The sequence below is a fragment of the Xenopus laevis genome, chromosome 2S (assembly GCF_017654675.1).
Source record: "Xenopus laevis strain J_2021 chromosome 2S, Xenopus_laevis_v10.1, whole genome shotgun sequence".
In the NCBI taxonomy this organism is placed as follows: Eukaryota; Metazoa; Chordata; class Amphibia; order Anura; family Pipidae; genus Xenopus; species Xenopus laevis.
In genome coordinates this window covers 33,426,276-33,534,136 of record NC_054374.1, presented here as the reverse complement: position 1 = coordinate 33,534,136, position 107,861 = coordinate 33,426,276, and the positions used below count along the sequence as shown (strand labels likewise).

The 107,861-nt window shown below is 40.0% G+C and overlaps 2 protein-coding genes and 1 pseudogene across 2 annotated transcripts; 2 read left to right on the top strand and 1 right to left on the bottom strand.

Moving 5' to 3' along the window:
* Positions 1-2,147: 2,147 nt before the first annotated feature.
* Positions 2,148-31,387, bottom strand: LOC121400461 (annotated as a pseudogene).
* A 5,005-nt stretch (positions 31,388-36,392) lies between these two features.
* LOC121400749 (pyruvate dehydrogenase E1 component subunit alpha, somatic form, mitochondrial-like) lies at positions 36,393-66,816 on the top strand. Its single transcript, XM_041584705.1, has 10 exons — positions 36,393-36,593; positions 39,200-39,214; positions 45,667-45,735; positions 47,571-47,744; positions 48,851-48,992; positions 51,529-51,740; positions 60,577-60,648; positions 60,737-60,804; positions 61,151-61,259; positions 66,187-66,816. The coding sequence occupies exons 1-10, from the start codon at positions 36,531-36,533 to the stop codon at positions 66,349-66,351; spliced, it is 1,089 nt and encodes a 362-aa protein (XP_041440639.1). The 5' UTR covers positions 36,393-36,530; the 3' UTR covers positions 66,352-66,816.
* A 38,155-nt stretch (positions 66,817-104,971) lies between these two features.
* LOC121400459 (kelch-like protein 15) lies at positions 104,972-106,704 on the top strand. The gene has a single exon (XM_041583596.1). The coding sequence runs from the start codon at positions 104,997-104,999 to the stop codon at positions 106,134-106,136; it is 1,140 nt and encodes a 379-aa protein (XP_041439530.1). The 5' UTR covers positions 104,972-104,996; the 3' UTR covers positions 106,137-106,704.
* Positions 106,705-107,861: the final 1,157 nt, after the last annotated feature.

Here is a 107,861-nt window from a genome sequence, read left to right as displayed (position 1 = left end):
AATATTTAGACAAATTTAACTGCTGTTTTTAATAAAACCATGTACATTTGTGTATAAAGACAATTTGTAAATAAAATATTTTTAATCTTTAATGACGTGTTCTGTTTTCTCTGAATAGTGTTATATCAGTGGTTAATACCATGGTGCTTTGAACCTAAACCCCCTATGCTACTAAAAGCTGTGACTGTGAGATTACATTAAAAGGGCAGTATAACCCCTTGTATAACAAGAGGGCTTGTGATGAACATACTTTTGTCTATTGTTTAATTAAGAAAAATCTATATCTTTTGGTATTTGTTGAGCTGAACAGGAAAAGTGAAGCTACTTTATCTTCGGAGGTAACCCCGGAATAATTATCCAGAAAACTCAAGGACCCAAGAATTTAGGATAATAGGTCCCATATCTGTACTTTGTTAATACTAAAGACTATTCTACTTAGTCTTATACTAGAATATATATATATTTACTATACATATACTATATATTACAGGTATGAGACCTATTAACCAGAATGCTCGGGACCTTTCTGTAATTTGGATCTTCATACCTTAAGCCTACTAGAAAATCCTGTAAACACGAAATAAACCCAATAGGCTTGATTTGCTTCCAATAAGGATTAATTATTTTAATAATATCTTAGTTTGGCTCAAGAACAAGGTACTGTTTTATTACTACAGAGACAAACAAAATAATTTTATCTAAAAATTTTTATTTTACACTGAACTGTTCCTTTAAAGGATAACTAAAGCCTAGCCCCCCTCCACTGCCTGCTCCATTGTCCCCATTTCAAGCTCCCTGTCCACAGCATCTATTCCTTTTAAAAGTCTGCCTGTCTTCTGACTTGCTGTAAATCTGTGAAGTTGCGCAGCAGAGTTCAAAGGCGCCATCTTCTGTCTGTCTCTGATCCTCTTTTGTTAGAGCGGTGGCATGGATCTCAGATTCAACTGTGTTTGTTCCATGTCCGGATCTGCTTCTTCTGCACATGCTCCTGCAAGATCTGCATCAGCAACTGACAGGAGGATCAGAAGATAAACAGAGCATGGCATTTTTGATCTCCGCTGATCAACTCTGGTTGCAGTAGAGGGGGAATAGGGTTTATAAAATAATATTATATGAAACTTCAGTGTGTGTGTGGCGAGAGACAAGCCTTCCAATATTGACAGAAGACATGGGGCCTTTAAAGGAGAAGGAAAGTCTTCTTTCACTTGGGGGTGCCAAATGTTAGGCACCCCCAAGTGATTGTATTGACTTACCTGAAACACCAGGCCGGTGCTCCAATCAGCAGAAAACTGCACTGGCCCGGGGTTATACTAGTGAGCACCATGGAGCGATCCTCTTCAGGCTTCTTCTCATGCTGCGCATGTGCAGTAGAACGAAAAGCCGAATTTTAACTAAAAAGTCGGCTATTTCGTTCAACTGTGCATCAGTTTGCCCCGGGAAATTTGAAGAAAGAAGAAGCCATAAGCTGATCGCTCTGTGGTGCTCACTGGTATAACCCGGGTCGGTGCAGTTTTCTGCTGATAGGAGCACCGGCCTGGGGTTTCAGGTAAGGAAATACAATCACTTGGTGGTGCCTAACATTTGGCACCCCCAAGTGCCTGATGACTTTCCTTCTCCTTTAAAGGCACAAAAACATTGGTCACTGTTACTGGGGTATCGTCAGATAAAGGTAGAATTCTATAGTTTCTTCCTGTATATCAGATGGTTCAGCTCTAACAATGAACGATCTTTCCTGCGATCAATGGTTGGAGGAAAGATTGTAATTGTTCCGTCTATGACCACCTTTAGGCAGCAGTTTCACTGGATGTGCCAGTATCAAACTACTTATTTGCTATTGGCCACACAGACTCCTGATTTATGTCCTCTTATTGAACAGCAAGACCCCCGCCCACAATAGTTACATGTTCATAGTTTTTGAATGCAGAGAAGTGTAGTTATCCCTAAAATTATGCATAACCTACGACAAGAAAGCTACCCTCCAATTATGGCAGAACTACAAGCATAAATAAGGCTCATCCTAAAGGAGTGCAAACAGGTAAGAACAGGAGGCGGTATAGTGCCCGTGATAGTATTTATAGATGAGTGACAGCACTGATGCATGTATAATACAGCATTTATTCTTCTAGTCTATCTTTAAAACAACTCTTCTATCGCTTTAAACAACTCTGACCCCTAAACAACCATTGATGTCAACGGGCAAATAATATTTCTGCATCTCATACTGTTGCCAGTGGGAAGCAATCTGTTCTCCAGGAAATCAAACTAAGTAGCTTGTTGTGCAGTTAAAATAAAGTTAATGGAGTAAAGGTGATGGCATTACACTCTCGTCCAGAGACAGTCCTTGGCTCCATCTATAAAGTTTCTCTGCCTCTTCATCCCAGTCTTCGTCTGAAATATGCACTTCATCCCCCAGCAGCAACTCTTTCTGAGAACTGGTGCCTGTTCTCTTCTGTCGTGTCGTCCATGGTTTCCTATAATGAAGGAAGAACTGCAATTAGCGTTCATGATATAAATATTGTGCACCAACAGTGGCAGAAGAGTTAGTTTGGTTTCACAAACACTACACCATAAAGAAGAAGTTATACAGTAGCTTTCTAGTTTATAAATGAATAAGATTTTATTTATACATTAAGTTTTTTGCTAACTAACTATATTAGAAACATTTTTTATTTTGCACAGCCTATTTACCCAATTTTTATTTTTACACTGATGTGCTTATGGATTTAAAAAAATAAATATATATATATATATATATATATATATATATATATATATATATATACAGTATATATACAGGGATTTGATGGACTGTTTTTCTCCTGATGAAGATCCCTGTGGGATATCAGTACGTTGAGTCCAATAAAGATTTTTTGTTTTTGCAACAAGTACCTGTGAGTGCCGCATCCTGCTTCATGTTGGCACCCGGGCAAAAACCTATTCAACGGTGTGCACCTTGAATTCAACGGTTGCACTGTTTGATTCCTGACGAAATCACTGCGGGGGGACCAAAACGTTGAGCAAAATAAACCTTTGGAAGATTGATTCAGCAAGTCCTGTGAGCAGGTCCGGACTGAGAATTAAATAGGCCCTGGCATTTCAGGTAAACAGAGGCCCAAACAGACCCCACCGGCCCACTAAATAGCGACTTTCGATGGGACCTTATAGCAGCCCCACTGGCATTTGCCATAACCCACCGTTCTTCTGCATTGCTTGTGTTATTTCTTAGCTCAGGCACCCAGGTGAAACAACTGTCTATGACTCTATGGTGTGCACCTTATGTATGTGTCTCTCTCTCTCTCTCTCTCTACATATATATGTATTATACCATCGGCGTCCGCACATGCTCTGCAATTAGTCTCCGCTTCCCGGGTGCTGTGTCAAAGTTCACTCCGGTTCGTTTCTTTAAATATTTATTCAGTATAATTGGTGCATAGTTCAAGCATTATATATGTGTATATATATATATATATTATATATATGTGTGTATATATATATATATATATATATATATATATATATATATACATATACATTTTCAACACATTTTTAACAAAGGTTGTATTTTGGTACATGATGCTCCTTTAGTTAGCCAAATCTCTCACTTCTGTTTAAGTGTACGTATTTGCTTATACTTACATTGGTTTCATTTCTAATGCTGTATAGTCTCTTCATTTTTACTGCCTTCAGCCGAGCCTTGTGAGAACGTCGTGCTGAGTGCCACAGAAATGATGGACGCTGGGGTGTTTTGTTGGAAGAAGACACTGGTGATGGTGGTGGGACAGGAGATTTGGAACAAAGTGCCACAGAGCATACTTACTACATTAGGACACTGTAATGGATTTCAATGGACTTTAGATATTTTAAGTGACAATATTCATTTATTAAAAATGTTCAGTGTTTTTAAAGTTATTTGTAAATACACTTGTTATTGAAAGCAGCACTTGTTTAACTCTTAGTTGTTACTTTTTAAACAATGTTGCAAAATTCTTAGGGGTAAATTTACTAAAAATTTGTCAGCGTTACGTCATTTTGTCACTTCGCCAATTTACTAACAGGCGTTGGCGTAAATTCCCTAGCAAAGGAGATAAACTTCGCACTCAGGTGAATTTTTCGCTCTGGCGAATGGACGTAACTACGCTCATTCACTAAGATGCGGTTTCCTGAACGTTACCTCTTGCGCCAGACTTGCCTTCACCACCTCAGACCAGGTGAAGTGCAAAAGAGTAGGTAGGAGTTTGTAAAAAAAAAAAAACCCTCCCCCCCCCTACATTTGATAACATATGGCACCCAAACTATACTGTGGGCTCATGTGTAGGGCATTATAACAACGCTATATAATTTTATTATGGTTCCCTGGCCTTGTGTAGTGTAATGTATTTGCTGCAGCATATAAATCCATTGTACTTTAACTGCACGCCATATGCAAATTAGCCAATGGTAGCGCAACTTCGAACTGCTTATCGTATTTACGCTAGCGCAACTTCACTAGCGTTCGGTACCCTGGGCACCACTTCGGATCTTTGTGAATTAGTGTTGTCCAGGCGAATTTACGCCTGGTGAAGTGTTGCGATGTGCGCAAAGCCAGCGCTGGTGAATTTCCACAGGTAAGTACATTTGCCCCTTAGTTCCCCAGCAAAGACAGGTCTGTTAATCAGCTGCCTTGTCTTACATTGTATCAACATTCTGAGCCAGCAGGGCAGAGAACAGAAAGGGACAAACACTGCTTTCAACAGCAACAGATATACAAATAAATTAAAAAACCATAGACAATGTGTAATTAATGGAAATTGCAAAGTTACTAAGATTTATGTTTTTATGTTATTAGGCAAAATTTTATTTTGGGGTTGATTTGCCCCTTTAAGAGACAAGTGCTATGGTGTTAACAAAAGAGTACCAGGGATTAAAACTAGCAAATTGTTGAGGAAACACTGAGCAGTTATATCAACTGATGGCCATCCGATACCCAAGCATTGATTACATCACAGCAATTGGTATCAACAACATAGTCACTTTCAAGACTCACATATATATACGGATTGTATTGAGCAATATGTCCAATCTGTACAATTCTAAGCAGACCCAGGTTATTCAAAACTTTACAGATGGGTAGATGTCAACCATTTTAATTAAAAATTGCTCCAATTGGCCGTCATTACCTGCTCATTGTTCCCAACTTGAAGGAAAAACAAACGGGTAACCTAAAAAAAACCATACCCCCTTCCCTTCGTAGACCCCCCTCCCTCCTCCCCCCCAGCCTAGGTGGTAACCGGGCAAATGCCCCTAACTTTTTACCTACCCTCAGTGCAGATTCTGTCCCCCGCAGTTCGCGGCAGCCATCTTCTTTTCTTCGTTAAACTTCGGAAGCAGACCTTCGCTTTTGGCGCATGTGCAGTTGTTCTGTTCCAGAACAACTGCGAATGCGCCGAAAGTCACGAAAATTTCTGCATGCACAGTTGTTCAGGACCGGAAAATTACTCCAACTGCACATGCGCCGAAAACGAAGGTCTACTTCCCAAGTTTAACGGAGAAAAGAAGACGGCTGCCGTAAACTGCATCTGCCACCGAGGAGTAAATAAAAAGTTAGGGGCATTTGCCTCGGGTACCACCTAGGCTGGGGGGGAGGAGGGAGGGGGGTCTACAAAGGGAAGGGGGGTAGGGTTTTTTTATGTTACGGTTTTGTTTCTCCTTTAATGTTTGCTTGATGTTCACTCTTTAAAAAGTATTTTTCACAATCGAAGAAAAGAAAACGCAATAACCTGGACTGTGTGATAGCGCTAAGCTGCCGCATTTGCAGATCTTCAGTACCAGGCACCTGCAAAAGTAATTTCAGTTCTCCTTTCAGTCTCTCTGACAGGGCCCCAGACTCTGCGTATTCCACTATATCATACATAATTGTCGTCCTGGGCATATTTTTCAGCGACAGTCTTCTCCAGCAGTTATCACGGCCTCCGAGATATGCTGGAGTCTCGTCAAGGTGACTTTTGTACTAAAGTGTCAGAAAGACAAAGACATGTAAAGTAGCACAGACTCCAAATTGTGTCCTCCAACTCTTGTTTCTAATGATAGAAATCAGGGTACGCCTTAAATATTTTTATTTCCAATATGTTATTGGTTAACATTCCCATTTTCTGTAATATTTCATTTTAAAGAAATGCTGACACAAATAATCATATTTTCTAAATGATTGTTTTTTCAGATCACTACATTTTCTGGGATATAGCAGCCTGAAGAATATACTTTGCAGAATAATCTATTTTCAAGTGGCTGTAAAAATGAATCAATAAAATGCTACTAAGCAGCATTAAAAATAGGGTACAGTTTGCATTTAAGGAGCACCGTGCCATACACAGAACCAGACATGTTTGGAGGGCTGAATAATGGAATGTGCTGCACAGAGGATGGGGACCATTTGTCTCCCCAGAAATATCATCTGTATTGGTGCATTGTTTGCAGCCATTCTTGCAATTTGGTGGTAGGCTATGCAGTAAAATTGCAGAGCTTTATACATTGAATGATATGACCCTCAGTCCCAATGCCCACCTTCTGCACTTCTATGATTCTCATCTATGACTCTCTCTTCCGTTTAAAGACATATAGTAATTATGTTTTACACTGGAATTTATACAATAGCTCTGCTCATCATCCTCATACCCAGCCAGACATGCTTCATATTTTGTATAGTGGATAGAAGCACCCTTTAATTAGAGTCCTTACAGAGCAATATCCCAACACTGTGTTTTGAGAGGATGGAGCGTGCATAGCTCCTGTGCAAATTCCCATGTTTACCAACTGATCATACCCTTCTCCGCTAAGTGTCGAATAATTGGCCCATTAAAAGGAAAAAATGGTGAGGATGTAAAAATCTGCAGACTAATTTCAAATTTGGCAGATCATTATTGTTGAAATAAACAGATTTAAACCTTTGTACCCCATTGAAAAGCTGTATCTTAAAACCCAAACTAAATGTATGTAAAGTAAAGATAGCCCTACATCAGTGATCCTTAACCAGTAACATGTTGCTCTCCAACCCCTTGGATGTTGCTCTCAGTGGCCTCAAAGCAGGTGCTTATTTTTGAATTCCAGGCTTGGAGACAAGTTTTGGTTTCATAAAAACCAGGTGCACTGCCAAACAGAGCCTCAATGTAGGTTTACAATCCACATAGGGGCTACTAAATGACCAATCACAGCACTTATTTGGCACCCCAAGAACATTTTTCATGTTAGTGTTGCTCCCCAACTTCTGAATATTGCTCACAGGGTTCAAAAGGTTGGGGATTCCTGCCCTACATAAAGGAAAATGGTCAGATGTTTTGGCCTTAATACCTAATAACTGCAATAGGTATAGGCCATTGCTATGAATATAGGCCATTCTGACAAAGGGGTCCAATAGCCATTGAGCCAGTGTGAGTTTTGAGTTGTAGGGGGCATTCTCTGCAACTGGGGCCACATCTTTGACAAATTTTGAGTGACACATGTTCAGTTCATCAATCAAAGAATGGATCAATTCAATGTGGCTATCCACCGTGTGGTTCAATCATTCCATGATGAGCCCTATCTGGTCACCTTCCAGTAGCAAATATTCCTTTTCATTTTACAAGAAATGCCTTACTTTAACATAGACTTTAACAGTAGCCACGTCCACCATATCTGTGATTTTATGTTTCTGGTACTCCAGTTCATCGTAAATCATTTGATCATAATATGCTCTGGGGCCCATCAACTTGCAGGCGTCGGCTGCAGCCTGACAGATACAGAAAGAGAAATACATTATCAGAGGAAAACCCAAGAAAATTCTTGCATTTCATACATTTTCCCAAAACAATAACATTTATTTTATGCTAACAACTTAATAGGGTAAGTTTGCCTTTGAATAAAATTTTTGTATGCTACACTGGTGTCTAATAAAAGGGCAGCCAAGTTTGGGAGTTTTACTTTAAAATGTATAATGAAGCAATAGAATTCTTAATGAATCAGATGAAAATTGAGCATAGGACTGGCCAGATATGGGATGACTTTGACGTAGTTGGCCAGCTTAAATATATTGCAATATATTGACAAACAATCCCAGTTTTGGTTAAAGGGTAAGGCATTTTTAAGTAGCAGTATGCACAAAATGTCTCTGTCTTAAATATATTGATAATGGGTTGAATGCAGAGGACTCTTGTATTTGTCTATGTCTATATATATATATATATATATATATATATATATATATATATATATATATATATATATATATATATATATATACACACACACACATATACTGTACATATATAGGGCTATTCCAAACAACTCTTTAATTTGTCCTCATTTGTAATTGCTAATTATTTGCTTTCTATTATGCCTCTTCCTCTCAGGGATACTGATCCCAGCAACCAAAATAATGTTGACTGTGAGGTTTTAATTTAATGATCACTTATTTGTATTGTTTTTTTTTTCTATTTAAGCTATCCAGCATTTATCTTCTATTCTGTTTCTAGGGTAATGCATTCATGGCAACCATATAGCAGTTACGTCCAAGAAGCCTGATAGATCATATACAGCAATATAGATAATTAAAAAAACAAACAAAAAACCCAGAGGCATATAGTCCACTGCCTACAACATACTAGAAGTTAATTTTAAGGCAAACTACCTCTTTACACTGAGACTAATGTAACTGGCAGCATAAAGCCCCTGATGAAACCTACAGCTACTCTGTAACACTATGAAGACTTAACATTAGACTATGGGCTGTTTGCTGTGTCATTATCTATAGTTATTGAAACTGATGAGATTAAGGAATGCAACAAATTTAAATGACAGAAAGTATAAGGCACCTCACTGGATGGATGAAGAATTCTCTTGCCACATATGTATCGGTTCCCAAAGGCACCTGAGCGGTGGAAGATCTTAAAGACAATAAAAGGTGGAAACTCCTGCCCAGCAAATCTGCAATTGAAAATAAGACCATTTGTTTAAAAGATGGGAGATATGTTTAGAGAGCCTGGTGCAAAACTTCAGTTTCTACCTACCCAAAAGCTAAGCTAGTTGTTAGGCCAGCTTTCAGATGATTCAGAGTTTTTGTTTTTTAGTTTTTTTTAGAAATGGGTTAATGCCCCTTCTAGAGTTAGGCCACTGGGAGGAGGGTAAAAGTTTTAATTTGATAAACAACTGTACATGGAATAGAGGAATCTCCAGTCCAGTGTCTTTTGCTGAGAATTTGAAATCAGCTGAAAGGTTATTTAGCATCTATCTGTATGGCTACATTATATAATACACTATTATATTCTCCTGGGCTGGTCTGAACTTCACTTTTCAGCTATTTATGTAGGAGACAGAATCTTGCATTTTTTTAAAGAAAACTTTTCAACACAAAGTAAGCAAAATATTAACTGTCCCAGTAGTTTCTTTAAAAGTTCAGTTATGTATAAGTAGAAAGCCTTAAGGAAATTCAAAGGAAAAATCCACGTCACTTAATGTTATACTGTGAAACCACAATTTTATATACCCTGATATTAAGTTCTCCCTCAACACCAATTTTTTTGTGCTCCACCCAATATAAAATCCATAATGTATTTTCTTGATTCTACATTTTGCCAGTTTTTACCCCATTCTCTCTGGTCCCCAGAAAATTGTAAAATGGGGGTTCAACTGTAGATTCTGAATAATAGTAGCTGAGATGTCATGAGAAGGGATTTTATTCACATATTACCTGAATCTAACTTTACACTGCATGCCAGGATCTCTTAGCAGCTCTGCTTCCAAGGGACTGATTTTCCTCAAAATACTGTAAGATGCACTTGTTTCCTTCAGAAAGAAATACATATTTATCATATTAACTGCATAATGAACAGCACAGAATATTGTTAACAATCACAGAATACCGCCACCTCTACTCTGTGCTGTGAGAGATGGTGCCTATAGTAGCAGTGGGATAATAGTGTCTGGGAAGGGACTGTGGCTGTGGGATAGCAGGTATAGTAGGGAGAGATGGTGTCTATAGTAACAGTGGGATAATAGTCTCTGGGAAGGGACTGTGGCTGTGGGATAGCGGGTATAGTAGGGAGAGATGGTGCCTATAGTAACAGTGGGATAATAGTCTCTAGGAAGGGAGTGTGACTGTGGGATAGCAGGTATAGTAGGGAGAGATGGTGCCTATATTAACAATGTGATAATAGTCTCTGGGAAGGGAGTGTGACTGTGGGATAGCAGGTATAGTAGGGAGAGATGGTGCCTATATTAACAATGTGATAATAGTCTCTGGGAAGGGAGTGTGACTGTGAGATAGCAGGTATAGTAGGGAGAGATGGTGCCTATAGTAGCAGTGGGGATAATAGTCTCTAGGAAGGGATTGAGGCTGTGGGATAGCATGTATATAGAGTAGGTATGATTCAGTCTCCAATTTCTTCGCTTTATTGCTGTAAGATTCAGTAGGTGTCTGTGTTACACCCCATGTGCATAATTCAAGGAAAATATTGAATCAATACAGCTCCAGACAGTAATTTTCAACTGCAATGTGTTTTATTCAGCAGTGTAGGCACACTACATGTTTCGGGCAGAGCCCTTTATACTTATATATGTTTTCACTTGATAAAGGGCTCTGAAAAAAACATGTAGTGTGCCTACACTGCTGAATAAAACACATTGCAGTTGAAAATTACTGTCTGGAGCTGTATTGATTCAATATTTTCCTTGAAGGATAGCATGTATAGTAGGGGAGGATGGTGCCTATAGTAGCAGTGGGGATAATAGTCTCTAGGAAGGGATTGAGGCTGTAGGATAGCGGGTATAGTAGGGGAGGATAATAGTCTCTGGGAAGGGACTGTGGGATAGCAGGTATAGTAGTGAGAGATGGTGCCTATAGTAGCAGTGGGATAATAGTCTCTAGAAAGGGATTGAGGCTGTGAGATAGCAGGTATAGTAGGGGAGGATGGTGCCTATAGTGGCAGTGGGGATAATAGTCTCTAGGAAGGGATTGAGGCTGTGGGATAGCAGGTATAGTAGGGGAGGATGGTGCCTATAGAAGCAGTGGGATAATAGTCTCTGGGAAGGGACTGTGGGATAGCAGGTATAGTAGGGAGAGATGGTGCCTATAGTAGCAGTGGGATAATAGTCTCTGGGAAGGGACTGTGACTGTGGGATAGCAGGTATAGTAGTGAGAGATGGTGAATTATGGTAGCAGAAGGGATAATAGTCTCTGGAAAGGACTGTGAGATAGCAGGTATTGTAGGGGAGGATGGTGCCTATAGTAACAGTGGGATAATAGTCTCTGGGAAGGGACTGTGGGATAGCAGGTATAGTAGGGAGAGAATATTAGGTAAGATGTTGGATAATGGCTATTTGCGCTCTTTGTGGTCCATGTTTACAAACCAAACAAATAGCAGTACAAACTTTATGTTTAATGCCCTAAGAATAAATAGATGTATAATATGTTTCCAACGTCATATTTAATGCTTACCAATAATAGCAATACAAATACATTCTTTATAATGTCCAAGAGCACAGAATGGTATAAATGCAGTGCCAATTTATCAAAATATGAGTTTAGAGCTTAATAAATAAAAACTCACCCATTTTCTATGTATTCCTATAGGATTTGTAGAATTGTATTGATCAATGGGTGAGTTTATTTATTAAGCTCTAAACTCACATTTAGGTAAATCTGCCTCTTAATGTATCCAGTACATAAAGCAGTGTGAGGGTAGTGTCAGCTTCATGCTTCATTCCAGCAGAACACTTGTGGCACACCTTTGTGCAATTGTGGAAAAGTAATCCCAAACGAAGATAAAAAACCCAAAATTCACTTGTGTTTCCTGATATTGTTTTACACGGACCTGAGAACACAAAAATGCCAAAAACCACCTGTGGAACCAACTTCCTATAATTATATATGTGGGTTGCACTCTAATATAATGGCACATACAAGTATGGGATCAATTTTTTAGAAACCCAATATCCAAAAAGCTCCAAAATATAAGAAAGCCATATGCATTTTAAGCTATTAATTCTTTTTTTTTTTTATTATGATTTCCTTTTTCTCTGTTATAATGAATCACCTTGTTTTTGTAAGTAAATAAGCTGCATAAATCCATAATCATTCCCAAAGAATGAGAAAGATCATAGGGCAATTCATTTCCTTTAATAGTAGGAAATATACTCACTGCAGCACGGACTGTGTGTTTCAGAAGTTTAAAAAGCTTTCTGTTATTGTAGCACCTCCATGCTCGTTGGATACGAATTGCCACAACTCCCTTCTCAATCCCACTGGAAAATATGAGAAACACGCAGATTATTTTGAGCCAAACATGGGAGGGCAGTATCCCTGCAGCACAGCACCATCAATATATATTACAATTATACAATAATATAAATATATAGAAATAAATATATATATAACAGTGGTTCACCGTTGAGTTAACTTTTAGTATATTATAGAATGACTAATTCTTAGCAACTTTTCAATTGGTTATTTTTTTATAGTTTTCTAATTATTTGCATTTTTCTTTTGACCCATTTAAGCTTTAAAGAGGGAGTCACTGACCCCATATAAATACACACTTGCTACTTTTTATTACTCAGCTTTCTATTCAGGCCTCTCCTATTCATATTCCAGTCTAAGTGCTCACACTCATAACAACCTATCTACAGATTTTAGTATCACCATAACCTTGGATATTATGCTATGAAATCATCCAAGCCATTCTTAAAGGCATTAACAGAATCAGCCATCACAACATTAACCGGCAGTGCATTCCACAACCTCACTGTCCTGACTATGAAGACACCACCTACGTTGCTTCAAATGAAAGTTCTATGCTCTAAAGGAGTGGCCACTACAGAAAAAGGGACTCTCTGTATGTGCAATTTTAAATATTATCCTTATTATCCTTTTAATAAAGTTGTAATACAGCAGAACATTTTAAATTTTTGAGGGGACCAAGAAAAAATTATGTAAAATCCGGGAAAATGTAAGGTCAGAAAAATGTGTTAAAGTAACTTTTTCTTCAAGTACTGAAAGGATATAAGCACGGGAGTCTGTTTTGTAGATACAATATTTACACCGCAGCATTAATGTTACACTATGGGGGGCATGTGCAAGGCCTCTCTGTTAGTCACATACACAACCTAAAGCAATAAGTGATTGGTGCAGGACTGTATAAGGGGCAGACTCATTGGAATTGACCATTTACAGGCAGAAACATGGCAAAATATACATCTGCTTAGTATTTTTAACCACTTTATTTAAAAAATAAAAACATTTATTGAGCGAAAAAATAAGTTTTTGGGTAGATCAGGACAAAATGTTTATGTTAAATTCGGGAAAACATTACTTAAAATCAGCGAAATGCACCCATTGAAATGCATTGTAAATTGGTGTGATCACAAATAAAAAATGTAAAATCCGGGGAAACTTAAAATCAGGGGTCACTGTATTTCTCGGGAGAGTGTTGTTTTTTTTTTTTTTTTGGTGTTTTACAATCTATAGATCAATTGTTCCCCCAAATTTGGAAGAATAGCAGCACCTAGCCCTTTTCCTGCACAAAGATGAATTGATGTCTCTGCGAGATACACTGACGTTTCTCAATGAGCACAAATTATAGTTATGTTTTAATACATATTAAACATCTGCATATGCTGTGGAATGCACTGCCGGGTGATGTTGTGATGGCTGATTCAGTTAATGCCTTTAAGAATGGCTTGGATGATTTTTTGGACAGACATAATTTTAAAGGCTATTGTGATACTAAGCTCTATAGTTAATATAGGTATGGGTATATAGAATTTATGTGAAAGTAGGGAGGGGTGTGTGTATGGATGCTGGGTTTTCATTTGGAGGGGTTGGACTTGATGGACTTTGTCTGTTTTCAACCCAATTTAAATATGTAACTATATCAAGTTCAAAACCATGAACATTTTATCTATAACAAGACCAAAGTAAACATTTCTATAACTGCCAATAACAGCCTTCAAGCAGCTATGCATGTCCCTTTGTGACATAACATGATGACATCACAATGAGTGTAATATTGTGTATGAAACCTGTTGCAGCCAACTGCTCTTCATTCTTAGACCGACTGAAGGTGAGTACAGACGCTTCACATTTATGCATTTAAATGCGTTATAAAATGGCATTTTTTTCTGTAAACTGTTATAAGTAGCACAGTCTCTTCAGACCAGTTATCTTGTTATGTGTTCAATTGGTTTAATTCTCTCCGACGTACTTTTACAATTATTTTTATAACAGAAATAATGTAATATTTTAACTTATGGTTTATAGTTTTCACTTTTGATATTTTAATTTACGGATTATATTTTTCACTTCTTTCCATCTAGTCCTGAGTGATTCAGAGTCTACAGAATTTTTTGATCTATTGACTATTTTGGAAGTTTTATATCAATCTATATAGAAGAAACATGGACTTTATCACTGTTAATAATATTGTTAAATTGTCCAACAACCAACAATCCCCCAAGAGGAAGAGGAAAATCTCATTTGAAAGTGAAATTGCTAACAAAACCCGAAAACTTGTCCCTGATGAAGTGAAGCAAAATACAGAAAGCAGTCGACAAGAAAATAACCCAGGTGCTCCTTTGAAGTCCCATGCAGAGGACAAAAACAAGGAGAAAGAGTTTTGGATCCCTGAAATGGGTCTTTCATTAAGGCAGAGAGAAAAGTTGCTAAACGGAAGAGGGATGGCCAGAGTATTTGTTGATGCTGTACAAAAACTTCTAAAAAAGCAGTTTAATGCTGAAGGCTTGCAGCCCCTACTGAAGAAACCTTTCATTCCTGTGTCTGGACCATCAGTACAATTTCATGTGGATCTAAAGAAAAGTCACTGCTTTCTAACCTGTTACAGAAAAGATCACGTAGAGATTGTAAACAGCTGTTCGGGGATCCCTTCAGAACGAACCCGGAAGGAGATAAGGAGACTCTACAGAAAAGTGGTTCCTGACCCTTTTAAAACATTCAAATTTGCTCATGCCGATAGACAAGTTGCCGGTTCTAAGAGCTGTGTGATATATTCAACTGCAAATGCTTATGAGATACTGAGCAATGGCAATGTCTGCTGTAAATATGATCATGGAAAAATGAGGGAACATCTCTTCAAGTGTTTAGAAAAAGGAGAAATTACAGAGTTCCCCAAAATACTAAAATGAAAGTAAGATAACAGCGGAGGAATGGTACGGAATACACACATGTACAAGCCCTGCATGTTGTGTCAGATTAAAGCACTTAAGGAGAAAATCACTGACAAGCTTTGGAAATCACTGTCCAAATCACTGGACATCCCTTTTGGAAATCGCTGTGCAAAGCTTGTGATTGAAATACTGGGAACACAATAAAAAACCCCAGAAAAGACTAGAAAGGAGAAACTTTCCCTTTAACCAGTCTGGCAGCAGCGAGTGAGCTGACAATTCTGTCAATATGGCACTTATGAACCGAACTTATGAACTGTGCTGTTGCTTTTTGCTCCTTGCCTGCCTCCGTACCCATCTACATCGAAGAAATGGCGTGACTATTTTCTTACAAGATTTACTCATTGTTTACTGTTTTTTTTTTATAAACCATTTATGTAAATAAACAATGTATACCAATAAAAACCAGAGTTTCTTGTCATTATTTACATGTTAGCAAGATTATTGTTCTATGAATTTTATAAAGAATTTTAAAAGGTCAGATTTTTTTTGGTTGGAGTTTTTGGAGAAAAAAAACTCAAATGTTTGGTGGTTTATTAAACCCAGATGCTGCTAAAAGTCAGAATAAAAAAGTACTCCATCTCAAACCTGCCGAGGTCATGTAGAATTCAATGGCAAGTGGCTCATTTACAATTGGAAGATATCATGATCTGCGCAGGGTTTCGTTCTAAAGTCTGAATAATTTGTGGTTTTCGAGCGGCGTTTACAGGCGTCAAATGTAAAAAAAAAAAATTATATCGAGATTTTTTTCTCGACTTTATTGAGTCTTTGCATACACCAGATTTTTTTTTTTTAACCAAGAAAATGCTTTATTTTCCAAATTCACAAAAATGTTACACATTACATGTTCCGTGTAGTAATAAAGTATTGCATGTAATATCCTGCATTGCTGCTGTATTATTTCTCGTGAACAATGAACAATAAACAATATAGCTCTCATACCTCAGCCTCCTGTTCAATGCGTCATTTCACAGCCGCTTGCTCAGCACAGTAGGGGCAACCGCATCCACCTGGGGAAGGGAAGGGAGGGGGTGGGCCGGGGAGGGTGTACAAATGTGAGAGACTTGATAGGCAAATTAAATCTAAAATGACCTATCTTTCTATGGCTTAGCAAGATATTGACACCATGGGAGCCATATTTTATCATGCTGGTCTCTTTTATTTTCTAGCGTAGCCGCCATCTCTTCCATTTGTGCATAGGAAGTGATTAAAGTAATTAAATCTTTATGTTCATAGTTGGTATTGAGTTTCCATTTCCTTGCTATGATTGTAGCAGCAGCCGTAAAAATTTGAAACAATAGTTTCCTCATTGTAGGTGTAGATTCTGGTGGGTTGGTGTTGAGGAGTGCTATTTCAGGCTTAAAGGGTAGCGACCACCCCAATTCAGTTTTTATCCATTCAAAGACCGTGATCCAAAACTTTTGCACTTGTGGGCATTCCCACCACATATGCAATAGGGTTCCCGCAGTGTGGCATCCTCTCCAGCAATTAGGGTTATAATTAGGATTGATGCGGTGGATCTTGGTTGGGGTCAGTTGCCACCTAAATAGGATTTTTTTATTCATTTCTATGTGATTAGTGCACCTAGTTGCACCCTTAGACGCCGCAAATATCATGTCCCATTCCTTTGGTGTAAAACTAACATCTAGATCCTGTTCCCATCGTATCTGATATAGTAGTTTCTGATTAGGGTCTTTTTGTAGGAGCAACTTATAGCAATCCGATAGCACACCTTTCCCATATCTACTTGTTCTGCATAGATGCTCCATGAAAGTGGAGGGTTTTATTATTTTGTAGCTTGGTAAATGTGTCCTCATCAGATGGCAAATTTGCAGCCATGTATACCTGGAACTCTCTGTTAGGCCATATTTCCTTTGCAGGTCCTCAAAAGGTCTCCAAGAGTTAGCTAAATATAGGTCTCCCACTGATCTGATGCCTTTGTCGTGCCAGTCTCTTAATTGTACTTGTGGGATCAGGCGTCTGAGTGCTGTAATAGGGGTAAGTATAGAAGGGAACGACCCCAAATTATACTTCTTGCGGTGGACATCCCATGTGTGCAAAAGTAACTTGGTTGTCGGTAAGGCTGCAGGTGTTGCTGGTCGTACTTGCCGGGGAAGCCAAAGAATATCGGCCATGGTGTGTCCTTCTAAATAGTGGGATTCTATATCGACCCAGGATTTGTGACCAGGGTCACTATGCATCCTTATCACATTTTCAAGCAGGGACGCCTTGTGGTATAGGGAAACATTAGGTATACCTAAACCTCCTGAGTGTGTTGGGTACTGCAGTGTAGTTAGGGCTAATCTAGGCCTTTTGCCTTTCCAAATAAATGTCTGGAGTACATTTTGGAGATCTTTAATATATTTCGGAGGGATATGTAGTTGTAGTGTGCGAAATAAATAAAGAACACGGGGGAGAATGGTCATCTTGATCGTAGCTATACGCCCTAGCCAGGAAAGTTCAAATTTTTGCCATTTGTTGCAGTCTGTTTTAATTGCGTGTAGCAATGGTGGGAAGTTCAGTTGGTAGGCATTGTGAAGGGTCTTGGGGATTTTAACCCCTAAATAAGAAATATAAGTATCTCGCCATTCAAATTGGTATTCCTTTTGCAGTCTTTTCACTGTTTCTTGAGGAATACCAATTGGGAGGGCCTGCGTCTTTTTACTGTTAATCTTGTAGTGAGATATCTTTTGAAATTCTGCTAATTCTTCCGATACAGTTGCTAAAGAGGAGGTCGGGTCTGTCAGGGTAAGGACTATGTCGTCAGCAAATAGTCCTATTTTATGTTCTTCATCCGCTATTCGGATGCCCTTGATATTTCTATGTTGGCGAATTCTCTCTGCCAAAGGTTCGACCATCAATGCAAAAATAAGTGGCGACAGGGGGCACCCCTGCCGAGTTCCATTCCTGATGCGAAAGGCGTCCGACAGGGCCCCGGGTATGCTAATTTTTGCTGACGGAGCAGTGTACATAAGCATAATTGCATTCAATATATTTCCCTTAAACCCCACTTTTTTCAGTACTTCCTGCATATACCTCCAGTTAACCCTGTCGAACGCCTTTTCAGCATCTAAAGAAAGCACCAACAGGGGGTGTTCCTCTCTGTCATACACCAGATTTTTTGTGTTAACTTATTGATAAATAGGATAAAAATGTGGATGGGAGTCTTTGGTCAAAGTTGTTTTAAGAAAATAGAGAGAAATCTTCAGATTTTAGTAAATAGCCCCCAAGTGTTGATAAGAATTGTTAAGCTATATCAGATTCAACAGATTTGTTATAGGGACATATAAGGGCTCATTTACAACTACTAATTCAGGAAACAAAGTGCAATTCTGAATGCAATCGCCAGATTTCCAGGGCCATTGTGGGCAGGAACAGTTCCTTAGCACAAATGCTCTACGCCTACCATAATTGTGGGTCATAACTCAAAATGTACCCAAAAATACATGTGATCCATCAGAAACTGAATTAAAGTGCTCCAAATATTTTCTGTCAAGTGGATGTCTGATTTATGATATGCCAATGTAAACTTCATGGCAAGAAATTAAATAGCATAAAAATTGTCCAGCTAACAGTTGTTAGCAGAACATCCCTTTTATACTGTTTTGCATGATAAAAAGAAAGATATAACAAATAAAAAAACGAAATAACTTACAATGGATATAGGTTTTATATAGCCTTTAATATCTCAGTTAATTTAATAACTAAGCAGCTTTAATACATTAGCATGGTTTTGGCCCTGCTATATAGAGTGAAAGAATAATTATTTGATCAAGTAACCCAGGGATATGGTTCATTAAAAAAAAAATTAAGGAAGGAACCCTGCAGTATGGATTGATGTAACTATGCAGGTATAATAGGGATGTAACCCAATACAGATACAATGGCTCGAAATATGTATGGAGTGAGTGGGTGGCATGTATAATATAAATAAATGTATAATATCATTTTTTTTTGGTGTTGTTTGCTGTGATTATTTGCTATAATTAACGCTTGAAGTAGGGTGTCGTGCAATCTATTTATTTTTTAAATACAGTTGTTCAAATTAACGTTCAAAAGAGCAACCAAAGAACATTGCACTGCTTTACAGTAAAGTCGTTTCTGACCCTCTGAAAGCCCTCTTATTTCTTGATGCATATAAACAATAGCAACCACTAACATGTTTGGCATACTGAGACATGTCAGCTGTAAAGTATGATAATGGAAAAATATAGGAACACTTGTTTATGGGGGTTATTTATCAAAGTTCGATTTTATCTCAACATTTTCTGCTACAAACTCCAAACAAATGTGCTCGGGTTTTTTTACGCTTATTTATTATTAAACTTTCCCGATAATTTGTTTTGCAGGGAAAATTCTTTCACAATTCTTTCAGATTTTTCACCCGAAAACTCAGATTTCTTATCCTTTGTTGCCCCGAAAACTCCCACGAAACCCAGCGCACATGAAAAAATCATTGCGACTTTTCCCACTGACTTATGTGCAACCTCGACAAGTCTAAGATGCTGGACTTTCTGATTCAGACTTTTCCATCCTCTGGGTTTAATAAATTCCAAAAAATTGGTGATTTTTTTAAAAGTCTGATTTTATATATAACCTGAGTATTGTAAATAACCCCCTAAGTGTTTAAAAGAAAACAGAATTACAGGGAATTACAGAGATCCCCAAACATAACAAACACAAGACAAGGGATATAGAAAAAGCGTTCCACTGTGCTAAACATGGGAATAAGTGGAAATGCTTGCAAGTCGGGATGTCTTCAGAGATGAGCAAAGAAAATTCATGCAAAATAATGAAAAGCTAATGAATTTCTGAAAAGCCTAAAAAAATCTCTAATTTTCTGTACATTATTAAACTGAAATTACAAAAATCTAGAACACAGCACAAGCCAACGGAGAAGCAACATATTGGGCACTGTGCCTTTATAAAAGGTAAAACTGATTTAAAACTGATTAACAGCAAGCCCCACCTTTTTTTTTTTAAAGGGACAGTAAAAAAAATTCTAAACCATTTTTGTAAATCGTTTATATCAGTAACAATACAGAGTAGGTTTTCTTGACATTATTCCCTCAGTCTTACATATATGGGAAGCCTAGAATCTATGTATAAAACATAAAACAGTGTCCATCCCACAATTTAGGGATTTCATTGATGTATGTATGGAAGTGGGTAGAACAGAGTTCAAACTGGCAGTAAATTGTTAAACATTGCACTGGCTAATGTTCTCTTTGCCACCCCCTTTATAAAATACCTAGTAAGTTGCAAAACCACATTTAAACTAAGTGAATGCAGACAAAACATTTATGAACTCTATTTCTATTGATTCTTATAGGATTTTTAGAATTGCATTTATCAATGGGTGAAAGTTAGAACTCACCATTTAATAAATATGGTTCTAAAAATCCCCTAGGAATAAATATGGGTGAGTTTTTATTTATTAAGCTCTAAACTCACATTTAGGTAAATCTGCCTCTTAATGTATCCAGTACATAAAGCAGTGTGAGGGTAGTGTCAGGTTCATGCTTCATTCCAGCAGAACACTTGTGGCATACCTTTGTGAAATTGTGGAAAAGTAATCCCAAATGGAGATAAAAAACCCAATAAAACGATTGGTTCCAGAAAACTCACTTGTGTTTCCTGATATTGTTGATTCTAGGGAACAGATCAAATTTGATTTGAATTTGAAAAAAATTAGACTATCGAAAATGATCATGTACTTTCTCTTTAAAAATTCGACCAGCCATTCACCATCTAAAACCTGCCGAACAGGCCCGGACTGGCAATCTGTGGGTTCTGGCAAATGCCAGAAGGGCTGCTGTATGGTTCCATAGAATGTTACCATAGAGTGGGCTGGTAGGGGGCTGTTTGGGCCTCTGCGTACTTGGAATGGCGGGGCCTATTTTGACTCCCAGTCCAGGGGGGGACTCCTAGAACCTATTTGGAGTCAATTGGTGGACTTTGAAGCAGATTTGACTGAACATGATTCATACGATTCGAATTCTAACGAAAACGGACTATTCATCTGAAAAAAAAAAACCTTTGATTTTCTTAATAAGTTTTGGTTGGTCTTTTTTTATTTGAATTTCGAAGTATGGGAGTTCAACAAAAACTCCCATTACTTCGAAATTCCACCCTTGATAAATCTACCCCAAATTAAACCCGATGGGATTAAATAAAACCAACATGGCTTTATGTTGCTTGGTTACCATCAAGTCATTTAGACATGATTAATTGTTTAAGATTCATAATTCCGAGATTTATAGTTAATGGGAACTCTCTGGATAAGAAATCTCATATCTATACAAAGTGTCTAATAAAATGAAAAAAATCATGTTTCACAAAAAACAATCACATATATCAGAAACATCATTTATTTTATGTACAAGAACACAACCGATTTAGAATGGTCTATGTCTCCTGAACGCGGCAATACCAAATATATATAGTTTTATGGAGATTTCTCACTTGTACAGCTCAAAATCTACAAGCAGTACACTACCAAATTTCCAAAGCACCGCTCCCCAAACGGCATACTTTTGATTTCAAGGCCAAACATTCCGCTAACAGTAGGTTTACCCTAGCAAACTACCCATTATTAGAAAGAACAGATTCTGGTGAATCAAAAATGGGTAAATATACTGTATCTTTGTACTCCAAACTACCAAGTTGCAATTGTTTCCTACAGTTATAATGTTTTATAGAAATTGGTGAATTTTTTGAAACATTACCTCAAAGCTTCCACTCGACAGCATCATATCTCCCACACATCATTAGATATCAATGCAAAACACCCCAAATATGAAAGCCTGGGGTCCACTGAACAGTTTGATGCCCAATATGAATAGGTGTACCCAAGCACGTGGCATATAGGGGCCCTTAAATTTAGACACCTCATTTGAGCTATCAGTTCTGTAATTCCAGATACTGCAAAATCAACACATTTACATAGTTTGGGGGGGGGGGAGTTAGAAAAAAGTACATTCACCCCTGAAAACCATATATTTTCGGAAAGTACACATTCCCCCGAATCCAAATTGGGTATGCATGTCTTTATACTCCAAAGCACCAAGCTGCAAAACGTTCCTAAATTTGGCAATTTTGGTGACATTTCCAAAAATCACCTCAAAGCTTCCACCCTGCCGCATAGTATGTCCCACATACTATTGAGTATCAAGAGAAATCACCCCAAATATGAAAGCCTAGGGTCCTCTGAACAGTTTGATGCTCAAAATGTATAGGTGTACCCAAGCACGTGGCATATAAGGGGCCCAAAAAGAAGACCCCCATATGGTCTGTCATTTCAGGTACTGCAAAATCAACACAATTACATCGTTTGGGGGGGGCAAACATATATTTTTGGAAAGTACACATTCCCACAAATCTAAATTGGGTATGCATGTCTTTGTACTACAAAGTACCAAGCCGCAAAAAATTCCTAAATTTGGTGATTTTTGTGACATTTACAAAAATTACTTCAAAATTTCTACCCTGCAGCATCGTATTACCCACATACTTTTAGGCATCAAGAAAAATCATCCCAAAAATGAAAGCCTAGGGTCCTCTGAACAGTTTGATGCCCAATATGTATAAATGTACCCAAGCACGTGGCATATAGGGGCCCCAAAAGTAAGACCCCCATATGGTCTGTCATTTCAGGTACTGCAAAATCAACACATTTACATCGTTGGGGGGGGGGCAAAAGTAGAAAAAAGTACGTTCACCCCAGAAAACCATATATTTCCGTAAAGTACACATTCCCACGAATCCAAATTTGGTATGCATGTCTTTGTACTCTAAAGTACCAAGCCGCAAACCATTCCTAAATTTGGTGATTTTGGTGACATTTCCAAAAAGTACTTCAAAATTTCTACCCTGCAGCATCGTATTACCCACATACTTTTAGGTATCAAGATAAATCACCCCAAATATGAAACCCTTGGGTCCTCTGAACAGTTTGATGCCACATATGTATAGGTGTACCCAAGCACGTGGCATATAGGGGCCCTACAATGAAGACCCCCCCCGTATGGTCTGTCAATTCAGGTACTGCACATTTACATCGTTGGGGGGGGCAAAGGTAGAAAAATGTAAGTTCACCCCAAAAAAACATATTTTTGGAAAGTACACATTCCCACGAATCTAAATTGGGTATGCATGTCTTTGTACTACAAAGTACCAAGCCGCAAACCATTCCTAAATTTAGTGATTTTGGTGACATTTCCAAAAATCACTTCAAAACTTCAAACCTGCAGCGTCGTATTACCCACATACTTTTAGGTATCAAGAGAAATCTCCCCAAATATGAAAGCCTGGGGTCCTCTGAACAGTTTGATGCCCAATATGTATATGTGTACCCAAGTACGTCGCATATAGGGGCCCAAGAAAGAAGACCCCCATATGGTCTGTCATTTCAGATACTGCAAAATCAACACATTTACATAGTCTTTGGGGGGCAAAGGTAGAAAAAAGTACGTTCACCCCAGAAAACCATATATTTTCGGAAAGAACACATTCTCACGAATCCAAATTGGGTATGCATGTCTTTCTACTCTAAAGCACTGAGCCACAAACCATTCCTAAATATGGTGATTTTGGTGACATTTCCAAAAATCACCTCAAAAGTTCTATGCTCTAAAGGAGTGGCCGCTACAGAAAAAGGGACTCTCTGTATGTGCAATTTTAAATATTATCCTTTTAATAAAGTGGTAATACAGCAGAACATTTTACATTTTTGAGGGGACCAAGAAAAAATTATGTAAAATCCGGGAAAATGTAAGGTCAGAAAAATGTGTTAAAGTAACTTTTTCTTCAAGTACTGAAAGGATATAAGCACAGGAGTCTGTTTTGTAGATACAATATTTACACTGCAGCATTAATGTTACACTATGGGGGGCATGTGCAAGGCCTCTCTGTCAGTCACATACACAACCTAAAGCAATAAGTGATTGGTGCAGGACTGTATAAGGGGCAGACTCATTGGAATTGACCATTTACAGGCAGAAACATGGCAAAATATACATCTGCTTAGTATTTTTAACCACTTTATTTAAAAAATAAAAACATTTATTGAGCGAAAAAATAAGTTTTTGGGTAGATCAGGACAAAATGTTTATGTTAAATTCGGGAAAACATTACTTAAAATCAGCGAAATGCACCCATTGAAATGCATTGTAAATTGGTGTGATCACAAATAAAAAATGTAAAATCCGGGGAAACTTAAAATCAGGGTTCACTGTATTTCTCGGGAGAGTGTTGTTTTTTTTTTTTTTTTTTGGTGTTTTACAATCTATAGATCAATTGTTCCCCCAAATTTGGAAGAATAGCAGCACCTAGCCCTTTTCCTGCACAAAGATGAATTGATGTTTCTGCGAGATACACTGACGTTTCTCAATGAGCACAAATTATAGTTATGTTTTAATACATATTAAACATCTGCATATGCTGTGGAATGCACTGCCGGGTGATGTTGTGATGGCTGATTCAGTTAATGCCTTTAAGAATGGCTTGGATGATTTTTTGGACAGACATAATATCAAAGGCTATTGTGATACTAAGCTCTATAGTTAGTATAGATATGGGTATATAGCATTTATGTGAAAGTAGGGAGGGGTGTGTGTATGGATGCTGGGTTTTCATTTGGAGGGGTTGGACTTGATGGACTTTGTCTGTTTTCAACCCAATTTAAATATGTAACTATATCAAGTTCAAAACCATGAACATTTTATCTATAACAAGACCAAAGTAAACATTTCTATAACTGCCAATAACAGCCTTCAAGCAGCTATGCATGTCCCTTTGTGACATAACATGATGACATCACAATGAGTGTAATATTGTGTATGAAACCTGTTGCAGCCAACTGCTCTTCATTCTTAGACCGACTGAAGGTGAGTACAGACATGCTTCACATTTATGCATTTAAATGCGTTATAAAATGGCATTTTTTTCTGTAAACTGTTATAAGTAGCGCAGTCTCTTCAGACCAGTTATCTTGTTATGTGTTCAATTGGTTTAATTCTCTCCGACGTACTTTTACAATTATTTTTATAACAGAAATAATGTAATATTTTAACTTATGGTTTATAGTTTTCACTTTTGATATTTTAATTTACGGATTATATTTTTCACTTCTTTCCATCTAGTCCTGAGTGATTCAGAGTCTACAGAATTTTTTGATCTATTGACTATTTTGGAAGTTTTATATCAATCTATATAGAAGAAACATGGACTTTATCACTGTTAATAATATTGTTAAATTGTCCAACAACCAACAATCCCCCAAGAGGAAGAGGAAAATCTCATTTGAAAGTGAAATTGCTAACAAAACCCGAAAACTTGTCCCTGATGAAGTGAAGCAAAATACAGAAAGCAGTCGACAAGAAAATAACCCAGGTGCTCCTTTGAAGTCCCATGCAGAGGACAAAAACAAGGAGAAAGAGTTTTGGATCCCTGAAATGGGTCTTTCATTAAGGCAGAGAGAAAAGTTGCTAAACGGAAGAGGGATGGCCAGAGTATTTGTTGATGCTGTACAAAAACTTCTAAAAAAGCAGTTTAATGCTGAAGGCTTGCAGCCCCTACTGAAGAAACCTTTCATTCCTGTGTCTGGACCATCTGTACAATTTCATGTGGATCTAAAGAAAAGTCACTGCTTTCTAACCTGTTACAGAAAAGATCACGTAGAGATTGTAAACAGCTGTTCGGGGATCCCTTCAGAACGAACCCGGAAGGAGATAAGGAGACTCTACAGAAAAGTGGTTCCTGACCCTTTTAAAACAATCAAATTTGCTCATGCCGATAGACAAGTTGCCGGTTCTAAGAGCTGTGTGATATATTCAACTGCAAATGCTTATGAGATACTGAGCAATGGCAATGTCTGCTGTAAATATGATCATGGAAAAATGAGGGAACATCTCTTCAAGTGTTTAGAAAAAGGAGAAATTACAGAGTTCCCCAAAATACTAAAATGAAAGTAAGATAACAGCGGAGGAATGGTACGGCATACACACATGTACAAGCCCTGCATGTTGTGTCAGATTAAAGCACTTAAGGAGAAAATCACTGACAAGCTTTGGAAATCACTGTCCAAATCACTGGACATCCGTTTTGGAAATCGCTGTGCAAAGCTTGTGATTGAAATACTGGGAACACAATAAAAAAAACCAGAAAAGACTAGAAAGGAGAAACTTTCCCTTTAACCAGTCTGGCAGCAGCGAGTGAGTTGACAATTCTGTCAATATGACACTTATGAACTGAACTTATGAACTGTGCTGTTGCTTTTTGCTCCTTGCCTGCCTCCGTACCCATCTACATCGAAGAAATGGCGTGACTATTTTCTTACAAAATTTACTCATTGTTTACTGTTTTTTTTTTTATAAACCATTTATGTAAATAAACAATGTATACCAATAAAAACCAGAGTTTCTTGTCATTATTGATGTTGTCTTAGAAATTTAGCAATCTTATTGTTCTGTGAATTGTGCAAAATGTAGAACATATGGGGTTATTTATAAAAGTCAGATTTTCTTCTGGTTGGAGTTTTTGGAGAAAAAAAACTCAAATGTTTGGTGATTTATTAAACCCAGATGCTGCTAAAAGTCAGAATAAAAAAGTACTCCATCTCAAACCTGCCGAGGTCATGTAGAATTCAATGGCAGGTGGCTCATTTACAATTGGAAGATATCATGATCTGCGCTGGGTTTCGTTCAAAAGTCTGAATAATCATACGATTCAGATTTTTTTCTCGACTTTATTGAGTCTTTGCATGCACCAGATTTAGAGTTAACTTATTGATAAATATGATAAAAATATGGATGGGAGTCTTTGGTAAAAGTTGTTTTAAGAAAATAGTGAGAAATTTTCAGATTTTAGTAAATAGCCCCCAAGTGTTGATAAGAATTGTTAAGATATATCAAATTCAACAGATTTGTTATAGGGACATATAAGGGCTCATTTACAACTACTAATTCAGGGAACAAAATGCAATTCTGAATGCAATCGCCAGATCTTCATTGTGGGAAAATGCTCTACGCCTACCATAATTGTGGGTGATAACACAAAATGTACCCAAAAATACACGTGATCCATCAGAAACTGAATTCAATTGCTCTAAATACAGGCATGGGACCTATTATGCAGAATGCGAAGGAGCTGGGGCTTTCCAGATAACGGGTCTTTCCATAATTTGGATCTTCACACCTTAAGACTACTAGAATATCATGTAAACATTATATAAACCCAGTAGGCTGGTTTTGCTTCCAATGAGGATTAATTATAACTTAGTTGGGATCAAGTACAAGCTACTGTTTTATTACTATAGAGAAAAATAAATTAGTTTTTAAAAATCTGAATTCTTTTATTATAATGGAGTCTACGGGAGATGGCCTTTCCGTAATTCTGAACTTTCTGGATAATGGAGTTCCAGATAACGGACCCCATACCTATATTTTCTGTCAAGTCTTTCTGGCATCACTTCCTGCGATCCTACAGCCACATCTGGAAAGCGGATGTCTGATTTATGATATGCCCATGTAAACTTCATGGCAAAAAAGTTAAATAGCATAAAAATTGTCCTGCTAACAAGAACATCCCTTTTATACTGTTTTGCATGATAAAATGAAAGATATAAACAACTATATAACTTATAATGGATATATTGCCTTTAATATCTTAGTTGATTTAATAACTAAGTAGCTTTAATACATTCGCATGATTTTGACCCTGCTATATAGAGTGAAAGAATAATTATTTGATCAAGTAATCCGGGATATAGTTAATTAAAAAACAAATATGGAAGGAACCCTGCAGTATGGATTGATGTAACTATGCAGGTATAAAAGGGATGTAACCCAATACAGATACAATGGCTCGAAATATGTATGGAGTGAGTGGGTGGCATGTATAATATAAATATATGTATAATATCATTTTTTTGGTGTTGTTTGCTGTGATTATTTCGCAATAATTAACGCTTGAAGTTAGGTATTGTGCAAACTATTTATTTTTTAAATACAGTTGTTAAAAATAACGTTCAAAAGAGCGAACAAGGAAAGTTGCACTGCTTTACAGTAAAGTCATTTCTGACCCTTGGAACGCCCTCTTATTTTTTGATGCATATAAACAATAGCAACCAATAACATGTTTGGCATACTGAGTAGGGATGCACCGAATCCACTATTTTGGATTCGGCCGAACCCCCGAATCCTTCTTGAAAGATTCGGCCGAATACCGAACAGAATTCGGCCGAAAGGGGAAAATATGTTTTACTTCGTGGTTTTGTGACAAAAAGTCACGCGTTTTCCCTCCCCGAACCCTAATTTGCATATGCAAATTAGGATTCCTTTTCGGTTAGGCAGGGCAGAAGAATTCGTCCGAATCCGAATCCTGCTGAAAAAGGCCGGATCCTGGCCGAATCCCGAACCGAATCCTGGATACGGTGCATCCCTAATACTGAGACATGTCAGCTGTAAAGTATGATAATGGCAAAATATAAGAACATTTGTTTATGGGGGTTATTTATCAAAGTTCGATTTTATCTCAACATTTTCTTCTACAAACTCCGTTTTTTTTTTTTTACGCTTATTTATTATTAAACTTTCCTAAAAATTTGCTTTGTGGGGAAAAAAGAAAATCAAATTTTCACAATTCTTTTGGATTTTTCACCCGAAAACTCTGATTTCTTATGCTTTTTTGCCCGAAAAACCCCAAAACTTTGGGGTATTACATGAAACCCAGTGCACATCAAAGAATCATTGGGACTTCTCCCATTGACTTATGTGCAACCTAGACAAGTCGGAGATGCCGGATTTTCTGATTCAGACTTTTCCATCCTCTGGGTTTAATAAATTCCGAAAAATTTGTGATTTTTTAAAAGTATGATTTTAAAAAACAAATAAATCACACATTTTTAGGGATTTTTGCATTCTGAGTTTAGTAAATAACCCCCTAAGTGTTTAAAAGAAAACAGAGTTACAGGGAATTACAGAGATCCCCAAAAATAACAAACACAAGACAAGGGATATAGAAAAAGCATTCCACTGTGCTAAACATGGGAATAAGTGGAAATGCTTGCAAGTCGGGATGTCTTCAGAGATGAGCAAAGAAAATTCATGCAAAATAACAAAAAGATAATGAATTTCTGAAATGCTCAAAAAAAAATCTCCAATTTTCTCTACATTATTAAACTGAAATTACAAAAATCTACAACACAGCACAAGCCAACGGAGAAGCAACATATTGGGCACTGTGCCTTTATAAAAGGTAAAACTGATTTAAAACTGATTAACAGCAAGCCCCACCTTTTTTTTAATGGGACAGTAAAAAAAATGCTAAACCATTTTTGTAAATCGTTTTATATCAGAGTAGGTTTTCTTGACATTATTCCCTCAGTCTTACATATATGGGAAGCCTAGAATCTATGTATAAAACGTAAAACAGTCTCCATCCCACAATCTAGGGATCACATTGATGTATGTATGAAAGTGGGTAGAACAGAGTTCAAACTGGCAGTAAATTGTTAAACATTGCACTGGCTAATGTTCTCTTTGCCTTCCCCTTTATAAAAATACCTAGTCACTTGCAAAACCATTGATTTTAGCTTCAAGATTAAACTAAGTGAATGCAACCAGACAAAACATTTATTGCTGTAATTTTATTTTCCCTTCTCTTTAGTAATGGGCATAAAGATATCCACCTCCTTTAAAGAAAACAGGATTACCTAAATAAAAATGGAACATGAAAACCTACATATGCGATGCATTCTGCAAAAGATAATCCTTTTCTGTCACTGATTCTCTAGAGATGGTTGTAGGGAGGCTGATAGACATGGAAGTGCTCAACATCTCAGGCAATGCCATAACCCTGCAAAATAAAGAAGAAATATGTAAGGAGTAGTTCACCTTTATGTAAGGAGTAGTTCACCTTTATGTGAGTAGTAGTTCACCTTTATGTAAGTAGTAGTTCACCTTTAAATTAACTTTTAGTTGATGTCTGATTCTTAGCAGTATTTTAATTACTTGACTTGGCAGTGTGGTTGAAACCAGAGAAACTGCCCAAACAAAGCCAGGCAGGCTTATACAGTTTAGCAGCAATAGTTAGCAACAGATCACTTATGGTAGCAGACAAGCAATGTGCAAAATTTCATGGGGACCCTTCTGTTTCCTAAGCGCAACTGAGATTGGGGAAAGTGCATTGTTTGGGTGCTACCTGTGCCCTTTTCCTACACAAATACAAAATCCCCATTAATACTTTCAATCTTTTCTTTATCACACAGCTCCCCCAGTAGTTTCCTTCAATAACTGCATGTATATAAATATCTTTCACACTTGCAAATGTATATTGTATTCATTTATATAGCAGTGCAAGTGTACATAGTATTTTACAAGGCTTAAATACAAACTAGAGCAATCGATGAGGAAGAATTTTGTGGGACAAAAAAAAAAAAAGACATTTTTAAAACAACAGTCAAATAATACAGCCCATGATATATGGCCACATACTTAAATTAGGGTAATCATTACTTTAAACAGTACACCTTTATTCTCTTACGTCCTTGCCTTTTACAAATCAGTGGTGTGCATTTCCCAAATTATCTAGGTATTTACAGGTACAATAACCTTATAGGAAAAGTAACACTAAAACATTTTTTATTAAAAAATCCATTCTACCCACAGTAATAATAGATCTACCCTGCATAAAGTTTATTAATATTAATGCTTTATTAAAAAAATACTGTTAGAAAACACTGCCTCCAGTCTACTGGAAAACGGTGACTTACTCTGCAGCTCTGCATCTTCCGCCTAACCCGACTTCTGCCAAAACCGCAAGTCCTAGAAGAATTGGTCTCTTTTAAAAACTGGTAACGTCCAGTTTCTGACAGTTTCGACCCACAATGGGAGGCACAAATCGGTTGAGGCCGAGCTGCACAGGGAAATCCTGGAGAGTCGCGGAGATCTGCTCCTCTTGCTCACTTCTCTTCTGGGGGGGGGGGTCGGGGGATGATGGGATCCCCCCAGGGAGGGCAGATGAGCTGCTGCCAAGGGATATAATGGGTCGGACAGGGGCTTTAGGCTGCAAGGATCTCACCTATGTAACTGGCCTCCAGTATGTGGGCTCCAGATTCACGAAATTTGTCCACAAGGGAACTTTGCGTAACGGGACGGAGATTGCACTCAAATCTGTGCACAATGAGGGCTACGATGCGACTCGCTGTCTGTGGCACTACAGCGACCCCACTGGCTGCCACAAACTTCACAAGGAGGTCACTCTGCTCCAGACCTTGCGCCACCTGTGCATCATTACAATAAGAGCATATCAGTTATGTAAAGAGACATTAGCAAAGCTGTCACAACAAGAAACTGGACATTACCAAATTTTAAAAGAGACCAATTCTTCTAGGAACTGGGAAACCGGCATGCCACAGCTGCATCGTTTCTAACTTCCAGTTTTGGCAGAAGTCGGGTTAGGGGGAAGATGCAGAGCTGCAGAGTGAGTCGCCCTATCATCGCTTTCCAGTAGACAGGAAGCAGTGTTTTCTAACTGTATTTTTTTAATAAAGCATTGATATTAATAAACGTTATGCAGGGTAGATCTATTATTAGTGTGGGTAGATTGGATTTTCTAATAAAAAATTTGTCAGTGTTACAGTTTCTTTAATGGTAAGTAGAGATACCATGATGGTGACAGTATGTGACATTGGCAAAGCCCATACTACACAGAGATCTGGCATGGGACCTGTTAACCAGAATGCTGAGGACCTGCAGCTCTCTGGATAATGGATCTTTCTGTAATGCTAACGTTAATCTTCATAATTTAAGTCCATTAGAAAATCATGTAAACATGAAAGAAACCAGAGTGGTTTTGCCTCCAAAAATGATTAATAAAATCTTAGTTTGGTTCATAGACAAGGTATGTACTGTTTTATTAATACAAAGAAAATTTTGGATTATTTGGATGCAATTGTATCTATTGGAGATATCCTTTCTGTAATTCAGAGCTTGTACATTTATAATTCTTTTCTGTGGCTAAAGTCAACTCTATGGTTACAATTCGAAAACCAATATCTGCTCTGCTTTACCTTTCACAGTTGCTGCTGCTGGTATGTTGTTAGCAACGACATATACAGTTTGTACGGCAGACTAAAGGTGGCCATAGACTTAACAATTACGATCTTTCTTGGAAAAGATCTTTCCAAGAAAGATTGTTTCAATACACATGTGTAGAGCTGAATCGTCAGATATACAGGTAGATATACAGGTAGAAACAACAGAATTCTACCTGTATCTGACAATTCAGCACTAACAATCGCTGATGTATTCTGTACGAAAATTCGTTTCGTACAATATTATCTGTGCGTCTATGGCCACCTTAAGGGTAATGGTCCACAAGGAGATTAATCGCCAGTGATAAATCTCCTGTTCTGCGGGCGACTTATCTCCTGTTAAAGCTTTTCCTCTTGAGGCAACTTCAAGTGATTTTGGGAGACTGGACACATGGCTTTTACCCAGTGGGAAAGATTTTACAGGAGATTTGTTCCCTCTCAGCAGTTTTATAGCTGGCAATTATCTCCTGGTGTGGCATTGCCTTATAGGATATATGAACTAGAACATAGGTTCCCAAACTATGGGACCCCCCATTCAGAGGTCGAAAGCATATAATGAGGGAACCAATCTAAAGGCCAATCAGGTTAAAGTTCTGACTTAAAGGGCACGTGTTGGCTAAATATATTATCCCAACCAAACCAGTTGAGGCTGGTACAACTGGGAGCACCTTTGGTTGGGGATGATATTTTTTTGTCACCGGGTGCCTTTTAAGTGGCTTTGATTTTCCTACAACAGCAGCAAGAGAACTGTCATTTATCTGTAATCTCGTTATAGGCTTAGTGTTGGACTAAGGCACCTGGGCCGCACAGGAGATCCTGACCTTACGTAATGATGCACCGAATCCACTATTTTAGGATCCTTTGTGAAAGACTGACAGCTCAGCCAACAGTCCCAGGTTTCTTAATTAAATATCCAGAGTTTCTCTTTGATCTCCTGTGGAAAAAGATACAAATGTTTCTGAAATATAATTACAATAAGAGGCTTTTGGCAGAGAGCCCAGAACACTGAGCAGCTGCACTTCAATACATTTGTAACAATCAGGGCCAGATTTACATAGTGGGTTCCCCCAGACCCGCTGCCGTTCATCGCCCCTGTCCCCTCCCCTTTATTCATGCAAATTTTCATCATTGGGACAAGGGCAATTGAGATTGGCACACAGGAAACTATCGTATCGCCTGCGCAGCCCCAGTGTTTCTAAACCAAAGTGGGTATAGTTGGGTAACATGCCGCCCCCTAAAATCCCTTGGTGGCCTTTAAAGGCCTGGTAACAATTTAAGATAAGTAACTAATAAGATGGTTATGGACATTAGGGGTGTGTCCACAAAACAGGCGTGGTTAAAAAACTTTGAAACGCTGAGTGCGCCTGATGTTTTTGTCCCACTTTACAATACAGTAGAACCCCCATTTCACATAGCCTGATTTTAAGTTCCCCCATCATTTTACATTGTTGTTTTGTGGTCCCACCTATATATTATGCATAATTCATTTCCCTGATTATACATTTTCCAGGATTTTACACCATTTTTTTCTGGTCCCCTGAAAAACGTAAAATGGGGGGGGTTCTACTGTATTCAAATTTTAGGAGGTATGGTAAAAACAACATGAAGGCAAAAACAGAGAAACATGGCAAGTAAAAACAAAAAGAAAACGTTAGAAAATTGGCCCCTTTCACAACAACAGAACTCTACAGCCTGCACTGTGCACTCCTAAATGATCCCCCAAACACAATACTACAGAGATCAGCTGACAGTCCCCTGTTCCCAAAAGTTGCAGATCCATAGGCGTTATCTGGAGCAAGACTGCTACGTCCTAGATGCCATGCATAGGCGGATTTTAAATAAGCCTCCCCAAACCTGCCTGACAAAAAATAAAAAGGAAAATTGCTTCACCTTTACAAAGTTGTTGATGCAAAGATTCCAGCTGGGCATGCTACATGCAGCCTGTTGTTTCAGACATGCGTAGTGGGACTGTTATATCAGTGCCTGGCTCCTATTCTATGACAACAGGTGAAACATTTTCTAAAGTTTAAGTGCTGGTACCTTTAAAGATTAAGTCCCGGTACAGGTTCAGGGCATCTGATTGGCTGGAGGTGAATAGAGACACTCCCTGTAGCCAATCCAGTTTTTGTTTCCTTAATTGGGGCTTTGGATCAGTGATGAAGTACAGCAGTACTGTCCTGCCCCCCACATGGTCCCTACACATATGACTTCGGCAGCAGGTCAGTGAGTGAGCAGTGTTAATTTTGTTTTGTGGGAACAGAGAGTAATTGGGAGAAGTAACACCAGAGTAGAGAAGAACAATGAAAATGGGCAGAAAAAAGTTAAACACAAGTGGAAGAAAATTGGATCAATGACAGTTATAGAGAGTGGGAAAAGAAATTAAAATATGCAGAAAGGCAGAAATGGGTAGCAAGTATATGTTGAGAATGTATAATTGAGGGAAGTGGCTGGATGAAAGGTGGTTGATAGACAAGCAAATGTGAAAAGAATGGGGAAAATAAAAAAAAATATGGAAAAAGTTACTTGGATGTGAAGAAAAAGAGCAGAAGGGAGAGTAAAGGAAAGCAGCAGAGAAGACATGAAAATAACAGAAAAGCAGAAAGTACTAAAAAATAGAATGCGGTTGGGGTGTCTCATATACTTTGTATATCTATAAATTATATGATTGTGGGCCTGTGATTCGTGTTGATTGATGCCTTGCAGTGCCCATGTTGTTGGCATAGCAGTGTAAACTGTAACTTCATTTTACTCTGACAGGACTGCACTGTGATCGCTGCATGTGTTTGGGGTGCCAGTATCCATTATCGTTCTCTGTATAACATGGTAATGGTGCCAGTATCCATTGCTTCTCCAATATAATCTGCTTGGGATGTCAGTATAAACTGTTTCCACAATTAACATTGCCAAGCCTGAAGTAGCAATCTGGATATTCCACAAGTGACAGAGGGGCTGTTGTAAACCACATATTTTATTTTGGGGTTTGGGGCACTGCCTGGTTCTCAGAGAAAACTGGTCTTTTGTAAATCTCAGATCACAAATCGCCAGTGCAAACTGCTTTTTTCATAATATAAAATATAGCATTTACAATTCCAGTGTCCACTGATTCTCAATAAATATGCTAGGCTTGCAGTACCCATTACCGTCAATGCATAATATGATGCTGATGCCATATTATCCAATCTCTAATGTATATTGTGCTGGATATAACATTGGCACTAAACTACTAAAATTAATGAGTGGTTCACCTTTAATTAACTTTTAGTATGTTATAGAATGGCCAATACTAAGCCACTTTTCAATTGGTCTTCATTATTTATATTTTTTTTATCGTTTTTTTTAGTTATTAGCCTTTTTCTTTGGATTCTTCTCAGCTTTCACATGGGGGTCACTGACCCCATCTAAAAACCAATGCTCTGTAAAGCTACACATTTATTGTTATTGCTACTCTTTATTACTCATCTTTCTATTCAGGTCCTCCTCTATTCATATTCCAGTCAGTTATCCAAATCAGTGCATGGTTGCTGGGGTAATTTGGACCCTAGCAACCCGACTGCTGAAATTGTAAACTGAAGAGCTGCCGAATAAAAAGCTAAAAAACTCAGAAACAACAACTAATAAAACATGAAAACCAATTGCAACTTGTCTCAGAATATCACTCTCTACATCACAATAAAAGTTAATGTGAAGTTGAACAACCCCATTAAACAACTAAACTCATTTAGGGTATTTACCTAGGACTCCATGCTTCAAAGTGCCATCACTTTTTCACTCTCTCAGCATTAGAAATTAGCATTAAATCAGTGTGTGTGTGAATTCATTTAGCCAACCCCAAATGCAATTTGTTCCCTTACCAATTTGCTTGGGCGGTACCAATGGGAGCTGCTACAGAACCACAGAAGTTTGCGCCCGATTTGGACCGTTTGGTTATTTACATAGACTCGCCCATGAGCCCGCTTCTCTCGGTTTCGGTCGCTAGGCAACCAGTGAGGCGCATCCAGAGACTCCGCCTACCCGCATTGAGACTGCTCCGCTGTACGCTTGTCTACGAAGTGACGTGAAAGCGTTCTTCCTCACGCCCAGTGCAGGCGCAACCCACTGGCGCTAATTCATGACGCTTATTGGGTGCGCCGGCTGCTGCGGTGGCTTCTGGGAAGGTTATTGGCGGCCGATTGGGTTTGAGGGCGTAGGTGTCAGTGGACTGTCAAAACTGTGTTAGAACAGTGAGGCCATAGTATTTGCTGAGCGGCTGTCCATGCAGAAGATGCTGTCTCTGCTGTCCCGTGTGCTGAAGGGCCCAGCCCAGAAGCCTGTCACTGTGAGTACATTGCAAGGACATATGAACAAAGCCATATCTGACTGGAAACATGGAATAACCTAGTGACAAACTGTATGTAAGGGAAGCCAAATCATACGTACTACATACGTGGGACTGGAGTAGGATTAGGACTGGTGCTGTTGGCTCTATTGTGGTGTATACTGGGGTGCATTTGAACTCAAGTCTAACAACTAGTTGTTTTCTGATCGATCCCTTTGGGGCAGATTTATCAAAGGTCGAAGTGAATTTTTGAAGTAAAAAACTTTGAATTTCAAAGTCATTTTCTGGGTACTGCGACGATTGAATAGTCCAACCTCGATTCGAATTTGAAAAAACGGCGAAGTTCGAAGATCGAATTTTTTTGAAGTACTGTCTCTTTAAAACTTTGACTTCAACCATTCGCCACCTAAAAGCTGCCAAAGTGCTGTTTTAGCCGATGGGGGACCTCCTAAAACCTATATGGAGGCAATTGGGGGAGTTTGGAAGATCGAAGGTCGAAGTTAAAAAAAAATTTGAATCGAAATATGATCGTGCGATTCGAATTCGTCCCATTTTGACCCCAAAAAACTTCGACCTCCATTCAATTGGTCTTTTTTTAGTTCGAAGTTTTTTTAACTTCGATCTTCGACATTTGATAAATCTGCCCCTATGTGTCACAGTTTTTCTATTATTGAAGTGAAACGTGTCATTTTTCACCTTCTTAACCAGCTCTGGGAAGGGGGGTCGCTGGAATAAGTACAGTTAAGCTCAAAACATAGGCAGTTGTTCGAGTAACTCCCCAAAATAGATCAGTGGCCCAGTTGCTCCTGCCCCAGGCCCTCAGCTCAAGGGGGCGGATAAACCATAAGCAAACAAACAAAGGTTGCTGCAAGGCACTCCAGTACACCACAAATAGATCAGACCGAAAGATAAATAAAAGTTGAAACCTTTATTGTACAAATAGCTTTTGCCTGACGCGTTGCATGTCACTGGGACACTTAGTTATAGGCTAAAAGCTATGGCCTGTGACCAAGTGTCCCAGTGACACGAAATGTGTCAGGCAAGAGATGTTTGTACAATAAAGGTTTCAATTTTTATTTATCTTTCGGTCTGATCTATTCGTGGTGTACCGGAGTGCCTTGCACCAACATTTGTTTTTTTGCTTAAGGGGGTCGCTGACTCTGTAAACTGTTCTAAATTGATACATTTATCTTTGTCCCTGCTGAGCAGAAACCCTGGATTTCATTACAGACAGCTGTTCGAATTGATACAATAGTTGCTAATACTCCAGAGATGCTGCTGAGAAATGGATCAACTCAACTTCACAACTTAATTTTGGGAAAAAAGTAAATAATAAACAATGGAAAGTAATTGAAGAAATTGAAAAAAGTGTTTGGAAGGTGAACGGTCCCTTTAATATAGTCTATTAGTAGAAAAACAGAGTGTATATATTGGTTTTCTCTGAGCCATGATTTTGCATTTTTAGACATCAACCTTCCACAGCAAGATCCTCAAACAGGAATCCTTCTTTAGTTTTGACATAATCTTGGGCAGCAAACAGGTATTGAACTCAAGTCTAATCCCAACTGGACTTGGAATAATCTATTTTACCAAAAGCAAACACATGCAAACTGCATTTTAACCTGGCCATCGCATTTACTGCTGTGAGCCCTCTTCACTGGGGGGAGCCCCAGCAGAATATTTAGGGCAGCACTAGCCCATAATCTTACTTTTCTACAGTACAGGTATTGGATCCATTATCCAGAAACCCATTATCCAGAAAGCTCCGAATTACGGAAAGGTTGGCTCTCATAGACTCCATTATAATTAAATAATCCACATTTTTTTAAAAAAATTCCTTTTTCTCTGTAATAATAAAACAGTAGCTTTTACTTACTTGAAATCATAAGGTGTTAATTCTGTTTTTCTCCTCGGAACTTGGGTGTCTTGTGCTTATTGAACAGGGCTTTAGCCAGTATGTCAAAGTAATAAGTATTTCCTAGCCCAAAAAAAAGATGGTTGTAGAAAATGGGCAATGTAGAGATGAGAGACAGCAAGATATGATGTTGATGAAACTCCAAGGAAGACGCAGCATCAGAGAGAGACGAGAGAGACTGTCTTGAGGGCAGTGAGCAAGATGAAGAACAGGACATTACTTTGTGCTTATTTATTAGAGAAAAGCTTAATGAGGTTACACAGTGCAGCCCCACAGAATGGCAAAAGGCTTGCGGTTAGACCCGGGTGCATACTTTATAACGGGAAGTGATCTGTGACTATTTGTAAAGTTAAGCAGGTCACTATCATTGTTGCAGCAATGTAGCAGTGTACAATGCAATTTTCAGGATTGTCTGAATATCATTGCACTCTTCATTGCAACTTAATTTTTCAGTTGCACAATGTATGAAGGAAAACTAAAACCACATCTAAAAGCCAGAATGGGTGGAATTGTATGTGAGTTTGCATGGGGCACCCCGTATCCTTGCTTGCCTTCTGGGTTCTTCTATTGCAAATTACTGAATTTTCCTAACATATGTGCTTGTAATATAGAATTGTATACTTTGTGTGCATTTTGTATATTCTTATGATCTCTTTCTGTTTTTATTGTCCTGGCTATGCGATGGCTTTAGGGGGCTGCTAATGAGGTAAGGAAAGACCTGTGTTGTTATGAAATCTATTGCACACTGTTTTCAGGAAATCCAAGCTGCCCTCGGTAATTAGGCCAATGCCCAACATGGTGTGTCCTGTGCAAGCAGAGACCATGCCAAATCAGGTTGCTTCTGCACATTCCTGCAGTCACCGTGCTCATGTGGAAGATGACAGCCATTAAAGGGAAGGAAACCTAGTCGGCACAAACCCAAATTTTGTCTGCTTATGCATCATGTAGCCATTGCTGCAGGCTTGTGCAGTTAACAAGGCCATTCTGTGTTTGGCTCATCATTTGAGCATGCCCATTAGACCTGTGGGTGATTGTACAGAACTGTGTCTGGTTAGACTGCAGAACTCAGGAGCAGAAACAAACAAGAAATAGTTGGATTCTCCTATGTTGGGGTGGCTTGTAGTTGAGCTTATGATTAACTTGAACCCAGCCATAAAAAGCTGTATAATAAATGTCATTTTCAAAATTAAATCCAAATTCTTTTTTTTAGTTAATGTGTTCATAGCTGTTGTAAACTCATTTAAAAATCTCTGCTCTCAATCAAATATTGCCTGCCCCTCTGATAATGCCGTAGGCATAGAGAGGCGGGCAGACAATTACTTTGATTTTCCATTCAGCACTTTCTAGATGTCTCTGCTTTCCCCACATTCCCCCAGTTCTCATAACCACCGTTTAATTTTGTAGCCAGTGCATTGGACATCAGGTCCCCCATTCTGGTGCACAAACAAGATTCTGAGATGATGCAAGGCTTGTCTTAATAACAGTGTTCACAAAATGGCTCCTGCCTGCTTGTTATAATTATGAATTCCCAGACTGAAGGAAACAAGATTCAAATAATTTATACAGTGTAATTAAAGTTAATTTTGCTTGACTTACATGATAATATGATTTGGAATCATTTTTTTGGGGCGTCTGTTCCCCTTTTAAGTGTTTTTATCAGATTTTTTTACCCTCTGTGACATTATACTGATGCCTAGAAATTTGCAACATAATCTGCTTTTCACAGATGCTCACAAGGGCTTCTGTCAGATCATCAGATCATAGATTGGATGTCCAGATAATTAATTCCATCTGCTGACGCACTTATTGTGTGTGGGATTTCAAAGAATATCAGAGCTATGTCCAGAGCCATCATTCCTTAACAGGGAGACCAAAGTAATAGTTTTGTACAATATAACTGCCCACAATTGTTGGTAATGAACCCCGTGTTTGGTCTTTTTGTCTCTGGCTTTAGCCAAATATTTGAGCTTTTCAGGTAAAGGGAAGTGGGTCTGATTGTGAGGTTTGCAAATCTGCAGTTTTTTAATCTGTGTAAATCAGGGGTGTCCAACCTTTTGGCTTCCCTGGGCCACATTGGAAAAAGAAAAATTGTCTGGGGCCGCACATAAAATACACACTTTTGATTTGTAAAATTAAAGAAAATACACAGAAAAGAACTATAATACCAGTTGGATAACAAGATGGAGCTATACACTGGAATATGGGACACCTGGATATTAAATAGACTTATTATTATGTTATTATTACTAACTGGGCAATGGGCAGAGTCCCCCACCTCCCTACTACATAGGTCAACACATTGTTACAACCTGGCATAGTAAGCCTGTTCCTAACAAGACGACAGACTGAGGTGGTTAATGTGTCTGGACTTAGAGAGCACAAAGTGTTATTTCACTCTCATTTTCTCAGTATTTCCATACATTTATTTCTTCTTTATTTCTTCTCTTTTTTACCCTTCTCTTCCTTTTCTCTCTCCTTCTACATACAATGTGAAGCAAATGTATGTAATGCATGTTTTTGCAATGCACAAAAAAGGAGTGTTAAGAGCACAAGTCAGACATTTGCACAACCAGAGTGCAACAGGAACAAGATGAATTGCCAATGTCGGGTACCAAGTAGTGGCAGGAGGCAGGTCTATTAGGTCTGGGAGGCCATATCCTTTGCTAAATGACCCGACCATTTCATGCTGGGCTGCATTCATATCCATACTGGGCCTCATGCGGCCCTCGGGGCCGCAGGTTGGACACCCCTGGTGTAAATGCAGATCAGAAAGCAAAGTGACAAAAACAAAAAGCTAAAAAGATTTCAAACCTGTTGTAATTTGTCTTGTCTTGTTCTATTATAGCCAATCAGATCACATTGTAGTTAGTCACAAAGTTTATAACAGCAAGAAGCAGATTTGTATTTTGAATCTTTTTCCCTACTGCCATTGGACCCATATCTCCAAAAGCATAATGTGCAGCTACGGTAATTATAATGTTTTATGGGCATATGAATGAAGGACATCTCTCCTCAGCCAGCATTTTTATCTCCAACAGTACATTTTAATTACAAACTTTCTTCAAATTACAAAAAGTAGGAACATTTCATATAGTAGCATTACTAAGGAAATAAAAATAAATCTGATCATACAAAAGCAAATTTATTGCTGGTTTGACAATCATAACTCAGCCCCCTTTCTTTTAGTGGTTCTAACTTTAGATATTTTGAAAAACCCTGCATTGCACTGATGAGCCCCAATAAGGACGAAACTGGTCTGCATTTAGATATCTGATCAGCATGCTGCCCTGGCTGTGCTTTAAAGGGGTTGTTCACCTTTGAGTTAACATTTAGTATGATGTAGAGAGTGATGTTCTGAGACAATTTGCAGTTTGTTTTCATTTTTTATTATTTGTGGTTTTTGAGTTATTTAGCTTTTCATACAGCAGCTCTCCAGTTTACAATTTCAGCAATCCAGTTGCTAGGGTCCAAATCACCCTAGCAACAATGCATTGATTTGAATAAGAGACTGGAAAATAAATAAGCGACAGCCTAAATAGAAAGGTCAGTAATAAAAAGTAGCCATAACAATAAATGTGTAGCCTTACAGGGCATATGTTTTTAGATAGGGTCAGTGACTCACTTTTGAAAGCTGGAATGGGTCAAAACAAATATAATTAAAAAACTACATATATAAAAAAAAACAATAAAGGCCAATTGAAAAGTTGCTAAGAATTAGACATTCTATAACATACTTAAAGTTAAAACAACGGTGAACCAACCCTTTAACTATAGTCTAACACAAGGAATAAAACACTAAGACACAATAATAATACAGGACTGTTAACTGGAAGTTATATGTACCATGTTCATGTTTTTCTACAGATATATGGAAATCATTGTTGGAATGAATATTGTAAACCCTGAAAAAATTTATTGAAACAGACAAAATCAGACTTTAATAAATAACCCCCTATGTTCTGCATTTTGCACAATTCACAGAACGTCGAAATTTAAAAAGTCTAATTTTTACAACTCTGATGAATTGAATCGACCCGAAAACTTGTGATGTGAGGGTTTTTTTTCTCTGAAATAAACGTGAATGTCAGAAAGGCTGCAAACCACTCCAAATGGATCCCTGGACGTCTCCCGTTGATCTAAACAGAACATTGGTGGGTTTTAGGTGCCGAATAATCAAATTTGAGTTTGTAAAGGGCCAGAGTATGATAAATTTTGAAAATCGAATTTGAATTTTTTTTAAAAAACTCGAATCAAATTTGAATAACTCCCTAGTCGAACTTGAACAGTTTTGACCATAAAAAAAACTTGAAAATTTGAATATCGAATTCTCAATTTGACCCTTGAAAAATCTGCCCCTAAGATTGCTAAGTTTGTAAGACTACAGGTGAATAATGACAAGAAACCCTGCTTTTTATTAGCATTCATTGTTTATTTAGGTAAATGGTTTACAAAAAACAGTAAATAAGGAATAAATCTTGAAAGAAAATAGTCACGCCATTCCTTCGATGTCGATGGGTACAGAGGCAGTCAATGAGCAAAAAGCTACAGCATAGTTCATAAGTTCAGTTCATAAGTGTCATATTGAGAGAATGTTTCTTGTCTTTTCTGGGGTTTTTGTGTTCCCAGTATTTCCATCACAAGCTTTGCACAGTGATTTCCAAAAGTGATGTCCAGTGATTTGGACAGTGATTTCCAAAGCTTGTCAGTGATTTTCTCCTTAAGTGCTTTAATCTGACACAACATGCAGGGCTTGTACATGTGTGTATGCCGTACCATTCCTCCGCTGTTATCTTACTTTTTTTTTAGTATTTTGGGGAACTCTGTAATTTTTCCTTTTTCTAAACACTTGAAGAGATGTTCCCTCATTTTTCCTTCATCATATTTACAGCAGACATTGCCATTGCTCAGTATCTCATAAGCATTTGCAGTTGAATATATCACACAGTTCTTAGAAGCGGCATCTTGTCTATCGGCATGAGCAAATTTGATTGTTTTAAAAGCGTCAGGAACCACTTTTCTGTAGAGTTTCCTTATCTCATTCCGGGTTTGTTCTGAAGGGATTCCCAGAGAGCTGTCTACAATCTCTACACGACCCTTTCTGTAACAGGATATAAAGCAGTGAGCGTGCTTTAGATCCACATGAAATTGTACTGATGGTCCAGACACAGGAATGAAATGATCCTTCACTACAGACTGCAAGCCTTCAGCATGAAACTGCTTCTTTAGAAGTGTTTGTACAGCATCAACAAATACTCTGGACATCCCTCTTCCGGTTAGCAACCTTTCTCTCTGCCTTAATGAAAGACCCAATTCAGGGATCCAAAACTCTTCATGCACCTTGTTTTTGTCCTCTGCATGGGACTTCAAAGGAGCACCTTGGTTATTCTCTTGTCGACTGCTTTCTGTTTTTTGCTTCACTTCATCATGGACAAGTTTTCGGGTTTTGTTAGCAATTTCACTTTCAAATGAGATTTTCCTCTTCCTCTTGGGGGATTGTTGGTTGTTGGACAATTTAACAATATTATTAACAGTGATAAAGTTCATGTAATTCTTCTATAGATTGATATAAAACTTCAAAAATAGTCAATAGATCAAAAAATTCTTTAGACTCTGAATCTCGCAGGACTAGAAGGAAAGAAGTGAAAAATATAATCTGTAAGTTAAAATATAAAAAGTGAAAACTATAAACTATAAGTTAAAATAATACATTATTTCTGTTGTAAAAAGAATTGTAAAAGTACATCGGAGAGAATTAAACCAATTGAACACATAACAAGATAACTGGTCTGAAGAGATTGCGCTACTTATAACAGTTTACAGAAAAAAATGCCATTTTATAACACATTTAAATGCATAAATGTGAAGCATGTCTGTACTCACCTTCAGTCGGTCTAAGAATGAAGAGCAGTTGGCTGCAAAAGGTTTCATACACATTACAGTCATTGTGATGTCATCATGTTATGTCACAAAGGGACATGCACAACCGCTTGAAGCCTGTTATTGGCAGTTATAGAAATGTTTACTTTGGTCTTGTTATAGATAAAATGTTCATGGTTTTGAACTTGATGTGTATATATGTTTGATATGTATTAAAGCATAACTATAATTTGTGCACATTGAGAAGTTAAAAATGTCTGTGTATCACGCAGAAGCATTAATTCTTCTTTGTTCACGAAAAGTGCTGCTATTCTTCCAAATTTGTGGGAGCAATTGATCTATAAATTGTAAAACAAAAAAAAAAACCCACTCGATCCGAGAAATATTACCACTTTAATAATGGATATTTAAAATTGCACATACAGAGCATTTGTTTTTAAATGGGGTCAGTGACCCACGTTTGAAAGCTGGAAAGATTCAGAAGAAGACGGCAAATAATTAATAAACTAATAAACTATACATTTTATTGGGTACCTATTTTCTTCGGAGAACCATAAATGACTCTGAAATGAATCCACTGACCCAGATGATTTTAAAGAATCTAAATACCAGACTTTTGTTGTGCTGTAAATCATCATCCAGTGGATTAGACTAAAGGGCAGATTTATTTTGTGTTGTTGAAAAATGGCCGAATAATTCACTTCACATTTCACAAACGGTATAAAAATTGTGTATTTTTTACGTGCTTTTTCTCAGATCAACTTCCGCTGGAACTTGCTTACAGAGGTCTAAATAACAGTGGCAAATCTGGTGTTCGCATGGCATAAATAAAACACATCTTGTTAAATTCACTGTTTTTGTTACATAGCTTATAACACTGTTTTTTCATTGAATTCCGTTTACACAGCATAATAAATAGGCCCTTAAAGTTATAGAGCACTAGGTTAAAGGTAATATTTTATGACAGCCTCCTACAGTATTATGTAGTTATGTATTTGCCGGTCCTCAACAAAACTTATATAGAGCACAGAGCTGGCAAAAACTGTCTTCATTTTAGTTTTTTGTGTGTCGTAAATTGGGAAAAATGGTTAAATTGCCTGTTATAGGCCCTTATTTTAGAAAGAGGGAATGCATTGGTATCCCTGGCTGATTGTAAGATGTAACCTGAACAAAAGAACTACTCTGTTAAAGGGCCACCGCAATCTCGCGCAAATATGAAGAGCTCACTTTCACGCACACAGTTGCAGGTACAGAAAATAATCACTGTCTCTTTCTTTGAAGGCTGTTCGTGTAATGGTGGCGTCCCGTAACTATGCAGATTTTGCATCAGAAGCTACGTTTGACATTAAGGTAGGAACTGAACTGTTGATTTGCTTTTTTTGCATATCGTTTACAGAAAAAATCATGGACGTTTTTCTCGTAGCAGATAATGGTCTTTAGGGAAACAATTGAGTAACAGAAGGTCACTTGTGATCCCTAGAACTGCAGTACTAAGTGCCTAGTGCAACTGGTATTACTGAACTTAAAGGACAAGGAAAGCCCAACAAACATGTTGTCTCATAGGAAAAGCCTTAATAAAATAAGTTATGCAGCACTGCTGAATTGCCTAAGATTGCATCCGTTTTCATGTTGCAGAAGCTTGTTTCCAAAATTAGAGCGAACTAGTTGAAGTGCAATTTCCCATAAAGCAGTGCTCTGTAGCAAGACCGCGATTCCGTGTATACAACGTTCGCAGCGGATCTGGAGCATGCGCAGAACTCAGCTTTCAAATGTACGCGTCAAACTCCCGAATGCCCGCCTTCAAGAGTAATTCAAATCGCATATAGTGTCTGGTGCTATAGCAACGCGAACTGCCTTAATAAGGAAGTATAGAGAATGAGAAAGAAACATGGCCGCTGCAATCACTACTGCAACAAACAACTTTATAAAGTGAAAATCAAGTGAAGGGAGCACAATTTAGACCAAAGAAATTAGTGACTCACTTCATCAAAAGGCACCACATGGGTAAATAGTCAAACCAAGACTTGCTTTGTCCTTTAACACCAAAATTTATGTTCATTTAGTGTTTTAAATGAATGATATTATGAGGTTTCGTTGCCCTGCCCTGGTAAACTGGTGTGATTGCTTCAGAAACACAACTGTAGTTTATATAACAGCTGCTCAGTAACCATGGGGGCAGCCATTCAAGCACAGGATACACAGTAGATAACAGATAAGATCTGAAGAATTCCATTGTATACTACAGAGCTTTATCTGTAATCTGCTGGGTATCCTGTGACTTTTCTACCTTTTCCAGCTTCCATGGCTAAACAGCAGCTTGTTTATATAAACCAGGGATCCCCAACCTTTTTTTACCTTTTGCCACATTCAAATGTAAAAAATGCAATAAGCATGTAAAAAGTTCCCAGGGGTGCCGATTTTGAGCTGTGATTGACTATTGCTAGCCCCTATGTGTACTAACAGCCTGCAGGAGATTCTGTTTAACAGTACACTTGGTTTTTATGCTGGAATTTAAAAATAAGCACCTGCTTTGAGGCCACTGGGAGCAACATCCAAGGGGTTGGTGAGAAACGTTGCTCTTACTGAAGCAAACACACCAGTTCTACCAGTGCAGCACAACATATAATACACTACACTACATTTTCATTGCTTTAAAACACTTTCATTTTTTTGTGTTGCTGTTCCTTTAAATAAATTAACCAAAACACACATTTCTGGTTTTCTGAATTTTTAAATTGCACAAGTATTCACAGCTAGTAATGTAAATCCATCCATTAACTGACTAAACGTTACCATTGCTTTATTTGCACTACTCCTGCCTGCTTTTCACATGATATTTTACACAGCCCATCGCTCAGCACAACTATCATCAATGCAGTGCATATCTTTTTAACCATTGTATTTAGAAAACATAATTTAATTACATTTTATGCACTAGGTCCCCTTTAAACTGCTACTAAGTTGCTGTCGGATAATGCCCTTGGCAAGCAGGTAACAAATTTACAGCCTCAAAGCAAACTTGCTAAGATAATTTTACACACAATCCTCTACAAAAAGGGAGATTTTGTAAGCCCAGACAAGGTATTGGATAATTACAAAAATGTATTGTATTTTCATCTCTTGATATGTGTGTGTATCAGTCTGTCTGTCTATTTATTAAAGAATACTTTTTGAAACCTGGTTAGAAATGTGACATTCATCGTTTGGAAGAGGAACCTCCCACTCAGGCTGTTCTAACTCGAGAAGAGGGGCTCCAGTATTACAGAACTATGCAGACAATCCGACGCATGGAGCTGAAATCAGATCAACCGTACAAGCAAAAGATCATCAGAGGATTCTGCCACCTCTATGATGGGCAGGTAAGATCATGCAGTTACTGTAAATACATTGTGTTAGCAGAGAGCACGTAGTCTGTGCTTTACACTAATGAAACGCAGGTATGGTATCTATAATCTAGAAATGCATTACCAAGAAAGCTATGAAACTATGTGTCATATTTAAAGGAACAAAAACACCAAAGAATTAGTCTAATGAAAAAATCATGTACTGTTGCCCTGCACTGGTACAACTAGTGTGTTTGCTTCAGAAACACTACTATAGTTTATATCAACAAGCTCCTGTGTAGCCATGGGGGCAGCCATTAAAGCTGAAAAAGGAGAAAAGGCACAGGTTACACAGCAGATAACAGGTTCTGAAGAATCCCTACAGAACGTATCTGTTATCTACTGTGTATCCTGTGCTTGAATGGCTGTCCCCATGGCTACATAGCAGCTTGTTTATATAAACTGTAGTTGTTTTTCTGAAGTAAATACACCAGTTTTACCAGTGCAGGGCAAAAGTACATTTGATCACTGTTCCATTAAAGTACTTTAAATTTTTTCATGTTACTGTTCCTTTACCAAATACAACTTCTAATTACTTCTAATAATTTTTTTGATATGTTTTTTTCTCTTTTGTAATTATAATTCAGTACCTTGTGCTTGATGTTACAGGGGATTGTCACAACAAAAGGCATAATTAATAGAGATGCACCCTATCCACTATATTGGGATTTGGCCTTACCCTATGTGAAAGATTTGGGTGAATAATGAACCAAACCCTAATTTACATATGCAAATTAGGAATAGGAAGGGTTAAAGAGAAGGGCGCAGTCAGACTTTTTTTTACTTCCTTGTTTGTAGAATGAAATGTCAAATGATTTTCAGGGTTCAGCCAGACCCCTTGGATTTGGTTGAATCCTGAACCCAATCATTGCATTAGTGAATTCCTAATAGTTTATGGATAAACTATAAAGATATGATAATATCTGTGTTTTTAAAGAAAGCCCTTCATTGCAGAAATTTGAATAAATCCCTGGATTATATTATCTCTTCTATTGTTAAAATCACAATCAAATGTGCTACGTGGCAATGCCTGACAAAAATAGATTTTTTACTGCAGGTTAACATTTTTTTTTTTTTTTAAGGAAGCATGCTGTGTGGGTCTGGAGTCTGGTATCAATCCCACGGATCACTTAATTACTGCCTATAGAGCACATGGCTATACCTACACACGAGGAGTGTCTGTGAAGGAAATTTTAGCTGAGCTGACTGGTATGCTCCAGTTTTGTATTATTATTATTTTTTAGATAATTCTGTTTTCTTAGCAAAATAATAAGGGTTTGGCATCCTCCATAGAGACTTTCACTACAGAAACTCTTTAGGTTTAGCTCTTGTTTGATTAAAGCTGTGACTTTAAAGGAGAACTAAAGCTTAACTAAAGAAGTAGCTAGAAATGTTGTACATTTTGTTTTGGTCTTCTGTACCAACCCAAGACAACCACAGCCCTTTAGCTTTAAAGATCTGTGTCTCTAAAGATGCCCCATTAGCTCCTCATCTTCTTTTCTGCTGATTCACTGCACATGCTCTGTGCTGCTGTCACTTACTGAGCTTAGGGACCCACTCACAATATACAGTACACATAGAATAGAAATGTCACAATATAAGGCTGATTAGTAATTAATACAGATAATTATTACATGGCAACACAGAAACCAGTGCAACTAGCATCAGAATTTAATAATCAGCCCTATAGCATCAGCTTAGATTACAGACCAACCTCATTTTCTGCTGGATAATTTGTGACGAACCCTAAGCTTAGCTTCTCAACAGCTGCTCAGAGCCCACTGAGCATGTGAGTGTCGCAGACACTTTCCAAGATGGTGACCCTCTGTGACGAGTTTGAAGTCCTGGATCATTGCTGCTATTGACAAGCTGAAACTTTAGGCTGGTGCAATAAATTCAGTATATAAAATATGGCATTTCTAGTCCTATTAATTTTTAAGGGTTTAGTTCTCCTTTAATGTTTGCCGCTAACAATATATTATAAAGTTTATCAAGTTAAGCATCACCTTTTAAGTTTATTTTTTTTTCAGCTATATGTAGCCACTTCTTCTGAAGCTAATTTTGGTAGAGCAGATTTTTCTATTATTGGGGAATTCTGGGATAACCCTCTGGTGCACCCTGACATGATTCTGAGCGGGAGAGTTATTTGGTTTCTCATAACATATTGTGCCCGTGATCACGTTTCAGTTCTGTTAAAAACAGATGCTCATGGACATACAATAAAACAAGACTAAGTTCCTAAATAAAATCTTTGTTCTAAGGAATTGTGTAAAAATTAAAAACTGGGTAAATAGATAGGCGGTGCAAAATAAAAAATGTTTCTAATATAGTTAGGCAAAAATGTAATGTATAAAGGCTGGAGTGACTGGGTGTGTAACATAATAGCCAGAACACTACTTCCTGCTTTTCAACTCTCTTGGTTTCCACTGACTGGTTACCAGGCAGTAACCAATCAGTGACTTGAGGGGGGGGGCACATGGGTCATATCTGTTGCTTTTAAATCTGAGCTGAACTATACGTACATTAAGGTTAGATTTCTAGTGGAGGGTACTCCGGAATAGTTATATCTGAATTGTTTTTAAATAGTGTTGTTTTTATGTTTTCTGTCACATTATAGTACATTTTATCTCTGTTAGTGATGGGTCCTGGATGGTTCAGCCACAATTTACACATTTTGATAATATCACTTAATATGGCCCTACTGTCTAAATGGGTGAATAGTGTGAAGATGGGCTAATTGGTGGTGTATGGGTTTAATGTGGGACTACACTCGCTATGGGGATGTTTGTTTTATATCATCTATTTGATGCTGAGATGTCAATGGTTGAATTTAACTTGGTCCCTTGCTATTGGGCACAAGGAATCAGCAATTTGAATAGATACTAGTTAGTAGGATAATCAATAATGTTATACTGTTAAATTGATAGAGGGTGCGTGCTACATGGTTTATTGATTGATTTTTTTCTACTGATGATAGATAAGAAATTGGCTGCTTCCTGAGCTAGACGTGGGTCAGACGGGTTTTATAGGTTTAATTGAGGAATTGAATATTAAAGATGTATATCTAACAGTGATATGATTATCTGTATTTCTTAGTATTTCTTAGTATTTCTTTATGTTTAGTATTGATGTATTTTGAGTTATGCTATTGGATGCATTGTGATGATAAGGATGGCATGTCAGCCAATTAACTTTTCCCGCCATCATGGGTATTTAATGCATTTTTCATTGTCTGTTGTTACTTTGAGAAAGGCCTCAGAGAGGCCGAAACGTTAGTCTTTTGTTAATAAAACATTATTTAATTTTTAAGTCCTGAGAGTGCGGACCTTTTTTACTGAATATATATATATATATATATATATATATATATATATATATATATATATATATATATATATATATATATATTTATGTATATGAGCAGGAGCTGATGTTACCAGCTGTTTCCATTTTTACAAACCCATACGGGATATTCCGTAAATATTTTTCCATTCTTGATTCTTTTTTTTTTAATCTGTTTGCAGAAGGCATTTCCCTACGATTGTGCCTAATTGCTGCATTTAAATTGCTTTACATGGTTCAGTCACTATTCAGGATAAGGATACCTTGATAGGAAGAAAGGCTTTCCATGGACTCCCATCTGTCATTGTTGTTAAACTCTTTGGATTATGATCGGTGACCATATATAGAATAGCAGTTTATATTATTTCTTTTACCAACTATTTTTTCATATATATTGCTATTCTGTAACTGTAGTAAATTAGTTTGTATATTGCATTTTTTACTGAGATTTTTCCCTATTTCCTTGTATTTCAGGGACAGATATTTGAAACCTACAATATGGCTGCCTTATGGAAGCTGCCCTGTATCTTTATTTGTGAAAATAACAGATACGGCATGGGGACCTCTGTGGAGAGAGCAGCAGCAAGCACAGACTATTACAAACGAGGAGACTACATCCCAGGTCTTCGAGTAAGTACTGATTCTACTTATAATCCCTTTCTTCTTAACTGTAACCCACTGCAAAACTGGGATGCTAGTAGCTATAATACCAGAATCACTCGCTAAACTGATACTAAAGGAAGTGGAGCTGCAGGGGTCTAGTGACTTCTTGTTATGATACTGATCTGATCAGGAGAGCTGTCATGTGGTAAGCTAAGAAACTCAGGCAGCAGCAGCCTACAAGTTACTAGAGACAGCAAAAAGCTGCTTCTGGTAACTTCAAGGGCTGAAATTAAATCAGAATTTCGCCTCTTTTAGTGAAGAAGGCACAACTGAGCAAGTAGGTTGGAATCGGCTGGCCTGTCTCAGGGTGGCACTCTGCAAAGAGTCTTCCCTGGATCTGATGATGCCTGCAAATTGAGTTGGCAGCTTATTGTCCTTGTCCTGTGCTTGGGATCTAAACAACAGTGTCCCTAATACCTGGTTGGTACTTGCTGTCAGACGAGAAATAATTGGGCTGTTCCATGACGGGTGCAGCGTCGAGTCTGCGCCCCTCCCCTTTGACCCAACCGCATACCTCCTAACCCAAGGATAACACACACACCACTGGTTTGGAAAGAGATGGCCGCAGTTGTTTATTAAACAAAGTGATCATAACACTTAACATGTATAACATTTTTTTTTTAAAACTTTTAACAAAAACGTTTGTATAACAAACCTTTACAACCTTCATATTATTATTATCGTCCCCCCCCCCCGGGGAAAAGAGGGTGTAGGGGGAAGAAGAGGAGTGACTGTGCCGCCACAGCCCAGGTGGGTTACTGCTCCATTTTTCCCGGGCCCTAAACCGGTCTGCCTACCTTCCCATGAGGACCCGGGCTACCAGGCTACTTGCTGTGAAATACCCCATTTTCACTTCCCCTGGGGGTCCTTGTGAAGGTACCCTCCGCCAACTGCGACATAAAACACATCTAATGGGGAGGGTGGGCGGGATGCTGCGTCCTGCTGCTTCCTCGACCCGGAACCGAATGGTAAGTAATACGCGTAGCTCTGCCTCTTCTGCGATACCCGGGAACGCTCAGCCAATCACAGCGCACCATCTAACACAGGGGGCGGGGAGTGGCCCTCTCCTATCCCCGTCAAGTCCCTACTTCCCTAGGCTGGTCATTGGGTCCCATGACGGGTGCAGCGTCGAGTCTGCGCCCCTCCCCTTTGACCCAACCGCATACCTCCTAACCCAAGGATAACACACACACCACTGGTTTGGAAAGAGATGGCCGCAGTTGTTTATTAAACAAAGTGATCATAACACTTAACATGTATAACATTTTTTTTTTAAAACTTTTAACAAAAACGTTTGTATAACAAACCTTTACAACCTTCATATTATTATTATCGTCCCCCCCCCCGGGGAAAAGAGGGTGTAGGGGGAAGAAGAGGAGTGACTGTGCCGCCACAGCCCAGGTGGGTTACTGCTCCATTTTTCCCGGGCCCTAAACCGGTCTGCCTACCTTCCCATGAGGACCCGGGCTACCAGGCTACTTGCTGTGAAATACCCCATTTTCACTTCCCCTGGGGGTCCTTGTGAAGGAACCCTCCGCCACTGGCGTGACCGCTTGAGACCTTAAGCGTGGCACGGCCCTCCACTCAAACGACCTAAGGCACGTTCAATTCCTTCCATAATGGCCAAGGAGAAAAAATCCAAGCCCAAGCCGGACAGATGAACTCCGTCCTTAATGTAGTAATCTGGCCTCTTATCCTCTAGATTTTGATGACGTACTACAATTCCCCCGCACTTTCTGACAAAGGAGGACATTAATTTGTTGACCTTGCCCCTACTTTTTTCCATTTTCTCCCCGTCCCTGGCATACCTCCAAACCAAACGCGGCACCATCTCAGACCAAACCAGTACTAAATCCGGGAACAAACTCCGAATTTTCTCTATGTCCCGTTTCATTTGAAACACCAAATCCCTTTGAGATCGCAACCCCATGTCATTCCCGCCGGCGTGTATAACCAACACATCCGGGCGGCGACCTGACCTGACGTTGTTTAACAAGGTGGCCCATACCCCAGGCCATCTCAAACCTGGAACACCAAACCAATGTATCTTCACTTGGCCTTCCGGAAAGCCCAGCTGCGCACCAGATGACTTAACTGCGGCTCGCCGTCTGGCCCTGTAGATGAAGGAATGACCAAGCAGCCACACTGAAATCGTGCCACCTGTTAAAACAAACCACCATAAGAAGAAATGTAACAATAACCAGCACAATGAAGGACAGAAGCACATTTCGTTAAAATAAACATGGGCATTTACTATTAACTGTGTGACAACATTAGACATACAAACATGAGCATGACGATATGAATGTATAATGTTAGTAGTTTTTTTTTTTTTTTATATGTGCTGTATAACTGAGACATCATGATGGAACTGAGACCAACAACCCTGGCCGTATATATCCCCGAAACCGCTTTGACTCCCATCTCCCGATCTTTTTGACCATGGTGTCACCTAAACCTAACCGTGCCGCTTCGGTCGCTGCCCCAATTCTGAAGGAATGCGTACCAAAATCGGCCGGCTGCAATCCAATTTCTCTTAAACCTTTACGTAACACACTTAAAAATTGAAACCGTGACAGTGGGGACCCATCTTCGTGAATAAGCAAGGAAGTTCCCATTCTAGGCCTCACGTCGAGGTACCTAGTCATGCACCCCACCGGACAAGCCAATCCGCCATCCAGTTTGTACAAGAACACCTCCACTCCTTTACCCCATACGTCAGTCTTGGACTTCCGAAGCCATACCTGGACTGAAGAGTCGGTGACTCTCAGGTCCGTTACACCTAGTCCTCCAGGCACTTTTTGCTGTTGCTCACCAGTTCCCCCACCCGAAAAGCTCCAAAAAATGCCAGGCCGAATGCCGCTTGGAATAGCAACGTTTCAAAAACCGAATCACAGCAACGCGGCATAACTGCCTGGAGGTTAGTTAACAAAGCAAAGGATATTGGCCGCCGAGCATCCCGAGAAACCTTTCCCTTTTTAAGGCCTCGGATAGCCTGCTTGATGAAAAAATCCTTAGTCGAATCCTCTAGCCCCGCTAATTTAAATAGGAATGCCAAAGCTGCCATGCGCTTTCCGATCACTGCGACGGACTTGCCTGTTTCTGCCAGCCAAGCCACGTAACAAACGAGTGCAGCCTTCCTATCCTCCGCGGTGTGAAAGCCGCCTGACCACGCCTCCATCTGATGCCATTCGGCCCATACTTTACTATAGGCTGCCCATGTAGATTTCGCCCCCGACTTCTCCACCAACTCCATCAACTGCCGTTCCCGAGCTGCCAAAGATGACATGGGAAAAAGGAACCCTCCTTGTTCGCATCTGGCGCCACCTGCCAAAAACGATCCCACTGAAAGCGAGAAAGCGCGTCGGCAATGACATTCTTCTCCCCTTCCACATGGCGCGCCCTGCATCGAATGTTCAAATTAAGGCAGCGCAAAACAAGAACTCTAAGTAACCGAAGGACCGGTGGGGAGGATGCCGACCAACTATTGATCCCGTGCACCACGCTCATGTTATCTGAAAAGAAAACTATACTCCTGTTACGGAGTTCGGACTCCCAAATAAACAATGCTACCACTATCGGGAACAACTCAAGGAACGGCAAGTTCCGAACTAAAACTGAATCAACCCACTCCGTAGGCCATTTCTGCGCGCACCAACGTCCGGCAAAGTACGCCCCGAAACCAACGCTTCCCGCCGCGTCAGTAAAAAGCTGTAATTCCTGCGCCGTGGTTTCTGGCGCCTGGAATAAAACGGTACCGTTCAAGTCGCTCAAAAAAGTGTCCCACACCTCCAGATCCGCCCGAACCTCTTTGCTGAGACGCACATGGTGGTAAGGTGCGGTAGCACCCGACGTCGCCTGTGCCAACCTTCTACTGAAAACCCTGCCCACTGGTATGACTCGACAGGCAAAATGTAATTTCCCGAGCAAAGACTGGACTTGCCGCAAAGTGGGTTTTTTATCAGCCGAATGTTACTGACCTCCTCCTTCAAGTTCTGAACCTTGCTTAATGGAAGCCGGCACTGGCCGGCCACGGAATCCACCTCCAAGCCCAAGAACTGCATAGTGGTCGCTGGGCCTTCTGTTTTCTCGGGGGCCAAAGGAACCCCAAAGTGTTCCGCAACCTCTTGTAACGTTGTTAGTATGTGAAAGCAAACATCCGACTTTGCTGGTCCCACACAAAGAAAATCATCAAGATAATGGACCACTGTGTGAAAACCTGCCTGTTTCCGAACTACCCATTCTAAAAACGTACTGAATGCTTCAAAATAGGCACAGGAAATAGAGCACCCCATCGGTAAACACAAGTCTACAAAAAAGGATCCGTCAAACCAGCAACCTAACAAATGGTGGCAGTCAGGGTGTATAGGAAGTAGGCGGAAAGCAGATTCTATGTCGGCCCGGGCCATAAGGGCCCCAGGGCCTGCCCCCCGAACCATTGCCACGGCTTGGTCAAAGGACGTGTACGAAACTGAACATAAATCTCTGTCAATATCATCGTTAACTGACCCTCCTTTGGGGTATGACAAGTGGTGGATAAGACGAAATTTCCCTGGGTCTTTTTTGGGGACAACACCGAGTGGGGAAACCCTCAAATTAATCAGCGGCGGGCTGGGAAATGGACCCGCCACCCGACCCAACTGGACTTCTCTAAGTAACTTGTTCCGCACTACCTCTGGGAATTCTCGGGCTGACTTTAAATTACGTAGGATCTGCTCTCCCCCTTTGTCCCGGAATGGAATCCTGAACCCATCACGAAACCCCGTTTCCAACAATGTGGCCTCTTTGCGTTTACCGTAGCGGGCGAGCCACGGCCGCATCGCGTTTAGCCTGACTGGAGTCCTCCCCTTTGGAAGGCTCGCTGACTTTGGTGTTACCCTTTCCTTTCTTGAAGCAACGAATGTATGAGTGTGCCCCCCCGCAGCCTGAACACTCGTGTTTGTATTTGCAGGAGTTTCCAAACTTACAATGGCTGTCGTTAAACAGCCAGCAGTAGCCGGGCTTAATTGGGGCCGAAGAGGCGGTGTGTGCCGCCCCCCCCGGCCCCCTTCTGAAAGGGGGATGCTTTTTGTGCCATCATGAGCTTGAGCCAGAGTGTAATGTCCATCTGGTCCCACCTCATGGTAGGGTTGGCTGCCAACCGTTGTCGAAACTGCTCATCGTATTTCCACCAGGCAAGGCCGCCGTATACTTTAAATACTTCCCAAATCCCATCAACATAACAGAACAGTGGGGAACATTTTTCAGGGTGCTTTTCCCCGATAATGCTGGCCAAGATACAAAACGCCCTTAACCAGTTGCCAAAGGTTTTGGGCAGTTTGGAGTACCTTTTCTTTTTTTCTTCCTCCTCTTTTTTGCTATCTTTCTTGTCCTCATCTTTCAATTCTATTGTCTCATCCAAGGGGAGGAGGGAAAACAATTCCACAAACTCACCTTTCCAAATCTTTTCCTTGATTTCCTGTTTCACATGAACACCCAAAGGGCCAGCGAATGCCACATAGGCATTCTGCCTCGCCGTTTCTGTTATACCACTTAAAGCCTCCCTCTCTGTCTCCCTTTTTTCCCCAGCCGTACTATCCACACATACCGCGACCGCAGGACTCGCTATCGCTTCCGACGATGCCGAAGCCGTACCCTTGTCCCCGACCCAAACTTGTGAAGGACCGCTCGCTGCGCTGGGCCTCTTGCCTTCCCAACCTGCCAAGAATTGCTTTAAGCCATGCAAAAGTGTAGTGGTGTCCTCCCCCTGTCCCACCCCTTGTATCAATTCCCTGAGCTCACCTCCTGGTCCCGTGGCAGTAGAAACCTCAGGGACCGTTACCAGACTTGCCAGCCGTGATGAACCTCCGTGAACTGATCCAGGCCGTTGCGAGGCCGCCATTCTGGCCCCCGAATGGGACTCGTTAGGTGACCGGTTACCGGTGGTGTGATTAATCGTATCCGATAGGCGGCTCCTGATGACCCTTCCGGACCTGTTTGGTGAATGGCTCCGTGATATCCCAGTGTCCCTCTGTGGTGAGCGGCTCCTGCTGATCCCTCTGTGTCTGGTGGACGAACGACCCCTGTGGAACCTGGCACTCCTCCCCGGGGAGCTGCTTCTAGGTGCCGTACTGCGACGTGTCATGCTTGCTCTGGGCTGATCCACTTCCGATTCACTTGAACTGTTTCTGGAAGACATGAAAGAACGAGAATGCTCCCTCCTCCCGCTCCTAACACCCTGTGCCCTAGAAGGGGTGGTGGACCTGTGGACTCTATTCCTGTCTACCCTGACCCCATGTTGGGCCGTAGTACTGTCCCTCGATCTCCTTCGGGTGTAAGACCTACTCCTGGACCTGGCTGGGTGCCCCCGGCCGTTCCCAGATCTCCCGCTATTGGATCTGCTGCGCCCGTGACTTGTGTTACCTACCCCTCGAGTGGGATGCCAGGTCAAAGTATCGGCTGAGCCTGAAGTCCCTGGCCCGACATCGTGGGCCGTATCTCTCTGCTGCGTTTCCCGTCCACCGACAGTGGACGTCCTAACGGTCACTGATTCCCCCCTGGACTGGTCCTGGGCATCCGTTTGGGATTCCCGTACTGATGCTCTTTTTCCCCGGCCAGTACCAAGATGGGCTTTCCTATGTCGTCCTTTACTGATATCACTATGCATGCCCACTCTGCCTGTGCTGTGCCTGGGGGAAGTGGCGGGTGTCGTCGACCCCCTGCCCCGCCGGGGGCTGGTGCCCCTGTGTGGGCGATGGCACTCACTGTCCCCCGATGAATGTGACCCAGAGGAAGGGGATGGTCGTGTGACCCTTCTGGACCCCCGTGACCTGTTGCTCCTGTGCCCTCTCCTGGACCTGTCAGACTGAGGTGAACTGGGCCCGTGGCTGTCGTTCCTTGTTGTGGTGGCGCGTGAGCCAGGGAAAGGGGACGGACTTGTGGTTCCCCTGCCCCGTGTGTCGATGCCCCTGGGACTCCTAACGGCGTGTGACCGGGGTGATGGGGATTGATGTGTGACTTCCCTACCATGTGTGCTGATGCTCCTAGGCCTCCTGGAAGCCGTGGACCCATGGGGAGGGGACGGGCTTATTTCACCCCCACCCCGTGTGCTGCTGCTCATGGGCCTCCTGGTGGTATGGGAGCCAAGGGGAGGAGACGGTATTGCTGCCCCTTTACCTGGTTTTGCGGGCCTACGTGTTCCCGTGGTGCTGGACCTGGGGGGAGGGGCCGGGCCTGTGGGTCCCCTACCCCGTGTTACTTTGGGCGTGACCGAGGTCCTGGTCCGCTCCTGGGACCGGGCGGCCCCAGGAGAATGGGGCTCATTACTTTCTCCCCTTTCCGTGGCAGTATGGCCTAAGGAAGGAGCCCGTGCTCCGCTGGTACTGGGCCCCTCTCCCGACCCGTCTCCCTCAAGTGTGGCGGGCCCGGCATCTGAACCGGCGGCTGTGGAAGGGCCAGGGGGAGGGGCGGGATCCGATTGCCCCCCACCCGGCCGTGTGGTGCTGCTCCTGTGTCCCTCTACATCAGCAGAGCCCCCTGGGGTACCTGACCTACCATGAGGTACTTGCCTGCCTTGATGTGGCCGCTCCTCTTCTTCCTCCACGATCGACTGGCGTCTCCGACCTCTGCCGACTGGACCCGACACGGTGCGTCTCTCCTGCGTCTGCTCCCTGCGGCGTCCGCCTCCGGCTGAAGATCCTTGCGGCGAACCTGGGCTGAGTCGTTGCGGTGGACGGGTCCTCCTCGTTGGTCGTCTCGCCGTCGTCTGGTCCTCGACGCCGTGGAGAAGATCCTGGAGCTGCTCCTGGAGCCACGAGGATCCGCGTTGTCTCGCCGCCTCTCTGAACTCCTTCACCACGAGGTCCAAGGACGGCTCCATGCTGCGTCCTGCTGCTTCCTCGACCCGGAACCGAATGGTAAGTAATACGCGTAGCTCTGCCTCTTCTGCGATACCCGGGAACGCTCAGCCAATCACAGCGCACCATCTAACACAGGGGGCGGGGAGTGGCCCTCTCCTATCCCCGTCAAGTCCCTGCTTCCCTAGGCTGGTCATTGGGTCCCAGTCTAAACACCACTGCCACTTGATTGGATCAGCCTGATTTATCCTACCAGATTAGTGTTCATAGTTTACTTAGGGCTGTTCATTCATCCACCGGCAGTGTAGTAAATACACTTGAGCCATTTAGGGTCTGGCCACCCGTGCAGATTCGGGGAGATTAGTCGCCAGGCGACAAATCTCCTCTTCTTCTCTGCGACTAATCTCCCTGATCTGCCTTCCGCCGACTAAAATGGAAATCACCTAGGAGCAGGCACTCTGAGCGCTTCGTTTTCCGAAGTTGCCCGAAGTTTCCTCGTGAGGCAATTATGGGCGACTTCGGAAAACAAAGCGATTCGAGTGCCTGCCCCCAGGTGATTTTCATTTTAGCCGGCGGAAGGCAGATCGGGGAGATTAGTCATCGCGAAGAAGAGGAGACTTGTCGCCTGGCGACTAATCTCTCTAAATCTGCCTGTGTGGCCAGACCCTTAAAGGGTGGTATACCCCATGTTTAACATGAATTCAGAGAGTAGTGTTTGTTCTGAACATTTTTTCCTATTGTTTTATTCATAAAATTTTTTTTTGTGATTTCTTGAGCAGAGAAGTAGGGAAATTGAAGCTGCTCCAATTCAGGCCTGTAAAGTGAGCAGTTACAAACATTTAAAGCACCTAGAATCAGAAAAGCATATTGTCAATGGCAAGAAGAGCTGAGCTCCAATTCCCCAGTAGCTAGTGATCCACATTTTATTCTGGGCTACAAAGCGTATCAATAACTAATTCTCTTCATAGGTTGATGGTATGGATGTTCTGTGTGTTCGAGAAGCCACTAAGTTTGCAGCTGATCACTGCAGATCTGGAAAGGTGAGAGATTATATCCTGGAATATTTTAACCCAGACCTTCTCTTTTTTCTGTGTAGTGGTGTTTGAAACCTAATACTTTATTTTTCAGGGTCCAATTTTAATGGAGCTTCAGACTTACCGTTATCATGGACACAGCATGAGCGATCCTGGTGTAAGGTAAGAAAAATATTATTGTAGCATCTTGAGAATGTCTAGTTTCCCTCGAGTTGTTAATGGAATTTTTCAGTCCGAGAGCATTGAGGCTAATGTAATAGTGAAAATCGGCACCAGCTAAAACATTGTTCCCATAGCAAGGGAAGTATGGATGCTGGAATTAACATTTCAAGGCAGAGAAAAAACTAGCCCATCTGTTCTGCCCCTTTAAAACTTATGTTTTGGGTTTTTTCATTTGTATTTTGGGTAAAGTAATGTAAGTAAAAACACTGTGACATTTCTGTTCTTTTAGTCCTAATGCAATCTCTCTAATCTATTTTCCTTTATCATTTTCTCTTCCTAATTCCAGTTATCGTACCAGAGAGGAAATTCAGGAAGTAAGAAGTAAAAGTGATCCGATCACCCTTCTCAAGGACAGAATGTTACACAACAACCTGTCTAATGTGGAGGAATTAAAGGTACTCCTTAATTGCTCTGTGTGATTGCTTCAGTCCCTTTTGAATACAGGCATGGTAACTATCATTTGTCATATAATAAACTTCACAAATGCTACAATACTCGGTACTCCATAATAAAGAGGTTGTTCACCTTTAAATTACGTTTTATTTAGATGTACAAAGTGATATTCTTAGATAATATACAATTAGTTTTTATTTTTTTTAGCATGTGGTTTTTGAGTTATTTAGCTTTTTATTCAGCAGCTCTCCCGTTTGTAGTTTCCAGAATCTGGTTGTTAGGGTCCAAATTACCCTAGCAACCGTGCATTGATTGGAATAGGAGACTGGAATATGAATAGGCTACTTTGTAGCCTTCGAGACCATTTGTTTTTAGATAAGGTCAGCTTTCAGTTAGAAAGAAATCTGGAAACAGTAAGACGAAGAAGGCAAATAATTTAACCCTTTGCCTGCCAAGCACGTACACCGTACGTTCTGGCAGGCAAGGGCTTTAACTGCCAAGCACGTACATTGTACGTTCTTGCAGTTTAACATGCTGTACTCTGCATCAGCGGCTTTAGCCGCCTCTGCAGAGGTTTAGCAGCATTGACAGCCCCCTGGGCAACAAGGCTGGGGGCTGTCATGTCGGTCCTGCGACAGGATTGTCGCAGGGCCGACCTAAAAGAGGCAGACACAGCAAATCGCGTGTCTGCCTTGCTGCACTGCTTCCTCCTGCTTACCTCGTGTTCCAGCGACGCCCACACACTTCCTGCTTGCTGTGAATCTGCAGACAGCTTCTCTCTCTTCTCCGGCTCTCAGATCAGCCAAAAACGGTAAGTGCCCTTTATTTTACACACTTACATACACCTACCTACATTATACACACATACACACATGTTTTAGTGTAAAAAACAAACAAAAAAAAAACGTTTTTTTTTAAAATTTTTCATTTTACACTTATATGCACTTATATGCATTTATATACACTTATATGGACTTATATACACACTTATACACACTTATACACTGTCACACAATTCTTGGAAGTGTACACACATGTATACACGTTTTATTTTTTTTACTTTTTCATTTCACCAATTTGTGTTTTTTTTACCCCTAAAAACTGTTTATTTCAGCAGCGTGACTATTGGATAATCGATTTTGGCCACTAATTACGCTGTTGGTGCAGTTATTTTGTTATTTCATTGATTTGCACAATTTTTGTGGTTTTATTGCAATTTTATCCCTGCATTATTGTTCCTTATGTATCTTTAGTATAGTTTTGCTGTTTGGTGCTTTGGTATATTATTTTACTTAGATTGATCCGTCAGAATATATGCTTTCCAAAAATATATGGTTTTCTGGGGTCTTTTTACAGTTTGGGAGTCTTACGGCACATAACGCACAGTTGGGTTTCTCTTTTCAGCAGCTTAGTTGGCCAGCGTGAAAATTCATATGCACATTTTTCATTTGGGGTCGTACACACCATATACTTTGGTAAATCTATGCATATTGGGCATCAAACTATTCAGTAGACCTCTGATGTCCAAATTTGGGGTGATTTTTCTTTGTACGTAAAACATTGTGTGCGATAAATCTGGCAAACTGCAACATTTTTAGGCGATTTTCAGAAATGTAAAAATCTCTATGTTTAGAAAAGTTTTGCAGTTTGGTACTGTAGAAAGACGTCTTTATCTTGGTTGTTTTCGTCAGAATGTGTACTTTCCAAAAACATATGGTTTTGGGGGGTCTTTGCTGTTAGGAGGGTCTTGAGGCACATAATATGAAGTCAAGGGTCTATGTTTACAGAAGGCGAATCGGCAGTAGAGAAAACTCATATTCACTATTTACATTTGGGGTCCGCACATGCCAGCTGCCTTGGGATATCAATGCATATTGGGCATAAAACTGTTCAGTAGACCCTTGGCATCAGTATTTATGGTGTTTTACAATTGTATGTAAGAAGTTGGGTGAGATAAATGCGGCCAATTGCAATATTTTTAGGCGATTTTCAGAAATGTAAAAACCGTTGCTTTTATTGCCAAATTTAGGAAAGGCTTGCGACTTGGTACTTTGGAGTACAAAGACATCCATACCCAATTTAGATTTGTGGGAATGTGTACTTTCCGAAAATATATGGATTCTGGGGTGAACCTACTTTTTTCTACTTTTGACCCACCCAAAACGATGTAAATGTGTTGATTTTGCTGTACCTGAAATGACAGACCATATGGGGGTCTTCCTTTTGGGGCCCCTGTATGCCACGTGCTTGGGTACACCTATACATATTGGGCATCAAACTGTTCAGAGGACCCTAGGCTTTCATATTTGGGGTGATTTCTCTTGATACCTAAAAGTATGTGGGTAATATGATGCTGCAGGGTAGAAATTTTCAGGTGATTTTTGGAAATGTCATCAAAATCACCAAATTTAGGAATGGTTTGCGGCTTGGTACTTTGTAGTACAAAGACATGCATACACAATTTAGATTCGTGGGAATGTGTACTTTCCGAAAATATATGGTTTTCTGGGGCGAACTTATTGTTTTTTACTTTTACCCCACCCTAAAACGATGCAAATGTGTTGATTTTGCAGTATCTGGAATTACAGAACTGATAGCTCAAATGAGGTGTCTACATTTTAGGGCCCCTATATGCCACGTGCTTGGGTACACCTATTCATATTGGGCATCAAACTGTTCAGTGGACCCCAGGCTTTCATATTTGGGGTGTTTTACATTGATACCTAATGATGTGTGGGAGATATGATGCTGTAGATTGGAAGCTTTGAGGTCATTTTTCAAAAAATTCACCAATTTCTATAAAACATTATAACTTTAGGAAACAATTGCAACTTGGTAGTTTAGAGTACAACGATATGTTTACCCATTTTTGATTCACCAGAATCTGTTCTTTCTAATAATGGGTAGTTTTCTAGGGTAAACCTACTTTTAGTGGAAAGTTTGGCCTTGAAATCAGAAGTATGTCGTTATGTGGAGAGGTGCTTTGGAAATTTGGTAGTGTACTGCTTGTAGATTTTGATCTATACAAGTGAGAAATCTCCATAAAACTATATATATTTTGTATTGCCGTGTTCAGGAGACATAGACCTTTCCAAATCAGCTGTGTTCTCATACATAAAGTAAATAATGTTTCTGATATATGTGATTGTTCTTTGTGAAACATGATTTTTTTCATTTTATTGGACACTTAGAAGCCTATATTTTTTTACAGAAGTAGAATTACACCAAAATTCTTGCATATTTTGAAAGTTCAGGTTGTCCTGAAAAAAACGATATATTGTTTTCCTGGGTAAACTAAAAGACCGCCCCAGGAAAGGCCCTTAAAGTGAAAGAGTGCAAAATATCTAAAAACTGCTTGGCAGTAGATGTTCGCATCTAGGACAAAATGGCTGGCAGGAAATGGGTTAAAAAGTGGAAAAATGAAGAAATAGCCATTCTGTAACATACTAAAAGTTAACTGAAAGGTGAACCACCTTTTTAATGCTTATTTTATTTTTCAAAGTTGAAAATTGCAATATGACGTTATTTCTTGCATTAAATGGGCGCAAGTAGCTCCTGTAAGGGAAGGGAAGAAATTGGGGAGGTGGAATGGGCAGCCCTGAATTGACAGTTGGGTAAAGAAGTTGTTATTTACAGGGCTCACATGAACCTCACAAACCAAAGGAAGTGCATCAGGCAGATGGTCAACCACATATGCATTAAGTGTGGCAATTTTATGGGTATAATTCCTTTAAGTGCCTAGCCATTCTAAATTTCTTTTCTTGCTTGTGTTCTATAAACGCGCCAATGTGGCATGTGCTCGCCATTCCTTTAAAGGGCTGGTTCACCTTTAAGGTAACACTTCGTATGTTATAGAATCGGTAATTCTAAACAACTTTTCAACTGGGTATGATTTTTTCTTTTATATAGTTTTGAATTATTTGCCGCTTTCTTATTTTTCTCCTGCTCCAAATGGGGTGTCCCTGACGCCCATCAGAAAAACAAATGCTCTGTAATGCTACACATTTACTGTTATTGCCATATCTACAGAAATAAGACAAATCAACTGGACTTGCTGTGTTTTTCCTGAAGACTTTTCACCAGTCACCCAACTGGCTTTCTCAATTCAGAATAACTTGTACATAGGATCTTGCTTCGCTATATATCCTCTGGAATGTTGCTCCAATCAGCATAATCTGTTTATCATTATCCACAGTGATGTCTATTGTCTGCCACATATAATGCTGTTTCGGCACCTCTCCCTGGAAGGTTTAATAACACATCAAAGCTCCGATTTTGCTAATACAATCAACACCTAATTAATGACATCATTGTGGATTATGATAAACAGATTATGCTAAAGAGAAAAGCAGGGCCGACCGGCACTCAACGGATCCACAGGACCTGGTCATGCAGCTCCCTGAAGATGGGGGTCTGAGGCTGGTGCACCCGGACCACTTTCATTACTCGGTGAGTCATTTGCAATTCATTCTGGAGCACCTTGTCCTTTCCTAACTATCAAACAGCTGATTGGAGCAACATTCCAGAGGATATATAGAGAAGCAAGATCCTATCTACAAGTTATTCTGAATTGAGAAAGCCAGTTGGGTGACTGGTGAAACATCTTCAGGAAAAAAAAAACACAGCAAGTCCAGTTGATTTGACTTATTTCTGTAGATTTAAATTGCCTTGGTGCATTACAACTGTACTGTACCAGGCACAGTGATTCAGACATTTAATACATTTACTTTGATACAATTCAAGGCAGCATCAAGAATAATCTAGGTCCTATTGGCAAATCACTTTATAGAGTGCATTTTGTGCTGATTCCTATAAGAATGGAATATATTAATAATAACTACAATAAACAAGTAATAACCTGTATCTCTCTCTCTCTCTCTCTCTCTCTCTCTCTCTCTCTCTCTCTCTCTCTCTCTTCCTATTTTCTAGGAAATTGATGTGGAAGTACGGAAAGAGATTGAAGAAGCTGCTCAGTTTGCTACCACCGACCCTGAACCTCCACTAGAAGAAATTGCCAATCACATTTATCGCAATGATCCCACGTTTGATGTCAGAGGAGCAAATCTCTGGATCAAATACAAATCCGCCAGCTAAATCTCTTCAGTCCTCCTCTGGTCAATGTTACCTGTTACTTTAAGGGCATTTTAATGGGTGCTGGGTTATGTTTGCTCCTCACTGCTGGGTTGAAGACGCACTGCAATTCTTAATGTCCCACCAGTAACATCATCCACTTTAGACTTTGTTTTAATACATAAGGACTTGGCATGTGTTTGGATAAGAAGAAAATGCCTTAATGTTTTCAGACCGAAAGCAGATCTGCATCCATTTTAGTTCAGTGTAATCATTAGAGAGAACTCGTGCTTCAGGAGACCCCCTTTTCTTCCATGGTTTTCCCTCTGATTCTGGCTGGGCAAAGTTCTCTTATAATGTAAGTTAGAAGCTCCGCCTTCTTCAGATGAAATGTTATATATTTATAGGATCCTGAACTTAAAGTCTTGCCATTTATACATGTGCTGAAACATTTATTATTCCGTTTCATTAAAACTGGCCTCAACACAATGATTGCTTTGTATTTTTCTTAGCTCCTAATAAACGTCATCAGCAATACTTTAAGCTCCGTCTCTGATCTAACAAGTACTTGCGCCCAGGGAAAGCAGAGTTCTGTTCAGTATGATGGCTTGAAGATCTGGAACATGGAGCAAAGCACTGGAAGTGAAGGCAAGCCTTGTCCTTGATTCCTCCCATAGATCAGGCCGTAATCACAGGGCCCTGTTGTGGCCCTATAGCAATTTGTACAGAGCGTAATATCAATTACAACTTTTATTTGCACTTTGCTCAGTTTTGCTCGTAGTATCATTTCCTTCTTCTTAGTACAGGTACGGGATCTGTTATTTGGAAGCCAGTTATCCAGAAAGTTCCAAATTACTGAAAGGTTGTCCCCCATAGACTCCATTATAATAAATTAATCCAAATTTTTAAAAATGATTTCCCTTTTCTCTGTAATAATAAAACAGTAGCTTGTACTTGATCCAAACTAAGATATAATTAATCCTTATTGGAGGCAAAACCAGCCTAATGGTTTTGTTTAATGTTTACATGATTTTCCAGTAGATTTAAAGGGATACTGTCATGGGAAAAAAAAAACATTTTTCAAAATGAATCAGTTAATAGTGCTACTCCAGCAGAAATCTGCACTGAAATTCATTTCTCAAAAGAGCAAACAGATTTTTTTATATTCAATTTTGAAATTTATTGACATTGTCAATTTCCCAGCTGCCCCAAGTAATGTGACTTGTGCTCTGATAAACTTCAATCACTCTTTACTGCTTGCTGTTCTGCAAGTTGGAGTGATATCAACCACCACCCTTTTTCCCCCCCAGCAGCCAAACAAAAGAACAATGGGAAGGTAACCAGATATCAGCTCCCTAACACAAGATAACAGCTGCCTGGTAGATCTAAGAACAACACTCAATAGTAAAATTCCATGTCTCACTGAGATACATTCAGTTACACTAAGAAGGAAAAACAACAGCCTGCCAGAAAGAATTTCTCTCCTAAAGTGCAGGCACATGTCACATGACCAGGGGCAGCTGGGAAATTGACAAAATGTCTAGCCCCATGTCAGATTTCAAAATTGAATATAAAAAAAATCTGTTTGCTCTTTTGAGAAATGGATTTCAGTGCAGAATTCTGCTGGAGTAGCACTATTAACTGATTCATTTTTAAAAAAACATGTTTTCCGATGACAGGATCCCTTTAAGGTATGAAGATCCAAATTACGGAAAACCGAAAATCATATCATACTTACCGAGATTTTAATTTCCTGGACTGGAACATGGCAGTGGGCACACAAAGGGTTAATCCCTCCTGCTGTGAGAAAGGCACAGGAAGTGACGAATAAAAGGACTTCCCCCAGCTCTGGCGCCCATTCTTTCTGACTGATTACAATACCCCTGGGAGGGAAGCCCCTGCCCACTGCCATGTTCCAGTCCAGGAAATGAAAATCTCGGTAAGTATGATATGATTTTCAGTTTTCCTGTTCCTTTCACATGGCAGTGGGCACACAAAGGGACTTAACAAGCTAAGCATTTAGGGAGGGACAAAACAAACATAGACCAAGTACTGCAATTATACATTTATTCAGCAGTAGCCGCCTCCAAAATTGAATGTCCAAAACAGGCTAGATCCTTAGAATATGTATTAAATTTGTAATGTTTGGAAAAAGTGCAAAAAGATGACCAAGTGGCCGCTCTGCAGATTTCTTCTGCCGATACCTGGGCTCTGGTCAGGAAGCTGCCATCCCTCTGATGGAGTGTGCTTTAGGTGCTGGTTCAGGTGCTGACTGTAATGAATATGCTGTTACGATGCACTGCTTCAACCATCTTGCAATCGTGCTTTTAGCAGCTCTGTTTCCTGAATTATTACTTCCAATGGTCACCAAAAGGTAATCTGTTTTTCTGAAAGTTGCCACTTTCTTAAGGTAAATCCGTAAGCATCTGACTACATCCAAGTAGTGAAGCTTTTCTTCTTGTTGATTTTGTGGTTCCGGATAGAATGCAGGTAAGATCAGTTCCTGTTGCTGATGAAATCTAGATGGTACTTTGGGTATGAATCTATCTTCCGTTCTGAGTACCACCTTGTCTGGAAAGAAGGATAGCTTAGACGGTTTAATTGATAATGCCTGCAATTCTCCTACCCTTCTGGCAGATATGATGGCTAACAAGAATACTGTTTTGAGGCACAGATTTTTTAAAGATGCTTCCTCTAATGGTTCAAAAGGGTGTTCCATTAACGCTTTTAAGACCAACGATAGGTCCCAAGGTGGAACTTCTGATCTGATGATAGGGCAAAGTTTTTTCAATCCCTGAAAAAATCTTTTCAATAGGATACCTGAAGCCCAGTGAAAGTCAGTGTGTGCTGAAATCGCCGTCACCTGTCCTTTAAGCGTAGAAATACTTAAATTGCGTTCTATGCCTGCTTGTAGAAATTCTATGATGGTGACTTCAGATATTCTGAGAGGGTCATGACCTCTTGCTTTGCACCAATCAATAAAGACCTCCCAAGTTCTGGCGTACTTTGTGTGTCGATTTTTTCTTTGAAGCTAATATGGTAGATACTGTGGAGTCTGATAATCCCAACCGATTAAGCTTTAGCCTTTCAGTTTCCAGGCTGCTAAGGCCCAACGGCCTGGGTTCAGATGTAACACCATTCCCTGGTGGAGAATAGTTGGAACTATTGGAAGGTGGAATGGCTCTTCCTGTTTGAGCTCCATCAGTGTCGGAAACCAAGCTCTTCTGGGCCACCAAGGTGTCACAATGACCACATTTGCCTTGTCTGTCCTGATTTTCTTGAGGACTTTCGGAATCATAGCTAGAGGTGGAAAGATGTAAGCCATTCGAAATTTCCATGGGAAGGAAAAGGCATCCCAAAATTTCGTTTGACTGTTCTTTCCCCAAGAACAAAATGTCGCGATCTTCTTGTTCTGAGATGTTTCCATCAGGTCTATGGAGAAGGGACCCCACTTGTTGTTGATCAGATTGAACATTTCTTGACTGAGTTCCCATTCTCCCACTGTCGGGAATTTCCTGCTGAGCTGATCTGCTAGGCAGTTCTGGACTCCCGGTATGTAACAGGCCGACAGACCTATTAGGTTCTCTTCCGCCCACGAAAAAATAGCTATGGTCGTGGTCAATAAGGTTTTTGATTTGGTGCCCCCTTGCTTGTTTATGTAATTGACCACGTTAAGATTGTCTGACTTTATCTGGACTTCTTTTCCTCTGACTATTTCGTGGAATCTTATCAGGCTTAGTAGGACTGCTTTCAATTCTCTCCAGTTGGAGCTCTTTCTGCTGTCTTCCTTGGACCAAATTCCTTGGAACGTTTGTCTCCTGCAATGTGCTCCCCAGCCTTGCACTGGCAGCAGGAATGCATCCTTGTTTACTCAGATTATGCATTACTTTACCCGTGACTTCATCTACCATAGTAGCCATGGATTGCTTGAAGGTGGATTGCATCCAGTCCATCATGTTATTCAGTTGTTCCATAGGAGGATTGCTAGCCTCCATTAGGCATTTTTTGCACAGCCTTTTATCCAGCATGGCTGGTTCACCACATGCTATACACTCCCGTCTGGAACTTTTACATCTTTCTGGCTGATTTTCCTGTTTTGGGCTCCTATAAATAAAAAGGAGTAAAGTTACTTACTTCTTGAAAAGTCTGTCCCAAAAGCTCCTTAGAAAATGCTTACCCCCTTGAGCCTGAGTGTGAACGCCTGTGACTCATTACAGACAGCCTGCAAGAGATATGTACACCACAGGTTAATCATTTTACCAAACCTGAGCTCCCAGCGTGATTTAATCCATATCCATATCCACAGGTAACTACTTACACCTGGGACCAGCAATGCACTACTTCAAGCACTTCTTTTTAACAGCAGTAAGACGCCAGACAAAAAACAGCATAAAATGGTTGAAATGTTTGTCTATACCACGCCTCCCGTCCCTTTAAATCTTACCAGGAAGTGCGCACATGCGCAGTAGTGCTTCCGGGTTAGGTGTGACGTCATAGGGCGCATCAGCGTCTTATTGCACATGCGCCGTCTGAAGATCGGCATTGCGACTTACAGCGCTGCAGGCAACGGATGGCCATAAGCCCGCCGGCTTCTCCTGCGGCTCACATGAGAACCTGTATCTCGGCCAGAGGAGCTTCAAACAGAGGAGAGCGGCTCTGCTGGTACATTGTGGGGGTATTGCATGACAGGAAGAAAAAGAATGGGCGCCAGAGCTGGGGGAAGTCCTTTTATTCATCACTTCCTGTGCCTTTCTCACGGCAGGAGGGATTAACCCTTTGTGTGCCCACTGCCATGTGAAAGGAACAGGAAAATCCCTTATCTGGAAAGCCCCAGGTCCCAAGCATTCTGAATAAGAAATTCTCTACCTGTAGTAGAAAGTACACACACAAGGCACAGAATAGATAATCAATGAAATATGATTTATTTTAACTTCTTTATTCCAGATGTACTCTTCTCTCCACCAACAACATACCTAACATAATAGCCAGAACACTACTTCCTGCTTTTCAGCTCTCTCGGTTTCTACTGCTTTACCAGGCAGTAACCAATCAATGACTTGAGGGAGGGGCACATTACATAAAACTTACAGTATAGGGTCGAATCGTACATTTGAATTCAGATTTTTTTTTTTTGGTGTCAAAATTCACACGTTCGAATTTTAATACTCTTATTCAACTGTAAATTAGAATGTGAGATTTATAACACCTCGGCCATGGAAATAGTCCTAATCCAAATAGTCGCCACCTAAAACCTGCCGAGTTCATTTACGGAGAAAAACTTGATTCGTACGAGTCGAATACCATTCAAATTTTTGATTCGGAACTATTCGATCGAATATTGGACATTCCAATTTTTCTGAAATAACCTCCCAGTCGAATTGTGAGTATATTCGAGGTAAAAGAAAAGTTTACATGAATTCGAAATTCGACTTTTGATAAATGGTCCTCTCCTCCCAGATCCCTACAGGAAAGAGTCAGTGGTGGCAAAAACTCTCTAAAATATCATTTGTCTCATGGTCTGGTTTTTCATGTGACTCTAGCACTTAAACTGGGACATGCCAATCACTGTATCTTCCGTGTAGAAGTGATGCTACAGGGATTGTGGCCCCTGATCTAAGGCATTCCAATAGATTCAAATACGATTAAAATTAGGGATGCACCGAATCCAGGATTCAGTTCGGGATTCAGCCAGGATTTGGCCTTTTTCAGCAGGATTCAGATTCGACCGGATCCTTCTGCCTGGCAAAACTGAATCCTAATTTGCATATGCAAATTAGGGGTGGGGAGGGAAATTGCATATGCAAATTAGGATTCAGTTCGGTATTCGCCCGAATCTTTCGCAAAGGGTTTCGGCCGAATCCAAAATAGTGGATTTGGTGCATCCCTAATTAAAATACTAAATTGCAAGATAAAACAATAAAAGGCAGATCAAAAATACTTGCACTGAACATACACCTACCCTTCCCCACAATGGAGCAGACAGGGGAGCTTTTGGGTTTTGCTGCAGAAGAAGACCTGATGCTGCCTCCCAACACTGAATACCTAGAGCTTGAAGCCTGTGACCATATTTATTGCCTCTGGGCTGCAAAGTGAGATCTTTCTCTTTAGTTTTGGCCTCTAAAACTGGCTACTAGTTATTAGAAGCTTTGTACCCTGTTTTTCTGTACCAGGATTCAATACAAGAGTCTGTGGTTAGATTGTAAATGGACTTCACACAGAGCTGTGGCACTTGGTGTCTGCCGGCAGTTACTCACCCAATGTGACAGTTATTCACTCCTATAGTTCCATGCCAAAACCCTCTGTGTGTCTGCACTCAGGCCCATACAGCACCTGTTTCTCAGCCGGATTTTATACACAGACCAAGAAACACATCTGCCACTTCTTGAATTAGAACATAAATGTCCACAGGACTCAAACCCAGAAGTGCAGTCACTTCATTTGTGCGGCTTGTGAGTCCCAAACCCTTGCGGTCTGGGTCCAGTAAGTGCCGCTCTTTGAGAGATGGTGACTGTTTTAGTGAGGCAGATATCACCACCTGTATATGGCCAGTGAAACTCCTGCAAGCCAATCCCATTATTCCTTGTGACAGGCAGGGCTGTTCTAGAGAAATGGCCAGATTTCCATCCGCAGGAAATAGTACAGGAGCACATGAATGGCCACTCAAGCAGCATCTCACCAGAGTGTGATAATGATAAAGACTTCTCACGGTATATTTGTAAAGACTGCATAGGCACAGCCCCTGAACATTTCCTGGCTTGCTGGGTGCTTTATCTTGACTGAGAATTACAGTTCCTGGAGGGCCACCAGTTCCCCATCACTGTATTAGACAGTCCCAATATGGTTATAAATTAACTGCATGAAGTAATATGGGTGCACAAAGATGGCCGCTGAGCCAGCCGTCTGCAGCATCAGATGAACTCCAGATTTATCTGCCGGAACCTCTGCACATATCGCTGTGGAACAGTATCTGATGAAAATCATTTATTATGGAGAGTTTTAAGACTTTTCTTGCCCCTCCTGGTAGCTTGTTATAAGGGGGTAGTTTTGTCACAGCAGGACACTAAAAGATGCTCATGTAGTTCATTTATTACCATGACCTTGTTATTATGAAATGTTATGTTGCCCACCAGCTGCTGAACCCCCAGTTGAGCTCCCAGAACCCCCAAGTTAATTTCCCAGAACCCCCAGTTGAGCAAACAGAACCCCAGTTCAACAAAAACAAGAACCGCAGCATTATGGGTTGCAAGTAACTAATTTATACTGTTTTCTTTGCATTCAGCTCCAGAACCCCAAGTTGAGCTCCCAGAACCCCCAGTTTAGCTCCTAGAACCCCCTTCCAGCTCCCAAAACCTCCACCAGTCCAGCTCCCAGATCCCCCAGTTCAGCTCCCAGAACCCCCATCCAGCTCCCAGAACCCTCATTCAGCTCCCAGAACCTGCAGTTTAGCTCCAAGAACCCCCCCGTTCAGCTCCCAGAACCTCCAGTTCAGCCCCCAGAACCCCCAGTTCAGCTCCTGGAACCCCCAGTTTAGCTCCCAGAACCCCCAAGTTCAGCTCCCAGAACCCCCAAGTTCAGCTCCCAGAACCTCCAGTTCAAAGCCTTTAGATAAACACAAAAAGAGCCACAGCATTATGGGTTGCAAGTAACTAATTTATACTGTATTCTTTGCAGTAACAACATATTTATTTTATAGACCGTGGAATTGTAAATAAGCGTTCGTATATGAAATATGAATTATTGTGGAACAGAATATCAGGACTTTGCTCACAGCTGTGCAATACATTCAGGAAAAGAAAACTTTGGCAAAGAGAACTTTCAAATCATCTATACACATAAAGACTTCCACAGAAAAGAGATTCTATACAGGGATATACATAAGTTAAATAATTTTAAAGTTGGAATGTTTCTTTCGCCGGAAACCTTTCACAGTTGCGGTGCGTGAAATGCGTCGTTTCGTTAATTGTCGACGCCAGCTGGATTGTTATCTTTCCTGTATTTAGTTACAGCTTTCCAGATCCGACAGAGATCTCCTCCCCTGAAGTGCGGAGAACAGAATGGAAGGGGTTAAGAAACGCATCACACAAGGGGGTGTTGTCATTTTTTTTTTTGCTATAGTATCAAACAGAATATAAAATTGTCTAATAAATATTATTACAGTGCACATCTGTTTATTGGTTTGGGAGGGTTTTGGAAGGACATGGAGCACATTACATTCAATTTCTTCACTTATTTCATTCTATGCTCAAGGTCTATTGTTTTTTTCCCCGACTTTACTGGGCACAGACTAGTGATGTGCCGGCCGGGCCAATAGCTGCAGGAACCGCGGGTCCGGGAGTTCGGGCCGACCCCACACTTTTGGCGAATGGCAGGAGGGCGGGTGCAAGTTGAGCTCTTCTCCTGCCACGTTGCACGGCTTTCGACTTCCAGGTTCTTCTTTTAAAGATGCACTCGCCTGCTCGTCCCGCCCCTTTTGTGATGTCATCGGCGGGGCAGGTCGGGCGCGGGTCTATAAAAGGAACCCGGAAGTCGCACGCTGGTGGGCGCAGGCAGATGTCAGGCGGGGGAAAAACCCGACCCACACAGTAGTAGCGCAGACACCCTACAAAAGATGCACCTAAATATTATTGGTGACAGTAAAGATACAGATATAGGATCAGTTATCCAGTAAGCTCCGAATTCCGGGAAAGCCATCTCCCATAGACTCCATTTTAATCAAATACAGTAGAACCCCCATTTTACGTTTTTCAGGGGACCAGACAAAAATGGTGTTAAATTCAGGAAAATGTAAAATCAGGGAAATGTGTTACAGTGGTGTAAAAAACTATTTGCCCCCTTCCTGATTTCTTTGTCACACTTAAATGTTTCTGCTCATCAAAAACCGTTAACTATTAGTCAAAGATAACATAATTGAACACAAAATGCAGTTTTTAAATGAAGGTTTACGTTATTAAGGGAGAAAAAAAACTCCAAATCTACATGGGCCTGTGTGAAAAAGTGATTGCCCCCCTTGTTAAAAAATAACTTAACTGTGGTTTATCACACCTGAGTTAAATTTCAAAGGTTATAAAGCCATTTCTAAAGCTTTGGGACTCCAGCGAACCACAGTGAGAGCCATTATCCACAAATGGCAAAAACATGGAACAGTGGTGAACCTTCCCAGGAGTGGCCGGCCGACCAAAATTACCCCAAGAGCGCAGAGACAACTCATCCGAGAGGCCACAAAAGACCCCAGGACAACATCTAAAGAACTGCAGGCCTCACTTGCCTCAATTAAGGTCAGTGTTCACAACTCCACCATAAGAAAGAGACTGGGCAAAAAACGGCCTGCATGGCAGATTTTCAAGGCGCAAACCACTTTTAAGCAAAAAGAACATTAAGGCTCGTCTCAATTTTGCTAAAAAACATCTCAATGATTGCCAAGACTTATGGGAAAATACCTTGTGGACCGACGAGACAAAAGTTGAACTTTTTGGAAGGTGCGCGTCCCGTTACATCTGGCGTAAAAGTAACACAGCATTTCAGAAAAAGAACATCATACCAACAGTAAAATATGGTGGTGGTAGTGTGATGGTCTGGGGTTGTTTTGCTGCTTCAGGACCTGGAAGACTTGCTGTGATAGATGGAACCATGAATTCTACTGTCTACCAAAAAATCCTGAAGGAGAATGTCCGGCCATCTGTTCGTCATCTAATACTTTTAGGATTGTGGATGTTGGTATTTGTCACCACAATGTCCTTGCAAAACAAAACACAAATTTGCACTGGGTAATCAACATAATTCATACTTGTGAATCCCAAACAGTGCACAGGAAGGCAGTAAAGCTTCAATTAACAGTTCAGTGTGAAAATAAAAACTGGATAAATAAAAAATGTTGCCAATACAGTAGGAATATTGGCAGGATAAGCAGAGAAAAATGCTGCATGGCTTAATAGAATAAAAGAGATGACAGAGCAGGAAGTGTTTTATCTTTCATGTCCTATGGTTTTTGTTCCAGGTTTTGTTCCAGTGTGTTATTTTTAACTGTTAATATTAGAAGAGAGTAAAGATCAGCTCCAAACAGTCCTTCTACAACTGATTCTACAGTCTATGTACAATGTCCCAATGTTTATTTGCTTAATCTCTCTAAATATTTGCAGCTTTCCCTGTATTTAAATCCTGTGCAAGAAGCCAAATATGTTGAAGACAAACAGACACAGATAGAAGAGGGAGTTTTGTGGCTCAGACAGGCTGTAGCGCCATATAGAAGCTGGTGGCAGGTAATGTCGTACACACTGGGTGCTACACCATAATTGGACTTATTGATGAACTAAACCTTACAATTTGCAGCTTCTACTTTTCTAACCAATAGAACTTTTCTGTGTAACCTCCATGTCCTTTAATAATTGGACTTTTGATCACTGTCATTTACTGGACCTTATACAGTAATTTGCGTGTCAGTGTTCATTTCAGATCAATTCCATTATTCAAGTGCTAACATACACAATTTGCCTGGGTCATTCAATTCTCTGCAGGTGGTAAGTATATGTGTATATATATATATATATATATATATATATATATATATATATATATAGATATAGATATAGATATATAGATATAGATATAGATATATATAGATATAGATATATATATATATATATAGATATATATATATATAGATATATATATATAGATATATATATATACAGAGTTCAAGAGGACCCGCACACCTTGGTTAGTGAACCAAAAATTTCTTTTGCGGGTCCTCTTGAACTTTACATACGTCTGATTCAGTGTGTGTGTGTGTGTGTGTGTGTGTGTGTATGTGTCTATATATATATCCGGGCGCGTCCGGGGTGAACTCTTTTTCCTGCTCTCCCTGCAGACTTCCGGCTTCCTTTTTTATAGCCGCACGCCCTATGGTTGACCACTACTACCCAAAACTTCTTTAATGCTCCTAATGCCACAGATCTACAAGGGCTGTATATTGATTGTGTGAAATCACATGCATGGGCACTAGCAAAGCTGCCAGCCTAAACCTGGTGAGTTTACTGAATTAGATGGTAATGCTATTAATAATGCCTCACACTGGAAACGGTGCAGTTCCCACTACTATACTGCAAATCGCATGTGATAATGCAAAAACTGTCCATATTAGCCACATGCAGCAGAGCTACTAAGTGGGCACCTGTAATGACTTTTGGGGAAAATTCCCTTAAGTCATAAATAAACCTTATATTTGGTACAAGTATGGGATCCGTTATCCGGAAACCAGTTATACAGAAAGTTCAGAATTACGGAAAGTCGTAGACTCCATTATAATCAAACAATCCATATTTTAAAAAATTATTTCCTTTTTCTCTGTAATAATAAAACAGTACCTTGTACTGGATCCCAACTAAGGTATAATTAATCCTTATTGGAAGCAAAACCAGCCTATTGGGTTTATTTAATGTTTACATGATTTTATAGTAGTTGCAAGGTATGAGGATTCAAATTATTATCCCGAACTTTCTGGATAATAGGTCCCATACATGTACTCTGCTCCCTGGATTTATTTTTAATTTAGAAAGGTATTTCTTATTGATCCCCTAGTTTGCATTTAGCACCATTTTTGTGGGTGCACTTATACTTTGGGATTGGCTGTTTTCAGAAAATACATGTTGTTAATTAACAAAAACAAATTTCAGGTTTGCTCAGAAACATTGTACACTTGTAGCTGGGACACTAAATCCATCAATTTATTTACTGACTTTGCAACCAAATAGTGACCTTGTCAGGAAACAGTTTATAGACCACAGGTATGGCAACCAATGGCTCCTAGAATTGTATATTACAGTTCCCAGGAGCTTATATGCACATATGGATGAAATGAGGTCATGCTTTCACATCGATAAAATCCCATGATTCAGTGAGTTAGTGATTTTCTTTCACATTGGAGTTCGATTAGTTTTTTTTTTCACTTTGGCCATTTGATTTGATATTAGTTGATGTATAGTCACCTAAACTGAATATTTGTAATCTTTAATGAGTAACAGTATTATCTGGGGAAAACAAGTCTATGTAAACATAATAAACAATCTGCAATAGTGAATGTGCCAAACTGAGATCCTATTAACTTACATTAGTAGCATAAGCTTGTCTGTACTGACAGGGCCAGTTTTAAGTTAGGGTAAAAAAAAAAAGACATTTTCTGTGGATCCCCATTATCCTAGAGCTCCTTTGTTGAGAAAACATAGCAAAAACTGCAGAAAATAAGTCTTAATAATCAGTATTTTCATGATGATTGTCTAGATGCTGTCCTCATCTGATGGGCTTGTAACAATCTCGTTATCAGGAACCTTGTTCAGCGATAGTACCTTAGTACTTAAGCGAGGTACCAGCAGGGAACTAGAGAAGACGTAGTCAGAGTCAGGCGAAGGGTTCAAGGCAGGTGGCAGAAATCGTAGTCAAGGGTCGGGCAGAAGTCAAAACCAGGAATTCAACTGGAACCAGCTTGGGCAATTTCCAGAATGGACACTGGCCTTTTAAAAGAGATTTGGCACCAATTTTCAAATTCGGCCCCTCTTCGTGACGTCATGAGGCCGGCGTCACAGAGGCCTGGAACCCGGAAGTGCACCACTGCGCACCAATCTCCGAGAGATGCGCTGGGAGGTAAGAGAAGCCGGCTATCTCCCAGCGCATCTTACAGGGCTACTGCAAGCCCCAGTGTATGATCATCCAAATGTGGCCCAGAGGTGACCAAAACAAACCCAGATCGACTCATATGGCAATTTGGCAGTACAGTATATGGCCAGCTTTCATCATTTCATTTTGTGAGGTTTGGATGGCCTTTACTTTATATTTCTTTATAATTTGTAACTGTGCAAATTACTTTTTATATTTCATTATTTCCCTTATTTGAAAACTTATTAGAAAACCCTCATATTAAAGGCCACTCCCGAGCATATGGGAAAAAGCATAAATGAAAGATACTTGAGGCACAATCAACTTCCCAAATTTCATCATTTAGCTCCAGGGTATCTCCACACCATTTCTGGTTGACTATAGTCAGCAAATTAGAATTGACATAAGTATAGTAGTATAAATGTAAGTTAAACTGACATAATCTGCACAGGAACATTAGTAGTTCATTTAATTAGCCTGTGGGGAAATTGGGACTGGACAATCATTTTTAAAAGTGCCTGCCTTTCTCCATCTTGTTCTGTCCCTTCTTTACCTCAGAACTGTGAAATCTACAACATATGATGAATTGTGAATTGCTGAACCGCTGAATTGCACTGTTTGTAGGGACATATGAATTTCTGAAGGTTGTTCCTCCAGGTTTCAACCCAAGGCTGGGCTTGATTGGATTTGCTGGAATTGTTGGTCTGTTCCTTGCTAGAGGTTGGTATGGCACAAAGTCTCTGGTGTTTTACAATTTGATTTTATGTGTAAACTAAACTCACAATATGCAGAATTGACACTATTTGTATAAACTTTTGTGATGTTAAATATCAGTATACTGAAATATGTCCTGGCAATAATCAATGAGATCATGCCAAATAATGGGTAAAAATAACTGCATACAAATTTGTAGTTTGAACTTTGCTATAGCAGTTAGTTGTCGGCACAAGGTACAGGTATTGGACCTGTTATCAGAATGCTGGGGACCTGGGGCTTTCTGGATAACAGATCTTTCCTCAATTTGGATCTTCATACCCTAAGGGGCACATTTACTAATGGTCGAAGTAAAATCCTTTGACTTCTAATACCGAAGTCGAAGGATTTACTGCATTTCCTATGATCGAACAATCCAAGGTAAAATCGATCGAACGATTAAATCCTTCGAACCAAACGTTTCGAAAGATTTTAATCCATCAACCGAACGATTTTCCTTCGATCAGAAATTTGTTAGAAAGCCTATGGGACCTTCCCCATAGCCTAACATTGATGTTCGGTAGGTTGTAGGTGGCGAAGTAGTTGGTCGTAGTTTTTTTTAAAGAGACCGTACTTCGACTATCGAATGGTCGAATAGTCAAACGATTTTTAGTTCGATTCAAAGTCGTGGTCGAAATAGCCAATTCGATGGTCGGAGTAGCCAAAAAAAACATGAAATAAACCCAATAGGCTGGTTTTGTTTCCAATAGTATGTCACAAGAAGTGTTTGTAGCAGCCAAGGGGAATTGCTGCAGACATTTAGGGGCACATTTACTAAGGGTCGAATTTGAAGTTAAAAAACTTCGAAATTCGACCATCGAATTTGATACTTCAATAGTCAAAGTATTTTTTCGATCGAAAACGGGCGTTTTCGATCTAAGTAAAAATCGTTTGATCTATTAAATTGTTCGAATCGAACGATTTTACAAAAAATACTTTTAACTTAGCCAAACACTCAGAAAGGTTATAGGAGGTTCCCCCATAGGCTAAACAGCAATGTAACAGGATTAAGGTGGAAAAGTGTCGAATTCGAAGTTTTTTAAAGACAGTAATTCGATTTTTGAATGGTTGCATTAGTGAAGTATTTTCCATTCGAATTTTGGCCTATTCGAAAATTCACTTCGATCCTTAGTAAATGGGCCCCTTACAGTTATTGGTCCCTGGATGATAACCAGACATATTTTGATTGCAAGGCAGTTTATGTACGTCTCTCAGTAGAAAGCATCTCATATACAGACACTGGACTGTTGTGCAAGAATGCCTTTAAGGGTGTTTTGGATTCACAATCTCTTTTTTTTTTTTTTTTTTACATACCTTTAGTATGTTATAGAATGGCTAATTCTAAGCAACTTTTCGTTTGGTATTTATGTTTTATTTTTTATAGTTTTGGAATGATTTGCCTACTTCTTTTGACTTTTTCCAGCTTGGGGGTCGCTGATCCTATGTCAAAAACAAATGTATTGTTATTGCTACTTTTTACTACAAATCTTTCTGTTCTGGCCCTGCTGTCCTATTCATATTCCAGTTTCTTATTCAAATCTGGTTGCTGGGGTAATTTGGACCCTAGCAACCAGATGGCTGAAATTGCAAAATGGAGAACTGCTGAACAAAAAGCTAAATAACAAAAAATACCACAATTGCAATTTATCTCCGAATACCACTTAAAGTTGAATTTAAAGGTGAACTGCCACATTTAATGAAAAACAGCAGCACTCCTGTAACTTGTAAATCTTCACTCAAGTGACAAAGGAAAATAAGCATCACTAGAGGGGGCGGGCCCTCCATACGGCGCATTTGGCCGGCTTTGTCAGTGGCGCGTGAGCTGCCGGGGGGCCCCGAGGGGGTGCGGGCCCTGGCCCGCTCGCACCCCCTGCTCCCCCGGTAGTTCCGCCACTGATTCCTTCTCTTTCACAAGATACCAGAATGCTGCTGTTTTCCCTTGTTCAGAAGTCAGTGTGCACCCTGAGGCTGCAAATAACCTACTTTCCACTGTGTAACACACTATTTTGTTTGTCTCTTGGTTTTATTTTTAAGCTCTCAGACCAGTCACTACCTCAGAAACACAACAGGCTTTTAGAAGAGGAAAAAAACAGCAGAGAAAAAGCCTCTCCCCACATTCCTTTATTGAGGGAGGTGCATTTTTTCCAGTCTAAGTTGAATACAAACAGGGGGCTATTTACTAAACTCCGAATGGAAAAATAATGAAAAATTCGTGATTTTTTTTTTTATATAAAACCAGACTTTTAAAAAAAAAATCACGAATTTTTCAGAATTTACTAAACCCCGAGGATGGAAAAGTCAAAATCTGAAAATCCGACATCTAAAGCTGGCCATAGATGTAAAGATTTTTAAAAGATCCAATCGTTATCGTGAGACCACGATTATCTCGAAATGATTGTTTAAATGAACGATATGTCCATCAAGTAAAAAGACCATTTCAGGCGATATTGCCAGCAAAACTGAAGAGTAGCTGCCTACTTGGCCCTGCAAACATAGATAGATTGTACTGGGACGATAAAGATTTTTTATACCTGGCCGATCAATTTTCTGACAGATGTTGGATGAAAAACGTAAGATGTACGATCGTTCGAATCCCACTAACCGCACAATGATTTCGAAGGATTGGTCGGACTTCACTAAAATTGGTCGTTCGGCAAGAAAAATCTTTGCGTCTATGGGGACATTAGACCTATCGAGGTTGCATATAAGTCAAAGGGAGAAGTCCCAATGATTTTTTGATGTGTGCTGGTTTTTTGGTAATACCCTGAAGTTTTCGAGCAAAATGCTGAGTTTTCGGGTGAAAAATCTGAAAAAAACATGAAAAATCGGATGAAAAATCACCCTCAGTGGCCAGGATCCGTGAGAGACAGAAGAAGGTGGCAATGTGGCTCTCCTTCCATCTTAGAACCGCGGCCCGGTGCAGTATTCATTGAAAAGGAGCACCAGCCCAGGTTATCAGGTAAGTAATTATAATTACTAAATTGGTAAGACCCCCCCCATGATGATATTCTTTTGCTTTTAATTTAGTAGTTTGTGTGTTGCCATATTCTATTCTGGAAAATCAGGATGTTGTAATTCTCTGGAAACTGATACAAACATAGTTTCATGCAGTAAGTCTGATGTAGAAATGTCAGTAAATCAAAATAGTAAAGGAAGGAGAACTCCAGCAGACTCTCTGCAAAACTTTTATTCCAAGTATTCCACAAACAGGAATAAAAGTTTTGCAGAGAGTCTGCTGGAGTTCTCCTTCCTTTACTATTTTGATTTAATGATACAGTGGAGTTGTTGGCACAGAGCAACTTAATTGGAAGCAGAACATTCAATTCCTCATCAGCTGTACAGATCACCAACAACCCTTTAGGGCAGGACTACATGGGCGATTCCGCCGCGATCTGACGTTCTGTGCAAAATCGCAGGCGTCGCGTCGGATGCGATGGAAATAAGGTAAGTAATTAAATTGTCGCATCGTGTCGCAACATTGATGCAACGCAACACGACTGTTGGATGCAGACGATGCACTCTGCCTCTGCATCAGACAGTTGTGTCGCATCAACAATGCAACACTATCCAACACTGCCATTACTTACCTTGTTTCCGTCGCCTGTGATTTGCGCAGCACGGCGGATCGCGGTGAAATCGGCTGTGTAGTGCTGCCCTTACTGATGTAGAAATGTCTTGCTATTATGTGAATGATAATAACATTAGATTTTTAGTATAATATCAATACATGCCCAGGCAGTTTACCTAGTTTGGACCATTCTGTTCAATAATCTGGCCTTGTCCAACACAGTACGGGTTCATTTTTAGAGATTATCCACTGACTCCTCAATTTGCACCTAGTCAGTCCAAGATTAATATTTTGTCTGCTAGTATCGCATCTTATGAATGTGAAGTGAAATTAGCAATGTCTCTTTCTCAGTTTTTCCAGATCCACACGACGGGCTCTTTTATTTGTATAAACGGAATAATAAGTGTTTGTAACTGTAGGAAGTCAGCCAAAGTAACCAGCACGTGGCGCTGTTGCAAAATTGTCTTGGAGAAAAAATATAATGGAAAATTGCAAAAGTACTTAGTAGAGAGCTCACTAAAGGTAATGTCCACTCAAAAAAAACAACTTTTTTTTTTGCCTTATAAAACAATGCAACTGGAATCAGACCTGGAAACTCAGACCTTGCAACATTGCTTAAGGAGTCCGAACCAGCAGTGCAGAAATTGTAAACAGCAAGGCAGATACTGTTGGTAAAACCTTTACAATTAACTTTAAAAACCATTGAACATTTAAAATGAATGTATATTGCTTAGAATGATATTTTTCTTTACTACGCAAAAACAGTTTTTGTATGGAGTCCATAATTATCCTAAATATATTCCAGCCAGGCCCAGATATCCCTGGGTGAGCGCCCCTAGGCCGCATGGTCCTAGTGCCCGCCTGCCCTTCCCGCCTCCCCTTGTGCACACACCAGAGTACTTGGGAGCTCTGTGTCCCCAGTGTTCCCCAGAAAGCAGCTGGGTGGCATGCTGCCCCTAATATTTGGCCACCTTGGTCCGGGCATTTGTGGCCTCGAAACAAATCTGGGCCGGATTTCACCCCATCCTGCAGGTTAACCATGATTCTTGCAGCAAACCAAGTCATGCATTTTCTTGACCCCATGATGCTGTGCTGAACACAACTTTTCTGCAATGTTTTGAAAAGCGCTAGAATCCAACCATTAAAGCTCTGGTACTCTCAGGTGTACTTTACTTACTGCCAGGATGCTATTTGTAAAAAACTTTAAAAAAAGCAAATAGTATGCCGTCTCCCCCTTCTACCCCCCACTTTCAAGTGAGGAAGGGACAGAGGTGTTGCTTTACAGACAAAGGGAGTGCCCCAAGTGGAACCCACCTGTCACCAGTCATACCTCTTAAACTGGAAGGCCTGCTTTATTTGTCAGGCTTGTTTGTAAATCTGATAAGTTCCAGTTGGAGCATTTATCACCCCTTATGCATAGCAGCAATTGTTATTTATTATTATTATCCAGACTGTTTGTAGAAAACTTTAAAAAGTCTGTGTATGGGCACCATTTTACTAACTATGTCAGTTTTCATGGACGTTCCATACCACTGACTTCTACATACCTCATTGCAGTGTATAACGGCAATAATTGTACCTTATCTGTAGTATAGACACAACAGAACTTTTATATATATAATGTATGCACATAGGGATCTCTCTCTCCCGTCATTTACCTGACGCACCTCATAAATATGTTGCTTCACACTTTTTTGCCATACAAATTAGTCCAAATGAGTCCAATATACAAACACTTATAGATTTTATATAAGTCTTTATTATTTATTATAAATAAAGAATTTAATGAAAACCAATTCATGAAAAAAAAAAGATTATTCTGGTAGTTTAGGGAATTTGAAATTGTATTTTTAGTTCACATAATTCCTATTTATTATAAAGCTTATCCAGAGGAAGGCGAAAAAACCCTCTGAGGCCGTGTCCATTGTGCCTCAAAAGGGGAAAAAATTCCTTCCTGACTCCAATAGGCAGTCGGACTAGTCCCTGGATCACTAATGTAATGGTGCCTATATTCTAATGCTTAGGGCTTAGCTGGATATTATAGAAAATGCTGCAGTAAAGAGAATTTAAGTTTGGTGTGTTATAGATTGTAGTGTAAGGGATACATTTTGGGGCTGGTGGAAAGGGCTATATGTAAAGGTCCATTAAATGGACCAGTGGTGAAGGCCAGAGAGCGCTGCCAATGTTAAGGCTGCAGTCAGAGGCCGATAGAGTGGGCTATTGTTAAAGTAAAGGTCAATAGAAGGGACAGTGGTTAGGGCCACAGACAATGCCTGATGTTAAGAGCCAATGGCATGGGCTAGAGGTAAAGGCTGATAATGTGGGCCAGTGTTGAGGCCAGTGGTGAGGGCCAGAGATAGCAGCCAATGTTAAGGGCTAGAGGTAAAGGCCGATGGAATGGGCTAGTGTTGGGGCTGGTGGTGAGGGCCAGAGATAGCAGCCGATGTTAAGGGCTAGAGGTAAAGGCCGATGGAATGGGCTAGTGTTGGGGCCGGTGGTGAGGGCCAGAGACAGCAGCCGATGTTAAGGGCTAGAGGTGAAGGCTGATGGAATGGGCCAGGGTTTGGGCCGGTGGAGTGGGCTAGAGACAGTAGCCGATGTTATGGGCTAGAAGTAAAGGCCGATGGAATGGGCAAGTGTTGGGGCCGATGGAGTGGGCTAGAGACAGTAGCCGATGTTATGGGCTAGAGATAAAGGCCGATGGAATGGGCCAGTGTTGGGGCCGGTGGTGAGGGCCAGAGACAGCAGCTGATGTTAAGGGCTAGAGATGAAGGCCGATGGAATGGGCCAGTGTTTGGGCCGTTGGAGTGGGCTAGAGACAGTAGCCGATGTTATGGGCTAGAGATAAAGGCCGATGGAATGGGCCAGTGTTTGGGCCGTTGGAGTGGGCTAGAGACAGTAACCGATGTTAAGGGCTAGAAATAAAGGCAGATGGAATGGGCCAGTGTTGGGGCTGGTAGTGAGGGCCAGAGACAGCAGCCGATGTTAAGGGCTAGAGGTAAAGGCCGATGGAATGGGCTAGTGTTTGGGCCGTTGGAGTGGGCTAGAGACAGTAGCCGATGTTATGGGCTAGAAGTAAAGGCGAGTGATGGAAAAGGCCGATGTAATGGGCCAGAGACAGTAGCCATTGGAAAAGGCTAGAGGCAGATTGAAAGAACAAGTGTTAGTAACAACGAAGGGTCAAAAATAAGCGTTAGGGAAAAGTGAAAAAAGCAAGAGACTCAAGATGTTAAGGGCCACTGATAGAGCCAAAGGACGATGGTTACTGCAGGTGTGATGGAAAAGGCCAAGGGGTGTTGACGACATCAAGAGGCAGGTTATGATAAACTGGGACTAAGACTGAAACTGGCGGAGGGGGCCAAGGGGTGTTGCTGACATCAAGAGGCAGGTTATGAGAAATTGGGACTATGACTGGACCTGGCGGAGGTCTAATAACAGGACCAAGGAAAGGATGGAGATTATGAGGAACTGATGGAAAAGGCTGTTGGTAGAAGCCGACATGAGGCCCATATGCAGTGTAAGGCTGGACGGAGAAGCCAAATGGACCAAATGGAGACGGATGGTATGGAGAGTTGATGGCCATTGGTTGGGCCTGAGAATGGCAGAGATTACTGGATGTCCAACAATGGCTTGGGTGCTCCAACTCGGATGACGGCGTGAGGCATTCTGAAGACATCTTGTATTTTATAGACTCCAAGAATGACAGCGGCTCTTCAATTGTCTTCTCGAAATCCTCCGTTGGCACCTGCAGTAAAGCAAAATATTTAGCTTATTTTTCAGTCACAATAAAATAACTACATAATACTGAACATCTGCTGACGTTGCAGTGAAATTAATATTACAGTAACAAATGTAACGTAAACTGGACACCACTAGTAATTACTCTAATACAAAATATTAAAGGACAAGGAAAGGCAAAAAAATAAAATCCCATTTTTACGTTCTTTAATGAAAAAGAAACCTATCTCCAATATACTTTCATTAAAAAATATGTACCGTTTTTATAAGAAACCTGACTGTATGCAGTGAAATTCTCCCTTCATTTACTGCTGTGGATGCGAATTGTCAGATGGTCCCTAACTGCTGAGCAGGGAAACAATCATACTTGTGAACAGCAGTTGGAGCCCCCGCCTTACTTCCCAGCCATGCAGAATTCAAGCAGCTTTGTTTATGATGATCCCTAAGCAGCCCAGACCATACTGAGCATGTGCAGGGTCAGGGTTAGACAAAGTTACAAGATGACAGCCCTCTGTAGCCGACTTTGAAAGCATAAATCATTTGTTTGATTAGGCTTTGTGGTGCAGTAAGTTCATGTTTATGTTTAGTATACAAAATACAGCATTTCTAGCCTTCTATTTTAGACTTTCCTTGTCCTTTAAATGTCTCAATCAATAAAATCAATAAATACTGCTTTTCTTATTATTGGAGCAGGATAACTGAGTTTTTCAAAGGGTCAATTCTAGCCTAGCCTAGCCCTGTCCATATTATCTGCTTGTACAGATCTATAGTATGGAAAGAAGATATTTTTACCCATTTACTAGTTTTAGTTAAAGGTGCACCTCCTTGTGTAATTGTATTATTCCGTAATTGAAATGTTTGGTGTTTCTGGAATTTTTTTTCTCTATTAAAGCTGGGAGATACTAGAAGGACATTTGAGCCTCTAGATAAGAAGTTACTTGAAACCTAAGAGAATGTTGAGAATGCTAGCGGTGATTGTCATTGAGAGGATGCTTTTGAGTGCCCCAGTGAATAAACCAGAGTTGGGAGGGTAATGGCCGAATAACAGGCTTATCTCTGCCACCTGCTGCCTCCCAACATTTCTGGGGCTTTCCTATAATTCCAGGCTTGTTAGGGACAATTGGCCCTAACTGATTCTGACAAACAGTTCCCAGATGTTCATCACTTACTTTGCCAAATGAACCAATCCCAAGCAATGCGGGGATCTGACACGTGCAGACTGCAACATGCAGAGGAACTTCTTCTTGGTGGGGCCTCTTCTTCTCACTTCCTGCTTCTAGAGAAAAAGGCAGACATATAAAAAGAATTAAAGTTGTTATTGGAAAACACAGAAAACACGGGGAAAATGTTTCCTTTGTGCATATTGGCATTTATTTAATATGAGATTGTACTTAGCTTTCCACATAAGTACATATTACAAAATCTATACTGGTTAGCTTATGAGAGATAATTTGATAGAAGTATATCATTTATCAGTAAGCATATAAATATAAGTGTGTACGTGTATATAAATCTATATAAAATAGATAATAGATATTTATCTATAATAAATAGATAAAAGAATGGAGCTGCAGGCCAAGTGCTAAACTCCACTAACTCCAAAGTCACTTCTAATATCTTTAAAAATGTTAGTACAGGTATGTAATCCGTTATCCGGAAACCCATTATCCAATTCAGAAGAAAAGATTTATCTGGAACCCATCAGGTCCCATTCTGGATAACAGGTCCCATACCTGTACAGGGTACATAATACAGGCATGGAATCCATTATTTAGAAACCCATTATCCAGAAAGCTCTAAATTATGCGAAAGCTATCCCTTATAGACTCCATTTAAATCAAATAATTCTAAATTTTAAAAATGATTTCCTTTTTCTCTGTAATAACACAATAACAATTTTTTAGTAGCTGAATGCACAAAATGGCTCTATGTCTTAAATATATTGATAATGGCTTGAGTCCAGAGGACCTCTTGTATTTGTCTATATGTATTTTGTGGTCACAGCATCATTGCACCCCTGCTTAATGGATTAAAAATTAGTGGTGAGCACAACTTTCCCTTTTTTGGTAAGAAAGAGCAGTGAAAGGGAGGGCAGTGAAACTATATGACTACAGATATGGGACCTGTTATACAGAATGCTCAGGACCTGGGGTTTTCCAGATAATGGATCTTTCTGTAATTAGAAATGGAAAATGTTCAATATATTATTTTATGGTTTGAAGTCTTTTGACTAGAAAAAAGCCACACAGCAACCAAAACAATGTGTTGAGATGGTTCAGTATCCCTGTAAGTAAGTTTTAATACAAACAGAAGTCAGTTGGAAACACTGCAGACAGGCAGCTATAGATACAAACTGACATACATATTGACCAGAGAAACTTGTAGGACCAAAGATTGAAAGACATCTAGTTAGATTGATAGACAGACAGAAAAATTAGGCCGATCTATAAATTTTCTTTAAATAGGTTTAGCCCCCCCCAGGCTTTCATTAAAATCCACATTACAAACTGTGCTGTTTACCCATAAATACATAATAGCAGCATCCCAGCTTCATTTAAAATGACTTGTTTTTAATTACCCTCTGTTTTGGGTTCCTCATCTTTTCGGGGTCTTTTTCTTCCCTTCTTTTCTTTCTTCTTTTCTTTTTTCGTATTATCCTCCTCCTTGATGTCGTCACTGCACTGATGTTTCACCTTTTTCTTCCTTTTTCTCCCACTTTCCTTTTCAGCGCTGATGTCCATCTTTCTCTTCACCGTGATGGTATCCCCCTTCTCCTTTTCCATCTCTGCCTTTGTAGCAGCAAAAAGTTGATGATTTTCCTCACTCCTTATTGGAGGAGTACTCTTCTCCATCGCTGGAGGCAATTTATCTCCCATAATTGGGGAATTCACTTTCCACAAGGAAAAAAAAACGCAAGATGCACGCTGGTCTGAGTCAAACCATGTACTGAGACCAACTGTCACTAACTGTACAAGACTGAGCTGTGACCAACTGTAACAACTATACGGTCACATGTGCAGCCGTGTATCAGGGCAAGTCTGATATAAATCATCAGCATCAACAAGAAATAAAATTATTAATGGCGATTTCTTTCTGTGTTTCGTGTACAGATTGTAGTTAAATATTGCCTTTAGCTGCCATTCAGCCTTTAAAACATATATTAAAACATATATTAATTGGCTGGGGCTTAAAAGTTCCCTGCTTTCTCATTAGAGCTCCTGAGTTAAGGGTAAGTACAACATGGTCTTACTACTCAGCAGGACCGCCATCAGAAATCGCAGGGCCCCATACGACAAAAATTCCTGGGCCCCGTGGGCTGCGCCCACCGCAAGCCCCACCTACAGGTCCGCCCTCCCCACCACACAGTAAAAAAACAAAAAAACATATTGGTGGCTAGGGTTCCCACATGTTAATAAAAAATAAAAAGATATTGGTGGTCAGGGCCCCCCATAAAAAACATTTGTGGCCAGCCCCCCCCTATTAAAAAATAGATACTATGTAATACTAAAAATTAAATTTTTTCACTAAAGGGAGTGCTGGTTTGGAAACTATTGGTGTATGCAAAAATTACCATGCACCCCTTCCTATTCTATATTGCCTTGGAGTGCGAATACTCATTGGAGAATTATATATATATAAATATATATATATATATATATATATATATATATATATATATATATATATATATATATATATATATATATATATATATATATAGCAGGAAGAAAGCTTGCACTCTCAGGTCTTAGCAGAAAAAAAAGTGTTTATTTAGAAAACAAAAATCGACTAACATTTCGGCAAACACTGAAGCCTTTATCAAAGACCTGAGAGTGCGAGCTTTCTTTCTGCTATACCGAAAATTTGGCTTATTGCACCCAGGCATTTTTTGACTGCTATACGAGTTGTGCCGGCTTCCAGACTGCTTTATATATATATATATACATACACACTGATAAATACACTATAGAGATTTAGTGCCTTTATCAGCCTTTTATACCCAGTGCTGTATTAAGGCACTGGTGGGTGAAGACAGGGGTGCTGCACCAATGAGGCTGGAGTTGAGAAACTCCCCTCAGGCGGCAGCACCCCACTAGTTACCAGGGGCAGCAAAGATGCAGCTCCTGGTAACTTTAAGAGCTTTTACATAGTACACAGTAAAAAGTACCCCCTACAGTAAATAAGCATATTAGAAGTCACTGAGGAGTTCTGTGACCATATAAAGGCACAAGGCTGAGGCTGAGTTATACAGGGAACTCTGAGTATCACTCATGTATTATAAGGGATAATGTACCCCCTACTGTAAATGATAAGGATATTAGAAGTCACTGAGGGGTTGTTCTGTGACCATATAAAGGCACAAGGCTGCAGGCTGAGTTATACAGGGAACTCTGAGTATCCCCTGTGTATTATAAGGGATAATGTACCCCTACTGTAAATGATAAGGATATTAGAAGTCACTGAGGATTTCTGTGAGCATATAAAGGCACAAGGCTGCAGGCTGAGTTATACAGGGAACTCTGAGTATCACTCATGTATTATGAGACAATGTACCCCCTACTGTAAATGATAAGGATATCTATATATACATATATAAAAGATGCGTGTGTATAAGTAAAACAAGAGCACGCATATATGTGTGGGCTGCGTCAATATTTTTGCTGGGGCTGCTATTTAGTTCCTGTCTGGCCCTGGCCAGGGCCCCCCCTCCACACATTATAAGAAAATTGGTGGCCAGGGCCCCTTAAACGTCCATGCCTTCCCGAAGTCAGCAGCTCTCAGAAAGATGGGGGGCACGGCTAATCAAGTAAGTCTGGCGTGGCCGGGGCCCCCTACAACTCTCCCCCTGATGGCTGCCCTGTATATATTCATTCTCATGCTCTTTGCTCCCATATAGTTCAGACCCTTGTAATTAATTACAGGTCCTTTCAGACTTTCAGTTCTCCATAAATATACTGCACTGTACTGTTACTTTATTCCCTGTATCCCCTAGGGGAAAATGCCTCATTGTATAAGGAGAATAGGAGTTACAAGGGTTTCCATGACCATATAAAGCAGGTACAAGCCAAGTATTTTTATTTAAGCAAGGAACTTCCAATTACTTAATATCCTTTGCATTGGGATTCCATTATTTCATATAATATATACTTTAAAGAGTTGTGTCTTGATCAGAAAGGAATCTGGAAGTTACCGTTCTTATAATAATAGAATAAAGGGAACGTTGTTTTTTTAACACACTGGGCCAGTTACTGTATTCCTTGTATCCTCTACAGGAATATACCACATTGTATAATGAGAATAGGGGTTATGAGAGCTTCTATGACCATATAAAGCAGGAGGCTTAAAGGCAAGTACTTTTATTTAGGCCAGGAATGCCCATATAAATTAAGCTGGCCACAAAGATGAAGTCGTACAAAACAAAAGTTCTTCTGAATTCCGGACCGTGTGTGGATCGTCCCGATATTTTTTCGTACTGTGGAGATTGGTCGTTTAGTCAGTCAGGTTAGAAGCTTTCTGTCAGCTAACGATAAAATGTATTGCGACAGTGGGCGACTGTCTCTGCTATTTGTCATCATAACTTTCGTCTGATTGCCGTCACGGCCAGTATATTGTCTGATTTGTACTTTTATTATTTTATTTAATCTGAATCGTAAGTGTAGGTCGGAAGAGTGCGACAATCGATCCTTCATCAGATACAAGACTAAAATCTGCACGTCTTTAACCTTATGCTTAGCATTGGGATTACATTTCATATAATACACATCTGTGATAAAAATGACGTTTATTTCACTGTTCTTATTTACTGAAAAGCAGTTGTTTAGATGAGCCGTAGCAGGCTATTGTTAGGCTAGAGGCTGGAGCAGGGGCCCCCCCTCCAGGTCCCATGCCGAGCCGTCCCCACCTCCGTTTCCCCTGTCGAGCAGGGCCCCTACACATGCGCACACGTTGTATTTGCCACGACCTGCCCAATAAAGGGAGGTCGCGGCATGGCGATCCAACTGGTTGATTCTGCAGGGATTGGATATTGCCCCCCCTCCTCTTGTGGGCCCCGCCGGCTCAGTCCGGCCCTGTTGCTATCAGCCGCCCAACACACGACAGCCCTCACCACATTCCTGAAGTTCAGACGTGCGCTACTTAATGCTGCCGGCACATGCGCACGGATGAGATTGCATCACGCCAGGAAGTGGGATAGTTACATGTGGTCGTGTTACGCTAACGCATGACACGCAACAAGATCCGTCCAACCAGCTGTCATTTCCGGTGAGGTGACCGGGTCCCCTCCACTACTGCAGGACCTCCGGTGCCATTTGCCAGGCTGAGTGCAGCGTGAAGGGCAGGTGTGCGGGCTGTCAAGTGGGTGGGCCTGGAGCTAGTGGGGACAGTGGTACAACTCACACAGCGGCTGGCACATGATGCATTGCGCCACCAATGGAATTAGAGGGCCTCCTATGATTGTGTCAGAACAACATGAAACGTGCAAGGCTTCAGATGATTGTCCAATAAAGTATTTTCCATTTTATTCCGTTTGGTCTGACCTGGTAATATGGTTCCCAGTGTGCCATATGCCCTTTATTTTGTGTTGCTAAACGAACAGAGTTAAGAGCCCGGGCCAGAGTTAGAGGTAGAAGAGGTATGTACCTAGGGTCCCAGCACCCCCCACCACAACCACTGGGTAAATAGTAAAATAATACAACTTGTTTCTAAGAAATATACATTCCTATTGTAAATTAATTATCCCCCACTATAAATATGTGGTTTTACTGTTTATGGCAGGTGAGTGGTAAAGTACAAAGCACACTTGCTGTAGAAAGCAAAGGTCAGTGCTAGTTCTGTGCGTATCTAACAATTATTAGCTAGAGTTAACCGACTAGCAACAAATCATTTCTTGTTACATTATTTTCTAGCTCTAAAGCTGTGCTACCTTGTGTTTTAGAGCACCATTGTTAGGTGTAATATTACTGTTTGTTGTGGGTTTTACATACCTTGTTGTTGAGAAATGTGCACAATTTCTGGGTCGGTAAGGCATATTAAAAGTCAAAATACCACTTTCCCCTTTATTCTAAGATGACTAGGGTTCAGATAGCTTTATAGCATTACTATATTTCCGGTATGGAAATTATACTTATAATAACTATTAAAGTATAAAAAGTATTTGGTCAGGACATTAATGTTCAAAAGTACAGATTCATCCAGAAATGTCCATGTGTGGTTTTTTTTGCAATATTCACCAAGGTGAATTCAATACATTGACAATATCAAAACATTCTGTTCATTAAACTTTACATTCATAAAATTATCCTCCATTTGCAGCAATTCCAGCTTTGCAAACTATAGCATTTAATATGGGGAAATTTCATCCTACACCTTCTGTAGCTCTTCCCAAATGTGCAACTGACCTTTTTCTCTGACTTTAGTCGGACACTATGGGGCAAATTCACTAAAGGGCAAAGTGATTAAGCTGGTGAAAAATCGCTAGTGAAGGAGATAGACTCTAACACTACTTCGCACTCTAACGCCAAGCGAATTTTTGCTCTGGCGAATGGACGTAACTATGCAAATTCACTAATATGCGGATTTTACTGAACGTTACTTATTGCGCCAGACTTGCCTTCGCCACCTCAGACCAGGCAAAGTGCAATAGAGTAGATAGGACTGCCTCAAAAAAAAAATTGAAAATGTTTCTAAGTCCCAAAAAACACTGGCGACTTTCAGTTTTTTAGGGTGATAGGCTGCAAAAGAGCATAATTTTTTTAGGGTACCCAGCTTCCTCCCTACATTTCCTTACATATGGCACATAAACTATACACTGGGCTCATGTGTAGGGCAATATAACAACTTTCATTAAGGTTCCCTGGGTTTGTGTAGTGTAATTTATTTACTGCAACATATATTTAAATATAACTTCCCGCCGTATGCAAATTAGCCAACGATATGCACCTTCGCTTTACTTCCCGAATTAACGCTAGTGAAAATTTGGCATCGTTCGGCGCCCTGGAAGCAACTTCACATTTTAATGAATTAGCGCTGTGCTGGCGAATTTTCGCCTGGCGATGTGAGCCAGCGGAGGTTAGCGAATTTGCCCCTATCTCTTGATGGTTTTGTGGTCTGGTGATTGTGCTGGCCAGCCCATCAAATACAGTATCTGGTCTAACTGTTTCTTCCCAAATAGGTTTTGCATAAATAAGAATTGTTGTCCTGTTTCTTGGTGACAAAGGCAGACCATAATATGACATTGTAAAAAAATCCACATTTATGGGTGATTACAAACCTTTAAATGCCAGCACCTAGGGCAGCTAGTGGTCAACCCATATCTCACCCTAAACTTCAAACTGGACTTTCATGTTTAATAGAGAAAAAGGCATTACCCCCAAATCTCATTTTCAGTATGGGCTCTCATAGACATGCCAGCCTCGCTCTTTGTGAACCACTTATCTAAGAATTACAAAACAAAATACATTTATGGGACCTGTTATCCAGAATGCTTGGGACCTGGGGTTTTCCAGATAAAGGGTCTTTCCTTAATTTGGATCTTCATTTTCATACTAGAAAATCATTTAAACATTAAATAACACAATTAGGCTGGTTTTGCTTCCAATAAGGATTAATTAATTATATCGTAGTTTGGAGCAACTGTTTTATTATTACTGAGAAAAAGGAACTCATTTTTAAAAATGGGGATTATTTGATTGTAATGGAGCCTTTCCGTAAGTCGGCTCTTTCTGGATAACTGGTTCCCGGATAACAGATCCTATACGTGCACAGAAACCAGTAAATAATTTTCTAGAGAAATTTGCTTTTCTTTTGTGTTCATTCCATTTCTACAGTTTTTAAATACTTATAAAGAAGAAGAGAATAGAAAGAACAGATATCTTTTTCTAAGTATAAAATATGTAAACTAGTGTGTTACAAGCTATATTTCTGCTTGCAAAGGATGATTATTACGCTACTATAGAGATAACTCAAGGGGTAGCCATTTCAAATGTCTGAACGTGTGTTTGGTTATAAAATAAGGCCTTGCGATAGATAAAGGTGTTGACAGTTCATTACCGATATTCAGTAATATTGCAGAAAGATAAACATGATGCACAGTAGTACCAGACCAATCAGATATAGGAATATTGGCAGGATAAGCAGAGAAAAATGCTGCATGGCTTAATAGAATAAAAGAGATGACAGAGCAGAAAGTGTTTTATCTTTCATGTCCTATGGTTTTGTTCCAGGTTTTGTTCCAGTGTGTTATTTTTAACTGTTAAAATTAGAAGAGAGTAAAGATCAGCTCCAAACAGTCCTTCTGCAACTGATTCTACAGTCTATGTACAATGTCCCAATGTTTATTTGATTAATCTCTCTAAATATTTGCAGCTTTCCGTGTATTCAAATCCTGTGCAAAAAGCCAATATGTTGAAGACAAACAGACACAGATAGAAGAGGGAGTTTTGTGGCTCAGACAGGCTGTAGCGCCATATAGAAGCTGGTGGCAGGTAATGTCGTACACACTGGGTGCTACACCATAATTGGACTTATTGATGAACTGAACCTTACAATTTGCAGCTTCTACTTTTCTAACCAATAGAACGTTTCTGTGTAACCTCCATGTCCTTTAATTACAACACAGTTGACTTTATGGACTTTTGATCACTGTCATTTACTGGACCTTATACATTAATTTGCGTGTCAGTGTTCATTTCAGATCAATTCCATTATTCAAGTGCTAACATACACAATTTGCCTGGGTGAGCTCTTTTTCCTGCTCTCCCTGCCGACTTCCGGCTTCCTTTTTTATAGCCTCACGCCCTATGGTTGACCACTACTACCCAAAACTTCTTTAATGCTCCTAATGCCACAGATCTACAAGGGCTGTATATTGATTGTGTGAAATCACATGCATGGGCACTAGCAAAGCTGCCAGCCTAAACCTGGTGAGTTTACTGAATTAGATGGTAATGCTATTAATAATGCCTCACACTGGAAACGGTGCAGTTCTCACTACTATACTGCAAATCGCATGTGATAATACAAAAACTGTCCATATTAGCCACATGCAGCAGAGCTACTAAGTGGGCACCTGTAATGAATTTTGGGGAAAACTCCCTTAAGTCATAAATAAACCTTATATTTGGTACAAGTATAGGATCCGTTATCCGGAAACCAGTTATACAGAAAGTTCAGAATTACGGAAAGGCGTAGATTCCATTATAATCAAACAATCCATATTTAAAAAAATTATTTCCTTTTTCTCTGTAATAATAAAACAGTACCTTGTACTGGATCCCAACTAAGGTATAATTAATCCTTATTGGAAGCAAAACCAGCCTATTGGGTTTATTTAATGTTTACATGATTTTATAGTATTAACAAATGTATTGTTATTGCTACTTTTTACTACAAATCTTTCTGTTCTGGCCCTGCTGTCCTATTCATATTCCAGTTTCTTATTCAAATCTGGTTGCTGGGGTAATTTGGACCCTAGCAACCAGATGGCTGAAATTGCAAAATGGAGAACTGCTGAATAAAAAGCTAAAAAGAAAAATACAGCAATTGCAATTTATCTCCGAATACCACTTAAAGTTGAATTTAAAGGTGAACTGCCCATTTATAAGCAATGAAAAACAGCAGCACTCCTGTAACTTGTAAATCTTCACTCAAGTGACAAAGGAAAATAACATTCCTTCCAGGAGCGTCACTAGAGGGAGTGGGCCCTGGTGCGTGACGCATTTGGCCGGCTTTGTCAGTGGCGTGTGAGCTGCCGGGGGGCCCCGAGGGGGTGCGGGCCCTGGCCCGCTCGCACCCCCTGCTCCCCCGGTAGTTCCGCCACTGATTCCTTCTCTTTCACAAGATACCAGAATGCTGCTGTTTTCCATTATTCAGAAGTCAGTGTGCACCCTGAGGCTGCAAATAACCTACTTTCCACTGTGTAACACACTATTTTGTTTGTCTCTTTTTTTTTTTTAAGCTCTCAGACCAGTCACTACCTCAGAAACACAACAGGCTTTTAGAAGAGGAAAAAAACAGCAAAGAAAAAGCCTCTCCCCACATTCCTTTATTGAGGGAGGTACATTTTTTCCAGTCTAAGTTGGATACAAACGGGGCTATTTACTAAACTCCGAATGGAAAAATAATGAAAAATTCGTGATTTTTTTTTTTATATATAAAACCAGACTTTTAAAAAAAAAAATCACGAATTTTTCAGAATTTACTAAACCCCGAGGATGGAAAAGTCCAAATCTAAAAATCCGGCATCTAAAGCTGGCCATAGATGTAAAGATTTTTAAAAGATCCAATCGTTATCATGAGACCACGATTATCTCGAAATGATTGTTTAAATGAACGATATGTCCATCAAGTAAAAAGACCAGTTCAGGCGATATTGCCAGCAAAACTGAAGAGTAGCTGCCTACTTGGCCCTGCAAACATAGATAGATTGCACTGGGACAATAAAGATTTTATATATCTGGCCGATCAATTTTCTGACAGATGTAGGACGAAAAATCGTAAGATGTACGACCGCACAATGATTTCGAAGGATTGGTCGGACTTCTCTAACATCGGTCGTTCGGCAAGAAAAATCTTTGCGTCTATGGGGACCATTAGACCTATCGAGGTTGCATATAAGTCAAAGGGAGAAGTCCCAATGATTTTTTGATGTGTGCTGGTTTTTTGGTAATACCCTGAAGTTTTCGAGCAAAATTCTGAGTTTTCGGGTGAAAAATCTGAAAAATACATGAAAATCGGATGAAAAATCACCCTCAGTGGCCAGGAGGGATCCGTGAGAGACAGAAGAAGGTGGCAATGTGGCTCTCCTTCCATCTTAGAACCGCGGCCCGGTGCAGTATTCATTGAACAGGAGCACCAGCCCAGGTTATCAGGTAAGTAATTATAATTACTAAATTGGTAAGACCCCCCCATGATGATATTCTTTTGCTTTTCATTTAGTAGTTTGTGTGTTGCCATATTCTATTCTGGAACATCAGGATGTTGTAATTCTCTGGAAACTGATGCAAACATAGTTTCATGCTGTAAGTCTGATGTAGAAATGTCAGTAAATCAAAATAGTAAAGGAAGGAGAACTCCAGCAGACTCTCTGCAAAACTTTTATTCCAAGTATTCCACAAACAGGAATAAAAGTTTTGCAGAGAGTCTGCTGGAGTTCTCCTTCCTTTACTATTTTGATTTACTGATACAGTGGAGTTGTTGGCACAGAGCAACTTAATTGGAAGCAGAACATTCAATTCCTCATCAGCTGTACAGATCACCAACGACCCTTTAGGGCAGGACTACGTGGGGGATTCTGCCGCGATCCGACGTACTGTGCAAAATCGCAGGCGTCACGTCGGATCTGATGGAAATAAGGTAAGTAATTCAATTGTCGCATCGTGTCGCAGCATTGATGCAACGCGACACGACTGTTGGATGCAGACGATGCACGCTGCCTCTGCATCAGACAGTCGTGTCGCATCAACAATGCAACACTTTCCAACACTGCCATTACTTACCTTGTTTCCGTCGCCTGTGATTTTGCGCAGCACGGCGGATCACAGTGAAATCGGCTGTGTAGTGCTGCCCTTACTGATGTAGAAATGTCTTGCTATTATGTGACTGATAATAACATCAGATTTTTAGTATAATAGCAATACATGCCCAGGCAGTTTACCCAGTTTGGACCATTCTGTTCAATAATCTGGCCTTGTCCAACACAGTACGGGTTCATTTTTAGAGATTATCCACTGACTCCTCAATTTGCACCTAGTCACTCCAAGATTAATATTTTGTCTGCTAGTATCGCATCTTATGAATGTGAAGTGAAATGAGCAATGTCTCTTTCTCAGTTTTTCCAGATCCACTTGACCGGCTCTTTTATTTGTATAAACGGAATAATAAGTTTTTGTAACTGTAGGAAGTCAGCCAAAGTAACCAGCACGTGGCGCTGTTGCAAAATTGTCTTGGAGAAAAAATATAATGGAAAATTGCAAAAGTACTTAGTAGAGAGCTCACTAAAGGTAATGTCCACTCAAAAAGCCTAATAAAAGCAAGACATAATTCTGAGCTAATTTGAAACATACATTCATTACAAATTTTCTCCAGTTTCTAAGTTATTTGTATATGTATTGCTATTGAAAACAGTGTTTGTTCCGTTCTGTTCTCTGGTGGCTCAGACTGTTAAAACAATATAAGACAAGGTAGCTGATTAACAGACCTGTCTTTGCTGGGGGACCAAGACTTTTGCAACATTGTTTAAAAAATAACAAACATGAGTTAAACAGAGGCTGCTGTCAATAGCAATTGTTTTTACAAATAACCTCAAAAGCACTGACCATTATTAATGTAGTTTGGAAAGTTGCTTAGAATTATGTTTTCTTTTATTAGGGAAATTTTTATTTTAGGGTTGACTTGCCCTTTACATTTTTCTCCATCGTTTACATACCCTTTAATCGTGGCTATATCTGACTCGTTGGATCTGTTAGATATGCATGCTGTTACATTGCTGCTGGTTGTTTGCAGATGGGAGGAGATTATCATACATCTTGAGTTAGAGGCTGATTTAAGAATACTGGAGCCTTCAGGTTCCTTAACTCTTGTGTGTTTTCTTCATTAAAAAAAAACAAAAAACGCCGGATTTACAGGAAGCTGAGCTATTCGGATGAAGAAACCATGTAAGGTTTTAGCACCCCAAGGCTCGTGTATTTAATACTGAAGGGATTCTCAAGAAGTTGGTTACATTGAGCTGTAATATTTTTCTAGATCATCATTCTGACACCTCATGCTCCCTATTCTAATAATGAAATGTGAAAAAGCCATTAGCAGGTGGGTAAATGAAAGGAGAGCAGAAATGTAGACTGCAAATATTGTGCCTGTCAGAATAATTCGTCTTGATTCTTATGTTTCAAAAGGAGTTGCTTTGAAGGTTGTGTCACTGCATCAGTATAAGAAATGATTGTTTGTTTTCCACACTTTGCATTTATCAAAGTTCTTTAACTTTAAAAAAATAAATAAAGGAATTATGATTTTTGCATTCACTTTGTGTTTTCATTATTCCATCAGCCATATCATGATTTCTTGGGTGGTTTCAGTAAGTGATCTCACTCAATCTTTAAAGAACTAGTAAGACCAAAATTGAATTTTACATTTGATATGTCATACTGTTTATGTTTAAATGTATCATGTATTTCTTAGAAAATCCACGTTCATATGAACATCCCTGGTCTTGCTAGTTCTTTACATTACAATCTGTTTATTACCACTTTCAAATTTTTCTTTTTTTTTCTCCTTTGCTTTTACCAAGAGGGAGCCCATATAAAGGGCAATGTCTTCCCATTTTTAGCAGATTGTATAGATGGGTGATTAGCTTGTGGGTCATTAGTCCTGCCGCTACTATCCTGCTTATTGTATGTTTGTTATTATTTTTGTTCTAATCCCTACATTTTTGTTGTGTTGCCAACATATGATCCACCCGTTGTAATAACATGAATTTCTAGCCATATTCCACAGGGCCACACAATAGATACATACACTGAACACCTGTATTACATACAAATATATTGACCAATACAAGAAATGGAGAGCCTTTCCCAGTAGTGCTTTCAGTTAAATTTTGATATTTCTTTGGGCTTTGTGCGCCACCTTTTTGTATTTTGACGTAGGACTGCCACATTCTAATTTAAGATTAGTTATGCTCCCTTCCATAGAAACTGAATTTTTTTTTTTTAAAGGTGAATTTTTTTATTGGTTTTAACAATACAAACAAACAATTACAATACATTATCTGGTAGAATGACAGAATGACATTGGATTGGTGTTGGGTCAATGGTAACCTTATACAGACAGGAGAATACAGTCACTTATAGATGCAAAGGTTGGTATAGTCATGTACGAGGCTGGTGGTGTAAGTCAGGTATATATACTTAAATAATTCTCCAAAGGCATGCTTATAAGTAAAACATATAGTTTATTACATCAAAGTATTAAACCTTAGAAAAACCTCTTAGAGCACCTAACGCATTTCATGCTTACCTAGCACTTAGTCATAGGCAAAATGCTAGGTAAGCATGAAACGCGTGAGGCGCTCTAAGGGGTTTTTCTAATGTTTTTTAATACTTTGTTGTAATAAACTATATGTTTTACTCATAAGCATGCCTTAGGAGAATTATTTAAGTATATATGGTTGGTCACTAGAGGGCTCCGGCATGCTAATGATTGATGTTTATTGACCTCTACTTCTAGGTTGATTAATATAGTGTAAGTCAGGTAGCCTCATATTTAGAAGGATAGTTTAGGTATCCAGGGGGTCCTGGTCGCACCAGTTCCCCCAAATCTTGCCAAATTTATCTCATAGGTTAATTTTATTACAGGAAGGGCATTGTCTATAAACCTTTTCCAGAAGGCTAGGGTGGAGGGGGGGGTTCTCCTCATCCAGTGCATAACCAATGTTTTCTTAGCATAAAACATGAGCGTACATAACCGGATCCTGGCTGTGTTAGTGGGCAATACCTCATCTATCACCCCTAGCATGCAGACTGTTGGGTCCACTATCTATGGCGTGCCCAATTCATTTGCTAAGGTCTCCAATACTTAAAACCAGAAATCTAGAATGGGGGGGACAGGACCTGGCAATATGGAGAAAGTTCATCTTGTCTCCTACCAAATTTCTTCAGTTTGAAAGGAGTTATGTATGTTTAGCGGAGGAATTTATACTGTAGGAGTCTATCTTTTATTGAGATTAGACTGGTGTAGGCATTGTCTGTGGCTTCCTCCCATTGTTTGTGATCAAGTCCCAGGAACTGAATTATTTAAAATCCAGTTATGCATATTATGAATAAATATGAAGCTACAAGATCATTTGAAGGGCATGTTGATGTTCTATATGGTATACCTATAGGCACACAGCAGCCCACTACATAAAAAGTTTTCATTTTTTTCCCCTCCTGTACCCTTAATACTTTACTTTTGATATCATTTTAATGGATGGCACAGCCAAATACCTGCTCTTGTTTTCATTTGATGGATGGAATGAAGGTTAAGGCAAATCTGTCCCCCCCTCCAACATCAATTGTTTAGATGTAGAAAAATATTACGTTACTGTGGGGTCTTTTTATTTTATTAGTCCAAACTGGTGGTCGTAGGCTTGAAAATCTAGGCCTTTTGTGAATCCGCTATTTATAATAGAGTATTGAAAGAAGCAATATACAATTATTGCTTGTGCTGTATCTTAGGCAGTGGCGTAGTATATTAAGTGAGCTCTATCACTGATATGGCAGTTATGCGTTGCATGGTTCATTGCATTATGTTGCAGAGCAAATCTGTTCTAATACCGGCTGCGTGATTACAGTATCAAGATGTGCCTAATTATGTGTTCATGGTTTGAGGAAATGCTGGAATTTATTTATTTTAAGATTAGCAGCACTACAGAGGTTTATATGCAAGTTAGCTTGGCAGTGCTAGATTTTCGAATAGGTTGACTTATCACAAAATACAAAGTACATCGCACACATTTGTATCCTGCTGGACAAAATTCTAAGCACATCTGAAGGTCATTGAGTGGAACAAATAGTGCATTGGGCATATACAAGCTGCATCGTTCAGCATTTTCCCTAGGTCCCTTGCACATCAGACGTGTGTAAAGGTTTTACTGTTTGCAGATGATGGATCTGGATAACCTAAAAAGCTCTACGGCATGAATGCAGCGTGTTTTCAAAGTGTAGCTAGCACAACACCTATCCACCTAATGGTCATGTAGCATAAAACTTCAGTTTCCCTTTATATCCCCACTGCACTTGCATTCCCTGTGCAACCCTCCAGCCCTCAGCTTATTGCCATGCCTCTAGGCAAGCAGGACCCCTTTCTAGAAGGAGGGCTGTACCATTAGTAGGTAAGTGGAGGGGTTGCAAAGGGAGCTGTAAATTCTGTTGCTGGGATTGGCACAGCTGCGTCATGTCAATATAGTTTTGTGTTACTCTGGAAGTTGCTTTATTAGCAAGCAAATAATAAGACACAATCACTTTTCTTGTCCTTTAAGGGGCTGAGGATTTTCCTGCAGCATTTAAACAAAAGATGAAATTCGCCCATCTAACCCTAGACTAGTACAATATTTATATAATGTTCTGTTCTTTGTATTTTTGTCTTCATGCTTGTTAGGGATGCACTGAATCCAGGATTCGGTTTGGGATTCGGCCATTTTCAGCAGGATTCGGATTCAGCTAAATCCTTCTGCCTGTCTGAACTGAATCCAAATCGGGCAGGGAGGGAAAACGTGTGACTTTTTGTTACAAAACAAGGAATAAAAAATGTTTTCCCCTTCCCACCCTTAATTTGCATATGCAAATTAGGATTTGGTTTGGTATTCGCCCAAATCTTTCGCGAAGGATTCGTGCATCCCTGATGTGTCCCAGATGACCAATAAATGCATTTCTTCTATTTAAAGGGGTTGTTCACCTTTGAGTTAACTTTTAGTATGATGTAGAGAGTGATATTCTGAGACAATTTGCAATTAGTTTTCATTTTTTTATCATTTGTGGTTTTTGCATTATTTAGCTTTTTATTCAGCAGCTCTCCAGTTTGCAGTTTCAACTGTCTGGTTGCCAGGGTTCGAATTACCCTAGCAATGATGCACTGATTTGAATAAAAAACTAGAATATTAATAGGAGAGGCCTGACTAGAAAGATGAATAATAAAAAGTAGCAATAACAATAAATTTGTAGCCTTACAGAGCATTTGTTTTTAGATGGGGTCAATAACCCCCATCTAAATTCTGGAAAGAGTCAGCAGAAGAAGGCAAATAAATAAAAATAAAAAACTATAGAAAATAAATAATGAAAACCAATTGTAAAGTCACTTAGAATTGGCCATTCTATAACATATAAAATGTTATTTTAAAGGTGAACCACCCCTCTAAAGAAGTTGGACAGGGTTATGTAGTCAATTGGATAATGTTTATTTTCAAGCTTTCCTGTCGAATCACCAAATTCATGTTATGAACCTTGTTTTGTCTGTATCTCTCCAGGTGAAAACATCTGAATTCTATCGGTACTCGCGGCAGCTGAGGCATGAGGTGGAGCAAGCTCTAAACTACTTCCATAACGTCAGCGAGCAACCTCTGATGGAAATGAAATCAAACCATATCCGTTCAGCAAAACCCCAGACTGCAGTATTCCGGGGAATGATCGGGCACAGCATGGTTAATAGCAAGATCCTTCTTCTTCATAAGCCTCGTGTGTGGTGGGAGCTGGAAGGTCCCCTGGTTCCTCTCCGTCCCGATTGCCTTGCCATCGTTAACAATTTTGTCTTCTTGTTGGGGGGAGAGGAACTCGGGCCTGACGGTGAATTTCATGCATCTTCTAAAGTATTCCGATATGATCCACGTCAAAACAGCTGGCTGCGAATGGCAGACATGTCTGTGCCACGGTCAGAATTTGCTGTCGGAGTCATTGGTAGATATGTTTATGCTGTGGCTGGAAGGACGCGGGATGAAACCTTTTACTCCACAGAGCGATATGATATCATAGAAAATAAATGGGAGTTTGTCGATCCTTACCCTGTCAACAAATACGGCCATGAAGGGACTGTTCTTAATAATAAATTATTCATCACAGGGGGCATTACCTCCTCTTCAACTTCCAAACAGGTGTGTGTGTTTGACCCAAGCAAAGAGGGGACTGTGGAACAAAGAACCAGAAGAACACAGGTTCTAACAAACTGCTGGGAAAATAAGTGCAAAATGAATTACGCTAGATGTTTCCACAAGATGATTTCTTACAATGGCAAACTCTATGTCTTTGGTGGCGTCTGCGTTATTTTAAGGGCTTCGTTTGAATCGCAGGGCTGCCCCTCTACAGAAGTTTATGATCCTGATATGGATCAGTGGACTATTTTGGCGTCCATGCCAATAGGTAGGAGTGGTCATGGAGTAGCCGTGCTAGACAATCAAATCATAGTGCTCGGTGGCCTGTGTTACAATGGCCATTATAGTGATTCCATCTTAACCTTTGATCCAGAGGAGAATAAATGGAAAGAGGATGAGTTTCCCAGAATGCCTTGCAAGCTGGATGGTTTACAAGTATGCAGCCTGCATTTTCCAGAATACATTTTAGAGCATGTGAAACGTTGCACATAAAAATAAGCAATTTTTTGATCTACTCGGATCTTGTGCTAGTCCCATAGCTAAAGGCAGGTTCTCATGGCAGTGACCAGTTGGGTTTCTTTGTTGTCTGACAGCATTATATGAATTGGGAGACCCATTGTGAACTTGGCAGACTTGGGGTTTCCTTGCCAGGTCTGACTAAGCTTTGTTTTTTATTTAAATACATTCTGTCCATTTTACAACCTCTCGTCTTTTATTCCTCTGCAGCTGAATCCTCTGTTTCTGTTCTCGTATACAGATTACTCATAAGGCATCAAAAAAACATAGAGAAAATAATTGGGTATGCCGTTAGATGAGGTGTTTTTTTTCATTGTGAAAAAATGGGAAGACAATATGTAATTTCCCATAAATCCTGACTTTCACATGCATGCCCACATTAAAATGACAGAATATTTGCTGGATCCCACATAATGTAATTTCTACTAATCCCTTCCATCCCATATCTGAGAAAGTATCTAATGCTGCATAACTCTTCTGTTATCTTGTTTTATAAATTTGTTATATCCATTATTTATTACTAATGGTGCTAGTCCTCTGCAAATCTGCCTGTTTTGTTTTTTTTTTAACTTTATACCCTTTAAATTATTATGTATTTTATTTTACATGGGCAGTGTTTGTAGTTGCAATATGGCAATGATTCTTGTGTGTCATTTGGGTATTTCTTTTTTAACTTAAAGGGCTGGTTCACCGTTAAAGGAATTATTCAGTGGAAAAATTAAAACTGGGTAAATCGGCCAAAAATTTAATGTATAAAGGCTGGAGTGAGTGAATGTCTAACATAACAGAACACTACTTCCTGCTTTTCAGCTCTCTAACTCTGAGTTAGTCAGTGACTTGAAAGGGGCCCAGATGGGACATAACTGTTCAGTGAGTTTGCAATTGATCCTCAGCATTCAGCTCAGATTCAAAACCAACAGTTATGACCCATGTGCCCCCCCCCATCAAGTCACTGATTGGTTACTGCCTGGTAACCAGTGGAAAAGCAGGAAGTAGTGTTCTGGCTATTATGTTAGACATCCAGTCACTCCAGCCTTTATACATTATATTTTTGCCTAACTAACTATATTTGAAACACTTTTTCTTTTTTATACCGTTTTTATTTCTACATTGTTCCTTTAAGTGAATATTTAGTTTATTATAGTATGGCCAATTCTAAGCAACTTTTCAATTGGTTTTCATTATTTATTTTTATAGTATTTTTTTAATTATTTTCTGTCTTCTTCTTCCTTTTTTCCATATTTCAAATGGGGATCGCTGACCCCATCTAAAAACAAATGCTCTGTAAGGCTACAGATTTATTGTTATTGCAACTTTTTATTAATCACATTGCAATTCAGACCTACTCCAACTTATATTCCAGTCTCCTATTTGAATCCGCACATGGTTGCTAGATTAATGTGGACCCAGGCAACCAGATTGCTGAAATTGCTAACTGGAGAGCTGCTGAATTAAAAGCTGAATAACTCGAACCAATTACAAGTTGTCTCAGAATATGACTCACTCACATCAAATTGAATGTTAACTCAAAGGTGAACAACCCCTTTAAGATTTAGTATAGTCTAGACAGTGATATTCTGAGACAATTTGGATTTGGTTATTTTTTTTGGGGGGGTTAAATAATTTAGCAGTTCCCCATGAATTTCAGAAGCAAACTGGCTATTAGAGTCCAATTTACCATATCAACCAGGCAGTCTTTTG

What these genes read in the sequence shown, in the direction of transcription:
- LOC121400459 (XM_041583596.1), top strand. Translation starts at nt 104,997, where the DNA reads ATGAACCTTGTTTTGTCTGTATCTCTCCAGGTGAAAACATCTGAATTC.
- LOC121400749 (XM_041584705.1), top strand. Translation starts at nt 36,531, where the DNA reads ATGCAGAAGATGCTGTCTCTGCTGTCCCGTGTGCTGAAGGGCCCAGCC. An exon ending in ACTACATCCCAGGTCTTCGA is followed by an intron (nt 51,741 to 60,576) that starts GTAAGTACTGAT and finishes TTCTCTTCATAG; the next exon opens with GTTGATGGTATGGATGTTCT. An exon ending in CTAATGTGGAGGAATTAAAG is followed by an intron (nt 61,260 to 66,186) that starts GTACTCCTTAAT and finishes CCTATTTTCTAG; the next exon opens with GAAATTGATGTGGAAGTACG.